Source organism: Pyrus communis, chromosome 9 (genome assembly GCF_963583255.1).
Source record: "Pyrus communis chromosome 9, drPyrComm1.1, whole genome shotgun sequence".
Classification (NCBI taxonomy): domain Eukaryota; kingdom Viridiplantae; phylum Streptophyta; class Magnoliopsida; order Rosales; family Rosaceae; genus Pyrus; species Pyrus communis.
The window spans coordinates 4,412,417-4,552,282 of NC_084811.1; the positions used below are offsets into that span (position 1 = coordinate 4,412,417).

Genomic DNA, 139,866 nt, shown 5'->3' on the forward strand with positions numbered 1-139,866 from the left:
AATAACTACTAATTCATCAGTTAAAACATTTTCGAAAAGTTGAAAATTAAGCTACGAGGGTTTTGTGAAAAATCTTGTGGGATTTTTAGTGTCATAATTCATAAACAAACGTAATGAACACACATGGCCTTTGGCAAAAGCCGCTGACCAAATTTCATTGCTGTTAATCAAGATTTTAGTGTATAATTCACTCCTCTCCTTTTAAATCTCACTGCTTAATTAATTTTAGTAGTTCACAAGTCCTTTGCTTTTTCATGACAAATGACAGATATAACTTGGGGCATGTTTGGAAGTATATTTCAAAAGGGAGGTTAATAAACGCACTTTTTGTAACTTCTCACACTTATGTTAAATCTTGTCCCTTGTTTCCGTATGATTTATTCAGTTTGACAGTCAGAAATTAAAAGGGGTATGTAAGAAACTAAAAGGGTATGAGAATCAATTAGGAGTGTTCATAGTTGTAAAAACACTTGGAAGTGTTGGAGATCTTTCATGAAACACTTGGAATTTATTGATGTCCGGTTTGCACTACGTAGCAAGTGTTTATATGCATAAACGATTTTGTTAAAAGTACTTTTAGAAAGTAGAAACACGCTGAAATGTTTATTAAAAATTCAAAATTATTTATGAAAGATCACTTAAAATTCCTTACCTCTTATAAAAAAAAGCTTCTACATTTCATAATCAACTTTTAAATTTCTTTTGTCAAACGTAACAAAAAACGTGAACGCTTTCAGTTATCAAAAAAAACACTTTAAATCCATTGCCAAGAAGAATTCTTAAACGCATCTCTGAACCAACAAATAGAGGGTAAAACGGAACTAATACAAAAAAAGAAGAGAAATGTATGTTTTTTTGGTGACTCGAGATCTGCATGCCAAAAAACCAATTAATCCTTTCCCTTAACCAACAATTAGGAGTGTTCATAGTTGTAAAAACACTTGGAAGTGTTAGAGATCTTTCATGAAACACTTGGAATTTATTGATGCCCGGCTTGTACTACGTAGCAAATGTTTTTACGCATAAACGATTTTGTTAAAAGTACTTTTATTAGAAAGTAGAAACAAGTCGATATGTTTATTAAAAATTCAAAGTTATTTATGAAATATCACTTGAAAGTTATTGCATCTTAATTAAAACCCCTTCTACAATTCATAATCAATTTTTAAATTTCTTCTGTCAAACGTAACAAAAATCGCAATTGTCAGAAAAACGTTTTAAATCCCTTGCCAAGAAGAATTCTTAAACGCACCTCTAAACCAACAAATAGAGGGTAAAACGGAACTATTTCAAAAAAAAAAAGTGAAATGTACGTTTTTTTTGTGACTCGAGATCTGCGTGCCAAAAAACCAATTAATCCTTTCCCTTCACGAACAAGCATCATCAACCTGCACCTCTCTCTCTCTCTTTCTCTCTCTCTCTCTCTAATGAACGTTAGTCTCTGCGTTGCTGGCGAATCTGGGAACCCATCTTCTTACTTTTCACTCCTTTAATCTTTTAATCCTTTTTTAGCTGCGTGTTCTTGAAGAAATGCCATTAAAGCACACCCACCAAAATTACTAAACACACTCAGTCACTCTCTCACTTCTCCAAGCCTCCACATTTCCGGCTGGGTTCGAGCTCCGGCTTCGGATCGACTCGTTTTTCTGCTCCAACGGTCAGTCTTCTTTCCTCGTACTTCAATTTTTCTGGGGTTTTTCTTTAAACTTGTTTAGCTCGTTCTGCTGGCATATTGTTGATCATTGTGATGCATTTATGTTTTTTGAATTTTTGGAGAATTTAGTGGTAAAATTTGGTGTTTTTCTGGTCAAGCTGGGGGTTTTGGAATCGAGGGGTTCTTGTAGAATCAAATGTTGGGTTCTGGGAAGTTAGTATTGTGGACAATATAGGACAATTTGAGCTCCATTGACGACGAAATTTAGCCTTTAAATTCATGTATTTTACTCTGCTTCTCTGTTAATCTATGGCTAAGTAGTGACTTTGATGCATGTATGTTGAACTTCACCGTGAAATTGAGCACTGGCTTCCGGGGGAAATAAATCCGATGTGCATTGTTAATCTGAATAGCCAAGCTTAAACTACTATACCTTTATTTCTCTTGAGAAATAAACCGACTTCGTAAATGTTTTGTCGAATTTGTACCAGGCTGAAAAAACAAAGGATTAAGAAGCCGATTTGGCATTAGTCGAAAAAATCTGTGTTATTGTCCAATGCCATGTGAAGTATGATTGGCATTTCAATTTCTAAGTTCGTTCTAGCAGTGTTGTGTGTGCCTTTCAGTTTCGGCATGTAATACTTTTCGTTTCATTGTTATGACATTAGTTTAGTTAGAGCTTTGCACGGTGTCTTTTTGTACGTATTTCTCATCGAGAACTAGTGGATGAACTTGAACTCCTACATTCAAACAACAAAGCCTTTTCCCACTAAGTAGGGTCAGCTATATGAATTCTAGAATGCTATTGTGCTCGGTTTTGTGTCATGTCTTCCGTTAGATCCAAGTACTCTAAGTCTTTTCCTAGTCTCTTCCAAAGTCTTCCTAGATCTTCTTCTACCCCTTCGGCCCTGAACTTTCAAACCCCTACATTCCATCAAGCAAAAAATATAAAAGCTGAAGAGGTATTCTTTCAGCATTTTGTGTGGTGTGCTCTAAGCCTTTCGCTTTCTTTTCAGCGAATAAAGATTTATGCTTTCGCTTTTAGTTTTCTATTCTTTTGTTAAATGTCTTAGTGGTAAGTTTGTCTTTTAGATGATGTTGTGGTGAATGCTTTCTTGCCAGCCTTGAACTTACACATTTTGCACAAATATTCGATGGCATGGTAGGCCAAAAACGTGGCCCTCCCGATGTCAACTAGTTATGTCTATGCTCGCGCTGATCGAAAGATTTGGAAGTTGATTTCTAGGAGAAATCTTTAAGAGCACTGTTCTGAAGGCTTTGTTATTTTTTCAGGGGAAGCAGAAAGATTGCTGAGATTACTCTCATAGTCCGACTTGCTAACGGATTTCTCAACGAGCAATACTGATGAAGCCACATCTATTTTGTGGGACGGTAATTCTCTTCCTTTTCCTTTGCCGAACGATAGCTGACATCGATTCAGACAAGCAAGCCCTTCTCGATTTTATTTCTTCTGTTCCTCATGGCCGAAAAGTTAACTGGGATCCTGCTAACCCAGTCTGCAAGTCTTGGGTTGGCATCACTTGTACCTTGGATGGCACCCGTGTGCTTTCTGTCCGACTTCCAGGTGCTAGACTGTTTGGTCCTATTCCAGCAAACACTCTTGGCAGGCTCGATGCCCTCATGATCCTTAGCCTTAGGTCTAATGGCCTCAGTGGGAATCTTCCATCTGATATTTTCTCACTTCCTTCCTTACGCTACATATACCTTCAAAACAATAATCTTACAGGTAATATTCCCTCTTCTCTGACTCCCAATCTTATCTTTCTTGATGTGTCGTCCAACTCCATCACCGGCAACATTCCAGCCACAATCCAAAACTTTACGCGTCTCAGGGGGCTGAACCTCCAAAACAATTCCCTCACTGGACCCATTCCTGATATCAAAACTCCAAGGCTTATGCATTTGAATTTGAGCTACAACCAACTTAATGGTTCGATTCCTGTTTCCCTCAAAAAATTCCCCACTTCCTCCTTTGAAGGAAACTTGAAGTTATGCGGCTCACCACTAAACCATTGTTCTTCGATCACTCCCTCGCCTTCTCCATCCCCCAATCTTCCACCAACAGCCCCCTTGAAATCAAAAAATGGATCAAAGAGGAAACTTAGTATAAAGGCTATCATCGCCATTGCAAGTGGTGGTTTTGCAGTGTTGTTTCTCTCAGTTCTGGTGATAGTGCTATGCTGTTTGAAGAAAAAAGACAGCCAAGGCAGTGCTGTAGTGAAAACAAAAGGCGAACAGCCAAAAGAGGACTTTGGAAGTGGGGTGCAAGAGGCAGAGAAGAACAAGCTGGTTTTCTTTGAAGGCTCTTCTTATAACTTTGATCTTGAAGATCTGCTAAGAGCTTCGGCTGAAGTCCTAGGAAAGGGGAGTTATGGGACTACTTATAAGGCCATCTTGGAGGAGGGAACGACGGTGGTGGTGAAAAGGATGAAAGAAGTGGTGGTCGGGAAAAGAGAGTTCGAACAGCAAATGGAGAATGCCGGGAGGATTAGTCAGCACTCAAATGTTGTTCCTCTTCGAGCTTATTACTACTCCAAAGATGAGAAACTCCTGGTATATGACTACATTCCAGCTGGTAGCTTCTCAGCATTATTGCACGGTATGCCCCTTTTTCGTCGTGCTTTTTGATGGTAGACTACAAAGTTTCGTTCACGGGCAAAGTATTGCTCTAATTGTGCTCAAAGCTGTAACAATGATATGCTTCGCAAGGTAAACGTATGAATTTTCCGTCAGAAATGAACTCCTTCGCCTCTCGTATTTTACAGGAAACAGGGAAAGCGGACAGCATCCACCAGACTGGGAAACCAGATTAAATATCTCTCTTGGATGTGCCAAGGGCCTTGCCCACATCCATTCTGCCAGTGAAGGGAAATTCATCCATGGCAACGTCAAATCCACCAATGTCCTCCTCATGCAGGACCTCACTGGCAGCATCTCAGATTTCGGCCTAGCTCCTCTCATGAACTTTACAGCTATCCCTTCCAGAAGCGTGGGCTACCGAGCTCCCGAGGTTATTGAAACTAAGAAGTCGTTTCAAAAATCGGATGTTTACAGTTTTGGTGTATTGCTCCTTGAGATGTTGACTGGCAAAGCACCAGTACAATCACCTGGACGCGATGACGTTGTTGATCTTCCAAGATGGGTCCAGTCTGTTGTTCGAGAGGAATGGACAGCCGAGGTGTTTGACGTGGAGCTAATGAGGTGTGAAAATATCGAAGAGGAGTTGGTACAAATGCTTCAAATAGCAATGACTTGCGTGGCAACGGTGCCAGACATGAGACCTACCATGGAGGAAGTTGTTAGGATGATCGAGGACATCCGGCCACCGGATTCTGAGAACCGATCATCGTCAGAAGACAAGTCCAAGGCCTCGAGTATCCAGACCCCACAACGGCCAGCCTCGCCGTCCCTGCCGGAATGAGCAAAGCTGTTATATACCAACATTTGCATGTTTGTTTGTAGCGTTCCATTGTAAAAGCTTAGCCTTTTTTCAACCAAGTTTTTCCAAACAAATGTGGCTCCGACCGATTAAGTGGTTATTTATCAATTGTAAACGTGATTTGTTTGTACTGAAAAATTGTTCGGACAGGAAGACGAGTCGTGCTGGTTTGTTTCTGATATTTGTAGTTTGTCCATACCACTCATCTATGGCGTAGACCACATTGCAGACGATGGCTAGCAAATAAACATACGAAATTCCAATCGGAACTATTCCGCAACCGCCCCGCCCCGTCCCCCATCTAAAAGAGGCTCTGGTGAGTGCTAGCTCAACTGCGGCGTGGATTGCACCAAACAGCCATAGCATATAACACAACACATATGGTAGACGGAAAAATATTTCACACCCAATTTTTATTTGCCCGCAAACGACTACAGCCAACCGTCCCTTGGTTTCTTTAAGGATTAAAACAAAATTAAGAAAGAGATGGTGTTCGTGAATTTACTTGAGTGGCCTAAAATTTGAAAGGAGAGACTCCGCTTCGCTTGTTTTTTCCAACAGGCAATGCATCACTTCTCTATACTTTCTTTTTCTGAGTGGCCTAAAATTTGAGTGCACCAAACTCAAAAGGAGTTACCTGTTTTTTCCCTCAGGCAATACATCACTTCTCTATACTTTCTTTTTCTGGACTTCTTAATTTCCCGGTGTTCCGTCACACATGCATGCTTCCTGCCATGAACAATGTAGCCTTCAACCAGAGTCCTCGCCATCTCCAACCCATCATCTCGCCCCGAGATACCAACAACATCAGCTCGCCCCAACAGAAGAACAGTGTGACCCTGTTATTCATTTACAAAAATAATGAAATGATCAGTAATTCACAATTCTCAGTCCGCCGTTGGGAAAAAGAGTAAACCCAACCCCCTAACAACCCAAATCACAGCTGACAACACTTACAACGTGACGAACAATTGTGTCTGTCAAGTCAGAAAGATCCTACATCAAAATTGTATTGTCAAAGATTAGAGTAACAGCAAACTGAAAGAGTACGTATGTACAAACTTATACATATTTTGCATCAGCATTATAATCTTCTGTTTTATTCACCTTATCAGCGGCCACAAATTTCACCAACCGTTGTTTGTGCTCCTCCTGCAAACAGTAGATAAAAGCTCATCATATTAACCACCAGACACTAATCAACTCTAAACCTTATTTCCAAAATCAAACCAAACTAAGGAGAGTTTATAATATACCAACCTCCTTGATCCCAAACCTTGAGCACAGACCACCTTCTTGATGCCCAATCCTCATGAAGATATGTTGCCTGCGGCCGTTCATAATTTCTATCGCCTGAAACCAAAATGTTGTGAGCCCAGCAGGAAGTAGCTCACATTAGAAGTCAGCTCAGTTCCCACAAAGAAATGATAAGTAGCATACAAGTGAAGCTGGAATACTAGCGCTGCCTAGCAGTTCAAGAAGAATCCTGGCCCTGAGAAAAAGCTCTGGGTCTTTAGTCTTCACGGTTTTGGAGATTGTTATGGAACGATCAGCCTGAGGGAAACATATGTGATGCATAAAACGATGCCCAGTAGTCGGGCCTTGAAATCAAACGATGCATCAAACATACCATTTTCAGATCACTTAAGATGCCGTGCTCATCTAAAGAAGACTTGACCATAGGCCAAGCATCTTGCACAAACCAGGCTGCACAAAATAAATGCAAAAGCTCGTGAGAAAGCATCAGATCAAGCCTGCATCCAGTACGATTTCAAAATCTCAACTTAAAAAAAATTAAATTACAGGTCCATTTTACCAAAGATTGAGAACCATTTAGGAAAAGCAAATGAATAATAAGGAAGAGATGACGCTACCGTTACATTCAGGAAAGTGCTCAGTGAAAGAAAAACTGATACAACTTTTGCAGCGACTCTTAGCAGTCTCATTTGATAGTTTGTGTTCCATTGTCACCATAAAGTTTGCAGGATCAACATTGTAAACAAGGAAGCCTTCCACTACCATCCTCAGCATCTCCAAACCATCATATGTACCAACAGCAGTAAGGCCGTGCTCCTAATCATTCATTTCCTAAAATTTAAATCGTAAATTCTCACGTCAACTGAAGGAGATTAGGCCCCAAAAAAAAAAACAACAACAACATAAACCATAAAAAAATAAAAGGTAGCAACAACATTGTCACAGTGGCAAAGGTTAAAAAACATTCACCTGGGCTGCTACTTTCAATTGGCCAGGCCAGCAGCAGCGGGACCTCCATCATCATCGTCTTTACGCTGTTTCTTATTTTCAGAAAAAAGCAAATCCCTAGTCGCCGCCTCCCTGGAACCCCTTTCTCTCTCTCGACATTCCCAAATGGATCCTTGAGATCTGATACAAGAACTCCAGGGGGGTCTTCATGGCTCTCGACTCCAGGAGGCGCATGGGGCCGAGCACCATTATTCCAACTACTCCGACTCTCAGCAGTCCCTTGAGACGCTGGATTGACAAGACGCCGAGCACCATTATTCCAAAAAAGAGCGGTCCTCCAAGAAAGAAAAAGAGAAAGAAAAAAGTCGAGGCTCATGATGATGCTGGTCCTGAAAATAAGAAACAGCGTAAAGACGATGATGATGGAGGTCCCGCTGCTGCTGCTGGCCTGGCCAATTGAAAGTAGCAGCCCAGGTGAATGTTTTTTAACCTTTGCCACTGTGATAATGTCAGGCACAACACCATGACCCTCAAACCACCAGAAGAGCGGAACCAGACTGTACCTCGTCAGGGATGAACAATTCTATGCTTCCTCCTACTCCCCGTCACATAAACAAAAAGTTGTAATGAAATGGGTCGGGATCCATGAATTTTTTTTTTTTTTGTTTTTACCTTTTTCCGCATTTCGCTTCAAGGGTTGGGTTGGGTTGAGTTGGTAAAAAATTGAATGTTAATCTGGTGAGGTACCTGTATGGCTTCGCATATAAAACCAGCAACATGTCCAGAATTCCAACGTCTATGAGATCTCGGAACTTTGAACAATCAGGCTGCAGAAAACTGGGCAAAAAGGCACCCTAAAGGCTTTTTAAGGATTTCTGTCGACTTCCCTGGCGATTTTGATGGATTTTTAAACAAGTATAAAGTCAAACCACCATATGTGCCGACATAATCAAATCACCATACAATCAAATGTACCGATATCCTGCTTTTTTAAACATTATAATTAATTTATTAAAGATAGTCTTAATAAAACAATACTGTTTATTTTTAAGGACATTTTTAGCCTAAAAAGTCATCCTGGTTTCCGAGTGCTTGATATGAGTGAGGGCCACCGTGTCTTTGCCCACATCCAGATCCGGATGCATCAGGGACTGAGAGATTGAATCTGGAGGTCGTTGGCTGCTGATTTTTGCCCACATCTAGATCCGGATGCATCAGGGACTGAGAGAAAGAGAAGAGAGACTGTCTGTGAAGGAGCGAGAGAGCGCCGTGGCAAAATTCTACCGGAGAAGAGAGAGCGCCGGATGCATCTAGATCCAGATTTGTATGCGCAGAAAGAGAGGCTAGCAGATGGGGTTGGAGTTAATGGTGATACAAGTTTAGTCTATTATGTTTATGGGTAAACTGTCGTTTACCCCCTCAACTAGTATGTTTCTCCCAATTTGCCCCTGAATTAGTTTTTTGCCAATTTACTCCCTAAACGTTATAGCATTTGTCAATTTGCATTTTATTGTTAGTTTTGAAACGTCCATCCGATTTTCCGTTAAATATGCATGTGCCAAGTACATGTTCTGATGTTCACCTTTACTGATTTTATTTTTTATATTTTTATTTCTAAACAAACGATACTATTTACAATAAGGGAGTGGAAGAATATGCTAAGCCTCACAATAGGCTAGCGATAATATAGTTTAAATTCGTCGTTAGCAAAATTTGAATCTAAAACCTCTCATTTACAATTACATAATAATATTACTAAAAGTTCTGGTGAGGAGTTCGACTAATTATAAAAATTTAGATGACAATTGGCTAAAATGAAAATGTAGGAGAGAAATAAGGAGATTGACAAATATTTTTTTTTTTGTAATCACGAGCGCTACCCGTCCTAAAAGTAGAATTCAGTGTATAAAAGAAGGTGCGGTTGATGAGCTAAGTGTTGTCCGGTTGCGAAAAACACGCAGCTTACAAGTATTTCTTCAACACAAGTTACAGTTTCTGATACTTTAACAATGTAAATGGCCAAAGTAAAGGCCTGTCTTTAATCTCTAAAAGAATAGTATTTCTTACTTCGACAAAAATCTCAGGAAATTATGCCCCTGCTCATGGCGAGGTAGAAAGCTAATAACTAGAGTTAAGTAGATCCCTTGTTAACCAAGTCAGCACCGCTAACATATCTAGCAACATATGACATCAACCGGAAAGGAGCACCGATCAGGGGAGCTTCTGCAAGCGGCACACCGGCATTTTTGTCATTCTCGAGAGACACCTCTAGATTTCTGACTTCATTTTCCTCCAACGGAATTTGAACAATTTCACTAACTTCATCGGATACTGGCAGTTCTGGAACTAAAGCAGCATGTTCAGAATCCACGTTACCATTACTATGCATCTCCTGTTTGATTGGAACAACTTTTGGGGAATCAAGCTTCTCGTCTGATGTCGACATATCCTCAGTGGATACAGACACGGGATCAATGACACTGGCAGCTTCAGGAGGTACAACTGGTGTATTAGATTCTGTTGTTGAAGTAAGTTCAACTGTGAGGCTCCGTCGGTCAAGTTCACCATACAACTCATTCACCTAGGATAGAGTAAAAGATATATCAGACAACTAGTCAGCCCATCAAAATCTTATAGTCATAGCTAAAATCTAATCCAGGTGTCTCAAAGTATAACACGGACTGTACGCATTACTCCCATAGAAACCACGGGAGGGAAGCAGGCTTTCACCTTCTCAACAAGCTCTGCATTCTCTGCAACTAATTTCTCAACTAGTGAACATGCTGCTTCAACCTGAGAGTTCAATTCCTCATGTTCCGAAGCCTGCTACATTAACACAAAGTCAGATATATGTTTTGTCCTTTGACAAGTAATATGTCAAGAAAGCAATACTAGAAAGAAAAAAAGACCTTTGTCAGATATTTTATTTTTCAAAAATTTCCAGCAAAATTGATAAATTTATTGCTCATAGTAGTTAATAAAATTTTCCAAACACCATTGTAAGAATTCGTTCTCTGAGAAACATAACTCCCGCAAACTTAGTATCCCTTATTATGAATAAAGCTACTGATAAAATTTGGTCATCAGGTAAGCAAATAGGAGCAAACCTTTGCAAGTTCGTCTGATGCTGGAGTAGAGTAGACACTCTCAAGATTCTTAATTTGCAACTGCAAACTAGAAATGTTTTCCATCAGCTGTTGATTTTCTTGTACAAGATTATTCCTGGATTGTTCCAATTCCGACACCTGCCCAACTTTGGTTTTAATTTCCATATCAGAAGAAAATACAAAGATTTTTTGTGAACTACTTGTGAACAGAAATTAGAGCATGCAAAAAGGAATACGGTCTGCCTCGAATCAAACCTATCATACAGGCTCTAAGAAAGCACAGCAATAGTCAAACTACTCTGTACTCAAACAAGTAGGTATGCATGTGGACAACTGAGATAAAAAGCAATTTAATTTGAATCCATCCAGTTGATTGGTTGGGTCAATACAGCTACATACCTGTGCTCGTAATCTAGCAATGTCGTCATTCAGAGTTGCTAACGTTCCCTTAAACAAATCCTATAAGAGCCAAATGTTAAGTGAATCTAAGTCTCTAATATAAAATGATAAGAGGTAGATTAAGTAAGGGAATTGTTATTAGCACTCCAAAAATCTCATTCTACACTCCAAACTTTCTTTATTAGGAAAGAAAAATACACTTGTGAGGAGTGTAGAACGAGAATTTTGGAGTGCCAATAACACTTACCTAAGTAAAAAGGAATATTAAGTAACAAAAGAGTTTCAGAAGATGAAACCACGCTGGTGTATATTTCAAATTTCATTTATTTCTTTACTTTTACAGACATGGAAATTACATTCCGACAAATTTTCAGGTGCAAATAGCAATAAACTCATTGGCCAAATATTCGTCACCTACAATTTACATTTAAGACTTATTAGAGTATTTGAGTACCTCCTTTAGAGTCCAGGTCTCTCTATCTCCCTCTAGATGTTTAACCTTTTCCTGTAAGCTTGTCTGTCAAACAATGCAAAACAGGAGTGAAGTCAATCAAGGAAGGCCAAACAGAGTATTAGTTATGCGGTTACAATAAAGGAGGGCAGCTCTAACCTTTTCCGAATGCAAAGTGCCTTTTTCATCTACTAACCGACCAATTTTGTCCTCTAATCCAACCTGCAACAAACACAGCATTACCAACCAATTCCTCTAGTTTGCAATCTTGTTTACAATAATGTTGTACCAAACACTAGAAAAAAGCATAATTATGTGCATTCTGGCGAAGAAAAAAACATAGAGGTGCACTTGCTTTGAGAGATGACCATAATTCAAAAGAGCCCTATGATGCAACTCATATCACCTCTTTCTGAAGCCACAAAACTTTTTCGCTCTGTAAATGTTCATTTTCCATCTGTAGACCAGCCTGTAAATCATCCGATTAGGCCCACAGTCTTCAAAATGCATGCAGAACAAGCATACGTTTGCAATATATAATGTGATAGAGCACAATCATAAACACAGATATGGACTAACTCTTTGTCAGCTAATTGTCTCGAGTAAATTTAGATGACATTACCTCTTTCTGTATATGTGAATCCGTTTCTTCCCGCATTTTCTTAATTGTATCATGTAATGTTGCCTGAGTAAATCATACACAGGCAAAAGGAATGGTCATAAAGAACCATACCAGATAAGAAAATGTTTCAACTGCTCTCTCTCAGTCCAACATCTAATCAAAAGTAAAATGCACTACCTCTTTCTGTATACACGAATCATTCTCATTCTGTAATTGTTTAATAGTAACCCCTAATGTAGCCTGAAAATATGAAATAACATAAAAAGTTTAAACTTTAAACCCAATGAATGACGATAAATGACCCTAATCTTCGGTCGACGGTTCATAAAGTTCAGATTTTCATTATGTTTACCTCCTTCTGTATGTATACGTCCTTTTCGATTTGTAATTGTTTGATTGTTTCTTCTAATGTAGCCTGTAAAAACTAGGGTTATTTTCTGCTCAAGACGAAAACTTTCGTAACAAAATTGAAATATAAACTCTGTTGTAAGGTAATCCATCTTCATACTAACCTCTCTTTGGAGCCATTTTTTCTCAGATTCAGCTAATAATCTCTGCAAAAGTAAAAATTAATTCAAAAAACAAAATTCAAATCCTTTAAAATCACAACATAAAATTCACAAAACGCAATGCACAATCAGCTGGTGATTGATCCAATCCAAATTCGAAGGGTTTAGTGATAAACATCAATCACTAATCCTAATCAGTAGATTAATGAAATAGAAGCTTACAGATTCCGTGCCATTGCTCTCATGCCTCTTCCCATTCACATATCCGTCTCCGTCTCGCACAGCATCGGAACGAGCACCCGCACAGGCCTCTGAAACCTGGCCATTGCCGACGGACGAGGCATCGTCGGAATGAACATCTCCGGCTGCCTGAGAAACTTGTCCGTTGCCGGAAACAGAAACATCGTCGGTGGCCTCGCCCTGCTTGTTCTTCTTCTTCTTGTTCCTCTTCTTCTTCTTCTTATCGTCCTCCATTGTTAGGCTCACAAAATGCTCCGCCTCTTTCTCTGCCGCCACCGGAGAATGAAATCGAATCGTACGGACAGACCCGAATCCGGATCCGACTTGTTGCTGTTGTATTTTTCCTTCACTGAGATTTTGCCGATTGGATGTTGTTTTTGTCTTTAAGAAAGGATGCCGGGAAGGGCCTTCTTTGCGTTCTTTTATAATTTCTTGTACGTTTTTCGCGTTTTCTTATTATTTTGGAAAGTTCTTCCATGCTAATAGAGTTTGGTACGTGCGATGAGACGGAACGCAGTGGACGAAATGCACTCGTTTTACATTTGGTGTGTCAAAGACAGTGGGACACACTGTCTCAGGAAACGAATTTTGGTTAAATTTCCGTTCCACCTCCTCCTGGAACACAAAATTATAAAATTTTAAGACAAAAATGCAGAACCTCCGTTTCATTCCGTTCCAACCTGCGCGTACCAAGCATGACACAGAACCTCCATTCCATTTCATTTTGTTCTGTCCCATCCCTTCTCGTTCCATTCCATCCTGTCTGCGTACCAAATGGTACCTAAATGCATGCTATCGATGTTGGATAATTTGAATTGGTTTGGATTTATTGTTTTTACTTTGGTCTGGGTTATCTAATGCTCACAGTATTTAATATTAGGTAGCATTGAAGTAAACCTCATTATTCTAATGAAATTGTATCAATGGTCCGTTTCGTTTATTGAGAACTTCACTTTGGTGCCTATTATTGTATTTGTCACTTCTTCCTTGTTTATGTTAGAATCGTTAGTCCAATCAATCAAATGGGGTAAATTAATTAAATTTTGAAATGAACAATTTAATCATTTGAGATTTATTTCTTTTATATATGGTTTAATATGTTAGCAGATAAAGTATTAAGTTTCTGCTCATACGAGTTCAAAACTGTCATCTTTCATAAATTAACCTAGTAGTTTCGAACCCTTTTCATCTACTTAATAATATAAAATCAAACTCATCATTTATAAAACTCGACCTTAAAATTTCTCATTTTTAATACAACTAAATAATAATGTAATGGCAGCTCAGTTGACGGATTAAATTAAAATAAAAGCAAAATGGAATTACTAGGAAACAAAATATAACAAAAAATTATACATATCAAAGTGGAAATCAAGTAAACTAGAAGTAGCCTCAAATAAAAAAGTCCATGCTTATTCGTTTCTCCGGCTTCATTCCATCAAGTCGACCAACCCAAATTTAATCCAAATAATTATTGGGTCGCCCAAAAATTTCCTAATTGGATAAGTCGATCCAAATTAGGTGAGCCGCAGTCCAAACCGCCGACGCCCCTAATTTTCACACCAAAATTAAAAATTTTAAATTAGAAAGCCGCCGTAAATAACGGTTACAGATATAAAAAAAAGAAATTTAAAAAAAGAGAAGGAAAAAGTAACGGATAAGAAAGATGGAGAAGAGTTTTCATAGACGGTGAAAACACGGTGTATAAAAAGCGTTGAAAGGGAAGTCCACAGAGTCTCTGAGTTCTTGTTCGGAAAAAAATCAGGGGGTCTCAGTCGAAACGGGCGATCAGCGGTAGCGGAAGCTTTTGTGGGCGGAGTTCCGGATCGCTGTTTCATACCCGATTCCCTCTGCTGCCGATATTTCTGTCCGATCTATCTGGTATTTGATTGATGGAAACTTGGAAATTGTTTTTATTTGATCTGATGATGGTTTGATTTCGAATTGCTAAGTTTTTTTTTTTTTGGGTTTTGATGATTTGGGTGTGGAAATTATTGGGTTTGATCTTAAATTGTTTGATTTTACAGATTTTCGGGTCCTGGGTTACGAGTTCTGAGTTGTGATCTGTGAGCGATTGGGATTCGTTATGGCGTCGAAACGCATCTTGAAAGAGCTCAAGGATTTGCAGAAGGATCCTCCAACTTCTTGCAGCGCAGGTACTTTTAATTGAGTTTTAAGTTTTAATTTGTGCAGTTTTGTTATGATTTTGCACTTAAAGTTCAAAGCTTTTCTTATTTTGTTATGGTAAATTGATGATTAGTATAGAGATGTGGTTCTCGGCGCGAAGTTTATTTTCAAAATTTATAATTGCAGAAACTTTGTTATGATTTAAGACTCAAAAGTTCAAAACTTTGTTACTTTGTTATGATAAATTAATGATTACCATAGAGATGCGGCTGTCAATGCTTGTCGATTTCGATGATTTGTGGGAATGGTTGATATAATTATCGATTATATGATTACCCAAGTCGATATTGACCTAAAATTCATTGTTAATTTTGTATTAGGTCCTGTGGCTGAGGACATGTTTCATTGGCAAGCAACGATTATGGGACCTCCTGAGAGCCCATACGCAGGAGGTGTATTCCTGGTCACCATTCATTTCCCTCCAGATTATCCTTTCAAGCCCCCCAAGGTAAATTGTACAATCTTATGTGAAAAATTCGGTCCTGCTTTGTTGTGATGTTGGTCTGGCAATTGTTTGTTCGACAAGGATAATGGGATTTCGTGTTTCAGGTTGCATTTAGGACTAAGGTCTTCCATCCGAATATCAATAGCAATGGAAGCATTTGCCTTGATATCCTGAAAGAGCAATGGAGCCCAGCACTTACTATCTCTAAGGTTTGTCTTTTTCGGACTAAGTTTATGTTTGTTTGACTTCATTTTCTTGTAATATTTCCTTGAATCCTGCATAACATTGTTTTTGTCTTTGTACTCTCGTTTTATCTGGAATTGATTTACACGCTGCCTCGATGCTTCACAGAGTTCTCATAGTTTTTTATATCAGCCACGACTTCTTAGTCTTCCTTTATGTTTCTAAAAATTTCCCTGAGATGGTTAGGATTGTATTCACCAAGCCCATTTTGCATTAACCAGGTATTGCTCTCAATCTGCTCATTGTTGACTGACCCAAATCCCGACGACCCTCTTGTGCCGGAGATTGCACACATGTACAAAACTGATCGAGCCAAGTACGAATCCACCGCACGTAGCTGGACTCAGAAGTATTCAATGGGTTGAAGATGTTTTTTTCCAGATTTAGAGTTTAGTTTTGGGAGGGACAGGTATGGGGCGTTTCAATTTGGGAAGAACAGACCGTTGTTCTTCCTCTGTTGTTCCTTCCAGATTTCTAGACAGAAACTTAGTTTTCAAGTTTTAATTCCATCGACTAAGGAATCGGTGTTGATTTTTCATCTCCATTTCTTGTTGTATTTTAAAAGATTGAGAAATACAGAAATCCAATGAACTGCTATGTTTGCTGTTTTATTCATCCAATAAATTGATCTGTTATTGCAACTTTGATTTGCAAATTAACTTGCCGATTGCTTCACCTTGCATGTTGTATTTTGAGAACTGGTTTTGTATATACTTCACAGTCGGAGGCGGCTATCATTACCGTCTTCCGACCATTCTTCCGGCGAAGTAATAGACTTATGCAGCTCTACTCAGTGTTACGATATTTGGTAATTTGGTAACATGCTTCCTAATATTTTATTTTGGACGGTTTGGTTAAAAATTAGACATGCAACTAGGCTTGGCAAACGGATGTGTTTGTCGTGATCGTGTCATATCCGTTATCTTAACAGATTTTGTCGTGTCAAATCTATTATCTTAACAGTTAATTCTGTAACGACCTGATTTGATAACGGATCGTGTCGTGCGATGATTATATCTTGAAATTCAAGAAATTTCATAAATGAGGATACAACACTATATTTCCAATCGTTGAATGTTTACTTATTTAGAACTAGAGATGAATAATAGAAAAAATCAAGATGAGTTAATCAATGAGGAGAGAGAATAAGTCTGTTGTACTTGTAGACCAACCCTGATCAATTGCTCGTTAATTAATTTATTATTTATGTTTACTTACATGAAAGGAGTATTGAAATTAATCAAAATAAATTTACTTTTTGCATATTTATTCAAAACAAATAAACATGCCATAAATAAATTATGATGAACATACACTTGGTTTTCCCATTTAAAACATGTCATAAAAAAAAATAAAGAAATACCCGAAAATAAGACAATTTCTTAATCTTGAGATAGAAATATGACATTCTGAATATACACATGGCATGCACGCACCATACACAACAATTGGACATAAATATCATTTTTCCTACACCTTGAAATGATCAAATTGTCCTCCCATATAAATAGGTTATCCAGAAATTTCAGCCTTCATTTCTCATTTTGTAGAGAAAGAAACAAAGAGGAGAGAGAAAATCTCTCTCGCCCAATTCCAATTCAAAGAACCCTAACCCACCCATCTTTTTCATCCAAGCTCTCTCTCTAGCCCACCCATCATCTTCATCCAAGCTCTCTCTCCTTCTTTCTCTTTCTACATTTTGAATATGCACAAGAGCTCTCTCTAACTCACCCATCTTCTTCAATTTTTACCTTTGGGGTGTGCTATACACACACCCCTTTTTACTTCTCACACACCCCTTGTTAATTTATGTTCTTTGATCTTCTTCAATTCATCCGATCTGACGACTAAATATTAGAAGGGTGCACACCCCTTTACCTTTTCATTTGTAGGTTTTGTGAACTGGGTTTGCTTAAATTTTCTTTTTGATTGGTGGATTTTTAGGGTTCAAGTGATTGGTTTGGTGTTTCTTGGAGGAGACCCAAATCCTTCGATTTTGATTTTTTTTTTTTTTTTTTTTATCATTTCTCTGATTTATATGTGGGCTTTCGTTTCTTATGTCTTCTCCCTCCCTCTGCTCCCTCTCTCGATCCAAATTTACAAGCACTAAAATAGGGTTTGGCTTTTGCAGCAATTAAATGAAAAAACATATTAAAGGTCAGTTGCCTTTTGGAGAAGAGATAAATTTGAGAGAAAAGAGAGAAAACAGAGTGGAAAGAAGGAAGAGAGAAGGATATGGACAAAATTGTTTCGTGTACTCATTCACTCTCTTCGTATTAAGCTCGCTTATACACTGTATGTACACGACATGCACATGTTATGCTCACAGATTTGAGCTCAACTCAAAAATTTGTGAAATTACATAAATTTGTGAAATTTTTTCCGTAATGTGCATATGGTGTGTATGGCTACATCTTAATATGAGAAGCCGGAATATTCACTAGTTATGATATACGTATGTTGTGCCCCGGAATTCAGCGAGTATGACCACAACCTCATTAGCCTCAGCCAAATAATAATAATAATAATAAATAAATAAGAAAAAGCTTAGAGAACGTTAAGGATCATGCATGTCCATGAAATAACAACGACTATCATGTTTTCCACATGCACGGTTAATCGATGATTGATGTACGTAATAAGACTTAATAGCCATTGTAACCTTATATACGTAACAATTATGTTTTAATTGTATCCACTAAACCAATAGGTTACCGTTAAAGTTTCATATTAATGCGAAAAGCAGCTTGTTGCTCGATCTCCAGTTCTGTGCATATTATGTGCATGTATTGTACATATAATGTGCATATAGTTATATGGTGGTGACATCACATGTGATGACATCATTTTTCTGATTTAAAAAAGAAAGCTATGAGCTTTGAATTTTTGGGTTGGCTCAGATATGTGAGCACATCATGTGCATGTAGTATACACACAATGAGCAAATCCTGAAAAATTCATCCAACAAAACACCAACATTTAATGACTGGACTTTGTTCCCACCCTCGATGTGAGTCCAATGGTGGTGGTCTCTAGCATCGGTTGTTTGCAATGTTGCCGGAAAATGGTCGGAAAACTCGCGGCCTACTTGAGTTTCGATCCCTACGATCGGGGATGAGATTCATGACAAGGCTAGGTATTTTGGACTCGTGAGGACGAGATGAAATTGGTGGTGACTTCAATTTGGATAGTGTTGGTTGGGATGATAGTGCACCATGTGTGCACAGTGAGAAGGGGAGAGAGTGCGTGAGGGAGAAAGTGAGAGGAGATAGAGGGTAGAGAGAGAGAAATATGAAAATGGAAGGAAATAACTTATTTATATGTAGTTATTTTAGTAATTTCGGTTTTGTGCATGGTGTGTCACATCCCCGCCGGGGGGGGAACCACTTCCTGGGCCCGCTCCACCACCGTAGCACGATATTGTCCGTTTTGGGCTTACCATTCCCTCACGGTTTTGTTTTTGGGAACTCACGAGCAACTTCCCAGTGGGTCTGTAACATCCCACATCGCCCAAGGGAGTGATACTTATATGTATATCCCATCCCTACCTAGCACGAGGCCTTTTGGGAGCTCACTGGCTTCGGGTTCCGTAGGAACTCCGAAGTTAAGCGAGAAGGGGGCTTGAGCAATCCCATGATGGGTGACCCACTGGGAAGTTGCTCGTGAGTTCCCAAAAACAAAACCGTGAGGGAATGGTAAGCCCAAAGCGGACAATATCGTGCTACGGTAGTGGAGTCGGGCCCGGGAAGTGGTTCCGTCCCGGGCCGGGATGTGACATGGTGTACACAACCGATTTGTCCTATTTTTATCCCTATATTAAGAAATTGTCCTATTTTAAGGTATTTTCCTAAAAAATACACTAAAAGTGGTTAGCATATGATCAACCTGCGGATGGAGGTTTGATGAAGTTGACCTACAAAATTTAACTTTTTTTTATTAATTAGGGAATTAACCAAGTTTTTTTATAAGAAAAATAAATTAATGGAATTAATCAAGTTGATGGAGGGAATTGAGGGTAATTAAGAGAACGAATTGTGCAACTAATGAAGGCATAATAATAATAATAAAAGATGTCATAAAGTTGGGTTTGTATCAAATTTTTTATAATAATTTTATCATTCTTACAAATTACAAGCGCTCAAGATAAAAATAAAATGGCGAGTTGAATCATACGAATAAATAGGACAGATAGTAGCAAAATATGAAAATTACAATTTTATATCACATTAGTGTATCAATTAATATGACAAATAATATATATATATATATATATCATGTTAATTAATAAATTCGTTTCATCAAACATAGATTATTATAAAAAATGAAATAATAAAAGATGTCATAAAGTTGGGTTTGTATCAAAATTTTTATAATAATTTTATCATTCTTACAAATCACAAGCACTTAAAGATCAAAAAAATGACGAATTGAATCAATACGAATAAATAGGACAAAAAGTGGCAAAATATAATAAAAATTATATTTTGATATCACGCTAGTGTATCAATTAATATGATAAATAATATATATATATATATATATATATATATATATACACACATATATCATGTTAATTAATAAATTAATTTTATCAAACATAGATTATATTTATTACATGCCCTTTACCTAAACATCTAATTGAATTTTAACGATGTGAATCGTCTATTTTTCAAGTCATACTTTATAGACTGTCCTTGTAAAATATCAGCCAAATTGAAATGTTTGAGACATCTAATTGAGTTCAAAGAAACTAATGAACACTATATTTTAAAAAATTGTAAAAATTTCATCACGACAATAAAACGAGTAAATGATTTTCGATTTCTTGTAAAAACTATCTATGAATAAAGACTTAAAAAATAGATGATCTGAATCATTGAACTCAAAGTGTAAAGGCCCTCCAAATCTCATTCGTATTTTTATCAAAAAATAGAGATCCCAAAAATGATGAGAACGGAATTAAATAATTTAAAAACAAATAAATAATTCAAACGAGTAAATGGTATTCGATTTCTGTTAAAACGGAATTAACAAATTAACTTACCAAGTTAACGACGACGGGAAAGTTGAAAAACACGACGCCCCTCTGTTTACTGTTACCCTCTCAGATTAGCTTCTTCTTCTTCTTCTTCTCCTCCTCCTTCTCCTTCTAGGATAATTCGTACCATATTTCTCCCTGCAACAACGACGCGGGTTTTGGTTTTTCCCCAACCGGAAAACGCAGACGTTTTGCTCTCTCTCTTCCTCTCTCAAATTACAGGCGACTCGGTTCGTATCACAATTTTCAGCAATTCGATCATAAGGTAATTTCTGAGCATATTGTCATATTCATATACATGTATGTGTGTGTATATATATAAATATCACATTATTATTCGCATTTCTCAATTTAGAAAGGTATTAATTCTTGCAAGCCAATGCATAATAAGATGTTTACTAGCGGTGAAATTGATTATTTTTTCTTTTATATGTTGCAAATTTTTTTTTTAATTTGTGTTTTCCCTTTGAATTTCAGAATACTGGATTCTGGGTATGAATTTATATTGATAAATGTTCCGATTTTTTTTTTTTTAATTTTCTTTTTTAGGTATTTAAATTTTGATACTTGCCCTAGCTATTGATATTTCAACTGTGATTCAGTGCGGTGGCGTTGTTTACCTGAGCATAATCACTTGGATAATGCTTGTCAAAAATGTTTTTGTCGATGCTCTCGGGCTCATTGAATTAATGGAAATACTACACCCTTTGTGGTAATGAAATTGATTATTTCCAACAATTTATCTGTCATATGTTATCTTTGCCACCGAAGATTTATGGCATTCATTTTGCACTGGTCCTAATTAAATTGGTGGTGTTTAGGCTCTTCGGGTGTGCTCTGTAACTAGTTTGGTGTTGGACATCAAGATGGGATCTTGCGCGAGCAAGGTTAGTTTTTCTTTCTATCTTTGTTTTTTTATTTATCTTTCTTAAGAATGGCTTGAGATTTGGCCTGTCTGTGGTATTGAATGCAGTAATAGAATGTCTTCCTAGCCAGATTAGGACAAGTCCATATCGCCCGTTCAAGCTTATTTAGTTGATAGATAAGCAGTGTGCAATAACTCAATTTCCATGTCTGTGATACAAGCGGTAGAAGTCTATATTCTCCCCTCTACGTTTAGCCTATAATATTTAATATCTGCAGCCTGCTAAGAAGAAATTAATCACTGCATGATTGATCTTCTCAATAGTTGAGTGTTTTGTTGATAACGTTCAAATTTCTTGTAGTCCACTTGCATGTATTTGGCTTGCTTTTTTCTTTTCTTTTCTTGTAATCTGCCAAGTTATAACTTTCATGATACTTGTAGGGTGAAACTAAAGAAGACGATTATGAAGATAAAATTGAGTTTACTGGTGCGAATGTGCACCTCATCACCACTACCGAAGCTTGGGATCAAAAGATGGAAGAAGCAAAAAAGGATGGCAAAGTTGTAAGTTTAAACACTCTTTTTCTTCTCATTTGTGTTGAATAGATATTACTAAGTTGTCAAAATTTTGATGTATTTCGGCTGAACCTAATTCGGTATGTTGCTATTGGTAACAAGTAACATTTAAAATCTGGTAATCGTTAAGACTTTTGGGCTTAGTGACGAAACAAGATACAAATCCCATGATCTTGGGTGGGATCCTACACAAAGTTGCACGTGTCAAAGAAATAAAATAGGGAAGAGCAGTATTCTTATCAAATCTCTATAGATTCTTTAATCTACTGTCAAATTTAAACTTTGTCGACCAAGAAAAGATAGCAAAGAATTTAAATGACACCACGAGTGAAAGAGCAAAAGACTAGTTCCAGCCTTCCAATTTATAATAAGAAACCATTTACTTTAAAGTTTTATTTAGAAAACCATCTCAACTATTGGCGTCATTCTCTGATGAAAAGATGCCAGTATACAAGAACTTGTTTCATCTTAATTTGACCGGGGGAGTACAATCAGGGGTGCTGGAATCCCAGTTCCTCTATAGCAGCCTCTAAAAAACTTTAGAAGATTGCTTTGTGTACGAGACTATGTACTCCTAGTTTGTGAGGTATCTGATTCCATTTAACATTGTATTTAAAAAATTTGGTTGATTTACTTCTAAAATAGTGCTGTAGTCTTGTCTCTAGTAGTAGTTGATCATTTATTAAGAGTGTCGATATAAATGCGTCAGTGGACAAGTTCTCTCCACAGCTTGTCTCCAAGTAGACATTCATCGTAGGTCAATGATATTGAGCTCATTTGGATGTGCTTTTAAAATAGCTGAAAGCACTTTTGTTGAAAATGTTTTTGGGACCAATCCTTAGTAAAAATCCAAGTGAATCCTGGAAAACTGCAAGTGCTTTTCGAACCCAAAAACATTTTTCCCAAAAGCGCTTTTAGTCATTAAAAATGCATTTCCAAACGAGCCCATTGTTATGCATTATATGGTTACATATTGCTCGGAATTCAGGTTACGTTGGATGTTGTCTTCACGTTCATCGTCTTTTGAATCTGGTTTGCATCCATATTAGTTTATATGCAGTAGGCAAGTTTAGTTTCAATGATTGTTTTAGCTTTCTTTCTAGCTCTTTATCTAATTGAAATTGTTATGTCCAACAGGTGATTGCAAACTTCAGCGCAACATGGTGTGGCCCTTGCAAAATAATTGCACCACTATACCGCGAGTTATCCGAGCAATACACTTCTCTAATGTTCCTTGTGGTCGATGTTGATGAATTGACTGTAAGTCGTAATGGGCAATGAGTAATGGTTAATGTAATCAGTAATTGTATTAGTGCTATTGCATGCAAGTTAGAGGACAGGAACTTTTACCTTGCTTCTGCAACTCTGGCCTGGTAATCAAATTACTCATGAATGTACCCGGGATTCCGCCATAAAATTATAATCACGCGAAACAATTTGTGAGGTTTCCAGTCGATTGATGCTTTGGTTTTGTATGGTGCAGGACTTCAGCACTTCATGGGACATCAAAGCCACTCCTACTTTCTTCTTCCTTCGGGATGGGCAGCAAATCGACAAGCTGGTGGGTGCCAACAAGCCAGAGTTGCAGAAGAAGATAGTTTCCGTTGTAGAGTCGATTGAAACGTGTGAAAAATAGTGGTTTCTATGTATTTTGCAAGATTGTTCACTACCTCCCTTTACATGTCGTGGGTTGCTGGATATGCTTGGCGTGATTTTTTTTTTTTTTTTTTTTATTTTTTTTTGTAATTTTTTTTTGGATTGTAAATACGACCAATCGTCTGAACATCTTTCAAGATTAAAAATCTAAGATTTTTTTTACTTCAGAAAGCAATTTCAAACTTCCTATGTTTCATTTTTTTTAGCCAAATTTTCATGTTTCTGCTATGCAACACCAATGAAGCTGCAAAGCAGTTGGAAACCATGTTATCGTTTCTGTCTTAAATCGTCTTTTTCCTCAAGGTAGGTCCAGGTTGTATAACCTCCTCTCACAAACTCGTGCGGACCCTCCTTACACCATTCCCGACAACTCGTCGAGGTTAAAAACTTAAATGAAATTATAGTCACATGTTACTAATTTATGTGTCATAATATAATTAGAGACGAAATTAATAATAATGAATGGAACACGTATCTTACAATCACATCGAATAACTTCTCGACGCAGAACATCAAACACTAGCATATACCGTCAACCAATTCGTTTACCTACACCTTACGTTCTCTCACAAATTCTTTAGTACCTCAAACAGTTTCTCTTAATATACTGATAAAAACTTGGACTTAGGTGAAAACTAGATTCATGTGCTATAAAATAAGACAAATTAATTTTACGGTATAACCACATGACAATGTCAAGATCATACCAAAAAATTTCTCGAGATGTAAAGATCAAACAATCTAACGGTAAATTAAGCCAAGATTGACTAGGGTCACAAGGGTCAACATTTCACAAACCATAAAGGACGTGTGACAAAAAAGTCACAATCCCACTAAGACAGGCAGGCACGTTGCCTGCTCAGCGTTGCTGTGAGGCGGTGACAGCCAAAATATTCTTCTGCTGTGGTTCTGTCCCTTTCATGAATCTAAATGGACAAGGATCATAAACAAAATTAAATGTCATTTGTCTTGCATTACTGACAGTAATACGCGGCATTTAAACATGGTCCCAACTCACATGATATGGTCCCAACAACAAGAAATTTTTCAACGTGTCAAGAACACGGTTCGGTACATTAAATTTCATAACATAAGTGATTTGATATTTGGAAAAAAAAATTCAATCACTTGTATTATGACACTTGATATAACAAACTGGTTTACTCGTACACTGAAAAAAAATTGAGTTAGACCAGTTTATACTATAAAAACGAAAAATTAGGTTAGACCAGTTGGTTGAGACGGACAAAAGAAATGTGAAAGCGAAATCGGTAATGCTATAGCAAGTATAGTGGAGTAATAAAACATATTCTCAAGCTCTTGGTGTAATATTATAGATACAAAATTACAATTAAACGTGATCAAATCATAAGAAGGTTCAAATAATATTTGGAGAATAACGGTAACTTAAACGAATGAAAAGTGGAAGAAAAAAAAAAAAAAAAAAAAAAAAAACAAACAAACAGCAAACTTCATTGCCTGAATTGATTCGAGGGATGAACTGTGCCTTCGATCCTAACGTCCTTTAGGCTGCATGATTTGCGAGAACACGGCACTTGGTGTCAAACCATCAGAGTCGACGCTAGCTAGGCTCCGGCCGCCTATGCTCATGCTCATTCCGGTGCTCCTTGAGTCTGTTACATTACCATCATAGCCGGGCATTGCGTCGGGGTCCTTCTTCCCTTTATAGTCCACGAGGGGCTCCTCTTCCTCGATGTCCATTCGTCCACCGATACCCTTGCCGCTCTCTTCTGCACTCTGCTGTAGCTGCAAAGCGAACTCAAGGTTCCAAAGAACATCTCCCATTGATGGCCTGTCGATGCTTTGGTCTGAAACGCATTTCATTGCTGTCTCAGCGAACTTCTTGAAGCACTCTGGCGTTATCTTCCCCTTGAGATGAGGGTCGAGGATGTGCTCCAGAATGCCTTTCTTGTGGCAATGGGCAGCCCACTCTGCTAAGCTCACTTGCTCCTTTGGAAGCGTTGGGTTCAAGGCCGGGCGAGCACATAAGATCTCGAAAAGGACAACCCCAAATGAGTAGACATCAGATTTTTCCGTCAGTTGTTGCCGCCTGAAGTACTCTGGATCCAAATACCCAAAGCTACCTTTCACGACAGTGCTGACGTGCGTGTTGTCCAATGTAGGACCTGTTTTTGACAGTCCAAAATCCGAAACCTTTGCGACCCACTTCTCGTCTAAGAGAATATTAGTTGTCTTCACATCTCGGTGGATGATTGTGTGCTTGGCACCAGTGTGAAGATAATGCAAACCGCGAGCAGCCCCAATACAAATCTCAAGCCTTTGCTTCCAGGATAGAGGGGGCTTTTGAGTTTTGTACAGATGCTCACGCAGGGTTCCGTAAGCCATGTAATCATAAACAAGGATCATTTCACAGTTTTCTTCACAATAGCCAATCAGAGAAACGAGATGACGATGGCGAAGCTTTGAGAGCATTTCAATCTCAGTTTGGAATTCATGCACACCCTGGTCAGACAGTGCACTTCCACGCTTGATTGCTACTTTGGTTGTTCCACCATCAACTTCACCCTTGTAAACCTTTCCAAAGCCTCCCACCCCGAGGATTAGAGCCTCATCAAAGTTGTTGGTGGCAGATTTGATCTCAGCAAACGAGAAGTGTCGACAAAGATTTGAAGGAAGGGAGGAAGCATAACTTCCTGTTGTGTTTGTCTTTGCAGAACCTGCAGAGTGTGAGTTTCCATATAAAGAAAGAGGGAGCCAGCCAGATGGCCCATCATTTGAACTTGCGTCCTTCCCTTGTCTACGGCGGCGTGACACACAAACAGCCAAGAAACCAAGGACGAGGGCTACGGCAATTCCACCACTAACTCCTCCAGAGATAATTGCTCTTTGACCACTCTTCGGCTTGCCATGACCTGCTGATAGTCTAGCCTTGGCTGGATCAATGTTATCCTGCTTGGGAAGAGGAACAGGATTAAGCCCTCCAAGGTTACCGGTTGTATCATTAATCTTGAATATCTCAACTCCGTTTAGGATCGAATTATAGTAATTTGGCTTATTACTAGTGTCTGGATGCAGTTCAAGCCATAGATCCACCTGTGGACTCCCATTTGGAACAAACACCACGTAATCCTTGTACACCGGAATTCCATTGCCTCCGGCCCAGGCAACAACATCAGCTCCAGACTGAGCAGTTTGATTGTTGAGAAAGATATCGAATACTCGTTGATTAACCTTGGTTATATTTTGGGCAACCTCACAGAAATGTAGCCTAACCAGGTACGAGAATCCAGAGTCGATTGAGAAAATCCAAGTCAAGTTGTAATTGAGGTTGATTCGTGCATTTGGCCCCATTGATCTGGCAGTGGAATAGACATCTTGTGGTGCAACATATGTAGGCATGCTCGTAGGGTAACTAATCGTCATGTTTGGATCAGCAGTTTCGGTAACCCCAAATGCTGCCCCTAAGAGGTACTGGGTGTCATCATACCAGGACCTGAACAGACCCGTATCATCTGGCGGCGAGATATCATTCCCACCCACATTTAACCGATAAACATTCTCAAGTGCAGTAGTATTATCAATGTAGAAGGGAGCCGATTGACCCACAATCATGGTAGTACCATCAGTGGCACTGTAAATATCAGGCATTGACACAATCTCAATCCCATTCACAAATGCAAACGCATTCGCAACCCCGGCAGAGGGTGCAAACGAAACATCCAACGTCTCGCCATCGACATTGACAGAAAACTCCTTGGTAATATAAACATAATCCAGAGCCTCAGTTGTCTGAGCAACACTGAAGTTCTTGAGAATAGTATAGGACTGAGCAGTGACAGTAAAAACAGCATTGGAGGCATTGAGGCCGGAATAGGATGCAGGGTAAAAGTATAGGCGGATGAACTTTCGACCGGATGCAACCGGGAATTTGTAGGTGAATTTGGAGCGGAAGACCCTCGCAGTCATGAAGGGAACGTCAGGGACTGCAGGGTCCTGAGTGGCGGCGGCGGAAGTGGTGGAGGAATTTCCACCGGATGCAAACTTAGAGCCCACATCCGATGTCCATTTCAGGCCATCGGAATCGGTGGTTTCGGGAGGACCGCCGCAGTTTAGGAAGATTTTATCAGATGGGACATAATTAGCAGACAAAACAACATGGATTGAAAGAAATACAAAGACGAACACAGCTACAAACCCAGCAGTGTTCATAATCATACCCACTTTGGATTTGAGTATACCCAGCAGAAAGAAAAAGTAAACCCAGCAGAAGAAAACTACCAGAAAAGATCAAGATCTATACTTTTTCGATAACCCAGATCGGAAAATCGACTAAAAAATTCAGAAATCAAGCTGAATTAATCAAACTGAAGGAATTTGACTAGAACAGAACATCTTAAGCTTTTTCAAGAAGAAGGTGAGAGTTTTGGTATACCTTATCGGAGAGAAACCGCCGGAGAAAGTATCGGGTTTCGGGAGAGCTCTGTGGAATCGGCAAGTTGGGAAAATAGCAGAAACAGAAATCAGGGAAGCTGGTTTTAATGGCAAACTTGCTGTTTACTTAGCTGTTTAACTTGGTGGTGCTGAGAGTTTCTGGGAAATTGCCATTGGTTGTGTGAGTATTCTCGGCGGATGCCATCGCCAGCTCAGATTTAGTGGGGGTTGAACTGGGAAAGGGCGGGTTTGACCTTCCGTGTGGGGTCGGAATTTGGGAGGTGCCGCTTGTCAAACTGGAAAGTGCTTCTCATTGAGTACTGGATGACAGATCAGTGATTGAGTGATGATGACAGGAGGGACACGCGTTTAAAGTGGGGCCCATAGGGTTATACCTTAGTAGGTGGCATGTAACGATTCGAAACTCGTTGTAAACTTGTAATGACAATGGCTAAAATTTAGGCCAAATGAGAGAGTTTTTTTTTTTTTTTTTTTTTTTTCTCTTTAGTTTGTCGAGAACATGATATGGTATGTAATATATCATAATATAAGTAATTGAATATTTGAAAAAAAAATTTCAATCACTTGTAATAAAACATTTGGTGAACCGGTCCTGTTTCGAGCACACATAAATTTTTTTCGTAATTGGGATACACTTGTGCCTTTCTCATTGTGTCGTTGCACTTAAGTCTCTATTGGCTACGTCTTGAATGAGACTACTTATTCGAGAACACACTCACATAGGTTGTGATCTAAATGTAACGAATCACTCAAGTGTGTTACACACGAATCTATGTAACACACTCACATAGATTCGTGTGTTACATTCAAGTTTTTCTTTCGCTCATGCCTCCTATAAGGTTGCCCAATGCAGAAAACAACACTTACATTTGACATTATGGTGATATTCTTAGTCAATGATGCAATAACATGCATTTTAACTTTTTTACACGACTACATAGATTTAATTTGCGATATGGTGACAATAATATCTACATTGCAATGAATATATACTTCTTGCGATGATCTCTCGCCTCATGTGTTGTACTAAAGCTTATCTCCCTAAAATTTTGGATGACGATGCTCTGTGCAGTAGCAAACACCTCAAATGCTAAAGATCCCACTCATTGATACTTCAATGAACAATTTAACGAAACTGTGTAGAAAAGATAAAAAACTAATCTTGATTCTTGACCGAAAAAGGGTTGGCCAGGAAGGGATCAACAATGGGAAAGCACGTTTTCCGCGTTGCAAACATTACTTTAAATTACAGATTGTTATAACTTCTTGGTGCTAGTAAATCATACAATATGATCAGAAAGAAGTTGAAATACTTTTGTGAATTTTTTCAACCTTCGAAATGATACACTGTCGCGATTTCGCCACCAACGATTCCCTTTTCTTTGGAAAAATAATAATAATAATAACACTACCTTTAAATGGCAGAATTGAGAACGATGGATTTAAGCTTTTCAATCGAACGTTGTAAATGTACAAGTGTTCAAACAGCTTTATGTCCAAATTACTTTGGTTGGAAATCTTGCACTGTGACCGCGTTTTCCCAGACATAGCTGTTCCCCATGCTCCCAGAGGGCCAAGACTTTATTTTTTTCGTCCCGTAGGAATCTCTCCATATTCTTTTGGTGAAGATCATGGAGATTCGTAAATCGTGTTTGTTTATTGTATATTGTGCAATCATCTTTTGTCAAGTACTGTTTATATTTATTTTTAAATAAAAATATTTAAAATGATTTATAACCGTACGATGTACGATAAATAGACACAATTCATGGATTCTCAAGATTCTCATAAAGAAAATCCAACGAGGATCGAGACTTTTTTTTCGTAACCATTTTGGTCGAGGAGAACTTTATCCACCGAATGCCATTTGTTGTCGCGTGTTCATCTTTCAATTCCCAATACTAACACCAATATATTAGTAGTAGTTGGCAGAGCCTGAATTTTGGCTCCGAATGGGTCAAAAGTTTTACCTTAAAATGCTCTTTTGATTTCAGAAAAATATGGAATTGACATGTCCTAACTACAAACCACCATCATTTGTGTTTAGTATGATGTGCTTGTTGTCATCATCTTTCTCAACTCAACTCCCATGTCTAGCATTATGACTCAGATTCAAAATAAAAGTCCCTTTAAGTGAGGGGAGGAAGGAAAGAGGAGAGAAATAGAAAAAAAATAAGAAAAAAGATAAAACGCAGAACTAATAGTATTAAAAAACTTCAAGTAATGTATTAAAAAATAAAAATAAAAATCAGTTTACTTGCTTACTTCGTCTCTCTCCTCTTCTGATCACCTAAGTCCCTTAAAACTCACAGTGACGTCGGTTAATTGCATAAGAACCACCAGTCTTAAATCAAACCCAGTGAAAAAAACAAGGAAAAGATTCTGGTTGAGCTCTAATACCCTCAAAAATATTTCGAAATCATAATGATAACTCTAGTTTTTCTGTGTGAAAAACTATTAGGTAGGCCTGGGACCATTTTGATCCCTTCATAGCTCTGTTCATGGTAGTAGTAGAGGAAGTACTAGCATTATTGTTGGAGTATGGATAAAATCTTTGCCCCCACCAATACAACATCTCATTGCGAGCAACACTGGCGTCATATAGACTGCATATTAACTCTGCTCGTACACTCACGTAAAATCCAGAAGGAATAGGAAGAGCAATCCAATATTGCTTGGTGTACGGATTACAGATGTAGTGCTCACGTTGATAGATCCGAGCTGCGTAGCAACAAATGATATCATTATATGTCCCAACCACAACTGGTTCATCTCCTGTTTCATCTCGATCGACAACGCGAGAGGAAACTCAAAGAGAACCTTTGCCTGGTGATTATTTCGCTTGTTTTTTAATGCTTGAGCATTGGAAAAAAAAAAAAAACTCCGTTTCCCTCTCTGAAGGAGTAGGATTGTCTCCTCTCCAAATTTCATCTCATTTTCTCTTCTCCTTTCACACTTTCTTCTTTGTCTATCTTTCTTTATATAAAAGTTAACTCTAAATGTTAATGTAGATTAGTCGTAACCATTCCAATAGGAGAAAAGAGAATGAGAGAGAATAGAGTGGAGAAACCCTATTCCCTCTCTCTATCATTTGAAAAGATTAACGTACATGCATGAGGGATGGAGAATGATAAGGGAGGTGGTGGAAGGGTGGAGTGACTAGGGAGAAATCAATGATATTATAATTTATACTAGCATTTACCCTACACACTTTGTATGTATGAACACATTTTTTTAGAAAATGAGAAGGGGAGAGGGAAGGAGGGAGAGAGAGAGAACTTGGGGGGGGGGGAGTGGGAGGTTTTTGTTTTTTTAACTATATATATATATATATATATATATATATATATATATATATATATATATATATATATTGGAGGTATTTTGACATCATCTATAGGTGATGCTTCAATAAAAAATAGTAAAATTTGGACCTGTGAAATTACATTATTACCCATCATTTGTTTTGTGTGATAGAAGACTAAGTAGTCTTTTCACCTTCTTTTGGTTGACAAAGAATGTTTCATTAATTAATAAAGATCAAACAAAACATAAATTTGTTTTCAATTTTTGATTTTTAGTCTTTACTTTTTATGCCATTTTTTTCACATTTTTTTCCACCATCCTCCTTCACATTCTTCATTCATATTTTCTTCTGCATATTTTTTATTTATCTATAGCACAAAAAGATAAGAGCTGAAACTAGAAATGGTTACCAAGCAGGTGCATAGATTTAAACATTTATAATAAACTCTAGGAGAATAATGCATACGATACACATGGTGAGATATAAGTTAACTTATTACCTAAGAACTAAGAGACAAGTTTTCTAGAGTAGTGTGCTCTGACGTATGTTTTGAGCTCACTTCACGTCTTTTTGAGAGAAGAAGCTCACTGATGATCTGTTACATAAGAGCTTTCTAAAGTTTTTCGATAGTTTTCAAACTTATGTAATTTACTATCATGCCCTGATGCATTTTGGTAGCTGATGGATGTCTCACAAGCAATGGCTGCAAAAGTCCTCCTAACACAATTCTTACAAATTTAGAATCCTCTCATCATCCTCAGTTGTGAACAAGTAAATCAAACACTAGCTTTGCATATGAAAACCATACCAATTTGTGTATAGTTCACAACATTCACGTGGGTTAAGCCTGTGGTCGGGAATGGCGGATCTACCATGGGTTAACGTGGTCAGTTGATTCCATGGCGGCCGGGAAAGTTGCTGATAGTGTCTCCGATGACTCTTTGGTTGTTTGAGTAAGACTCGGCAACACTCGGCATTTTTTTGGTTGAAAAAAGTGGGGGACAAAACCCAAGCAACCGCAACACAAAAGGAAAAACTTAACCCCTTTAGCTAGAACAAACAGCTTTGGCCAAGACAACACAGCACTCGACAATCCTTGTGGTACTGAATATTGATACGTGTAGTCACAAAGACCTTAAAGGCAAAAAGAAAAGGAAAACGAAAAGCTACCTACCTTCGCAATGCAGTGCAACCGACACAAAGACATGCATTCCTTTTTTCAGCTTTCCCTCTCCTCCTTTTCTTCTTGTTCTTCATGAGCTGTTGACAAAGTAACCAAGTTTTTGCAGAAAAAAGGTAAATAATCCATCTTTCTTGCTTTCTCTCTGAACTTTGTTTTTTTATGCATATATAGAACCAGCCTAGTTCTTGTTTTCTAGGAGTTCTCTAGATGATCAAATGCACTCTACTCCATCATATGTAAATGATGATCATGACATCTGAGCTGAAACTGAAAGCAACACACTATCTAACCATAATCACAAATAAACATCGGATTATCGGTTTTACATTATTCTAAAATGTTTTCGGTTTTTCGCTCTTCGGACACATTAATCTTCTCGTCTCAATTTTTTCAGTTTTTATAACTATGTTAGTTTGCTACTGCTCAACCCACCTTGTTGTAGGACCTAACTGAAAGTGCATTAGGGATTGATACTAGCTGCAACTTTACTCCTACCCTTGAAACAGTACACATTGTGGAGCCAAGAAGCAATTTGTTTTGCCTTCCCTTCAAAGTTTGAAATGTGATCATCTCTTCAATTCCAACACTTTTTCTTGTGTAGACATCATCTGATCCATACGTATAAATACGTATCCCAAAGAAAATGCATTCTCTCAAGTCCAAATCCATGTCCTGGATGCCCACAAAAGAAAAATGGTGCCACAGAACATTATTTTGGTGACCATTTTTATGATTTTCATCGACCATTGTAGTTCTACTTTCTTTGATGCCAGTAGAGTTGAGCAAATGGAAACTGTGGCGGAGGAAGCCGAAGATCATTTAACGTATCCGAGCCCAAATGATTGGTACCCATAAGAGTGTATTTCTTTTGTTTTTCTATGTCAAGTTTTATTTTATGTGCGTAATGTATATGTTCCTATATGTGTAGGGTTGAAGAGGTGAATGGCGGAATGGAAGACGATGAGTGGCACTTAGTGCAGAAGAAAGGGAACCAATTTGTGGTGAATAATCAACCTTTCTATGTGAATGGATTCAACACTTACTGGCTGATGGTATTTGCTGCTGATCAATCCACAAAAGGAAAAGTCACTGATGTGTTTAAACAGGCATCTTCGGTCGGACTAACTGTTTGCAGGACTTGGGCTTTCAACGACGGCCAGTGGCGAGCTCTTCAGAAATCCCCATCAGTTTATGACGAAGAAGTTTTCAAGGCAAAATCCCTAACCACTTGTTTGTTCAATGCTTTCGAACTACTCTCTGAATTCTAAGTGAATTTCGTACGATGAGTTGCAGGCATTGGATTTTGTGATAAGTGAAGCAAGGAAATACAAGATCAGACTCATATTATCTTTAACCAACAACTGGGATGCATATGGTGGAAAATCACAATATGTTAAATGGGGAAAAGCAGCTGGTGTGAATTTGACTTCTGACGACGACTTCTTCTCTCATCCAACACTCAAAAGCTACTACAAGGCCCACGTTAAGGCAAGTCAAAAACCATTATTTACAAGCCTTGATTATCTTACGCTCGTCTGTTTTGTGCTTAATTTACCTGTTAATTAAGTTTGTAGTGATTTTCTTCATGCATATTCGTTGTTGTAGACGGTGCTTAATAGAGTTAATACACTCACAAACATAACTTACAAGGACGATCCCACAATTTTCGCTTGGGAACTGATGAACGAGCCTCAATGCACCTCAGATCCTTCGGGCGATAAACTGCAGGTTTATACTCTTCAACAGATATGACTGTCTGTGTCTGTGTTTTATTGGAATTTATCATTTTTTTTTTTTTTTTGTAATGTTCTGTCTTCTAGGATTGGATACAAGAAATGGCAGTTTATGTTAAGAGCATTGATCCGAAACACTTGGTAGAGATTGGATTGGAAGGATTTTATGGTCCCTCAGCACCTGACCGAGTTCAATTCAATCCAAATCCATATGCTCAAGAAGTTGGAACTGATTTCATAAGGAACCACCAGGTTTTCGGTGTCGATTTTGCTTCTGTTCACATTTATGCAGACTCTTGGTAACTTTTGAAAATAAATTGTCTTAGTTCCTAACAATGTATTTGAGTATACAATTTCTGATTGAAGTTTTATAAATTCGTTGACGAAGGATATCATCATCAATCTCTGATGTGCATCTCCAATTTACCAAGTCATGGATGGAAGCCCACATTGAGGATGCAGAAAAGTATCTTGGAATGCCGGTCATGTTTTCCGAGTTTGGCGTATCTTCGAAAGACCCCAGCTACAATTCATCATTTAGAGACACCCTTCTCAGCACAGTGTACAAGACCATATTCAATTCTATGAAGAAAGGAGGGAGTGGAGGTGGGAGTCTTTTGTGGCAGCTCTTCCCAGAAGGAACGGACTACATGGACGATGGGTATGCAGTTGTTCTCTCAAAATCTCCTTCAACATCAAGCATCATAGCCCTTCACTCCACAAGACTTGGCCTATTCAACTCTCAATGTTCTTGGAAATGCCGGTGGGGTTGTAAGAAGAAGAATCCACTAGATGCATTCTTGTTACATCACGATGATCTGTAAACGCTGTATGCTTTGAATCGTCATTTCTTCATTGATATGTATTATATGTATTCTGTGATCTTACTCTTCATAGAAAAAATAAGGGGAGTTCGTTTTGCCAAGAAGGTAGTATAACATGTTTTGAACTCTTCCCCGATCACATGAAAGTCATGCATATCGACTTACAAACTGCAATTCTTGTCGATTCCAATAGTCTGCAAATATGGACTTGCGAGCTGTAATTTTTGCGTGATAAACTAAAAGAAACATTGTCAAAAACTATATTACTAGGTTGATCATGAACCGATTGATTTCGTTACTTTCTCATGACATAAATGAGCTTTCCGATACAGAGAGTACTGGTAAATGTAGAATGAATTACAAAGTGGGGTTGGGGGAGTATATGTGTATACCTCCTCTGCTATAATATTACCAGTAAAGAAAAACAATTGAAGACCTGTAACTCTTGTAATTGCATCCGATGGAGTGGCAAATTGGAAGCGAGAACCTTAGGTCTCATCGGATGCAAAATGGCAACCATCACAACCTAAGTGGGCAACGCCTTGTGTCTGTGAGCCTCTCCATTCTTCAGTTTCTGTGACAAAAGGAAAGGTTGCCTTTTATTATGCACGACGAATCAGATTTTGACTTGTATTTCCAAAGAAATAAAGAAAACAAACCACAGAAAATTTACTTGGGCAAACTCACATCATAAGCAGCTCACTATTTGGTAAAACTTAATTTTGAGAGAACTGCAGCTGCCTGGTCACCAGCTAGCAAGAAATAAGGATGCCTTAGAGCAGCAGCGGCAGATAAGCGCCCTCTTCTAAGGGAACCTCTCTCGGAAACAAGCTTTGTGGCCAGATCCCACCCTCTACCCGAATCAAGATCAAGAAGTGACAAGTCAGGCCTCAACCGAGTGTAGTCCCTCCATTTATTCAAATCATATTTAACCATTTTTATCTCTGAATTGAAATTCTTTAAGCCTGCTGAAGACCTTAAGGATGGTATTGCCATTTGCAGTAGTATAATTCCCGCAGAATACATATCAAACAGATCAGGACTGTTCAGCTGCAACAATAATCACAACGTCTGATTCATCTCGTAAACAGATTTTCTATGCTTTAAAACAAGAATTCGTGCTTTTTTCTGATCCAAATACCTCCTGCAAAGCAACATAGCTTTTATATATTTGGCATCGCAAATAAAGGGTTGAAAGTGTAGTACCTGCCAAAGAATCGGAGAAAGTAAGGCCGCAATAGGCTCAGGAGGAGGATTCGGTGTTTCCTCTGGGAGCACATATAGTTCAGGAGGACAAAAGTTAGGGTCAAGAAGGGCACGGTCTGGTATATAATTCTTTCCAATCCGGAGGTCAGTGGCTGCCCCGAAATCTATGAGCTTGATCTGTCCCTTTTTTGTTACTACTAAGTTCGCTGGCTTTACATCCCGATGGACAATGCCCGTGTCATGGATTTTCTTGAGCGAAGTAATAATTTGACGCATTATTTGCTTGATGATCAATGCACTGCGTTTGACGGAGTCTACATCTTGCAGGACACGTCCAAACATGACAGACTCCAAGTTAAAAGGGAATTTCCGATCTTTCATGTAATCATCAAGGTTTTGGTTTCCCTGTCATGGATTTAAAATCACATGTAAAATAGCACTGAGTTCGTAATCATCATATAAAGCAGTCTGTCATGGATTGATCTAAATAATCTGAATCTAGAGCAAAATGCTTTAGATTTTCGAACAAGTGATCCACGAATGGCGTAGGTACCTCGAATTTCCAGACGAGCCACTTTCCACCCTTCGTAAACTGTGATGTTGTTTTATCAGCAACAAAACTTCCCAGGAACGCAGCACATGTTTCAGGTGCTGCTCTAGACAACCTGTAATTAAACCACTCCTCGAATTCGCCAAATTCTTCAGCCCCTTGAACCCCAATCTTCACCTGCATTTTCCATTCCAAAAAAAAATCAGATGAATCTTTTTACACATCACAGAAAACACTGATAAATAAAGTAAATGATCAAATCTACAAAGCCAATCTTGTAATACCTTAGAAACTATGCACACACAAAAAAGTTTGTAAGGGGTTCTATTTGTGCATAGTTTCCCAAAACCGTAAATACTTATATCATTACCATGATAAATCACAGAGTTACCTACTTACCTTCTTGAGGATGACCTTCTCCTTAAACCTCTCATCCAATTGTGGTGCCCTTCCCCTTCCTCTCCTCTGCACCATCTCCTCCATATTCACATTCTTCGGAACAACTGCCCCGGAATATACCAGACCAAAAGACCCCTCTCCCAATTTTTCCCCGATCACAAAGTCCGTCCTCTTCAACCTCCTCCTCCCAATCAAGCTGTCCAACACCAACTGCAGAGGAGCAAGAAGGTACGCATCAATGGCGCCAATGAGAATCCCCGGCCTCGCGGTTAAGTATATCCAAGTAACGCCAGCAAAAACAAGGAACCCCCACTTCTGTGTTTCTGATAGCTCCTCTGTGATCCTCTCAAACTGCATGAAACCATATTGCAGAGGAGGAAATTGGTCCAAATGGAGGGCGGTTTCCAATATACTATCGGAGATTTCGCCGAAGAATGCATTGCATCTCTGAGGCTGGATTTTGAGTTGGGTTGTGAAGAAGCAGAGATTGTGAAGTGGAGAGGGTTTTGAAGGAGGGAAGCATGCAGGTTTAGGGTTGTGTTTAAGTGTGGTTAGACTTGGAGAGTGCAGATAGGCCATGCTTGTATGGAGGTTATGTTGTGAAGTGTGAACCTTTTGTTCTGTGGGAGAACTACTAGAAGTGTTAGCAAAGGCTGGCACTTTGACACGTGTCCTCTTATTTATCCACATGTGAAATTTACTTCCCCCAAATGCACAAAAAATATGGAAAATAAGAGAAAACATGAGAAAATAACATTGTTTTTAAGAAAATTGGTTCTTGATGACGATTGGTAGACGTGGCAAATGATTATTTTGGAGAGCTTATAAGAATTCTCGTGATATTACCATAACATTAATATGTCACGAATTTAAATAAAAAGTGGATATAATTATAGTAATTTTGAAAAGGAAATACAACATTCAGACTTCTACAGACGCAAATGTGTCCGCAGAAATTTCATATGGTCTAATCTCAAGAGAGGACCGCTGAAGAGAAATCTCTCTCCTGGATACTGCTTTCAAGCAACTTACATAAGTTCACAGTTAAAAAGATCCTATGAGGGAAGGGATATGAAATGTCGAAAAACTTGCATCTTGGGATGACACATGCTAGCAAATGAGGTCTACTTCTGGAGAAAAGAGGAGGCCGGCCTAACATAGCTGAAGCCCGTGAAGGGGTTTCCAGCAGCATTTGGGCTAGCGGCTGGGGAATCCACAACTGACATGTCAGTCCAGCACTTGTCAAAATTGGCAATGCAATGCTTCCCAGCAACTTCAGGACGAAAGCTTGGTTGGATTTGCCGAGCGTCCAGTTTTTTCCAATTTATTGGCTTGAACCATTTGTGGCGCTTGATGTCCTCACTCCCCAAAGGTCCACTACCAAAGCGCTTGCTTGGATCCTTATGTAGCAGCTGCAAACATAACCAGCAAAGTCAGTTCTCTCAGTCATGGATTAGAAAGGCTCAAAAGAAAACTCAGGGATCAGCATTGCCGTTCCCAGCCACCCACTAAGGAAAAATAGAAGACGCTGGTCTTTTCATATCTATTGGGGACTACTTGAAGTGATGGCGCAGTGGTTTGACAATGTTCTAGATTCAGTTCATAGATTAAGATAAAAGAACACTTTGTCATATAGTTCCAGAATGTAATCCCATACAAAGGAAACTCAATCATATAGTAGCAGTAAGTAATGTCGTACAAAAGCAGAAATTATCCAAGAGAAGAAGGTTGATTGGAGTAAATAAATATATACCGCTTTCAACAGAGAATGTGCTTCACTTGACAAAAAGGATGGCAACTTGATCTTTTCCTTAACAATCTTCTGCTGAATTTTCTCCCTATTCCCAGTGAAAGGAGGCTGCAGAAGCAAAAGCAGGGAAAAATTAATTTCATATTAGATGATATTAGCCGTAGAATATATGTTCCAACTTATAAGATCTGTATTGACAAAAAAACTATGGACACAATTCCTAAAGTGCACGTCTGTGCTTGGGTTACCTAATTGAGAAACAAAATAATTTTTTCATCAGTTTTGAAAAAGAAGTTTATTCATCATGGATGAAATGTCCAACATAAACAGTACATACAGACAATATTACAGTAGCATAAGAAACAAACCCGGATAACCTTGACTATCAAGAAAATTTTCCTATATCATCGTGATATACAAGAAGAAAATGAATAAAAAGCAAACCTTTCCAGTAAGCATCTCAAACAATAGGACTCCCACACTCCACCAGTCTGCAGCCTTATCGTGGCCCTTTCCAAGAACTATTTCAGGTGGCATGTATTCCACAGTTCCACACATGGAATTAGATCTTGTATTCTCCTCAAGTTGCTTCGCAAGACCAAAATCAGTCAACATAGCCTGTTAAATAAACCAGTGGTCATGAAATCAGTTACAATTCATAGGCAGCAATTAATCAGAGCAGTAAACAGAGAGGGAGAATGTACATGGCCATCTGAGTCCAATAGGATATTTTCAGGTTTAAGATCCCTATGCATTATTCCATTTGCATGGAGGTGAGCAACCGCAGAAACAATTTCAGCTGCATATATTCGTCCCAACTCCTCTCTGAAAAAAGAAAAGAGAAAAGTTAAGTGTCTGCATCTTTGAGCTCATAAATAAACAAAATATCGAATGTTGAAACCAAAGGTACCTAAAAAGGCCATGGTGATAGAGCTGAAAGAAAAGGTGACCACCATTAATGAAATCCAGCACAAGATATAGTCTATATTTGGTCTGCATAGCAAATTAAACTAGGTTAGTCCTCTAGTCATCATCAAGAAAGTCACCAAATCAGCACATTGAGTATATCAATTGACAGTATCTTTTGAAGATATGGTTCATAAGACTGTTTTTCCCAACATGGATTCTCTTAAGCATGATATAGAAGGGCAGAACAGAAAAGGTAAATACGAACAAATACTTCCAGAGCAGGGCAGGAAATACCTGAAATGAGTATCTAAGTTGGATAATGAATGGATGATCGATTTTTGTTAAAATATCCCTCTCAGCTTTCATGTATTCGGCATGATTTTTCTCCATGATCTTGTCCTTCCGCATGACCTTCATTGCATATATTTCTGATGTCCCCTTCTTCCTAACCTGATATACTTTTGCAAATGCACCCTGCCCAACAACCTTCAAAACCTCAAAATCTTCAATGCCTACACTCTCAATCTTCATGGGGTTCTCGTCAATAATTTCAAGAGGCTTTTCGTTGACACCATCATCAATAAAAGGTTCCTGAAATTCTTTGAAGGTATTTCCCTTGACACATTCTACCAGTTCCACTGAATCTTCTGTGTCACTTATAGTCAGTTTGCTGAGCTTCAATGATTGGTTTACAAAGGATGAGGGACCAACCAAAGAATGTGATCGGTTGTGAATAACCACTGGATCGTCATAAATAAGCTCAGTAGCATCTTCAGTCGAGGCAGAATTAGCCAAATTCACTTCTACTGAGGTCTGAACTGGTAGAGGGCCAAATACATCATCAAAATCAAGCTCGAGGTGATCTGAAACCGCACCATCCACTGTTTCCAAGGGGAAAAGCAACTGGGTCTGAATTGGTTTGCACATGTGGGCCTTGGTCAAACCAGGTAGCTGAGAGGAAACCATGTTTTCAAGTAGAGAGCAGGGATGCTAACTTCAGAGAGACACCCTTAAATTGATCCCTGCTATCGATTTTACCTATCCAAAAGTCTCAACGGCCAGTGCTCTAGATGGAATCCTGTCAATTGCCAAGTTCACGATTGCAAAAGGGGTTCCTAGGAACTTTGGCAATAGACAGAACAAAATCCAGACAAAGAAGAGGTTATTCTTGTTTCCCGATTTACAGGAAAACACGGATGCTTCAGCAGTTCTTGAATTCATGAAGATCAGGCTGTCAAATTTGAGTTCAAACACCAAACACAAGGAAGAAAAAAGTTCGTTAGTAACTTTGTACTGCATGACCAAAAACAGCTCGAAAACAAAGAGGCGTCTCTAGCATGATAGCACAATCTTCACAACAAAACTATATAGAAAAATTTATACAAGAATCCAAAAGTCAAATATGGCTTTAGTTTGACCTGCTTTATAACATAAATCAGGTCAAACAAAGCTCTTGTTCCAGTTTCAAGATCAAAAGTTTGGTCAATGGCACTTTATTGTTGATGTTTAATTTCAATCCAAAACTCATTGAAAATTCCCATATTATCCCAAGAACATCATTAACTATTTGTTCCCTCCAAAATTAAGTTCCCTCAATAACCCAAATTTCGACTCAAAAACATATCGAGGAATCCCAAACACTTTACTTGATTTGTCAAAAAGTTCATGGAGAATTCGAATCATTCGATATACAATTTGGTGCATTCAAACACACAATCAGAACCAATATTAATATGATAAGAATTACACAATACGAACCAAAAATTAATGCATAAAGCAAAATGCATCACAATAAAAACAACCCAGAATTCGAAATCGCAGAAATTCCAAACTGGGGAAGTCGAAATTGAATCAAGGAATCCAAAAGTTTTCAGATTTCAAGCTAAGATTGTGTAATCCGCCATGGCAAGAACAAAAGCAAAGCAATTAATCCCAACAATTACCAGATCTCAAAACAGCTCAGCGCAATTACACAAACAAATCCGAAAAAACGAAACTTTAGATCTAAAAACACGTTGTTGTTGTTTCAGGCTAAAAAACTCAAACTTTCTGTTACTTTCCTACCGTTTCTCGGAAACCAAACAGAAAACGGAAATCCAAGCACAACGAAAAACCCAAAAGGGTTTGGATTTGCTTACCTTGGGAAGGGTGCAGACGAAGCACGAGAGAGAGAGGGGAACAAAAACAATGGAGGTTTTTTGGAAACGTCTGATTTCACGAATCCTGGAGCGTAGGGGGCGCGTTGCCGCTTATATTTTCCAGCCTTCCAATTTTTTTCGGTTCTTCGAATTTGGACGATGGAGACGTGGCGGGTGGGGATTGGTCGGCGGATGAGCTGCCAAGTTGCAGCGATTCGGCTTTTTTAAAGGTGTGCTGGAACTGGATGGGAATATGCTTTTCTCCAATTGGTTGGTGGGTTCGGATGCGTGCTTTGACCATGCGTCTACGATTGGTTTTGGTTGTTTCGGATATCCACGGACTCTTTTGTACTTATTACACATTTTATTAATTTTTGATTGATCGTCCGATGTATTAAAGAAGATCAAAGAAAAATTGAGATAATCTTTACTAATTAATGAAATTTTCTTTATCAATTAAAAAATGATGAAAATACTACTTAGTCTTCTATCACACAAAAAAAAAATGATGGACAATAATGTAATTTCACAGATCCAAATTTTACTATTTTTTATTGAAACCTCACCTACAGGTGATGTTAAAATACCTCTAATATTTAAAAAAAAAAAACCAGAAACAAAAACCTCCTACTTCCCCCCACGTTCTCTCTCTCTCCCTCTCTTTCTCCTTCTCATTTTCTAAAAAAATGTGTTCATACACACAAAGTGTGTAGGTAAATGCTAGTTATTAAGGAAAAATAATTTTGTTAATAATGAGAAATAAATAGGGATTTTATTTTATATTTGTGTTGACATATTAATAGAATAGAATCCTTTTTATCAGAAAAAAAAAATTAGGAAAGTATTATTATATCCTTTTATGCATAAATGAGAGAGTATTAGAAAAGAGAAAAAAAAAATATGAGCATTAAAATAATTTCACAAAGACAAGTTTTTGCTATTTTTTTTTCTTTGTTTTATCTAAAAAATTTCGGTTTTAATCCAAAATAATTTTTCTACTCCAACCCTTTTGAATTAAACTTTTAGCCTGGGATCGTTAAGGAATGAATTTAAGATAATTTTTTCTTATAATAACTTTATAGAAAAAGAATTACGTAGGCTAATTTAGTTTTAGAAATATTCTAACATAAAAATATTTAGATTTTGATAAATATTGAAAAATCGTTAAACTGACACCATGAAACTCGTGGAACACTACGAAAGAATATGAAACGTCTAAAAGAAAATTTTTAATTATTTTATCCTTTGGATTTAAATTTGGACGATTAGATTTTTTATTTATTTTTATAGTTAGATGTAATCATATTAGATCTTAGTAGTGGTTGGATTAAAGTGTTTTAGTCTATAAATAAGTGAAGAAAAAGAAGTGAAGAACACAAAAAACGACTTGGCGTTTCCTTACACCTTCAAAGCGACATCGTATTCACTCACACACACCTCAATACCAACTACTTCCATTGCAGTCGAGTGTTTTGAGTTAACCATGTGCGACCGTCTTCCCTCCATCCCCCTATCTTTTCCTCTCACAAAATCTCCAAAATTAGGGTTTACCAGAACCAATTGGAGCTCCCGTATCCAACCGCATCCTTACTTTTACTCGCCAAATTGCTCGAAACCATCCAATTTCACGAATTCAGAACTCGCAAACTCCAGAAATGGGAGGTCTTTGTTCCTCAGCAGAAGGGCCAGCGAGAATCCGATAGCTGATTTCGGGATTCCGGCCGATTTAGGGTTTAAGGAGAAAGGGGAGAACCTCTTCAACCTCGAAGGTGAGGCAATTGAGTCAGTAACGCGACATGGGATTGATCCCAGTGAGGAATCCAATGCTTCATTGGGTTCAGAAAATTTTCTGGAATCGGAGGGCGGTTCGGGGGAGGAGAACCGAAATCGAAAGAGTAATGGGAGCGTAAAAGAGGAGAATCGGGTCCGAATGGCGGGTGCGGACGGTGATGGGTTGGAGAAGGAGGAGAATTTGAAGCACATTGATGAAAAAGTTGAACTAAGAAAAGGGAGGCAGGTAATGAGGAGGTCCAATATTCTTGCAAAGCAAGTTATCAGTATTCAAAGTGCCCTCAGCTTGGGATTTGTCTCTCAGCTTTGGGTGAATACCAATTCAGTAAGTTATCAAACTTTCGATTTTCGTATGCTATGATAAAAAGTTCCTATCCTTTGATCATTTTGTTTCCAGTTTGTCAGTTGAACTTAGAACTATTTTCTTCTTTTCGCAGTGGATGGTAAAGTTTGTAGAAGTGAGGCGAAACTTGCTTTCGGGAGAGTTTGAACGTTTTCTTCTCGAAGATATTACCCAGGTACATTTTGCTTGGGGCACCTATATATTTCATGCCTGTACTCTATGAACATTCTTCTCTTATGGAAAAGGTATTCAATTTATTGTTCTTTGCAGGTTGGTGATGTTGTGCTTGTCGAGGACGAGAGTGTGATTGATGATGATGAATTTAAGATTGTTGGACTGGAAACGTTGGTATGTTCTGTCTCCCCGTGACATATATGTATATGCTTGATAAGAGCGTCCACTCTTGTCCCTTTCTTTCCAAATGGAGTTTATTTCTGTGTTTGTTTTCTGCATGGTTAGTTTAGTTTTCTGCATCAGTAAAGCTCAAGTAAATGTGTTCAGTGATAACTTATCTTATCAAATGCTAATTTGATCATTATATGTAGGTGTTGGGTGCATCATATACCTTGTTCAATATCTTTTAGTATCAATGTTTTACAATTTGAGTTCTTAAGTTGTGATTTGCTAGGTAGGATACCAAGTTGTAACACCAGGTCGACGAACAATTGGAAAGGTGGTACTCTATATTGCACTAATGTCTTCATACTTATTTCCTGATTCCTTAACCATGTAACTTGTTTTATGCGGCATTTCTAGGTGCGGGGATACAGTTTTAACATCAATTCAGGGGCTGTCGAATCCCTTGAACTTGATTCATTTGGGATTTCCTATATTCCATCAAGTTTGGTAGGTGAAATGAAATCTTATGGATTAATGAAACAAAGGCTAAATATTTGAAAAGTTCCTACCATTTGAACTAGATTGGCTTGCATGTCTAGGGGTTTTTTATGAACTGTTCTACTTGCAAAGCTTAATTCCAGCTAATTTTAGGTGAGTACCTATGCGCTGTTTGTTGAGGATGTTCTGGAAGTTGTGTCTGATGCCGTCATTGTGCATGAAGCTGCAGCTTCGCGCATACACAGGCTGACCAAGGTACTTCTTTTCTGCACAATAAAACTCTAGTCTTGATTTGTAGTTTGCTTTATTTGCTACCAAGTTTTATGCCTGCATATGACAGTTTACTTACCGCCATAATATACTTGCGACTAACTTTTGAGTATCACTCACTCATGTTAGATGTTTAAATTCATTTTCTTGGGCATAGACATGTTCAACCATAGAAATTTATTTTTTACTGCACTCTGGTTTCCATTTACTTTTGTTCTATAATTGTGCCGTTTGGCCCATTCGACAGCCCTATGTCAGTAATTGAGGCTTCTGAGGAAATCATGAACGGATCTAGTCCAGTGAGATTGTTTGCATGTAAATTAACAGAAACTGATGTTGGGATTTATGTGACCATATGTAAAAAAACAGGGTATCTTGGACAGCCAAAATGTTGCAAGCTCTGTAGATGATCTCGACGAATATTCCGACATTGAAAGACCCGTAAGGTCGGATAAGTATACAAGAAGAAGAAATTTTGGTGACCAGAAGTTCAATTCCAGGAAAAGCAAGACCGATGGCAATGATGATTGGGACCTTCCAATGGATTACTTCTGATCCTCATAGCGTTTTGTTGACTTCTTGTAGATATCAACCTAAAGAACCTTGTGAGTAGATTTCAACATAAAATGTTGGAATCATGCTGTTTTAGTCATCATAGGCTTTGTACATGTTCATATTTCGATTCAAACACAATTTATCTGAAAATCACAGTCTAACACGTATACACATCTTATTGGAAATATAAAAAAAGGAGCATACGCATATCAAACAATGATTTGTCTACAAGTAGAAATAGCGTACTTAACGGAGAGACATGCTTCCTCCCTTGGCCCTCCTCTCTCTTACATAACCTCCCTGTATTTTGGTTAATTCAGCTCCACTTGTGACAACTTTCTTATTGAACGGTCCTACAGTCCCGACCGCTTTGTTATTGGACGACCCTACAAAACCAACCACTTATCTTCCTTGTGATCAACTGATTAGTAGAAATTCAAACTGATCATTTTTTTTAACAATCGATATTATCTAAAGAAATGTGTTTAGCCTCACAATAATACGGTTAAAATTCATCTTTGCGTGAGAATCGAACTTAAGACTTATCATTTACCAGGGAAGATGAATATCACTAGACTGTAGTAATAAGTGGTTAAACTGATCATTTAAAATATTCAACCTTAGCAATTTACAGATTGAACAATTAAAGAGATTTTTCAATGAGTCCGGAACATAAAGCAGTACACTGCATGTTATTATATAATTGAAACGACACTTGAAAACAAAAAAAACTTCACTCCAATTACATAATGACATGTGGTGTACTTTCTATTGCATCGAAAATTTCTCGGACCAGTCAAACTGTGATTATTACTCTTGAAATCCGTGACATGGAGAAAATCCTTAATGAGGGCTGTGATTATTACTTTGCAAACTCCTCTATTTCTTCTGATGACAAAATTACCCTCCGTATGGGCCATATCCATATTACTGTTGAAACAGTTAATTTTACCGCCTTCTATATAATTACGCGTCATTATGTGGTAGGACCTAATGAGCGTGCGGGTCCCGCCATGAGCGTGTGTTTCGTAATTGATTGCCACGCAATCATATCCTGATAAAATAATAAATTATTTATATATAAACCTTCTGAACGCAAATTAAAAATGTAGCCGTTAGCACCTAACGCCTCCCCACTTTCAAATTCAAACAAACTCTCTCTCTCTCTCTCTCTCTCTACAATTCCCTTTTTTCTCTCTCTCAAATATAACAACCTGAACTGCCATAGCATCTTTCACACATCCACCAAAGCAATGCACACGCTTCAATCTTCCGTCGCCGGAATCGCCGGGAACCAGATTGTTCGGCCTAAAAGTGGCCGGACGCCGCTCCAGCCGAAGAACACTCCGGTGACTCCGACGAACTCCGATCTCAAAATCAAGCCGGTTCACCAATGGATTGGCGTTGTCGATGATTCAAATAAGGAGAACCCTCCGATGTATGCGACTCCGGTGAAGATTGAGGCGATGGAAGTGTCGCTGGCGGAGGAGCTGAGCGCGATCCGGAAGAAGACGGAGAGGATGAAATCGGACAGAGAGAAGACGGAGAAGATGCTTAAGGAGAAGGATATGGTGATGGAAATACAGATGAAGGAGCTCGAAAACAGAGGGCAGATTCAGAAGATGCTCGAGACCGAGCTCGATCGGATTTACCGATTGAACCAACTCCATGTTCAATCAATTGTAAGCTACGATTTAACTTCAAATGCTTTTCCATTCCCTTTTATGTTCCTTAATTTTTATTTAGCTTTGAGTGTTTTGGAGCAGAGAGTATCGCCGATTCGATCGCTCAGGGAGAAGGAGGAAGAAAAGAAGGCCGATGAATCGCCATGGCAGGTGAATCGCAATCTCCATTTTCCTTAATCTTCCATCAGATTTGAAATTAATTGTGTTTTTTGTTTAATTTATTTTGATTATTTTGTTGATCAGGGAGTGGAGGTGGAAGCGGAGGAGGATATGGAGGAATCTGTGGATGAAAACTCACCGCAGAAGCCGGAGAGTTGTGCTGCTTCCAATTCCGAAATTGTTACAGGAAAATGAAAAGTGATATTTTTCAAGATTTTTGCTCTGTGAAGTTTATAAGATTTTCCTCAAATTGTAGTGGCATTTGAAAAGATTTTGAGAAAGAGAATAATATAATATCTCATTATGTTTCATGTTCTCGTTTAGTAATTACAATACGAGTTTTCATTGAAAACGAAATAATTATCCAACTGCTTCTAAATAATTTGTTTAAATGTTTTAAACGAAATACATGACATCTAATTAGGATAAAAACCTTAGTATGACATTTGAACTAATTGGATAGTTGGCCAGTTTCACAATGGAATTAGACAACTTCATATATACAAGTGCCATTTTTTTGTGTGAAAGTGGTGTGACTAGTCAAACTGCCTTATTTAACTTTAGCTGGTTATGCCTAGCTATCCAAAATTTTCTCCTCAAATTTACATTATTGGTCACATGTTAAACTCAAGCGATACCACATATTAAACGATGCATTGAGAGTATGAATTTTGCTTCAATGTAGGATTGTTAGGCACATTGCATGGTTTTTCGTTTTTGTTTTTTCTTGGAAAGCTGGATATATTAACTAGGGCCAAAAAGCTAATATTACAACGAAAGCCCACAACGAGGCAAGCAACCAAAAAACAAAACCGGGAGTACAAGAGGAAGAAAAACCCGACACTAAAAGGAAGTAATTAGCGTCACTCCTTGCACAACTAAACAAAATTAATGTGGGCAGGCACATTGCATAGTTTTAACATTTGTTTCTTGTCTTGTTGGTAACTATGGCACAACTTGACAAGGGTATTATGGGAACCACATATCTTATTCTCCAAAACGACAAGACCAAAAGCAGCAAACATTTGCTCGGGGAAACGTCGTCCTTAAATTTGAAGGTAAGTACCACTACACATGTATGTCGGTGCCTGACACAAGTGGGACTGAGCGGGAATCCCACGCAACAATTATGTCTGCAGGACAATCTCGGCCGCACGATTTGACTCATTGAGCAGATGATCAACCCATCAACGCATCAACGGCTGAAAAATCACACAGGCTTTACACGTCATTGTGTATCCGACGGGTTAGGGGTATATTTGGAACAGAAGTCCAGACCGTACCGCGTGAGGGACAAACAGACAGAGTGGTCCGAGTTCCAGTCGATTACTCGTCACGCAATCCAAAGGTTAAGGGGTTGGGATACATCTGGAAGCAAAATGCAGTCGTCCATACGTACCACCGTCGTACCTACGTCAGTGGGTTCGGCGCCCACAAACTCATGAAACTGTTGAAACCACGACGGAAAGGTTGAAAGAAATGTTAAAGAGATTCTTTTAAAAGTATAATTTATAAATTTTTTTTTATTTTATGTTTGTGACATGAAGTTTTATATTATTGACATGATAATTAATGTGAAATTATGAAGTAACAAAGAATTTATAGAGAGAATCTTATTTTAAAAGTATCTTTTTTGTTTTTGGGAACATCTGTGTAGTATTTCTCAAGGCTACTACGCATATTCCAAATGAAAAGAAAACGCATGACGGAAAAGGCTATGATTATAAAACTCGAAATATGAAATTAAAATGATATTGTTTTTGGGAACAGTATATAAACCTGAGCACAAACATTTTACCCGTAAATGAGAAGAGTAAAGAATGAGTATGAATTTAATTTTTCCTTGGACGTCAGTCTATTTTCTTATTTTTTAAGAATTGAATTAAATATTATAACGCAAAACGACAATATTCTTATTCCATATTTATTAGCAACCATAGGAGAAAAAATTACATTAGGTGTTGGGAAGACTTACAAAGAGATTTCAATTTCTCCGTAACCACCATCGTGTGATTTGTCAACGCTAACAAACGAACTCAGAATGTGAACTACACGGTTGCAATTCGCCCACAACCACTAAATAATATTACTATTGCTTGATTTCTTTTTAAAAAGAAAAAGATGAAAATTATAACAAGGTGTGCTTGAAGTTAAGTATTATACAGAAAATTAGATAGAGCAACCAACATTGTCTTATCTTTCGGTTGAGTGTGTTTGTTGCTTAACTTGCTTTCTTCGTTTGGTAAGGGAATAGGGAGGTGAATCATGATCAAGAAAATACACCTTTACTTGTGGAGAAATTATTATATCTTGCACAAAATCCGACACAGATTTTGGAAAATTGCAATTGAGGAAATAGAATGAGTCATTGGATTATGCTTAACACCTAAGATTAAGTGCATTAATCAGGTTTAGGTCTCAATCTTATCAGTTGGCATAATCCTTTTTAAGATATATTCTTTTACAAGAAAGGTAATTACAAATTTACTAGATTTAAGGGGCAAAATATGTGTCCAATGCGTATAAGTGTCGAGAATACGGTTCGATACACCAAGTGTCATAATATAAACGATTAATATTTTTTTAAGTATTCAACCATTTGTATTATTACTCTTGATGTACAGAGCCGCGTTCTCGGCACACTAACATGTCCCATCTATTGACATGTGGCCTTACCCACAAAGTTTGTTGTCCCTAGTGCATCAGTTGCACTAAAGACTTGTGTGTGCGAGAGATCAAAGTTGCGTGAACAGAGCAGGCTAAAAAAAGAGGAAAACTAACGAAAAGTTCAAAAAGCTTTAGTTTTAATGAAAAATGACAAATAAAGGTATAGTGAATAGTACTAGAGAAAGGTAAAAATATAATTTTTCGTTAAAAGTGAACAATATCAGAAATATTTCGTTAAAATTCGAAAAAAAAAACTAAAGTGTGAAAATTACTACAGCCGAAACCACTTTGATGAAATAAGTATAGTCCTAGGGGGGCTACAGCTAAAATCAAATGAACCACAATTTGACAATAATGCCCCCAGGTAATTACCATATAATAAAAATAATAATAAATAAAGCGAGCCCAATTAAACAGAACGTTGGCTGGCGAAAAGCTCAGGTACAGATTCGACAAGACGGGGAAGGAAGAGTCCGTCAGTAGTGACCGTGTAACGCCCCAAGATTCGTGCTTTACCGCTCATCTCTCTCTCTTCCCTCCCTCATTCTTTCTCTCTCCTCCGCCTGCGATATTCTCGCCATTTTCATGCCGCCCACCTACCAACTCCTCCTTCGCTCCAATTCGACACGTCCCAAAACCCCCCCCTCGTCTCGCTCCTCCTCCTCCCGATACACCCCAAACAAAACTGAATCGCTCTCCTAAATCTCGTTTTCTCATCGAACCCTGAGTTTTTTCTTTTGCCGATCCGGTCCAAGAGAATTTCTTGAAAAAAATAATTGGATTAAAAAAAGAAAAAAACTGAGGGTGAGATCATTGCCTGATCTGCTTTGACACCTGCCAATTTTCCCTTTTCGTGTTTACGCTGTGATATTTCGTATTCAGTGCATTGAATGACATCTGAAACTCCTGCTCGCTCACTCAGTCTTCTCGTTTCGCCAATTCCGAGACGATAAAGCTCCCGTCTTTTGTCTGTATTCGGATTCAGAGGTACGTCGCTTTTCTGGGTAATTTTTATTTTTGGGTTTTCAATTTTCTGTTTTTTCGGTACGAGAATATTGCAGAATTTCTTGGCACATTTTGGTGTATGTGGTTTCTGAGTTGATTGGGAATTCTGGGTATTTCTCTGATTTGGGTTTTGATTTTCGGGATTTAAAAGGGTTGTGGGGGCAGTGATTCAGATTGTTCATCAACTGTGTTATCTTGTCCGTCTTTCGTTTTTGTTTTTAGCTTTGGCATTGCTTTCTTGGGGATCTGTGGAAGTCTGTTGCTATTTGAGCTATTTGGGTTTTCTGTGGGCCTCTTGGTTCTCCCTCCCGGCGATCAAAGGGTGGTCTGTTTCTGATCTGAATGCAATTTTTCTTCTTTTTGTTTTTTGTTACATCCCTGCATTTCTGAAATTCTGAAGTGTATTTGTATGCAATGCGTGTTCTAGTTGATGTCACTGAGCTACATTATCGTTTTTTATTCGGTTTGCAGGAGCTTCAATCTCACATTGTATTGTGTGGAATTTGAAAACATTGCAAACCCACCATTAGTTTTGGGGTCAGAGGTATTTATGAATTCTTGGTTTTTGATTAAGTGGTGCTGGAATTCTTCGGGTTGATTTGGTGTTTGCCTGTAGCTGGATTTGGGAAATGGGATTTCTGGATTTAGAGGCTGTGTTTGTTCATGGTGGTTAGAAGTGGGGTGAAGTGTATATGTAATTCTCCAATGATCACATTGGAGAATTATGGATGAATTCTGAGCAGCCCTTGCTGTCTTCATCTGATTCTCCATCAGCGTCGCTGGTTCCCTCCCCTTCTCTCACTAAGAACCTTGTCCGTATCTGCTCCAATGCTTCATTTTCATCTTCCAGTCTTGACAACAGTGACGATGCTCAAAGAGATTTATCTGAAGTGAAGGACGAGGTTGCTGTTTCTGGTTGCTCTGAGAGACCCTTAGAGAGTTTTACTACTCCTGCAGGTCCATCCAGTTCTCGGTTTTTGCCGCAGTCTCCTTTGGAAAACCCCACGCGGGATAGAAGACGCCTGGTGTCGTGGGGTACCATGGAACTGCAAAATGAAAATAGAAATTCAGGAACTCTTGAAATCTCCCAGGGTTCATCTAGGGTTCAGGAAAAGTTGTCTCAGAGGATCCGTCACAAAATTGTGCAGTTCGATGATAACTTGCTGCACGATGACAATCCAAGGTTGATCTATATTAACGATCCGAAGAGGACAAATGACAAGTATGAGTTCACTGGGAATGAGATTCGAACTAGCAAGTACACCATCATTACCTTCTTGCCCAAGAATCTTTTCATTCAGTTTCATCGGGTTGCTTATTTGTATTTTCTAGCAATTGCTGCCCTCAACCAGCTTCCACCTCTTGCAGTCTTTGGAAGAACAGTGTCTCTTTTTCCCCTTCTGTTTGTGCTCTTGGTCACAGCTATCAAAGATGGCTATGAAGATTGGCGGAGACATAGATCAGACAGGAATGAGAATAACCGGGAGGCTCTGGTGTTTCAATCTGGCCAATTTCGACCGAAGAAATGGAAACATATTCAAGTGGGTGAGGTTCTGAAGATTTGTGCCGATGACACAATTCCTTGTGACGTGGTCTTGTTAGGGACAAGCGATCCTAGTGGAGTTGCCTACATTCAAACAATGAATTTGGATGGTGAGTCGAACTTGAAAACAAGGTATGCTCGGCAGGAAACAACTTCAACAGTATGTGACGGGTGTACATTTTCAGGGCTCATCAGATGTGAACAACCTAATAGGAACATCTATGAGTTCACTGCCAACATGGAGTTTAATGGGCATAAATTTCCCCTGAGCCAATCAAATATAGTTTTGCGTGGTTGCCAGCTGAAGAACACAGACTGGGCAGTTGGTGTCGCGGTATATGCTGGACAGGAAACCAAGGCAATGCTGAATAGTGCAGCTTCTCCTTCCAAGAGAAGCAAACTGGAAAGCTACATGAACAGGGAAACTCTTTGGCTATCGATTTTCCTTTTTGTTATGTGTGCAGTTGTGGCCACTGGCATGGGCCTGTGGCTCATTCGCCATAAAGGTCAGATTGATACCTTGGCTTATTACCGGAAAAGATACTACTCATATGGGAATGTGAATGGAAAAACCTATAGATTTTATGGGATACCTATGGAGATCTTTTTCTCCTTTTTGAGTTCTATCATAGTTTTCCAGATCATGATACCAATCTCTCTGTATATTACAATGGAGTTGGTTCGATTGGGCCAGTCCTATTTCATGATTGAAGACAGGCATATGTTTGACAGTAGCTCTGGCTCAAGGTTCCAGTGCAGATCTTTGAATATCAATGAGGATTTGGGTCAAATACGATATATTTTTTCAGACAAAACGGGGACACTTACCGAGAACAAAATGGAATTCCGAAGAGCAAGCATATTTGGGAGGAATTTTGGGACATCTTTGCAGGAAGCAAATGTTGCAGGTATAACATGGCACTCTTTCCTTTTAGTTACTGAAAACAGTTTTTATTTCCTGGACATTGTATGTGTCCTTCCTCCTTTCTCCTCCTTTTCATCTCTCTCTCCCCTCTGTTTGTTTAGTTATGAAAAAAGAGAAAACATAAAACAAACACATTACTGATGTGCTCTTAGTGTATGCTAGTGTTTGAAGCAGTGTTTTCCTTTTTAAAATTGTTATTCAGAGGAAAACTGTTTCAAATTTCTTTCAATTGTCTGCTTTCTGAAAGTAGATGATACTTTCATAAAGCATATCCAGATTTCCTTTTTGTACAAGCACTCATTTTATGTGATATTTGGCAGGAATAGGTTTAGGTAGAAAGAGATGGAAGCTCAAAAGCGAAATTTCTGTAGATAATGAGCTCATGGAGTTGTTGTACAAAGACCTAAGTGGAGATGACAGGATTGCTGCGCATGAGTTTTTCCTTACATTGGCTGCTTGCAACACTGTGGTTCCTATTGTCAGTAATGGTACATCTTCCAGTTGCGGAAAAAGTGAATTGGATGATGTAGAAACTATTGACTATCAGGGGGAATCTCCTGATGAGCAAGCATTAGTTTCTGCAGCCTCTGCATATGGATATACACTTTTTGAGCGCACATCTGGGCATATTGTTATGGATGTCAATGGTGAGAAACTAAGGTAGAAAGTCACTCACTCCTACTTCTATTTTCTTTTTGCACCTTTCTTTGTTCTTAGCTGTCCATTGTACATCATTATGAATTTATTATATGTAACATTGTATGTTTGAATCATGTTAATGACAACGTCAGTTGTATTTGAGTGTGCTATAGCTGCAGTACCTTAACATCCTTCTATGTTTTTTTCTTACTGTTTTTCATTCTTTATTTTTATATTTTTAATTTATTTGTATGTGGATCTAGGTTGGATGTATTGGGTCTTCATGAGTTTGATAGCATGCGAAAAAGGATGTCCGTTGTTATCAGATTTCCAAACAATAGTGTAAAGGTGTTGGTGAAAGGTGCTGATACTACAATGCTCAGCACTTTAGCAAATGACTCTGAAAGGGATGATCATGTGACACGTTTAACTCAGAACCATCTGAGTGAATATTCGTCAGAAGGTTTACGTACTCTTGTAGTTGCTTCCAGGGATCTTACAGATGAAGAACTTGAGCAGTGGCAAAGCATGTATGAAGATGCAAGTACCTCATTGACTGATCGGTCCTCGAAATTACGTCAAACAGCAGGTCTCATAGAATGCAACTTAAAGCTTCTTGGGGCAACTGCAATTGAGGATAAGCTACAAGATGGTGTGCCAGAAGCTATCGAGTCCCTCCGGCAAGCAGGAATCAAGGTTTGGGTTCTGACTGGAGATAAGCAAGAGACAGCTATTTCGATTGGTATATCATGCAAACTCTTGACAGCAGACATGCAACAAATTATTATAAATGGAACTTCTAAGGATGAATGCCGAAATCTTTTGGCTGATTCCATGGAAAAATATGGTGTAAAATCATCCAATAAAATTGACCCGAGATTCAAACTGAAAAAAAATGCTGAAAATGGCTATCTTGAGATACCTGGCAATGCAAAGACATCCAGTGTGCCCCAATGGAATGGAGGGAAGGAAGAAGGAAAGATGAATGCACCATTAGCACTCATAATAGATGGGACCAGTTTGGTATACATTCTGGAGAAAGATCTGGAGTCAGAGGCAAGCCCCTTTCCAGATCTGGAGTCAGAGGCAAGCCCCTTTCCATCTATTGAACAATTTGCTTGCAGTTTGATATGCCTTTTTGTTTTGCTGTTTGTTTATAAGTGGCTGATTGCTTGCTTTCGTTCTAAACAGTTTTATAGCTTTACACATAATACTTTTGAATTGAATTCACATTATGGTGAAGATTAACTTGGTAATTTCTTTTCTTTCCACAGCTATTCAACCTTGCCACTTCCTGTAGTGTTGTGTTATGCTGTCGTGTTGCACCTTTGCAGAAAGCTGGAATTGTTGATCTAATTAAGACCCGTACTGATGATATGACACTGGCTATAGGTGATGGTAAGTTAAAACATTGATAGTTATGTTATGATTTGCCTGTTTGGGAGGGGTGGGATCCACATTGGCTTGATTTTTTTCTTATGCAATCCTGCATGACACTGGATGCAAAACCAAGTCATATTCTGAGTCTACTGTTTCTTATCCATGTGCAACCTGTTGTCCTATACTACGCTTTATTTTGTGTGAAGTTCTCTAAATTTTTCTTCTGATCACTGATATTTCTTTAGGAGCAAATGATGTTTCAATGATCCAAACGGCTGATGTTGGAGTTGGAATTTGCGGTCAGGAAGGGCGTCAAGCTGTGATGGCATCAGACTTTGCTATGGGGCAGTTTCGGTTTTTAAAAAGATTACTTCTGGTGCATGGGCACTGGAATTATCAGCGTGTTGGCTATTTGGTTCTGTACAACTTCTACCGCAATGCAGTTTTTGTAATGATGCTATTTTGGTATGCCTTGTTCTTTGGTTTATTTTCATGGAAGCTTTCTGCGCTTGCATCATACCCAAATGTGATGGATGACCATGAAGTTGAACATTTGTGTGACTAAATTATCTTAAGTTTAGTTACATAGCAAAACACTCTTTGAAGATCAAAGTCCAATATAAGTTGTTACAATAAAATCTAATATAGATCTTTCATTGTGCATTCAAATCATTAATACATTATGTATTGCACATCAAAAGCTCTTTTGAGCCAAAGGATCATTTCTATTTGATGTTGCATGATGCACCATTTAATGATGCTGATTGTTTTATTCTTTTCCGTTGATGTGCAGGTATATATTAGGCACTGCTTTTTCAACAACTTCTGCATTAACAGATTGGAGTAGTGTTTTCTATTCTGTGATTTATACTTCACTCCCTACAATTGTTGTTGGTATACTGGACAAAGACTTGAGCCACAGGACACTGTTACAATATCCGAAACTCTATGGTGCGGGCCATAGACACGAGGCGTACAATTTACATCTCTTCTGGATCACAATGCTTGACACCCTATGGCAGAGTCTTGTTCTCTTCTATGTACCCCTCTTCACGTATAAGGATAGCTCAATAGACATATGGAGCATGGGCAGTTTATGGACAATAGCTGTTGTTGTTCTTGTCAACATACATTTGGCAATGGACATCCATCGTTGGGTATTAATCACACATATTGCAGTATGGGGTTCAATAATCATCACATATGCCTGTATGATGGTATTGGATTCTATACCTGTTTTTCCTAATTACTGGTTAGATTCGTTGACTTCTGCTTTTCTTTTTCTGTTTTGAAATGTATAATGCTTTATTACGTTAAGCTGATTCTCCCCCACATTTTCTTTTGGGTGCAGGACTATATACCATTTGGCAAAGTCTCCCACATATTGGATTGCCATTTTGCTTATAACAGTTGTCGCGTTGCTCCCTCGCTTTGTGTTCAAAGTTGTATATCATATTTTTTGGCCTTCAGATATCCAGATAGCTGCTGAGATTTTAAATAGACAACGTAAACATTTGAGCTCAAAGCAAGATGACAGTTCAAGTTAATATGTATTACAGGCTTCGAGACAAATGTTCATTCTGAGATGGCTTCCCTTGTGTTTGTCCATCGTGCAGCCTTCCAGTGGAATGAGGTTATAAAATATCAAAGGTGAGCCTTTTTTAAAGATGCATAATATATTGTTGATGGAGCATTCTTCTAAACAATTTGCATGGCTAGGTACCCTAGTTGAAAATATAGTATGAGAGTAATACAGGTTACACATATTTTGGTAGTTAATTACTTTGGATTTTGGTTACAATTCTGTTCGTCAGTACTGGTTTATTCCATTATTTGGTATTTTGGGAGGAAATTTAGTGTCAGACATATTCATGTGCAATGAGTTGATGTCCTTGTGTCCAAACGAATGAACGTTGTGTTTTATAACAGCTTGTTATCATACATGTAAAATCCCAATCATATCACACTGGGTTTAATTAGACGCAACTGTCTCCTAAGCCTATGCAATGTTTCTATCCTCTTGTTCCGCAGATGAGTTGCTTTAGCTGACTACACGCGAAAAGAACCATAAGTATTTGACAACAGAACGGAGTATCCCATCAAAAGATAAGAAGAGAGGAAGGTGGATGGTCCAGGCCAAAGGAGCGTGCTTGGCGGATACAGAAAACTTGTTTGGCCAACTATAGTCCGGAAGGGGAATCAGATGGAAGAAGAAGAAAGAAAGCCCGAGTTGCAGAATCTCAAGCAATTCGTCGAATACTATTAGATGTCGTCGGGCATTGACAATAGCGAAAAAAATAACATGGTTGCGTTCATAGGTTTGTCAAGATGTAGTGCATAGAGAGGGGAGACCTAGTAGGTTTGTGTAGAGGTCAGATCTGGCATTTTCCTTTTACAGTTCACTTATAAAATTAAGAAAAAGAAGAAAACTACATGTTATTTCATCCTTTGATGTGGAGCATATGTGGCTGCTTAACTTCATACGTAGGATAACCTGCTTTGATACCATGAAGAAAGTTGGGGTTTTACCGTAAAACCAATTGGCAATATGGAAAGTAGCCTAACCTCTTATAAGCTCATGTAAGATCTCTCATCTCATCAATATAAGATTCATTCTCAACAAATCATTTATAAAATAAGGACAGTACTTATTAAACTCACCACTATAATAATAGTTTTATTTGAATTTGACACGCATGAATTACAAGCGAATTTTTAATATTATACTTCTAATAAAAGCGCTAAAAGTAGGAAGTATTTTCCACAAAAACATTTTTAAACAGGTCTACGGACCCGATAGATTCGATAACAACTAAAGCCTAAGGGTGGGTATGTATAAAATTCCCAATCAAATCAGCACGCGGTAATGAAAGAACGAGATATTGCATGACGTTGACCAATTTTTGGGATTACATCACAAACCATATTTTCTAATCATAAAATATTTAAGTACCATGCAACCACTCGTTAACGTGTTTAAATTATTATAACATGATATCCATAAAACAAATCAAACCAGTGTGAACGCAATCTAGGGTGACCAGAATTTTGAACACTAGAAATGTGCCCACGTTGCAATATTTGCAACTTGTACAATTTTCTAGTCCGTACAGGACGGCACCATACAGCTGACTTTGGCTTCAGATGAAGGAAAAACTAAAAGAGGAGGGAGGGGAGGAAAGACTCTACCTCCTCCCCCTCCACAAGTAGGAAATTTTTTGTTTACAATAGGTGATAGCAATATTGCTATTGACGGACAATAATTATCACGAAGGGTGCCACAGGGGTACGTATCTAATGACCAGTACATTAATCTAGAGATAATGTGTATAAACATTCATAAAGAATACACGAATACCACAAGCAATTCTACTTTTTTTTTTTTTTTTGGTTTTTTCTTTTCACCAAAGGAGAGTCTCTTACGCCCATTAAATCAGACACACAGTTTAACCATGTTTTGGGGGCTGGGGAGAACTAGGCATGAAAACTATAGAATTATACGATAGAGTATGTTAGAGAAACCACATATTTATACTATATTGAATTATCATTTTATGTAACAAGTAATATATACAATCAATGATATAAATTCATTAATTGACATAACATGTATACATTACTTGTCACATTAAATTGTCCACAAATATATATATATATAATACAAAAGTGTAAACTCCTTAATTAACGTTTTTGTATAAGATCACGTACGTTGCTTTGCGCTAAGCTCTCATACCAAAAGTTGGAACCATTGAACTATTGAAGTAAGTCAATGGTCATGACTCATCCGTAGATGCATCTGGGTCGACAATGCACGCGGTTGCATTGCCTTGATCTCGCAAACATTTGTCTAAACTCACATGCATGCAGTAGAGGCTAGTGCTCTAACTATTATTATATTTTTATTGTTTATTCTTTCCATCAACAAAACCTAGTAAGTTGTTAATTTGTTATTGCAGTTCACACATAGTTCACACATCTTGCTTAAGATCGATGCAATTACCCATAAGACAAGGGCTGTATAACGAAGCACTCGAGCTGCACATCGGGTTTGTCTAATTTATTATAAGGAGTGTTCTTGGATATTAGGAATATTTTCACAAGATCATGACAAGAATTGTAACTGTGTTTTGGTTACCAAGAATTTTTTTTTTTTTTGGCTTGCAAGTTAATTTCAAGTTTCTAAGAGATGAAATATGAATCTCCTTAGATGAGCACCTAACTAGAATTTACGGAGAATTAAAAAAAAAAAATTCTCTAGTTATATATGCTCTCTATCTACCTTCTTCTAAGATATGATTCATTTAGGAGCTCCTAAGTATAGAGAGGAAAAGGGAGCTCCTAGTGGCTCTTTATAATTAGGGTATATTATCAATTTCCCCCCTGAACTTGTGACCATTGGCCAATTTCCCCCCTGAACTTTAATTTTGGCCAATTTCCCCCCTCAACTCTCATAATTAGTCAATTCCCCCCCTGAACTTTAATTTGGCCAATTTCCCCCCTCAACTCTCAAAATTAGTCAATTTGCACCTTACTGTTATTATTATTATTTTTTTAATTTTTCATCTATTATTTTCTTAATTTTCAATCTTTCTAATAGCTTCCAACAAAGTACTAAAATTAACATAAACTCACCTGCATAATATAGGGTAAAATGTACAAAAACATAATACAGTTAGTATGTGACATGGGTTGATTATAAGAAAAAGTTATGAATCGGGTTTAAAGCATGTAGAAGAAGAAATAATAACAAAAAGAAATAATAATCCTAAACTCATGGATCAAACCTATTTCAATAAAATGGGTTATTCTTAATAAGGAGTCGAAAATTATGAATAGACTAGCTATTTTTTTACTAAAGCTCGATTCTCCGCAATTTACTTGAACTTAGCTTTCACTTTTACAAAGAAAATTGTATTCACATACAAAAATTTACACATCAATCCTTTTTGTTATCAATTTTGTATAGTCAAAAATCAAATAAAATTACTCCATACTGATTTATTATGACTAATAATACTATCTATGATAAATTGTAAAATTCTAAATTTTAATCTATTTGTAATAGGATAAAGATATAGGAACATGATTAACATACATCTTATTTAGTTTCTTACACACACTTGTTTAATTATGATCAAATTAAAAATTTAACAGTAGGGTGCAAATTGACTAATTATAAGAGTTGAGGGGGGAAATTGGCTAAATTAAAGTTGAGGGGGGAAATTGACTAATCATGAGAGTTCAGGGGGGAAATTGGCCAAAATTAAAGTTGAGGGGGGAAATTGGCTAATGGTCACAAGTTCAGGGGGGAAATTGATAATATACCCTTATAATTAATGCTAACTAATTTAATATTATTTTAAATAAATAAATAATTTTTATCGGCTAATTATTGACTCATAGTCGTTATAACTCTCGAAAGTAAGGAGTACATAGAGCTCCTAAAATAACCTTTCGATAGTTGTAGTTAATACTTTGCTCTAGGGTATATTATCAATTTCCCCCCTGAACTTGTGACCATTGGCCAATTTCCCCCCTGAACTTTAATTTTGGCCAATTTCCCCCCTCAACTCTTATAATTAGTCAATTCCCCCCCTGAACTTTAATTTGGCCAATTTCCCCCCTCAACTCTCAAAATTAGTCAATTTGCACCCTACTCTTAATTTTTTTTTTTTTAAATTTTCCATCTATTCTTTTCTTAATTTTCAATCTTTCTAATAGCTTCCAACAAAGTACTAAAATTAACATAAACTCACCTGCATAATATAGGGTAAAATGTACAAAAACATAATACAGTTAGTATGTGACATGGGTTGATTATAAGAAAAAGTTATGAATCGGATTTAAAGCATGTAGAAGAAGAAATAATAATCCTAAACTCATGGATCAAACCTATTTCAATAAAATGGGTTATTCTTAATAAGGAGTCGAAAATTATGAATAGACTAGCCATTTTTTTACTAAAGCTCGATTCTCCGCAATTTACTTGAACTTAGCTTTCACTTTTATAAAGAAAATTGTATTCACATACAAAAATTTACACATCAATCCTTTTTGTTATCAATTTTGTATAGTCAAAAATCAAATAAAATTACTCCATACTGATTTATTATGACTAATAATACTATCTATGATAAATTGTAAAATTCTAAATTTTAATCTATTTGTAATAGGATAAAGATATAGGAACATGATTAACATACATCTTATTTAGTTTCTTACACACACTTGTTTAATTATGATCAAATTAAAAATTTAACAGTAGGGTGCAAATTGACTAATTATAAGAGTTGAGGGGGGAAATTGGCTAAATTAAAGTTGAGGGGGGAAATTGACTAATCATGAGAGTTCAGGGGGGAAATTGGCCAAAATTAAAGTTGAGGGAGGAAATTGGCTAATGGTCACAAGTTCAGGGGGGAAATTGATAATATACCCTTATAATTAATGCTAACTAATTTAATATTATTTTAAATAAATAAATAATTTTTATCGGCTAATTATTGACTCATAGTCGTTATAACTCTCGAAAGTAAGGAGTACATAGAGCTCCTAAAATAACCTTTCGATAGTTGTAGTTAATACTTTGCTCTAAAATAGAGAGTATAATTGGAGATACCCTAAATGTGAATTTTTAATTTGGGGATTGCTTCAATACTACATGTATATAATACAATCACTATCCGATGGGTCATATATAATTCATGTGAATAATTGTATTTAATATAATAGCATCGAGATGGTAATTATATTAAATACTAGGACCGACCCTGAGAACCTGGGGGCACTAGGCAAGCCTTCGAAGTGGGGGCCCTAGAGTTCTTTGACCCGACCCTTTTTACATTGATATGTATAAGAAAAAAATTTACTAAAACATGAAAAAGTCTATTTCTACATCAAATATCATTAAAAATTAATATCAAAAGAAGAAAGATATACGATATTACTTATATATTACTCGTCTTGCGTTTTTAGATAGTAATGTAGATAGGATTTTTTTTTAATTTCAAAAAAAAAAAAAAAAAAAAAAAAGCCTCCTAGCCGCTTAGAGCCCAACCAATTTTTCCAACCGATTTGCAAGAAAACGCCTCGAATCACCACTGCCCAGTGCCTAGACGCCGCCTAGGCCCTTTTTTAGAACACTAACCCATATATAATATATTAATATAAGCAAAGCATAAGTAATCAGGCAAATGATCAGATATTCAGACTCATCATAATAAAGAATCAAACCACCTTAACCAACCTATTCCACCCATTACGGCAATACCCTAAAATTGAATCCATAACCCCTAAAAGATTGAATCCCTAAAATCTTTCAAATCCTAAAATCCCTAGAGGGAGTATGGATTCGAAAACCCTAATTCCATTTACAAACAAGCTTACAAATTAAATTACAGGAAAAAGAAGAGGACGAAGAAGTTGGAGAAGAAGTGACTTGACCTGAAAGTGGGGAAGGATATCGCCTCGCCAAGCTTACCTACCTGCCAGTCGCCACCAAGTCGAATTGAAAGAGGAGTTCTTACCTAGCATGCTAAATTTTAATCATTTTTTTTACTGTTACAATGTTACTTATTACATTCAGTAAATGAATTAACGGTTGGATTAATTGCATCTGACGGCTGGAAAGAATACTAGAGTGAATAGGATATATAGTAATTTCCATATACATGTAAAACTATAATTACACTTACATGTGGTTGCAGGAAAAGGAAAATAAGTGAAAAAAAATTTGTGAAAAATTATATTATTGCTTATGATATCATATTTTGATATTTTTATTGAATTTGAATATTGTATATATAAGGTTTAGGGGCCCTCTAAACTGGGGACCTAGGCAAGCATGTGCTTACTTTGGCTACCTTTAGAACAATTATTGATCAATAGATGTAAGTATTGTAGCCAAATCAAATTAATGCTAAAAATTCTCTAATGAGAATGTATTCACATATATAATATGTCAGTAGAAATTTGATCAATAATTTTACAAGTACTCGAGCCAATTCTAACTATTACGAATTTATTAAATTACATTACTAATAACTAGAGATCCAATTAAAGGAGGGGAAAATGACAACTTCTATTTTGCACTACTAAAATTGAACGTTGACAATATGAACGTTGAATATTCCAACTAGATATCCATTGGATGACTCATAAAGTAGTAACTAAATTGTAATAAAAAAATGCTAATCATAATAAACGGTTATATAACTCTCATATGATCACATTTAGATGTGAACTTATTAATATAAGGTATATGAATCATGAAAATAATGTAAAAGAGGTTTTGCTCCAATGATGCTTATCCACACGTTTAGACTTGCACGGATGGACTAGATACCGTAGAACAAGGACCTTGGACATGCGACTACCACCAATCTAATTCCACTCTCTTTGCCAGTTATAACGTACCAATCTACCTCTAGATTGGCCCGTACCACAATCCCTAAGGATACTATCGTAATTTTGGCCAATAATTTTTGTCCGGTCCAACTGGGACGAGATAAGATTAATTGGGATAAGATAATACAATAATAGCAACTTGAGACTTTTAAATTGTTGGTTTAACAAAGTTCGCAAAATAGAAAAGATTAAATTTCCAGAGGGTCAAGACAAAGCCAGGTAGTAACCAATGTCTGACGACACAAGGATTACCTCATGCAATGACGACATACGGAATTGGATCCCATCCAGATCCAGTTGATGAGGATGTTAGGAATTCCTACCTCTTAACTATTCATCGTATATCATACGGTTAGAAATCATTTGATTTTGTTTATTTAAAATTAAACACAAATAGTATCTGACGAAAACTAAATGCATGATGTACGGTGAACAGTTAGAATGTGTGGATTCTTGGGATTCCCACAAATGGATCCGGAGAGGATCCTCTTCAACGACATACAGCATTCGTAGCATTACGTGGAGGTTCATCCAGCCGTTGGTGGGAAGAAAAGAAAGTCGTCCAAGGCGGGGAGTGTGTCGGGTTATCTCATGACTTTCGCTTCTCCTTCCTTGAATTGTAACTTGAGGAGGAGCTCCTTTAGACGGATATAAAAGGACACCTCCCATCTATCACTTTGGCTACAGCTAACCTAACCACACCACAAACTCTCCAATATAAAATCAGTATATTAGTTTGTTGTTAATCAAGAAATTAGGATTAATGGAGTGGTCGTGGCCGGACAGCGTGCTATCAAATAGGGAGAGAATGGTGGAGGAGTTGATCCAAGGGCGTGAACTGGCAAGTCAACTTAGTAGGGGTTTCGATAATAGGCCAATCCTTGTTAATGGTGTTGATGGTGGATCGGATGAGGGCACTGTTAATAAGATTTTGGGGTCTTTTGTGAATGCCCTACTGATTTTAAATGGGAAGGAGTCTGATCAGGAGTTTGTTTCTGATCAGATTCAAGGAAATAGTAATGATGTTAGTGGCGGTGGTGGTGCAGATTCATCATCTTGGGATGGTAATCATGATCATGCAGCTGCTATTAAGTCTGAAGATTATACTGAGGAGGAGATCAGTTGTAAGAGCACTTCAACCTTCAAGGATCGTAGAGGTTCTTACAAGAGAAGGTAATTAGTTATATTTCTCTAATTAATTACTACCTAGGTAATACTCATCAGCATCTGCATTAACATATTGTTCAAAATTTCCATGCATGATTAATTGATTGTTCAATCTCAAACATTTCATTAAACGTACAATAGTAAATAGTGTTTTACTCTGCCAATTAATCATCCACATCTGTGAGATAAGAATAGTTATAATTAATTGCTCATAATAGTTGTTAGATTTATGTGGATGTGTGAACAACTATAATTATAATTAAGTTACTCACAACAGCTGTCAGATCACAACAGCTGTTATATTCTTGTGAATAAATATTATTATAGTTTTTTTATTCACATATGCATAGAATTTTTATTGAGACAAAAGAGTGAAGACTATACCACTTGCTTTCATACGTTCATGTTCTGCCATACTTTGACAGAATTTGGATGCTGATGCTTCTATTGTTCCTTGTATTGAATGATCTCAATATCCATTCCTATCCTTCTTACCATGCCTGCATTACCACTTAACGTTAACAGTACGTTTCATGAAAAATAGATGGCAACTTTGCCTAATTTAATAATTTAGAAGTTCTAATAATAGAGAATTGCAACTTGTTGATTCCTTGCAGAAAGACTTCACACTCTTGGACAAGAGACATTCCTGCTTTGATTGCCGACGGTCATGCGTGGAGAAAGTATGGACAAAAAAATATCCACAATGCCAAGCATCCAAGGTACATGCATATATGCGATTTACACGATTTACCTCGTAAAATTGTAAGAAATTTCAATAATTAAAATGGTAATACTTTCAAAAATGAAGTTGACCATAGTTATGTTATATATATATATGCAGGAATTACTTTAGATGCACTAACAAATACGATCAAGCGTGCAAAGCAACCAAGCACGTGCAACAAGTTCAAGATCATCCACCAGTGTTTCGAACAACATATTATGGCACCCACAGTTGCAGAGACTACCTCAAAACTTCTGAATTGGTCTTGGATTGCACAAATCCTAGAGATTCTTCAAAGTTTATTAGTTTTGACAACGCCAATTGTTTTACAAACAAACAAGAGCACCCATTTCCCGCATCCTTCACTTCATCATCAGTTAAAAAAGAACTAATCGTCAAGGCAACAAGTGATCATACGGTGACAAGCCACCACAACCATTCGCTACCCAGTGATTATCTCGTGTTGCATGATGATCTGATGGAATTCGCGTCCTCTGAGCCCGTGGGCGGGTTTTCATCAAGCATTGATCAGTATGATCACGATGATGTGTTTTTGAGGATGATTGCCGAGTCTTACTTTGATATATAATGAAACTTTGCAGATTATTTGCACTAGATGATCACTACACGCGAAACGAACGCAATAACATAATTGTCAAAGGATGAGGAGACGGGGAACGTGGATGGTCTCTAGGCCCAATGAGTGCTTGCCTGGATGGGAAATCAAGTGGTAGAAGAAGAAAAAAGTCCGAGTTGAAGAATCTCAATCCATTTGTCGGATAATTTTTTTTTGGTCACATTTGTCGGATACTTTTAGGTGTCGCTGGGCATCGACAATAAGCGAAAATAAGAACGTTGTGTTCATAGTTTTTGTAGTGGATTTTTTTTGAAATCAGTAAACTAAAATTTTAAGCTGACTTGTCATATTAATTTTCCGAAATTAGTAATTTATCATCTTTACTTGTTACATCCAAAATAAGTCATGTGCATTTGTACTTAGGATTATTTCGGACTTTGACCTCATTTTTACAAGTTTTTTAATACAAGTATATATTTACACTAGGGGGCTGAGTAATAAAGTGGTTTTGGACATTTGACCTCCTTTTTTCTACTTCTCTTTGGTACGAACCCAAAATCCAAAAATTTTGGCTAGTAAAAAAATATGTCATGTTCGTTTCAAAAAATTATGGTGAACTACCAAAATGTATATTAGGCTCACTAAGATGAGGTTTAACAAATTGCAAGTAGGAATGGGCGACGGTTATGGCGGATGGGTAACCGCAGTTATTTATCTATAACCATTTAAGTCCTTACCGCATAACCGTTTACTCGTCAGTAATTGCATAAACGGGTACCCCATACCCATAACCGTTTATACATACCATTTTTTTACTCATTTCGTTTACCCATTTTTTAACAAGTTGAAAATAATATATATATTTGCATAATTTTATTCAAATTCCATAATTGTATTTTTTTTTTCTAAACGAAATCATATTGGAAGGAAAATTCATGCATTTTTAATTAACTTTTCGGTTACACCAAGCATGTCTCCAATTAAAACATCTAGACTAAGGTTAAAATAAATCAAATTCCATATATATGATTACAATGTAAAGTTTCTAAAAACTCAAGGTAATCATTCTCTTGAATACTAAATGATTCAAAGCTACAAAATATCCAAAACTAAACTTTTGAACGCTCTAATGATTTAGCACGTTCAATCACAAAGTCTCATCGACTCGTTGTCACCAAAAAAGGCGTACGAAAGATATATATGAATTGAATTAGTATCCCAATTAGTCAACAGTAACCCCAAAATAAAAAATTAAAAAAAAACAAAAATAAAGATTAAACAACGAAATGTAACAAATTTTCGTGGTGACAATCAAATAATTAATTCGATTAATTCCCATTTTGCTAATTTTTTGCCACATTGCACTATTATGTTCTATCACCATTTGGAAACGAAATCCCACGCAATCTACAGCAATCCGAGCTTGCCTTGCCTGAGTTGGTAAAGCGACAACTGTAGCGGGTAATATGCTCTCAGCCATCCTTAGGTCACCGATTCGAATCCGGCAGGTCGGATTTAAGTTTTGGTTTAACCATTTTTTTTTTTTAACTATTTCGATTTAAAAATATTTCTCGTACGTCGAAGTTCAGTTTTCCGTTTTTCTCTTGGGGTCAAAATTTCCATTTTTCATGATCGACAAAATTCAGTTATAACAAGGTTGCACACCAGCTGTTTGATGTTATGAAAGTGATGAGAAAGGAAAGAGAGGAGGAAGGGAAAAAAAAACGACGACACCTTTCTATGCTCATTCAAATTACCCCTCCCATCAAACAAGTTCAAATCCCCACTCAAATAAACCACGAACTTCAAAATTCAGATAGAAAGCATTTACCAGTCAATAACACTCATCAAACCATTCCAAAACCAATGCAGACAACACAAACAAAACCATTCGTAAAAGACTAAAATATACACTATAATTAAAATAAAAAGGAAACCATTAATACATTATGTATTGCACATCAAAAGCTCTTTTACGTCAAAAAATCATTCTCTTTGATGTTACATGATGCACCATTTAACTATGCTGATTGTTTTGCTCTTTTCCGTTGATGTGCAGGTACATATTATCCACTGCTTTTTCAAGAACTTCTGCATTAACAGATTGGAGTAGTGTTTTCTATTCTGTGATTTATACTTCACTCCCAACAATTGTTGTTGGTATACTGGACAAAGACTTGAGCCACACGACACTGTTACAATGTCCAAAACTCTATGGTACGGGCCATAGACACGAGGCATACAGTTTAAATCTCTTCAGGATCACAATGCTTGACACCCTATGGCAGAGTCTTGTTCTCTTCTATGTACCCCGCTTCACGTATAAGGATAGCTCAATAGACATATGGAACATGGGCAGTTTATGGACAATAGCAGTTGTTGTTCTTGTCAACATACATTTGGCAATGGACATTCATCGTTGGGTATCCATCACTCATATTGCAGTATGGGGTTCAATAATCAAGTATGCCTGTATGGTGGTATTGGATTCTATACCCGTCTTTCCTATTTACCGGATAGATTCGTTGACTTCTGCTTTTCTTTTTCTGTTTTGAAACGTATAATGTTTTATTGCGTTAAGCTGATTGTCCCCCACATTCTCTTTTGGGTGCAGGACTATATACCATTTGGCAAAGTTTCCCACATATTGGATCTCCATTTTGCTTATAACGGTTGTCGCGTTGGTCCCTCGCTTAATTTTCAAAGTTGTAAATCGTATTTTTTGGCCTTCAGATATTCAGATAGCTGCTGATGAGATTTTAAATAGACAACGTAAACATTTGAGCTCAAAGCAAGATGACAGTCCAAGTTGACATGTAATACAGGCTTCGAGACAAATGTTCATTCTGAGATGGCTTCCCTTGTGTTTGTCTGTCATGCAGCTTTCCAACGGAATGCAGTTATATAGTATCAAAGGTGAGCTTTTTTTTATAAAGATACATAAGATATTGTTGATGGAGCATTCTTCTAAACAATTTGCATGGCTAGGTACCCTAGTTGAAAATATTGTATGAAACTTAATAATTATACAGTACTGGTTTATTTCATTATTTGGTATTTGGGAGAAAATTTAGTGTCTAACCTATATTAACCAATGATCATGTATGCAGTAGAGAGAGAGAAAGAAGATTGACAGAGATCAATGAAGGAGAAGAGAGATAATTGAGAGAAACTTAGAGAGGAAGAAACTGTATTTTCTGTATTGATATTCTTTGTTAGTTACAACTGTTTTCTTACAAGGTATATATGCTAACTACAGTAGATTACAAGATAAGCAACTATTACAACAATCTTAACTGCCTACTATCTTATGACACTTGACAAGACTACAACCATTGGATCTATTACTCCTAACAACCTATTCATGAGCAATGAGTTGATGTCTTTGTGTCCAAACGAATCAACGTTGTGTTTTACAATAACTTGTTATCGTACATGTAAAATCCGAATCATAACATCACTTGATGTTTCTTTCCTCTGGTTCTGCAGATTAGTTGCAATAGCTGACTACATGCGAAAAAATCATAAGTATTTGACAACAGAACGGATTATCCCGTCATCCCGTCAAAAGATAAGAAGAACGGAAGGTGGATGGTCTAGTCCAAATGAGCGTGGTGGATACAGAAAACTTGTTTGGCTAACTACAGTAGGGAAGGGGAATCTGGTGGAAGAAAAAAAGAAGAAAGAAAGCCCGAGTTGAGAAATCTCAAGCAATCTGTCGAATACTTTTAGATGTCGTCAGGCATTGACAATAAATAAGATGGTTGCGTTCATAGCTTTGTCATGATGTAGTGCAGAGAGAGGGGAAACCTAAAGGAAAGAGAGTGAGAGGGAGGAAAGAAAAAAACAGAAGAAAAAAAAAACCAGAGTATATAATAGGTTGGTGTAGAGATCAGATCTGTCCTTTTTTTTCGGGTTTTTATCGTTTATAGTCAAAATTTGACTACCCAATTCATAAATGTCAGTTTTTATAAAAAAATTCAGTTAGAGCAGAAAACTCAACTGAATAGGCTTATATGCTCTCTAAATTAAATTCTAATTACCATTTAGAACCCAAAACCATTTCAAAGTTTTTGCACGGTTGTTCAGCGAGGAATGGGGATGGAAAAGGTCGGGGACCAGTTGCAGGCATATAGAACAAGGAATATATGGTCAGCTGCGGCATTGAAAAAATCGACACTTTTTTTATATGAATTTTTATTTTATTTTATCGAATCGATTAAAAAGTGTATATGCTCCATGCGAAGGTCGAATTTATAATCTCTTTTCTTGGGAGAAAATAAACAATCAATGAGATCAAACTTCGTCATTCTTCGTCATTGCCGTCAAAACCCTAATACTAAATGCCAGTTAATTGTTACACAAAAATATGCAGAAATTTTGTTCTATGAAATTATCATTATGACCTATGTTGTAGCTTTATCAAGTATGAAATGAATTTGGCAGTTGTTTGTGCTCAATCCTTTTTCGTTCATTCTACTTTTTGAGTTTGGGATCCGGATATTATCAGACATTCAAACTATAAAACCGAAAAGAAGGCCATCTCTTGTTAGTTTACATTTATACAGTTTTCAATGGTGAGGGCATTTGAGTCTATTTACTTGGTCTTTTTGCTATATTTGAATTTTTTAATAAAAACTGGTATTTATGAATTGAGATGTTAAATTTTGGCTAAAAATGATAAATACTGTTTTTTTTTACAGCTTAACGTATAAAATGAAAAAAAAAAAAAGGGAAGAAAATTTCATGTTATTTCATCCTTTGTATCATCTCAGTTTTTGTTTTTGCTGATTTGCTAATTTGCTAATTTTCACTCTGCTTACATAGTGCAATTTTTCTTTAACGGTCCGGACTAGGGCTTATGATAAGAATAACTAAAATTATGCTTTTGGATAACTAAAAGGTTTATTTGACCAAAAAAAAAAAAAAAACTAAAAGGTTTATGATAGGAAAAATTTAAAGTTACTAGTGGACTATAAAAGTACTTTAGAATAGATTTTTGAGTTTAAAATTTGAATAGAGTTTAACTTTAAGTACTTTTTTCTTCACAAATAAATTGAGTTTTATTTTAGATAATATGTTCTTAGTGGGGGATGAGTTTCGTGAGGAAAGAAAGACACAAGACCTTGATATTTGGTTTTACGGAAAAAAAGAGTGAATTAACTCTTTTACTTTGTTGAGTAGAGATTTTTTTGGCGTGGATATCGGAAAATTTGAGTTTGGTAGAAATGAGCCTTATTGTTAATTAGTATAATACATAGATGCGATGACACACCCCGACCGAGATCGGAGCGTGCTGGCCGTCACACGAAGGTGACGTAGCCATGTGCACGTGCGGAAGCTAATAAAGTAGTAATATAAAAGTACGAATAATTAAAACTAGCATACAAGGTACTAAAACAAGTGCTAGTAAGTGAGATACAATTTCAGAGCAGGTCTATAGCAGCCCAAACGAAAACGACAACAGTAGTACGCCCGAAGGCGACCCTACAATGGGGAGTGTCTGTCAGAAACGCCGGAAAGCCCTCAGGGGAAACCACCGCAACAGCTAAGCAACTAGAACCTGGAGGGGCGCAAAACAAAAGCGTGAGTGGGCAAAAACAAAGCTCTTTGAAAACCATTTAGCAAAATACATTCTAACCCCTCGCCGTAAAACCTGTATACTTCCCAGAAAATAAACATATACGTATGTATAGATATGCGCAACATGCTCAAGGGTATGCCAATCATGCTCAAGATATGCCATGCCAAAGCCTCATAATGAATGTAAGTGCCCAGGTATAAATCATATCAATATCGTAACATCTGGCAGCCGGAGTCACCTAACGTGACCTGTACAGCTGCATCTAGAGCTCAAATCTCAACTAAATATCTAAACCTGCCCACAAGTCGGAACCACCTAAGTGGTCTGTACGACATGCCTGGGTGTAAACAAGTGCTACGATCACGTGAAGACCGGACGAATAATCGCGGGTCACCTACGAGTCGGAACCACCTAAAGTGGTCTGTACGACAGGCCTGTGCACCTACCTTGAGTCCAAGGTAAGCATAAGGTGCGGGAGGTGAACATCACGTGAAAGACTGTGCCCTGGCCACGGGCGGGAGCACTAACACTAGGGGTGCAGGTTATGAGCTCTCTAACTATCTCAAACCATTACTGAAACATAAACATGCACAACGCTTACCTGGCCCTTACCTTTGCGTCCACAGCACCCAATATGCATATGTATATGTATGCCACTACTAATGCATGCGATGATGCATAAACGACAATCATACGGTGCATGGCATAAAACAAATAACCCTTTTTAATCAATTTCTGGTAATATAATTGTATATAGGTATATAAGGAAAACAAAAGCCCACTCACTGGTATGTAGAAGGGTCGTAGCCCCCCTGCCTCGCGTGTGCACGCTCGTCCTCGGGGTACGTGTCACCTGTCTCAAAACTCAAAACTCGGCCAACTTCGAACCAGGCCTTTCCGACGTCCAACTTCGTCCAACGAGCTACTCCGACACTCCTTAGGACCTCACTAAGACACCTACGAGCTGAAAATGGTATGTCTGAGCTCGCCTCGACCTCACGAGTTGAATGGTGTCCTTGGTTTCCTCGATCTGTGATGGTTTGGGTGGTTTTGGTGTTTGTCCGTACGTATGGTGATAACGGGAAGGAAGAGAGAGACACGGGGGAGAGAGACAGAGGGAGGGGAGAGTGACTGTGTGTGTGAGTGTGTGTGTGTGTGGTCCAACACATGCCACACCACACAAAACACCCATAACGTGACAAAAACGAACTAGGGGCAATAAGGTAATTTCACACGTGCGTTTTAATAATCCCGGGACGGGATGTCACATGCGATGATTTTGATTTTTATAAAATAAGGACCGCACTTATTAAACTCACCACTATATTAATAATGTTTTTTGAATTTAACGCGTATAAACTACTGTTGAATTTTTAATAAAAGTTCTATTATACTTTTAACAAAAGCCCTAAAAGTAGTCTTTTGATAAATAAAGAAATCCTAAAAGTAGAAGTATTTTTCACAAAAGCATTTATAAACGGGTCTTCAATTTCAAAATTTTATGGACCTGATAGGATCCTGTTAACAACTAAAGCCTAAAGGTGAGGTTGTACAAAATTCCTAATCAAATTAGCAGACACGGTTAAGTGAATGGATGATCTCTTGCATTGACCAATTTTTGGAATTATATCACAAACCATATCTTCCAATAATAAAATAATATAGTGGCTTGCAACACATGCTTAAATTATTTTAACTTGATTCCCAGAAAAAAAAAAAAACAAATATAAACAGTGTGAACGTAATCTAGGGTGACTAGAAGTTTGAACAACGGAAATGTGCTCAAACTGCAATATTTTCAACTTGTCCAATTTTCTAGTCCGTTCAGGACGGGAACACAGCTGACTTTTGGCTTCAGATACACTTTGTTATTGTAAGAGGATTGTTGGAGTTACGTACTCTCTCTACTGCAATCATAATTCTAGGTAAAACTTGACCTGAAATTGAATTTTGCAGGCTTTTTCTATCAGTTTCTTCACCCAGCGAAGGTAACTTTCTACTGTCATACCTTTTCGATAATTCGAATCGTTTCAGTTCAAGGGGAAAAAAAGAAAAACTGTAGCAGAAAAAAGAGGTGACAAAAGGGTTTAGTGTTTACTAGGCATGAAAATTTTAAAATTATTGGATAGAGTATGCTAGAGAAACCACATACATATTTATACCATAATGGTATACCATCTCATGTAACAAGTGATATATACAATTATCATTTAGTGATATAAATTCATTAATTGATATTGCATGTACATATTACTTATCACATCAAATTGTACACAAATACATAATACAAAAGTGTAATCTCCCTAGTATTTTTGTATAAGAAATCAAATTGTACGTTGCTTTGCGCTAAGCTCTCATACCAAAAGTTGAACTTTTGCACTATCGAACTAAGTCAATGGTCACGACTCGTAGATGCATCTGGGTCGACAATGCACGTGGTTGCATTGCCTTAATCTCTCAAACATTTGTCTAAACTCACATGCGTGCAGTAAAGGCTAGTGCTCTAACTATTATTATAATTTTATTGTTTATTCTTTCCATAAACAAAACCTAGTAAATTGTTTGTTATTGCAGTTCACAAATCTTGCTTAAGATCGATGCAATTACCCCTAAGACAAGGGCTGTATAAGAAAGCAGTCAAGCTGGTGCAGATCGGCGTTGTCTCATTTATTATAAGGGTAATGTTAGGAAGACCAACTCTTTAAATCAAATTTTGTAAATTATATAACGTGATTATTGATTTACGTGCTTATTTTTTACCGGTGTCATAACATATAATTTACAAATTTAGTCTAAAACATTAATTTACCTAACATTACCGTAATTAAGTTGTGTTCCTAGATATTAGGAATACCTTAGTAGTGTTCTTAGATATTAGGATTGTTTTCACAAGATCATGAAAAGAATTGTAACTGAGTTTTGGTTTGGTTACCAAGAAATTTTGTCTTTCTTGCTTACAAGTTAATTTCAAGTTTGAGAGATGAAATATGAATCTCCCCCAATGAGCTCCCAACTAGAATTTAGGGAGAATTTCATAAAAATTAATTTTACTTATGCTCTCTATCCACGTCTTAAAATAGGAATTCATTTAGGAACTCTTAAATACAGAGAGGGGAAAGGAGCTTCTAGTGGCTCTCTATAATTAATGATAGTTAATTTGATAAATAAATAATTTTTGTTGGCTAATTATTGACTCATAGTCATTATAACTTTCTAAAGAAGGGAGTACATAGAGCTCCTAAAGTACAATTTTAATAGTTTTAGTTAAAACTTCGCTATAAAATAAAGAGCATGATTGGAAATACTTTAAAATTTGAATTTATTTTGATGATCAGTATAATATTTAATTACAAGAGATCCAATTAAAGGAGTGAGAATGACCACTTCTATAATAAATGCACGTAACATTACATCTATTACTATTTTCCACTGCTAAAATTGAACATTGACAATATGAACTTTGAATATACCAACTAAATTACCATTGGATGCCTCGTAAAATAGTTATAATATAATAAAAGGTTATATAACTATCATACGATCACATTTAGAATTGAAATTATGAATATAAGGTATATGAATCATGACAATAATATAAAAAAAGTTTTGCTCCAATGATCCTTATTCACACGTTTAGACTTGCATGGACGGACTAGATACCGTAGAACAAGGACCTTGGGGATGTAACTACCACCTTAGTGTCGTCTTATCAACAAGCCCTAAGGGTACTATCGTAATTTTTGCCAATAATTTTTGTCTGGTCCAACTGGGACGAGATGGGATTGATTAGGATAAGATAAATAATAACAACTTGAGACATTTAAATTGTTCGTTTAATAAAGTTAGCAAAATAAAAATGATTAAATTTCCAGAGGGTTAGACAAGGCCAAGTAGGAACCAGTGGCTGATGACGCTAGAGTTACCTCATGCAATGACGACATACAGCATTCGTTTAAGTGGAGGCTCACCAGCCGTTGGTCGGAAGAAAGACGTCAAAGGCGGGGAGTGCAAGGCCGGTTTAGAGATTTTTGAGGTCTGAAGCGACGTAAAAAAATGTGTCCTTATTTTATATAAAAAAATTATTTGTTTTTACATGTAAGACATCGATAAAATTATATTTAGAAAAGCACTTCAACCTCAGTAATTTAGAAACACAGAAAAACTAATTTATTTTGTATCGAGAGAAGGAAACAAAAAAACTTTAAGCTTACAAGTAGATAGCTTATGAGTTTTGTCTTCTATATAAACTTTTAAAGTGTTTTTGTATAAATCATGAGATGTTTGTTCTTATTTACTAACCACGTCATAAAAAATTTAGTCTACACATTATCCTTTGTTGAAGATTAGACTTGAATTGGAATTTTTAAAAATAGCAACCCACATAGTTACTAACTAGTAATTAAAAATAAATTAACAACCAAACAAAAAAATTCATAAAAATTGAAAAAAATAAACATGCAAATAGCATTTCGAACTTAGGACCTATCGTTAATTTTAAATACAAAAATCATTGCTTCTAATTAAATTTCTAATCATTTAGCCAAATTTTATAAATTTATGCTGTTATGAAAAGAAATTTGTAAAAATTAGAATTTAAATAAGCACACATGGTGTTTTGAACCCAAGACCTCATTAATTTCAAACAACAAAATCATCAATTCTAGTTAAATTTCTTTATCATCAAACCAAATTTTATAAATTTTAAATTTCTTTATCATCAAACCAAATTTTATAAATTTATACTTTTATGAAAACGTATATAAATATACCATACTAATAATTTTGGTGCCCTTAATTTTTTTGAATCTTGGACGGTCGCCTTGTCCTCACTGGGCCTGGGCCGGCCCTGGGGGAGTGTGTCGGATTGTCTCATGGACTTTCATTTCTCCTTCCTTGAATTGTAAGCTGACCAGGAGGGCTCCTTTTGACGTGTATAAAAGGATACCTCCCATCCAGAAATTTGGCTACAGCTAAGCATACCGCAAACCATCACAGAAACACAGAGAGATCAATTAATTTTTAATCGTTATATTAGTTACTTGTTAATCAGGAGAGATTAGGATAAATGGAGTGGTCTTGGCCGGAAAGTGTGCTCTCAAATAGGGAGAGGGTGGTGGAGGAGTTGATCCAAGGGCGTGAACTGGCAAGTCAACTTAGTAAGGCTTTTGCTAATAGATCACTTGTTGTTAATGGTGATGATGGTGGATCGGCTGAAGGAATTGTTAATAAGATTTTGGGGTCATTTGTGAATACCCTTTTGATTATAAATGGGAAGGAGTCTGATCAGGAGTTTGTTTCTGATCAGATTCAAGGAAATAGTAGTGGAGTCAGTGGTGGTTGTACTGGTGTTAGTGACGGTCGTCGTGGTGGTGCATATTCATCATCTTGGGATGCTAATCATGATCATCCAGCTAATATTAAGTCTGAAGATTATAATGAGGAGGAGATCAGTTGTAAGAGCACTTCAACCTTCAAGGATCGAAGAGGTTCCTACATGAGAAGGTAATTAGTTATATTTCTCTAATTAATTACTACCTAGGTAATATTCATCAACATCTTCATTAACATATTGTTGCAAATGAATTTTTTTTTCAGTTAAATAAATTTTCCATGTATGATTATTTGATTGTTCAATCTCAAGTATCTGTGTATGAAATGTAAGAGTTTTTTACTTTGGCAATTAATCATCCCACTTGTGCGTGATAAGGAAAGCTGTAATTAATTTGCTCATAATAGTTGTTAGATTCCTATTGATAACTATAATTATAATTCATTTACTCACATAATAGCTATTAGATTCCTGTGAATGAATATGTTTATTTATTTATTTTATTCAATAATGCATAGAATTTATGTAGAGACAAAAGATTGAAGACTACCACTTGCTCTCATATGTCATTTTATAACATATTCTGACAAAATTTGAATGCTTATGTTGTTACTTATATCTAATTGATTTGTTCATAATAGTTGTTAGATTATGTGGATGTGTGAAGAACTATAATTACAATTAATTTGCTCACAACCGCTGGTAGATTCCTGTAAATGAATGTAATTAATGTATTTTTATTTAATAATGCATAGAATTTCTATTGAAACAAAAGAGTGAAGACTACCACTTGCTGTCATATGTTCACGTTGTGCCATATTCTGACAAAATTTTGATGCTTTTACTGTTCGTTATATTTAATGATCTAAATGTCCTCACTTCTATCCTTCTTACCATGGCAGTATTAACGTTAACCGTACATTTTATATATATAAAAAAAAAGATAGGAATTTTTCCTAATTTAATGTTAAAAGTTTTAAGAAAGAGTTGCAACTTGTTCCTTCCAGAAAGGCTTCACACTCTTGGACTAGAGACACTCCTGATTCGAATATTGATGACAGTCATGCATGGAGAAAGTACGGACAGAAAGTTATCCACAATGCCAAACATCCAAGGTACATGAACGATTTACCTTGTAAAATTGTAACAAATTTCAATAATTAAAATGGTAAAAATTTCAAGAAATAAAGTTGACCATATTTATGTTATATGTATGCAGGAACTACTTTAGATGCACTCACAAATACGATCAAGCGTGCAAAGCAACCAAGCAAGTGCAACAAGTTCAAGATCATCCACCAGGGTTTCGAACCACATATTATGGCACCCACACGTGCAGAGACTACCCCAAAGCCTCTGAACTGGTCTTGGATTGCACTAGTCCTAGAGATTCCTCAAAATTCATTAGTTTTGACAACGCCAACTGTTTGGAAAACAAACAAGAGCACCCATTTTTCACATCCTTCGCTTCATCATCAGTTAAAGAAGAACTGATCGTCAAGGCAACAAGTGATCATACGGTGACAAGCCACAACAACCATTCGTCACCGAGTGATTATCTACTGTCGCATGATGATCTGATGGCATTCGATTCCTTTTGGCCCATGAGCGAGTTTTCATCAAGCATTGATCAGTATGATCGTGATGTGTTTTTGAAGATGATTGCCGAGTCTTAATGACGTTTTGCCGATTAGTTGCAATAGCTGACTACATGCGAAACGAACGCAAGTACATAATTGTCAAAGGATAAGGAGAGGGGGCGAACGTGGATGGTCTCTAGGCCAAAAGAGTGCTTGCCTGGAGGGGAAATCAAGTGGTAGAACAAGCAGAAAGTCCAAGTTGAGGAATTTCGATCCATTTATCGGATACTTTTAGGTGTCGCTGGGCATCGACGATGGCGAAAATAAGAACGTTGTGTTCATTGCTTTTGTCATGAATTACGTGGTGCAAAGATAGGGGAAACCCAAAGGAAAGTGAATAGGAAATAAAAAAGAAAAAAGAAAAATCAGTTTATGCAATAGGTTTTTGTAGAGATCAGATCTGTCTTTAGCTTAATTTGCATACAAAATAAAAAGGAGAAATTATACGTAATTTCATCCTTTATTGCGAAAGTATTTATTATAAACAGAAATATTTCTTACAAAAACATTTTCAAATGAGTCCCTGTATTGTATAATTTGAACTTCAATTTTGAATTGGTCGATGGTATTTCCGGAAAAAGGAACTATTCCAATTCCAATGGACCCTAACAAATTCAATCTACTAAAACTAAAAATCAATTGAATCATTATTCATAAGCACAATGTGCTTGTGATTTTGCACTCGTATTTTTATGCTAATTTTTTAATATACTGTAATTTTTTTTTTTTTTCCTTTTTCTTCCTTCACCCTTCTCTCTTTGTTTGGGTTAATATTTAACTTTAGACGTCAAGGGAAGAAACCCCACAATAGCTCAATAAAGGAGATTTTGCCCGAGACCCAGAGTCAAGCCCAGATACCCATCTCGATCGAGACAATATGACGGCTCCCCATTTAATGCAAAGGCTAGGTGTTTACAAGAGAAGTGACAACCGATGGAAATCCACCTACTCCCGGCCCAAAAGCACTTTCTGAATGGCAAAACATGTAAAAATACTGATGACTCACTACCCTTCAGTTGTTTTCGGGCAAGAGCAGAAGCAATACAGTCAGGTTAATTCGCCTATAAAAGGGGGAAGAGTGCCCAGAGGCAAAGACACTTAACCAATCAAACAAACAAACATACAACTTGCCTCTCAGTCAAGCAAATACCCAAAAAGTTGTGCTTTGTCCAGATTCTGTACCCTTTTAGCCGTAGGCTCCCCTAAAAAAGACATATTTTGTCTAAGTGTAAAAGCTCTCCTACATTTTCTAAATGCTATAGTATCGATTCTCTTGTGTAAACTTGTTCGCTACTCATCCTGCTTTAGTACTCAACTCCCTGTAACTACAAAGAGAAGAGACCGCAAGACGTTTAAACCTTGCCCGACAAGGTGAAATCTTGTCCAACTCTCTTTGTTTTGTCTTTAAGTTAATAGATCTGGTGTTATGATGTATTCCCCAGTATACATTCAAGTCATTTCCAGTCTTTTGATGAACCAAAAGTTCCATTAGTTCTCAGATCTAGTTCACTTAGTGATTTTACTATCATAAGAGGACTAAATGTGAATTAAACTGATGACTTAATCAAATTTGGACCTCCACCCTTTAAGCATACAAGATAACCAACTAAAAGTTCTTGATCTCAAGGCATAGAAAAGAATTTAATCTAGACTTAACTCATCTACGACAATTCTTTGATAACAAGAAGTCAGAATAACTTAGGGTGCAAGTAATTGGCTTAAACACACTTGTTCTACATCTGCCATACTGAAATGGTAGTGGCATGCCTAAGCACTTAGTTTTGATTGTGAGCCTCAAAGCCTACACCTAAGGCTCCACAAAGACACTTTCCAGAACTAACTTTGTCCTCTTCTTGCAGCATCCCGGCAAGTCGAAGCCCGACAATCAACCAAAATGGCAACTCCTCGAAGAGCTGTGTGCTCGAGCCAGGGCCCTCTTCCTTCTTACTCTTCTTTCCGCGACTTAGTTGGTGACGATGGACCCCCAAACCAACCAAAAAGCCTCTCCTCGCCAGAACTGTAACGTAACGAGGCATGTAACTAGTGTTTTTGGTTCCTGAGATGAAGGGAAGATGACTAGTGGGAACGTGGAAGTCTGATTCACCGGCGTTTCTTTCGTTTTCTCTCTAAAAGTCCTACTCTTTCACCTCCTCCGAACCACTTTCTCTCTCTAGAACTCCCTCACCGCTACCCTTTCTCTGATGCTTTAATTCGGGTCACCATAAACCATACGACGATTAAGTACCTCCAATATGTGATTTCTAGGGTTTTGAAAAGGGTTTTTGGCTCAGAATAATTTGAAGTTGTGGGAGTTAATGTTTTGAGAAATACCTTTGAATTTTCGATTTTGTTTTTGCTGATTTTCGAAGTGGTTGTGGAAAGCAATTCTTTTGAACTAGTTTAATTGGTTTAAGTGGTTGCATGGGGAATTAAGGGTTTTTCCGAATATGAATTTTGTGCGTGCGTTGTGCTAAGTTCTAATTATTTCACAGATTGTTTGGTTTTCGAAAATTTAGTTTTGGATTAGAAAATGATGATAAGCAAATGGGAAGTCCTGGGCCTGCAGCAGGCGTTAAAAGTGTAGGTCATATTTTCCACTCTATTTTTTTGATTTTTTCATATGAGTTTCTTACAAAGCTCAAATCTCGGTTAATTTTCTTACTAGAGTTTTGACTTTTTATTTGTTTTTTATATTTTTTGGAAAATTGCAGAAAGCTCGCATTTAGATTTGGCTTTTTGAGCAGAAGTACCTCACGATTGGAGGCTGAATTATTGTAAGTTTTATTTTTTATTTTATTATTATTATTTTTTTCACAAATAAAATTTGAATTATGCTCTACTATAGCTTCTTCAACAAATGCTAGTTCTTCGATCAAGTTTTGAATGACTTTTTAGTCAGATCGGTCCTATGTTTCAGATATAAAGTCTCATGGTTTTAAAGTTATTTTGATGATGTTACTACACTCATATTACGGTAAAATGAGCTTTTACATTGGTTTTTTTGTCATACAGATAATTTCGTCTAAGAAAGAGAAATAAGCATATAAGCACAGTTAGGTCATCATCATTTGGTCATCATCATTTTTTTCTTCTACCATGTTAAGTTACAAATCATTGTCGATGCAAATTTATGCTGTCTGTCTTAACGAAAATGCATATGCAAAACAATTAACACCTTTGATCAAAGACCTAAGCCTCACGCGCCCATGAGGTGAGGGGATTAAGCCAATGGATTTCCGATGTTTAAGTCAGTTTCTCTGAGAGAGTAAAGTGTTTTTTAGGGTAGCCAAAAGCTTCTCAAATTTGGTAGAATATGGGGTATATATAGGGGAGAGGGCCGGCCATAGTATTAGAGTTTTACCCTACACATGGCACGACATCCTATTGACCAAGGTTTATGGAGAAATATTCTCAAGATATTAAATAGGAAGTAATATCTTGAGATAATGGAGTAATTATCCCTAATTGATTTAAATTGGGACCACTTACTTGAGTCAATCTTCAATTTAGAATGTATTAAAGATAGGATTTGGGTAATTAATCCTTATCTTTAATGCTTTGACTTTTCCTTGCCAAGGGCAGGTGAGCTGTGGACAGTTGTATTCAGCTGCTGAGACCTTCAAGGATGTGAGCTACACATGAGAGTATCTTAGGAGCATGCCCATTTATTGAGGGCAATCTTGTCTTTCTTGAGCAAAAATTCACATGTGGCCTCAAGAATTTTAGGATTATTTTAGGCTCCACAATATAGGAAGAGGCTTCTTGGGTTGGTAAAATGATTTTACAAATCTTCATCCTTACAGGTAATAGGTAATCTTGTGTGAAATGAATATATACCATCACTATTTCTATTATTGACTGTGTTAATTAAGTACTCATAATTTCATAAGGGAATTGTTATTGGCACTCCAAAATTTTCATTCTATGCTCCAAACTTTCTATATTTAGAAAGAAAAATACACTTGTAAGGAGTGTAAAATGAGATTTTTGAAGTGTCAATAACACTTTAATTTCATAAATACTTTTCCAAAAATAATAATAATTAAATACTCATAAACAGTTGTATATTGACACAAAGTGAAGAAGTTTCCAAAACCAAACCATTACCAATAGTGATTCAAACCATCTCAATTTACTGTCTTTTACGATCAAAACTACACTGTTAAATCTTTAGCCTAAATTTTAAGACTGAAATTTTAGAATAACTTGCAGCTAATTGTAACTGAATCATGGTCAGGCTAACAAATAATTGAGTTATCGATGAGAAATCATGTATGTAATGAATTAGTAACACTGAAAATCAAACGTCTGATTTGGCAGGAATTACTTGTAAATCTAAGGCATGTGCATATAATAGACAAATCCCTCTTAAATAAGCTCTACATCTCATATCCGGTGATTTGAAAGGCTTCCCAAACTTCAAAATTTTAAGTGAACATGCTACTTCTCAAAAAGAAAAGAAAACGAAGAAGAAATGAATGCAGTAACCATTGGAATCAAATCCAATAACAATATGCATTGCATGGGCTAAGCAAATCATCTTAAGTACACAATTGGACCAAAAGTTTGCTTGCTTCTTTTTTTGTTAAAGCAGTAGCTAACTCAGACTGGTGGAGGAAGCATTTTCTAAATAGGCCAAGACAGATTACTATTGCAATCTGTCTAATCGTCTAAAATTCTTATGTTCAAAATTATTTCGTTAGAAAATGCCAATCAAAGCCCACCAACTCCGATCTTAGAGTCTATAGAGGAGATCAAATACAATATGTAGCATGCTACATATTTTGTAAACAAAGGAATATTGTATTTATTCGCATGCTACATATTTTGTTTAAATGCTTATGTGAATAGTATTTGTCCATTTTTGCCACAAGATTGTAATGATATTTGTTGTAACGTGCATGCTTATGTGGCTGATGAAATTAACTAAAGAATTATGATTTTCATTCTATTTAGCTGCTCTTTATCACGATTTTGAATTGTTTGAGTCAAGAATACTCTGGATGTGTGGGGAAGTGTATCTCACTGTTAAGGTAAATACTGATTACATCCACCTGACGTGTTTAGTTATATATTGATACCATTATGTTAACTAACTACTCCTTTTATACCTGTTTGCATTCTCGAACCATGACTTTTTTTGGGAATCCATGAAACCAGGTGGTGGGGAAAGCCATCTAGGGAACTTCTAGAACTAATTAATAGAGGCTTTGGTTCTTTTGAGAGATTGATTGATCACTTAAGTACTGAGGGTACAAGTAAGCAATGCATTTAGAAATACAGTTAGCAAGTTTGTTAGTATTTGGTTAGAGTTGTTCGGCTTTCTAGTATAAAAATAGAATATGTAATCTTCATTCTTTTAAGTCAATATACAAATCTCATATTTTTCCCTCTAAATTCCCTCTAGTACTTACTCTTTCTTCACCATTTTCTTTTCGATTCTCAAATATTTTGATGTAGTTAACATGGAACTAATTAATAGAGGTTTTGGTTCTTTTGAGAGATTGATTGACAACTTAAGGTTTGCTATAACTTTACAGTTTGGTTATGGCTGGGCAAAATAAGCTGATTGTTTGCAGATTTTGTAAGGTTTTCTAGACTATCTACCAAATCAGTTGTATGTAAATAGTATGTACATATACATCAAGTATTATCTTTTGTACATAAATAATATTATATAAAAAAAATTTGTATGATTTTCAATTCCGCAGCATCGTGCGAGCATACCTTGGTAGTAACAACTAAAGCCTAATAGTGAGTTTGTATAAATCTCCTAAACAAATTAGCAGACACGGTATTGGATGATCTGTTGCATTGACCAATTTTTGGCATTCTATCACATACCATTCCTTCCAATATTAATAGATCAAGTGGCATGCAACCACTCGTCTCTTCTCGTTCATATGATTAGATTAAATTATATACTTGATCCCATTTTCGTGCATTTTTTTTTTCGATCTCCTGTTAACTTTTATGACATTTGGTACATCCCCTTCTGCTGGTCACCAAATAAAATCTTCCCAATGTGAACGTTGATTCAAGGGTGACCAGAATTTTCAACAACAAACGTGGCTTCTCATTGCAATATATAATTGCAACTTGTCCAAATTTCTAGTCCGTTTTTGTCTTCAGATTGAACTTGAAGGATCATGAAACTTTGTTAATATCACACTCTACAGTCTACACGTGCAATAAACGGAATACAACCACCATCAATCATTGCAATTTGTTAAAGGGTTGTTGGAGTTACTGTGCTGCAATCGAAATTCAAGGTCAAACTTGAATCGAAAATGAACGTGTGTGGGTTGTTGTTGTTGTTTTTTTTTTTTTTTTTTTATTCATTTAATTTAATTTTCTCTTTTTACGCAGATGACATTTTACTGTAATAGTGGAAAGTAATTATGTTTATGCATTTTAGTGCGTGTTTTCTTCCTGCCTAACAACTAACAATTTAAACCGATAACATTATCAATTGCAAAAATTTCTCTTTCTACACACTTTTTTTTATTTATTACCAACAAATTTAATAAATTAAATAAAAATAACGTCCATTAAATCAAATAAAAAGAGCACACATTACAAATTAAAATGTGTTTAAGGAGAGAAAAATTGTATGTGATTGGATTATTACTACTTCCTTTGATTAGTCGACCCTACACTGGTCCACTTCACAAAGCAAGAAAACTACGTCCTTTGACAAAGGCGTGTCGTTTACGAAAAAATACAGAAAAAAAAAAAAAGACAAGGCGTGTTACAAAAAAAAATCCATTTTGTGGAAGCAATGACAATTAACCGTGCAATCTTTCAGTACTGTTGACCCCTTGCTTGAGTTTTGATTAATATTTTGAGTAGTGTTCTATATCCCGCTACATCTCTTTTTTCTTTTGATACAAGTTATATTTTATATTAAATTTATCTATATTACAAAAAATAAATTCAAATTTAGCCTACTTATATACTGACAAAGAAGACGACGCCCTAACCAACAGGCTAAGCCCAAGTGTGCTCAGCTCTTTTATGATTAATCTTGGTTAATAATAGAATTAATGAATAAATAATTTTATTAGTACACGTGTGTTGACTCCTTTATGGGCTAGGGTGGCAACATAGTGTGAACGACTCTTGGCGCTTTTTTTTTTTTTGTTTTTTTTTTGAAACAAGAAAAAATTTCATTACTGAATTACAAAGAGTCCACAACAATTACAAGTTATCACATGGGTATAATTTTTAGTGACCAAATAAATTGATCTAAAGGTAATTCGCACAAACTAGAGTTAATAATAACCTCCAAATTGGTAACCACAACTGCACACGTACTAGCACAAGCATTGTCAGTACAAATTCACCACAAAGACGGCAGACGGAACAGATTTATAACGCATCCCATGTAATATCACCACCGGAACAGATCTTTGTTAATATGCTGATTGCTCCTGAGTTGCTGACTATGAAATCCATTTCAAGATTACGTCGTGGTGCTGACCGCATTCCTCCAACTCCATAAAATATATCCAATGATAATGTATCTTTCTTACAACTAGGCAATAAACTAGATCCATTCGCTTACCTTTTCCTTTTCTTCCCGAGTAGCATTAGCAATAAACTAAGTTTTTAAATTCTTTAAATGAAAGTAGAAAACTTTAGTGATATGGATGAAATGTGCCCCCGGCCGCCTCTTAATAATGGATGTGGGATCCAACTCCAAGCATATTTATTGATCCATACAAAATAGTGAGGGACGATTAGTCTTTCAGCGTAATTGTAGAACCGACATGTAGCATTATCAATCAATTAAGTATATTTACAAATAGTACACCATACTGTCATATATACTGAGGTAGATTAGTGACATAACCATGCATGTTACCAATATTTCTTCCTAAATAACTTGCCAAAAGAAGAAAACTTAAAATTATGTACATTGATTTGCCCTAGCTTTCATACCAAAAGTTGAAGCATTGAAGTAACTCATGACTCGTGAGCACGGCCGGTCCGAAGTTTTCAAATGTTGGGATGAAATTTCAAATGATGCTCTTTGTAGATTGACTAATAGATATTCTTTTTACAAACTAATTAATTTTATTAACAACGATAAAATTAATATCTTGATAGAAGATAATATGTGGATTGAAAAAGGATTACAGTTGGAGGGGAGGAAACCTATGCGATCTAGAGAGCACAACTGAATACATAAACGATGCCAAGATTAAAAGTCAAAATAATAATAAATTGGAAAGCTATATGAATACCATCTAACACTCAAAACCCTAAAATTGGACAAAAGATATAAGCACTTGTGCATATTACACTCTATTTAAATGTTGAATTTGTGGGTGTATTTGTTCTTATGTTATTGTTTGTAATGAACGGCTAAGATTAGAACTAGCCCATAGGCTATATGGACGACAATTGTTATAGTAGCTGTGTGTTTTAAGTTGTATTTGTGTTGTGCACGTGAGTTCAGTCATTTTGTAGGCGTGGGTGGGTTTGCAACGGTCATCTTGCTCATTCCTATTTGCTGAGTAATCCAATCCAAGAGGAGCAATGTACTCTATCTTCTCTATTCGTTGATTAGCTAAATTGATTCCTCTTTGATTTTTAGTATTCAATTTTTAAAACCAAAGCCTAATTGAATTACAAAACACTAACGAGGATCGAACACGCAACCTCATGCATACCAAAAAGCAACACATACCAGCAATTGATAAAACAACACTTTAATGATGAATCAAACTGTTTACTATTTATAAAGAGAAGTGTTATTGGTACTTCAAAAATCTCATTTTACACTCCTCACAAGTGTATTTTTCTTTCCTAATATAGAAAGTTTGGAATGTAGAATGTGATTTTTGAAGTACTAATAACAATTCCCCTTATAAAAATATAACATAAACTTATATAAAATGTCCTACTACTTTTGGTGCCCCAAATTTTTGATCCTCGAACGGCAGGGCCGGCCCTGCTCAAGAGTAGAAGAAAACTTAAAATTACGGGATCAAAAATTGAAGTATTGAAGTCATGACTCATGAGTAGATGCATCTGGGTCGACAATGCACACATTGCTGTGACCTCCAACATATGTCTAAAATGATAATGTTAGGAAAATCAAATTTGTAAATTAAATGATGTGTAATAAATAAAAATTAAGCACGTTAATCAACACTTGAGTAATAAATCATCAACTACCATATTATTTGACATAAAAATTTAATCTCTCTAACATTACCATGTTTAAAATCACATGCAGTATAGGCTAGCTAGTGCTCTAGCTCTTATTATTTTTTGTTGTTTATTCTTTCCATAAAACAACCTATTAATTTCTTTGTTTATACTGCTTTTTCAACTTGTTTAAGATCGATGCCTTACCTCCCCAAAACCCGGGGGGGGGGGGGGGGGGGGGGTGGTTTATTTACTGTTAGGACTAATATCACGAGTTACAAGAAGTGGAATCTGGATCCATATATTATTTCACCCTATAAACACTTAAAGAGGGGAGATTTATATATTTTGTGTCAAAATGCTAAAAATCATCTAGAGAAAATAATACAAGTCAACAAAATTTGATCCAAGAACTTCAGAAGTTTTTTACCAAGTTTAAATATTCGTACTATATTTATCGTTTGCACTATTAAAAGCTGTATAACTTAACTACATGTGAAATTCAATAATAAAATCACTCAATATAAGAGACATTAACATCATGACTTTTCTAACGCGGGAAAAGTTGAAATCATATTTTAAAGATCAGTTCGTAGTATCACTTTGATGGGAAAACTGTTGAATACAAAGATCCTTTGATATTAAAGGGTTATATAACTACACGTGAGACATTTAGATGTGAAATGATGAATTTAATTGCGGTACATGATAATATGAATCATGACAGTAAATATAGAAGAACAAGGACGCTGGAGATGCAAACTACCACCTTAACGCCACACTCTTTGCCATATATAACTAAAATATCCACCTCTCAAAGGCTCAAAGAGCACAATCATAAAGGATGCAATCGGAATTTGCCCAACTGGGAAGCGAATATTATTTCAGACGAATGCTGTTAACTTGTTGAGAATGAGTTCCGTGTGAGGTCTCTTATTCTATCAATGTGGGACTCTCAACACGCTATGTTACGTGTGACGATTTTTCAAGCCAAACATGTGAACACAAATAGGGTGACATGGAGCGTGTGTGGCCGTTGAGCTTCACATATGAAACAACCTGTTCTGATACCATGAAGAAAGTTGAGATTTCACCATAAAACAAATTGGCAATATGGGAAGTAGCCAACTTATAAACCCATGCAATGTCTCTCCTCTCATCAATATGAGACTCATTCTTCACAAAACTCATTCAGTTGTCCTATTTCTCGACGCACTTGTTAAATGAAATTTTTTATCCTTTTATAAAAAGACTTTTAGACCCCTATGTGGTACTACATAGCAGTTTGCGGTACTATTTTGTAATGGCCATGATTGAGTGGATTTGATCGTATGACTGGCAAAATAAGAGAGGGGAAAAAGAGAAAACCGGGTGACTTGCCACTAACAAGTAATCACCTCTCATCGTCCTCGGCAGCACCGATCTGCAAAAGTGGATATTGGTATGGCCTGAAATTGAGGCAAGTATATAAGGGGTTTAGGTGTGGTTGGGTGTCAAATGGGGCTGGGGTTCAACAAGATGCACTCAAACTTAAGAGAGGCAACAACAAAGCAGCTCATGATTTTCCCTCAAATGCTTTCATCTTTCCAACACCAAGAAGGTCACAACCTCATTGAAAGTAATTGGTGGGTTGTTTTGAATCCAAAGTTTCAGAGAACCAACGACCTGCAGAGAAAATACAAACCACCAACTAGTCCACAATAGCCGGACATCGACCCACCACCCAAATCCAAAGTTTCATTGAAAGTCATGTGTTGGTGTGGCTATACTATAATGAAGGTGTGGCGATACGATTAAAGAGATCAAGGGGTTTTTTTTTTTTTTTTTTTTGAAGTCATTAGAGGTAATTTTAGAAATAATAGGTGGAAAAATAGTATTTTAATTTTTTAACTTTTTATAATAAGTCAAAAAATAAAACAATAAAGTGGATACAGTAACAGTCTTTCCGAATTACAATGAGACAATACGATAATATAGATGGCCCAACAACTGGTGATTTTTCTCTAGTAGCACTCTTGCATTTTTTTTTTTTTTTTGAGTTTATTTTCAGATAGCAACAAGCACAGAACAAGCGCGTGTGGAACAATCAACCAAATATAGCATTACGTGGAGGCTCATCCGGCCTTTGGTTGGAAAGATATACCTGAATCGCGTGTATGGTATCGGATTGTGACTCCTGGACTTTCACTTCACCTTCCTTCAACCTAAGGAGCTTCTTTTGACGGATATAAAACGATACCTCCCGTCGCTTTGGCTACAGCTAAGCAACCATAAACCCTCACAAACACAGAGATTAATTAATTTTTAATCATTTTATAAATTAATTGGCAATCAGGGGATTAGGAGTGGTCGTGGCCGGAAATTGTGCTCTCAAATAGGGAGAGGGTGATGGAGGAGTTCATACAAGGGCGTGAACTGGCAAGTCAACTTAGTAAGGCTTTTGATAATAGGTCACTTGTTAATGGTGAAGATTGGGGATCGGCTGAAGGTATTGTTAATAAGATTTTGGGGTCATTCGTTGGTACCCTCTTGATTATAAATGGGAAGGAGTCTGTTCAGGAGTTTGTTTCTGATCAGATTCAAGGAAATAGTGGTGATGTTAGTGGCGGTGGGAGTGGCGGTGGTAGTGGTGTTGGTGGCGGTGGTAGCGGTGTTGGTAGTGGTGTTGGTGACGGTGGTAGTGATGGTGGTGGTGGTGCTTATTCATCATCTGCGGATGCTAATCATGATCATGCAGCTGCTATGAAGTCTGAAGATTGTACTGAGGAGGAGATCAGTTGTAAGAGCACGTTAACCTTCAAGGATGGTAGAGGTTCTTACAAGAGAAGGTAATTAGTTATATTTCTCTAATTAATTACTACCTAGGTAATATTCGTCAACATCTGCATTAATTAGCATATTGTTCAAAATGATTTCTTTTTCCCAGTTAAAGATTCTTTACATGTATGATTAATTGATTGTTAATCTCAAACATTTGTGTATGAAATGTACGATACTAAAGAGTCTTTTACTTTGATAATTAATCATCCACTAGTGCGAGATAAGGAAAGCTATAATTAATTTGCTTATAATAGTTGTTAGATTTATGTGGATATGTGAACGACTACAATTATAATTAATTTAACACAAGTTGTTAGATTGCTCACGCAATAGCTGTTAGATTCCTGTGGATAAATATAATAATTATTTTTTTTATCCAATAATGCATAGAATATTTGTAGAGATAAAAGAGTGAACACTACCACTTGCTCTCATATGTTCATTTTATACCATATCTGACAAAATTTGAAAGCTACCGTTGTAACTTATATTGAATTTATCTAAATATCCATTCCTATACTTATTACCATGGCAGCATTACTGCTTAACGTTAACCGTACATTTCATTAAAAAAAAAAAAAAAGAGAAGAGAATTTTGTTTGGTTTAATGATTAAAAGTTTTAATGACAAAAAGTTGCAACTTGTTAATTAATTTGCTCGTAATAGTTGTTAGATTATGTAGATGTGTGAACAACTATTGTAATTAGTTTACTCACACAATAGCTGTTAGATTCATATGGATGAATATATAAATATATATATATATATTTTTTTTTTCCCTAATAATGCATATGATTTCTGTAGAGTCAAAAGAGTGAAGACTACCACTTGCTTTCATATGTTCATTTTATGCAATATTAGGACAAAATTTGAATGCTACTGTTGTTCCTTATATTTAATTATCCAAATATCCAGTTGTTCCTTATATTTAATTATCTAAATATCCATTACTATCCTTCTTACCATGGCAGCATTACCACTGAACGTTAACTGTACATTTCATACAAAATAGATGGGAATTTTGTCTGATTTAATGATTTAGAAGTTTTAATAACAAAGGGTTGCAACTTGTTAATTAATTTGCACATAAAAACTGTTAGATTTATATATATGTGTGAACAACTATAATTAGAAATAATATACTCAGACAACAGCTGTTAAATTCCTGTGGATGAATATAATTATTTTTTATTCAATAATGCATATAATTTCTGGAAAGACAAAAGAGTGAAGACTACCACTTGCACTCATATGTTCATGTTATGCCATCCTCTGACAAAATTTGAATGTTTCATTTGTTCCTTATCCTTCATAGAAAATAGATGGGAATTTTGCCTAATGAGATTTAAAAGTTTTAATAACGAAGAGTTTCAACTTGTTGATTCATTTCAGAAAGACTTCACACTCTTGGACTAGAGACACTTCTGCGTTGATTGCCGACGGTCATGCATGGAGAAAGTATGGACAAAAAATTATCCACAATGCCAAGCATCCAAGGTAGATACATATATACGATTTACCTTGTAAAATTGTAACAAATTTCAATAATTAAAATGGTAATAATATCAATAAATGAAGTTAACCACAGTTATGCTATATATACATGCAGGAACTACTTTAGATGCACATACAAATACGATCAAGCTTGCAAAGCAACCAAGCACGTGCAACAAGTTCAAGATCATCCACCAGTGTTTCGAACCGTATATTATGGCACCCACAAGTGCAGAGACTACCTCAAAACTTCTGAACTGCTCTTGGATTGCACAAGTCCTAGAGATTCTTCACAGTTCATTAGTTTTGAAAACGTCAATTGTTTGACAAACAAACAAGAGCACCCATTTTTTGCATCCTTCACTTCATCATCAGTTGAAGAAGAAGTGTTCGTCAGAGAAGATATGCCAACAACTGATCATATGGTGACAAGCGACCACAACCATTCATCACCGTGCGATCATCTTGTGTCGCGTGATCTGACAGCGTTCGAGTCCTCTGGGCCCATGAGCGGGTTTTCATCAAGCATTGATCAGTATGATCATGAAGATGTGTTTTCGGGGATGATTGCCGAGTCTTACTTTGATATATATAATGAAGTTTTGCAATATGGATTTTGAATTTTGAGTTTTGATGATTAGTACGTAGCTAGCGTACTCCTTGTAGTAAATTGAATTTAGGAGAATTGTGTGTATGTTCGGTTTCTTTGAAGAAACTTATTGCTTTCTCGGTGTATAAAATCGTGTAAACACAGTTAATTATTGGAAGAATAAAAAGAAAACAAGAAGCAGTCTTTCCTATTTCTTCTTGTTAAGTGATTAATGGAAACTTAATTATGCTTAAACCTTTTTCTTATACAATGCATGACACAATTCATAATCAAATCAATTCTCCAATACGTAGAGATCATAAAATTCGATACGATCTGTGAATAGAAACGAAATGCACAAAGTTATAAAACAACAAGAACCCTATAGTTTTAGAATTTTCCTTGTATAGTTTTACAATTACGATGATCTTACAACAAGAACCCTCTATATTTTAGTTGTTTCAATTAGTGTGTGTTCTTTAACGTTTTCCAAAACAGTTTTCCATTTTGAAGATACCAAAAACGGATCGACTTTTGGATAGGTATCCTACATCTGAACTGAATTTTTTATGGTTAAAGAATCTATTTCTAGTTTCTCGGGGACAATTAGAAGATTCTCTAGAAAAAATACAGGCTTCTTTGGTACATTTGTCACATCCCGACCCGGGCTCCACCACATCCCGGGCTCGACTTCACCGTAGCACGATATTGTCCGCTTTGGGCCCCGACCATGCCCTCACGGTTTTGTTTCTGGGAACTCAGACAAGAACTTCCTAGTGGGTCACCCATCCTAAGATCGCTCTCGCCCGAACTCGCTTAACTTTGGAGTTCCGATGGAATTTGAAGCCAGTGAGTTCCCAAAAGGCCTCGTGCTATATGGAGGTGGGCATGTACATATAAGGCATAGAGGATCCACTCCCTTGGATGATGTGGGATCTAACAATCCACCCCCTTTAAGGGCCAACGTTCTCGTCCACACTAGCACTGAATGGCAGAGTGGCTCTGATACCATTATGTCACATCCCAGTCTTGGGCTCAACCACATCCCGGGCTTAATTTCATCGTAGTACGATATTGTCTGCTTTAGGCCCTGATCACCCCCTCACGGTTTTGTTTCTGGGAACTCAGACGAGAACTTTCCAGTGGGTCACCCATCCTAGGACAGCTCTCGCTCGAACTCGCTTAACTTCGGAGTTCCGATGGAAGCCGAAGCCAGTGAGTTTCCAAAATGCCTTGTGCTATATGAAGGTGGGCATGTACATATAAGGCATAGAAGATCCACTATCCTAGGCGATGTGTGATCTAACATTGCTATCCGAAAATAAACTCAAAAAAAAAAAAAAAAAAATACAGAAAACAATATTTAGCCTAAGTTCTGTAAAACATCAAATTAATATTTCCTGTTTTTCAAGAATAGAGTCTATATTAATAGAAAATGCACAGCATTTATTTAAGGAAAAAAAAAATCTTTTATGCCACCACCACCACATCCTCCACCTTTATCACACATCTACTATGACTACCACCACTTCCACCATCTCACTGAACCACCACTACTGAAACCAACAAATATATCTATGTAATTCATGTTGTCATGGATAAGCCTTAAATCTAAAGCAAGTTCAAAGTCTAAATCCTTAAGATAAGCCGAAGAAATTTGATAATATAGATGGCCCAACAACTACTGATTTTTATATTGTTGGTTTGCTAATATTATTAAAAAATAGGAACATGTGGCTGACGACACTAGCTTACCTCATGCAATGACGCCGTAAACATGTCGTACGATAGCAACAAGTATGCAACAACCGCGCGTGGAACAATCAACCAAATATAGACTTGAAACGCGTGCGTGGTTTCGGATTGTGAATCTTGGGCTGTCACTTTTCCTTCCCTCCACATGCGATTTTAAAGGAAATGTCAAACACGCCTGCTAAAACTAAAATATATCAAGATAGTATTCGAGAGAGATGTTGAGTACAAATTGATAGATAAGTCATTCGACTATTTATTTTTTATTTGTTTTTTTCACAGTAAATAAAGATGAAGTTAAATGTTTTTAATTTAATTTTTTTAATGCATAAGTCCTATTGACAATTTTGATTATTTTTGAATAATTATTGCAACTATAGCACCAATATATTAATAAAATAAATATTTGACATATTTATTGGAAAGATAGTTTAGTTTGTTGGTCATATAGTCTGATAGACTAATACACTAAGTGTAATAATACAATTGGTTGGAAACTTAAAAACAAATTTTTTCAATAATTTTATTATGACACTTGGTGTACCGGATTGCATTTACGGCACACTAAAAAATTTCTCTACCCATGAAAATGAAGAAAGATTTAACATTTATATTCAATTGGCCATATCAACTTACGATTAATTGCAATGTCATACATCAGCTTACGATTAATTACAATGTCAGAGGACATTCTTTTGACGGATATAAACGGATACCTCCCATATCACTTAATTTGGCCACAGCTAAGAAAACCACAAACCGTCTACAGAGAGATTAATTAATTTTTTAATCGCTACATTAGTTAGTTGTTAATCAGGAGATTAGGATTAATGCAGTGGTCGTGGTCGGAAAGTGTACTCTCAAATAGGGAGAGGGTGATGGAGGAGTTGATCCATGGGCGTGAACTGGCAAGTCAACTTAGTACGGCTGTTGATAATAGATCACTTGTTAATGGTGATGATGGGGGATCGGCTGAAGGTACTGTTAATGAGATTTTGGGGTCAGTTGTGAATACCCTTTTGATTATGAATGGGAAGGAGTCTGATCAGGAGTTTGTTTCTGATCAGATTCAAGGAAATAGCAGTGGTGTCAGTGGTAGTGATGTTAGTGATGGTGGTAGTGGTGTTAATGACGGTGCTAGTGGTCGTCGTGGTGGTAAAGATTCATCATCTTGGGATGCTAATCATGATCATGTAGCTGCTATTAAGTCTGAAGATTATACTGAGGGGGAGATCAAGATCAATTGGAAGAGCACTTCAACCTTCAAGGATCGAAGAGGTTATTACAAGGGAAGGTAATTAGTTATATTTCTCTAATTAATTACTACCTAGGTATAATTCATCAACATCTGCATTAACATGTTGTTCCAAATAATTTTTTTTTTAACCCAATTAAGTGCTCTTTCCATGTATGATTAATTGATTGTTCAATCTCAAACATTTGTTTAATAAACCTAACACTAAATAATATTTTACTTTGACAATTAAATAATGATCCACCTGTGTGATGAATAACTGTAATTAATTTGCTTCTAATAGGTGTTAGATTTATGTGGATGTGTGAACAACTGTAATTAAAATTAATTTACTTATAACAACTATTAGATTCCTGTGGATGAGTATAATTGTTTTTTTTTTTAATTCAATAATGAATAGAAATTTCTATTGAGACAAAAGAGTGCTGTCATATATTCATGTTTATGCCATATTCTGAAAAAATTTGGATGCTTCTATTGCTCCTTATCTAATGATCTAAACATCCACATAATGTTAACCATACATTTTACAACAACTGTTAGATTCCTGTGAATGAGTATAATTGTTTTTTATTTTATTCAATAATGCATAGAAATTATTGAGACAAAAGAGTGAAAGACTACCATACCAGAGTTATGCCATATTCTGGCCAAAATTTGGATGCTTCTATTAGTTTCCTTCTATTTAATGATCTAAATATGCATTCCTATCCTTCTTACCGTGGAAGCATAATGCTAGCATTACCAGTTAACGTTAACTGTAATTTTATCAAAAATAGATGGGAATTCTGCCTAATTTAATGATTTAAAAGTTCTAACTAGAGTTACGACTTGTTGATTCCTTACAGAAACACTTCACACTGTTGGACTAGAGACACTCCTGCTTTGATTGATGACGGTCATGCATGACGAAAATATGCAAAAAATATCCGCAATGCCAAGCATCCAAGGTACATACATATATACTATTTAGCTTGTGAAATTGTGACAAATTTCAGTAATTAAAGTGGTAATAATTTCAAGAAAGGAGTTGACCATGTGGCTATGTTATATGTTATTCAGGAACTACTTTAGACGCACTCACAAATTCGATCAAGCGTGCAAAGCAACAAGGCACGTGCGCAGGTTCAGGATCATCCACCAATGTTTCGAACCACATGTTATGGCACCCACACTTGCAGAGACTACTTCAAAACTTCTGAACTGGTCTTGGATTACACAAGTCCTAGAGATTCTTCAGAATTTATTAGTTTTGATAGCGCCAATTGTTTGAATAACAAACAAGAGCACCCATTTTTCGCATCGTTCGCTTCATCATCAGTTAAAGAAGAACTGATCGTTAAGGCAACAAGTGATCATACGGTGACAAGCCACGATAACCATTGGCAACCGAGTGATGATCTGGTGTCGCATGATGATCTGATGGCATTCGAGTCCTCTGGGTCCATGAGCAGGTTTTCATCAGGCATTGATCAGTATGATGGTGACGATGTGTTTTCGAGGATGATTGCCGAGTACTTTGATATGTATAATGAAGTTTGGTAAACGGATTTTGAATTTTGAGTTTTGAGATTTTTGAACTTTAATCCTTGAAGAAGATTAAAATTTAGTAAAAAATTGGTGTTAAATTACATTTTGATTTTTGTCTTTAATTTGTTCTTAATTCAAATTTATATTATATTTTTGTTTTAATATTCAATGAATATCTTATTTAAAGTTTCCACATAAATTTATTTTTATCCACATGAATATCTTATTTTTGTTTTAACATATTATACAAAACTAGTGAACCAAAATGTCCGTACTTAAATATGTTGTACAAAACCAGTGTACATAAATATCCGTACCTAAACATAATACTAAACTAATGTACCAAAATGTCCATACTTAAATATATTGTAATAAATTAGTGGCATATAAAAAAATATGCAAAAAGATAAGTGTACCAAAAAATCTCTACCAAAATATTTTCTTATATAAGATACTTATCATAAATTGGTGATGCAAAATGTCAACAAATAAAAGCTAATTCATTTAGATTCAAATGAGTATTATAATTTACAACATTTTTCTTAAAATTTAATTCATGGACACCATAAGTTATAATAATAATAAAAAAAAAAAAAGGCATTGAATGCTGACATTAAATTGAGTCTATGGACTTTGTATAAGACATTTTTTTTAAACTTAATCTTATTTATGGATTAAAATCTAATTTTCTATTTGAGTTTTGATTATTTGTACGTGTTTAGTAGCTAGCGTACTCCTTGTAGTAAATTGAATTTAGGAAAATCGTATGTATGTGTTGACCTTAAAAATTACAAAGCCTATATGGCACACAAGCCGAGTAACTAATGAGCTAACTACGTCATTCCGTTAATGCGGGGCGTGCCAACTCGTCGGCCGAGGAGTAAAATTTGTTGATGTTGCGTTGAGCGCGTTGCTGACTTCTTGATCTTGCAATTGTGGCCGAGGAAAAAACAAATCTCGGCCAACGGATTCTCAAGCCTGAAGACAAGGCTGCTAATTCTGCGAAGTTCACGAATCGTCGGTGCCGGATTCGGTCATAGTGATTATATTCGTGAGAGCAAGCACAACGAATCGACACCAGACTATATGGGCACAAGTACTCAAATGTGATGTATGTCTTGATGGTAAATATGGTTCATCCGTCAGAATGCCGAACTCTGAAACTCACTTGTGAGTATGCAATCGTAAAATCACTCGGCGTTCAATATGCCGAAATTCATAACTCGTAACACCTTACTTCCCCGAGAAGGCTAATAAGATGACCTCTGCCAATAAGGATTCGGAAACCCTTCTCGATCGAGACTTGGATAGGTAACCAGTCGGCCTCGACGCAATACTGTTTATCCAAACTGAAGGTGCTCATTAGTCGTCTGATTCTACGGCAACAGTGCTGTTTATCAAACTGAAGGTGTTTGCCGGTTGCCTTCACAGTGCTGTTTATCCAAACTAAAGATGTGTTGACAAGAAAAGAAAATAAAAATCTCAAGTTGTTTGAGAGGTTTGTGCAGGGCAATTATGTGTTGAATTGGAGAAGGCTTGAATGATGCACTCTGCTTTCTATTTATATCAACAAAACCTCCTTAAGATCAAGTTGAAAACATCTTCGGACTAGGACTTCTTGTTCCAACTTTATCTCGACTAATCCTATTCCTATTAGGAATTTGAACTCACCCCCCCTTTTAAGGCCGTATTCATTGCCGGTCGAGAATCTGTATTGCACTAGGCCTCCTTATCGTATTAGGACTTCTTCGATCCATCTGCTTATCCAAACTACTCTTTCTTGTAATAGGACTCGACCATCTTTACTGAACGGCCCGAGACCACCAGACAGCCCATAGTATATTTGGAAAAGCATTGGGCCGAACATAAACCTACACTTGGCCCAATAATATTATTTTGGGCCTAAATATTATGTCCAGATTCTTTGGAAAAACTTATTACTTTCTTGGTGTACAACATAATGTAAACAGTTGATTATCGAAAAAAATAACAAGAAGCAATCTTTTCTATTTCGTCTTGTTGAGCGTTTAACGTATATACCCTTTTAATATACAATGCAATGACATTTCTTAATCAAATCAATTGTCTGATATGTAGAGACTTGATAAAATTCGATACGATTTATTAACAGAAATGAAATGCATGTTGGATTAAGTCCAATATAAATCAACTTTTAAATAATCTACACCGTAATAGGAATGAAATAATAGAGATTAATGTTAAAATTGTGATTTGATCCCTTTATATCAGCCTTATGAATGTGTGTCTTGGAATCAAATAAGTCTGATTGAATCCTTGATAAATATGTAATTATGATACTTAACTGGTAGGTTAAGAAAGGGAGATTTGGGATTCTCTTATGAACGGAACCCTAATGCTTTAGCTAGTATAAATACTAAGGTCCCTGCAAACTCTAAACCCACAACAAACGCTTCTCATAAAGTAGTTATATCTGGCTAGGTGTTTGTAGAAAATTTTGGTATTGCTACTGCCTTCATCTTCTCATGTTTGACTTCCTTGATTGCCGCTTTGATCAAGTCAATCACTTCCTTCGTTTGTGTTTTTTATAACCACATAAGGCTAACAAGCTAGTGGTATCAGAGCACTTGATAACATGATTAAAACCAATACAAGTTTAGGCTAGTAAGCAAGAAAGCTGATCAATACGTCAATAATTCGAGTGGTAGTTAACGATTATACCTTCTATTATAATTTTTGGGCGTGTTAATTGTATCAAAATTATTTGAGTTTCGAAGTAAACACCCTGGACTTCAGATTCTTCTTTCTCGTATTCAGTTTTGATATAATGAAAGACATGAATAGTTGGTTCGCTATGTGGAGCCAAAAATAATCGAGAAAAATATGGAGGCGATATGTGGATTATAGGGTAAAAAGAACAAAATTACCCACGAGGAATACCGAAACTCCTACGCGCGAGCAGTGGACTAGTCATGACTCAATCAAGGTCAAACGTGCTCAAAATAGGTAATTATTCAAAACCTATTTCATCCATCATCATCAAATCTTCTCCACAAGGTAACCCCAAATCATTCATTTCAAATTATATTAATTAGCTAATTAATTGATTTATTACTCAATTAATTTATTAATTAGCTAATAAATTGTGAATCACACCAAAAAAACCACCAAAGTGGCTGGTCCCTATCTCTCCCAAAGGTGCCGGTCACATCCCTATAAATATCACCCCATTTTCTCAAAATACCCAAGTTGAATCCTCTTACTAAATTCTCTAAATTCTCCAAACACTTTTCCCTCAAAATTCTAACTTTGGCATCAGAGGTTCGTTGGCCAAAACCCCCCCCTCCTCCAAAATTCATCGTGGGCGCGTGAGGCTCTCGGCCTTGACCTAAGGTGTTATTTGTTTCGTATGTGCAAATTTGTCCAAGAACAAGAAGGAAGAAATTTGCATCCATAAATTGGTGCTTTCATTGAGAGTTGAGTCATACACTCGTAAAAGACTCTCGCATCTAAGGTTTTCATTTTCTTGTTCATTTGTAGATTTTTCATACATTCTTATTCTTAGAATTTTTATTTCTAAAAATTCTTTGGTAAAACGTAAAAGAAAAGTATAAGGGCAAGGGATCCGGAAACCTCGACGAACAAAAATTCCAACGTTCAAGAATTAGGACCGCGGAGATCTACAAGGCTAAACATAACGGTGAGTGGAGCGGCACAACCCCCACGGGGCAACACCGTGGCAACCACCATGGTAGCCACCTTCGGCAAAACCCACGGCACCAAGGCCATAGCCTAAGCCGTGCCATTTCAACCTTCAAGGGCCCATGCCCTAGCCGAGCATGCCCGTGCCGCCCAAACCCAATGCGAGCTCAAAGCGTTGCCAAGTCGAGCCCAAGCTTCGCACCCGCGTGCTCTGCACATCGAGTAGCTCACTCCCGTGGCCTTCCAAGTAGCCCAAGTTGGCCTAAGATTAGTTCAACCATCCCGACTTCAAATTTCAAGACCTACGATTGAACCTGGGGCATTTTCATCATATTTCTCTGTGGATCTGACATTCCCCAATTCAAATCTCGCACCCGGAGTCTACCATACTTCCACTGCTCAAGGAGGTATATTCCTTCCAAGCTCTTCCAATCCAAATGGAGAACAATACTTGTCTCGACAAGTCATAGAGTTGATGAACGCTCTTGCACAATAGATGACCTTGGTGAATCAGCTCTTGCAATGCACCGAGATTCAATGTGCCCTAGACAAGGTGTCCCAAAGTAGGACAAGGGCAGACCAAGAACCTCTTCAACAGCGTCTCGGCAAGCAGCCACTTGACCAGCCATGAATTGAGCGTTCGGGCAGTGTACAATCCCGATTGGGCCCCCGAGATAATGTATATTTCCGTTTTAGCGCGAGGAGGAGCGTGCACTCTTGACTAGGTCTGCGGACAAACATACACTCACGGTTGGGGCCACATTCCGATAATCAACATGAGCAGCCTTCCAGGCAAAGCGTTTATTCGCGACTAGGCCCGCAAGGAGCATCTTCCACATCACATCGGAGCAAGTAGCACGACAGACAGAGAGAATCAGTTACTTGATCCGGCTCAAGTTCAACCGACAATCTATGAAGATTTCCTTGCCTGCCAGGAACGAACCACATACACCGCTGCCGCGACATAGACGAGCCGAGCAAGTGGAAAAGCAACCTAGACTAGCAGGTCAAGACTGGAGGCAGCCGAGAGCTCTGATACCCCCAACAAAGGCAAATTCAGGAAGAGGTAGAGAGACTCTTAAACGAGCGATTGCGTGATTTCTAACACAACGAAGTGGTCGATGAAGCGTTATGACATGACATAACTAACATGAATAGGTTACCCTTCACGAACGAGATCGAGCAAGCAGAGCCTCCATGTAAGTTTAGCATGACACATTTCACATCTATCAAAGGAGATGAAGATCTGGATAGCAGTGTTCTAAAAATCGGCCTAGGCAGCCGCCTAGGCTCTAGGCGGTGGAGTGCCGCTGGGATTTATGCCAAATTGTTCATCAAATTGGGTGGTAGTTAGTCGGCCGCCTAGGCGCTATCTAGGCGGTGGTAGGCGATGGTAGACGGCCTCGTGAGAACCTCGATGATTTTCCATCTCATTACGATTTGACAAAAAGAGAGAAAAGACACAGGAAATGCCTGTTAAGAGAAGAAAGCAAACATCTTCTCTTTGTTTAAAAAAGAGTGAAGGCGATGGAAACGAGGGGTTGAATGAGGAATTAGAAACGAGGTTGGCTTTAATAAAAGTGAGAGAGGTATCTGGATGATTTGATGGAAACGAGGCATTCTTATAATAAAGGAGGGAAGACTTGTGACAAAGAAAATATGGGGTGGGGTGGGTTGGGCTGGGCCAAGCTTTTATATGTTTATCATCTTTTTCATTTTTGAATTAGGGTTAAGAAAACAGCCCATTGTATTAAGTAGACTTCGTTTTTGTTATAATAAATTTAATTAAATAAATAAAAAATTACAAATCCGCCTAGGCTGCCTAGGCGCCCGTCTAGCCGCCTAGGCGCCCGCCTAGCCGCCTAGGCGCTAAGCGCCAGTCTGCCGCCCGACTAGGTCTAGCGTTTTTTAGAACCTTGCTGAAGAGGCACTTAAAGCATTACTAAAGCACAATGGTCTTTTACTGGAACAATGATGCTCTTATGTGCAAGATGTTCACCACCTTTTTGCAAGGTGAGGCACAAGATTGGTTTCATACCTTGCCGCCACAATCCATCTGAAGTTTTGATGATTTTTCCTTGGTTTTCACCAAAGAATAATCATTCTACCGCTCGATCAAGAAAAAGTCTGACCATTTGTTCAACGTGAAGAAGAACCCAAAAGAGTCGCTCCGCAACCACGCGAAGAGGTTCAAAGCAAAAAAGGCAAAGATTGTCGGATGTGACAACAGATAGCAAGTATAGCCTTTCAAAATGACTCCCAACAGACCACCTATTGTTCGAAGAATTGATCATGAAAGAAGATCTAACTCTGGTAGACTCTTTCGCTCTGGCAGAGAAACATGCACTTTGTGATGAGGCTCAACGAATAGACAAGGCACTTGAGCAGCCTTGAAAAGATTCGGCAGTAACTCAAAAAAAAAAAAAAAAGGGAAATAGTACAACAAAAGCAGGCAGGAGACCAAGCATAGGGACTGACCCATAACCAAGGAAGGCCCAACGACCAAAAACTACACTAAGTTCTCAATCCCGATCAACCAAATCCTTCGCGACATCAAGAACGAGCCATGGTTCAAGCTGCCAAAACAATCAAAAGGGAATACTTCCAAGTTAGATCACACCAAGTATTGTGCATTTTATCGAGGTCTTGGTCACACAATCGGCGACTGCTACACTTGGAAGAACTACCTAGAGAAGCTCGCGAAAGAAGGCAAGGTTGACATATACTTAGATAAGCCAGTTGCACAGCTTAGAAGGAACGCAGACGATGACGAAGAGCCACCAACCAAGATGATTCGAATCAATGTCATATTCGTCGAATTCGAGCACTTGGGGGTCACCAGCAACTCCAAAAAAAGAAAGATCCACCAGGTTCTACTAGTCTTACAAGTCCAAGTAGTCGACACCCAACCTAGACCCATCATTGGCTTCACCGAGCAGGATGCAGAAGACGTCGACTTCCCACACGACGACGCACTAGTAGTATCTATCTAACTAGCCCATGCTATAGTCGATAGAATGATGGTTGATAACTGAAGTGCGGTCAACTTACTTCAGCACTTAGTAATTCAAAAGATGGGCATGGAAAACATAATCATTCGCCGAGCGAAGGTACTCAGCGGATTTAACGAACACACCTCGACTGCCATCGGCCACATTATACTTGACGTGAAAACACCACCAGTTGTTTCAAAGCAGACGGTCACAATCGTAAGCGACCCATCTCCCTATAATGGGATTCTTAGGAGACCTTGGTTGATTAAGCTGGATGCCGTCACTTTCGTCAAGTACTAAATAATCTGATTTCGCATCCCGAGAGAAGGAGTCGGAGAAATCAAGTCTGACTAGGCCACATCTTGACGATGCACCGTGCAAGTATTGAAGGAATCAAAGAAGAAAAATTTTACCCCCGTAGAGGCTACCGAGGTCTGAATGGACAAACAAGTTACCCAATAACAATTACAACAAGCGAATCAAGAAAATGGTGCCCAAACAGAAGAAATAGGATGGAAACCCGAAGAAGATGCCGATGACATCATTCTTGATCCCCAGCAGCCGGAAAAGACAGCTAGAATTGGCTCACGTCTAAGCCCTGCCGAGAAGGAAGAGTTCACGACTTTCATTAGGGAAAATCGTGACGTCTTTGCATGGTCACCTTTCAACATGCCCAGCATCGACCTTAAGATAGCTTGCCATAAGCTGCACGTTAACCTTACTGCCAAATCGGTGATCCAAAAGAGAAACATTTCGCACCTAAGCGAGTTACGATCAACGAAGCAGAAATTGACAAGCTACTGGATGCAGGATTTATAGAAAAGGTAATACACTCAACATGGCTTGCCAACGTCGTGCTAGTTGTGAAGAAAGAGAAAGGTAAATGGAGGGTTTGCGTAGACTACACTGACCTCAACAAAGCATACCCAAAAAGATCCATATTTACTTCCCCAGATCGATTTATTGGTAGATTCAACTACTGGGAACCAACTGCTTAACTTCTTGGACGTATACTCGGGCTACAACCAAATAGCCATGTACGAGCCTAACAAGGAGAAAATCACGTTCGTGATCAAGTGAGGCACCTACTGCTACAAGGTTATGCCCTTTGACCTCAAGAACGCGGGTGCCACTTACCAAAGGTTAGTAAACATGATGTTCAAGAAGCAAATTGGGGTAACCATGGAGGTCTATGTCGATAACATCATGGTAAAGGGCAAGCAGCGGTCAGACCACATCAACAACCTGGTGGAAACTTTCAACATCTTCAGAAAGTACAGGATGAAGCTCAGCCCCACCAAATGCCCATTCAGAGTATCTTCAGGCATATTTTTAGGGTACCTAGTAACCCAACGAGGAATTGAAGCACATCCTAAGTAAATATGAGCGATCATAGAGATGAAATCCCCAACTACCTTGAAGGAGATCTAAAGCTTGACCGGACGAGCAACCGCCCTTAACCGCTTCATTTCGCGGTCCACCGATCGATGTAAGCCATTTTTCAAGGCCATCAAAAGGGCACAACAAGGTAAATGGGATGATGAGGGCAAAAAAGTCTTCCAAGACCTAAAAAAGTATCTTACATTACCTCCCTTATTATCCAAGCCAAAAGCAGGGAAGGACTTATACATTTACTTGGCAAATTCTTAAGTAGCAGTAAGCTCTGCTCTCATATGAAAAAAGCTAGGGGCCCAACTGCCGGTATTCTACACTTCCAAAGCTCTTATCGATGAGTAAACTAGATACCCAAGGATCGAAAAATTAATTTTGGCACTAGTTGTTGCGGCTCGGAAGTTCAGACCATACTTTCAACCTTATACAGTCATCGTCATGACTCAAGATCCTCTGCGGTTAGTATTACATGGTCTAGACGTTTCTTAACGATTAATGAAGTGGGCATTGGAACTCGGCTAATATAGTTTAGTTTTTTGGCCTTGCACGGCGATAAAAGCCCAAGCCTTAGCGAACTTCATAGCAAAATTCACTTCTAAGTGGTCCAACGACACCTCGCAAGCAGTGAAGCACACTTTAGCTGCCCCTACTCTACCCGATAGAGACTTCTAGCATTTGCATGTTTACGGCGCATCCAACTACAAAGGCTCAGGAGTAGGCATGGTCCTTGTCACCCCAGATGGTTCAATGCTCAAGTAGGCGATCACTTTAGGCTTCAAAGCATCCGACAACGAAGCAGAGTACGAGGCTCTACTAGCAAGCCTCCGAATGGCAAAAGACTTGGTGGTGAGAAAGCTTGCAATTCATTTTAATTATTAGTTAATCACTAGCCAGACTATTGGGAAGTACAAGGTAAAACATCTGACGATGACGCAATACCTAGAGAAGGTACGCAAGCAACTTAAGGCATTTCAGACTTACACTATCACTTGAGTTTTGCTAGCAAACAACACCCATGCCGACACGCTAGTCAGCCTAGGCTCCGCCCTCAACCACTAACTCAAACGCTCTATTATGATGGAGTATCTGGATAAGCCGAGCATAGAGGCTAAGCCAGCAGCCGAAGTGTCACAGATTAGTATAACTCCCAACTGGCAAATTTCTATTATAGACTATGTGGTCAATGACACAGTCCCCACTGAAAGATTTAAGCCTAGAAAGCTCCAAATAAAGGCAGCACACTATTACATGTGGAATGACATTCTCGTCTGATGATCCTACACCAAACTACATCTCCGCTGCCTAGCGCCTCTCGATGACCTAAAGGTTCTAAGCTCAATCCACAAAGGTGTTTGTGGAAATCACTCTGGAGGTCGATCTTTAGCACAGAAGGCTCTTAACGCATGCTACTACTGACCTACCATACACCAAGATGCTAATGTGTTAGTATAAAAGTGCAACTGCTGCCAACGCTACAAGCTGGTACCAGCACTGCCTACCAGCGAACTACACTTGTAGATGAGTTCTTGACCATTCATGCAGTGAGCAAGCAACTTGGTAAGGCCAATGCCGTCCGCTACTGGAGGTAGAGGCATGATGATCATGGCAACCGATTACTACACCAAATGGGTAGAAGTAAAGCCCATGACAACCATGACTCAGATGGACATAGAACGCTTCATATGAAGGAACATCTTTTGCTGATTTGGCATCCCTCAGTCTATTGTCACCAACAACGACCCGCAATTTGTGGGTAAAGATTTGGTGAAGTTCTTCCATAATTATGACATCAAACAGCACATGTCAACGCCGAGGTATCCTCAAAGCAATGGGCAGGCCAGAGTATCCAACAAGATGATCCTCGACTGTCTCAAGAAATCCTTCTTCGACAAAAAGGGAAAATGGCCAGACGAACTCCTCAGATGTCTATGGGCATATCGCACCACCAAAAGACAAGCAACTGGTGAGACTCATTTCTCTTTGGCATTTGGTTCGGAAGCAGTCATTCCTCCCAACATTATCATGCCAAGTATTAGCACTGTACAGCCAAACATTGAATAGAACAGTAAGGAGATGGCCACAAACTTAGATCTGGCAGAGGATAAGCGAGAGCAGACCATCATCCGCATCGCAGCCTACTAGCAGTAGCTCATTTCCAGCTATAACAAAAGGGCCAAGATTCGGCAGTTGTAACCCAGAGATCTAGCCCTAAGAAAAGCCTTCATCACTGTTTGCAGAGAAGGCTCCAAAAAGATGGATTTCATCTGGGAAGGTTCGCATAAGATCAGCAGAGTAGGCGACAAGGGTAATTACACCCTCGCCACCATGACCGAGAAAGAGATTGAAAAACAGTGGAATGCCTATAATATGAGGAAGTACCATGTGTGACCACTTGCTACATCAAAGCCCGAAGAACTTAAGCAGCTCAACGGGCACCACCTCGTAAGCCTATGATTATCTAGTTGTTATGCAGTCTCTACTTTGCAACTAAGTTTTTGTTTGTTTCACTTGTTTTTTAATGAGGAATTCATAAGTAATTTACAACTTGGTTCGACTACATGTCTACAACAATTTATTACTCCTGCATTTCAAAATAAGACCGCACCCTTCTTAGGGACTTACTGCAGGAAGTGCACCCTTCGAGGGACCAACCATGCTCTCTAGTGCAAGAGGGTAAACCAATTCCTTGACACCCATATGGGTCTGTTCTCCAAAGCAGGAGGACAAACTTTACACTCTTAATATCTAGACATTGATGAGTTGGGCTGCTCTAGTGTAACTAGATGTGTGATGGCTTGCATTAGGATTCCTAGAAGTAGCCATAATGGTCTTTTTTAAGGTTTAGATAACTGAAAGATTTTGGTCTCTTAGTCTAATTCGTGGGGAACCGGGCCTTAGAGACGGAGGGGGCATATAATGCAGTATTCTCTATGGACGGCTGCCCTGGAACCCTAAAGCTAATACTTCGTACTAACGTAGCCTACGGTTTCTGGAAGACTGCCTACAGCTTGCCCTTGAGCAGTAAAGCCGCATTAGACTTATACAACCGCATATTTTTGTGAAAGGTTAGACAAGATAACGTGTATATACGAAGCTTTATCCACTGCCGACATGCTACGTAGTCGATAAGCTTCACCTTTGCCAAGCGTGGAACGACCTACACCAAGTCCTAAAGTGTTGTGATACTTGCTACACAACCTATGGAATTGGAGAAAACCAAGGTTAACAGCCTAGTGGTTACGCGGACTTGTCTGCTTCTGTCAATAAGGCAAATAAGTTTGTAAGGTTCTACACCAACGCCTACGACTATATATGCTACGTGGGACTGTGCTTACAGAAAAGTAACACGCCTACCACTGGTTTATAAAGTCTAAAGGTTAGAGCATAAACAAAAGAAGCAAAGATGGAGAAAAGCGAAGGAAACAAGTTTATTAAATTTTCTAGCAAAATTGATAAACAACTAGCAAAAGACCGAAAGAGGTCAAGCAAAGCAAAAGAAAGAAGGAAAACAAAAAAAATCCTAAAGGCTACCTAGAAGATTACTCTTCAGCAGCTTAGACATTCCTCAACTACTCGGTCGCCACACCTTTAGCAGCTACGACGCTCTCAGCAGCGACACCATCCAACGCTTTACCCTCAGCTACCCCAGCCTAGGCACCAACCTCTTCGACTACTTTACAATAGAAATCTCAAAAGTGAAGGCGAGCAAGTCTTCTGAAGAAATAGAGAAGGTCTCGAAGTTTTTAGCAGAAAACTCAAAGTTAAACGGCTGCCTAAATAGATGGTCTACGTAACCCAGCTTGTAGAAGTTAGCTTGACTCTGAGTAAGCGAAGCCTTAAACCCAGCCTTTTCACTCTTCAACTGCTCATTCTCCTCGAGCAAACAAGCACAGACCCGCTGCAGCTCCTCTACTTCTTTCTTTAGACTATCGTTGATTTTCAAAGCACCTTGGAGTTCCAACACTTAAGGCTCAAGCCTATCAACAACCTTCTTGAAGTGGATCATTTGGTTGTAAGCAGCAATCAGTTCTTCATCCTTTGCGTAAGCAGTGGAGTGGAGCGCAAAGACAGCACGCTCAAGGTCTTGAATCTGAGATATGTAACACCCGATCTCCATTTCTAAACTTTCATACTTACTTGGATCGCGTCAAGCCTAGTCTCCAAATCCATGATCTTTTGGCTAGTGGTCTCAAGCTGCAGAGAAGTGGGGGTAGAAATATTAGACCCCTTCAAAGCAGCAAACTTAGATTCCATCTTCTTGACTTTCTCGACCGATGAGTAAACTTTAGTTGCCATAGTTCTTGCCACCTACTTCGCAGCCTTGGTATTTTCTTGATCAAGGAACATAGACTCGGCTGCCAAAATCGTCGTTTTCTGCATCACAACCAGCAGAGCAGTCCTCATATACAGTCGTATGCTTCGTAAAAGAACTCGGGCCAACAACCTATTTGACGCCATCAACAATTGGGCACACATATCTATGTCCTCGAGCATATTTGGTCCAAAAAACGCATAAATCTCAACAGCTTCCCTGAAAACAGACTTGGTGGATTTCTCACAGCTGTCCACACGAGCAACCTCATTCTTTTTAGCAGACGAGTCAGTTTTAGCAGCAGATGGAACAGATTTTGGCACCATTCTAGTAAGCGAAGGCATCTTGTCACTCTTCATAGTAGCAAGCCTCTCCAAAGGTAAACCAGACTGAACCCCAAACGAACGTTTTGGCACAAATTTCGACACTGGAGGCACAAAGGAACTTCTACGCTGAGCAATCCTATCATCAATCGAACTATTCATCTTTGGAGCGGCAGATGTCACCGGCACGGATCTAGCAACTTCATCATTCTCAGCATTGGGAGAAGTTAAGTCAATCACAAGCTCGGGAGCAACCGGCGAACCTTCGCGAGCAGCGGAAGAAGTCTTAGGCTTTTTCTCAACTGGTTGTGCAGGTGGGGAAGATTTTTTTTTTCCCACCTTCATTTGCAGTAGGCTCCACAGCGGTGATCAAGCGAGCCAACGCTTCTACCTTGATTCTTTTTACCTCCTCTCTTGGGGGTAGCCCACATTTCTCCTAACGAAGAGAATTGAGCAACCAATACTACTCATGGTACTCGGAAGGGATACGCAGAGCGACATGCACTTTCTTCATGTATGGAAAAGCCTTAGGAGTTAAGCCAAACTCCAAATCTACAAAAGCAGCGGGATACTATTAGAAAATTAAAGAGCAGCTTAGCACTAATACAAAGTAGCTTATTTATCGGATATGATGACCGTTGAAACACGCAGCTCGGGGGAAGAATCAGACTTCCATTCTCCACTTATCTCCAAAGTCTCTTTGGCCCAGTTATCATCTCCTTTGCTTGAATGATTGAAAAGCCTATGGTGTGAGATCACAGCTGCCTGACTTCCTCGATGTGGCCTATGTCAAAGAAGTACCAAAATTCGTTGACAGTTAGATCTAAGTCAAAGAATTGGCTTAGATTAAGGAACCTCACCATCACCTGGATCGTATTCGGAGAACATTAAGTGGGGGCACATCTCATGGATTAGAGCACTTCTTGAAAGAAACACGGCATAGGAAAAGTAAACCTTAACACAAAATAGTAGGGGTGGAACTTGATGGCTCTCCGAGCCCTACCACATGGCTCACGGCTGCTACCATCCTTGACACGCTTCACACGCACTTCCGAAGGGATAACATGCCTATATACCTCAAGGAAGTTTCTAAACAAATCATCGGAGCTAATTTTGAAGTGAGCAACCTTGAAATAACCAACCTTGCTTAAAGACTTGCCTTGACGATACAATGGCAGCACACCATCATCATTCTTGCAGTTCGAGAAAGACATGCTTGAAGAAATCCTGCGAATATGCGAAGGAAATTCATTAGAAGGCTACTTGTTAAAAAAAAAAAAAAAAAAAAAAAAGGAAATGACACATCACAACAGACCCCACGACCCAATAAGGCACCTAGCCTCTCTCTCTCACACTCTTCCATAGGCACAGGCCTGAGCCTAGCCTTAAAAAAAAAAAAAAAAAAAAAAAAAAAAAAGGCAGTAACCAGCTCACCAGGCCTCCCTGGCCCAAAGCCGTGGCCTAAGCAATAAGAACCTAGTGACCATGCCAGGCCCCGCAGCTTGGTCCGATTCCTTGGCCCAAAAAGCTTCTCAACCTCCTTGCTCTTTTCTCCCAGGCATTGGCCCGAGCCCAACCTTCAAATAAAAAAATTAAAAAAAAAAGGTAAAGAAGGGAGGCCCGCGCCTCCCTGGCCCATTGCTAGTGCCCAGACCCAAGTCAAAGCCACACATGGCAACAACCTTACTGTGGCTTCCCAGCCAATTTTTCATGCACCCCCATCGAGCCAAATTCAAGCCCTAATGTTCCCAAAAATTGAGAAGACAAGGAAAATTAATTTTTTTTTCTTACCTTAAAGCAGTGTGAAGATGAAGCAAGCAACGAAAGACGATCCTTTTTTTTCTTACCTTGACTATTTGTTCCTCAGTTCTTTATTGTGGTGGTGGCATTTAAAAGTTTTCGTACTGACATAAGCAGCTGTTATTCAGAACCCAATTTTGACTGCAACCAAATTATTGCAATTAAGAAATGATGAGCATAAGAATTCGCATATAGTGTGACGTATTTCTGACTGAATGAGATTGGAGATAGAACAGATTCTCTTATGGAATTTCTCAAAATTATTTTTGATATTGTGTAAATATATGATTATGATAACACGTATTAAAATTGTGTTGCAATGATACATATGCTAGTTATATATCAATACATGCATGTCAATGAATTTAATATATTTCCAAATAAATGAAAGTAAGTCAATATAAATTTTGGCAACATATATATTAAACAAATGGCATGTGTAGCACTATTGGTATGGCTATTTTGGTTCAAGCATGTGTAAGGTGGCATATATATTTTATCTAATATTGCCGTGAGCTTGGCATAAGATAAATTGTAATTTGGTTTTTTGTCTACAATTTTGTTTTTCTCATTGGTCATTTAATTATGCATGACTAGTTAACAATGAAGAACTGAGGCATAACTTGTTGATTAACAACTGAGAATAACAGAAAGCATGCAGCAAACAGAACATTATGCAAATTAATGAGGTTTATAGTAATCTATGTGACAATTCTCATTTGTAATTTAACTAATCTTAGGTGAAAATTATGAGTTGGTCATGTGATTGTATATATGTTTATGTCAATAAAGAAGTGATGAACATATATATTTAAAAGGCATGATCCAAAGAGTACTTCTGGCAGAAAAGAGGATGATCCGAAGAGTACTTCTGGTAGGAATCTCTTTCTGTATTAGAACTTAGACATATACATGAAAACAGTCTGTCGTCAAGGGACTTGGAACACTAGGCATATAGTAGTTGGAGCGGCACTCGAGCCATTTGAAATTTTGTATCGCTAGACGTATACATCCAAAAATACAGAGAGTGCTTGGGAAGGAAAAAGACTACTGTTTTCCAAGTCATTTTACTTTAATGATCCATATTATTCAACAATACATAAAATAAATGGTTGTGATTGAAAATAAAAGATTTAACGATTAAAATACCTGTATTATTGAAACCACATCCAAGTTTGTTAATAAGAATGGTTTCTCCTTGGAAATCAAATCCTTAAACAAATAGCTTTTAGAAATTCTAGTCTCAGGGAAATAAAAATATTTCACATAGAAATGTGTCAATTAACACTACGACTAAGTCTCATAAACGCTTTAGTGAGAATATGAATCTCAGGTCAAAGAGTGAAGAGACCTCGTATGTGCAAGTGTTAGAATACTTTTCATATTACCAACACACGAAAGTACTATAGAAAGGCGCAAAAGTTGGAGAATTCTATCCGACATTATTCATGCAAAAATTTGGGTCCAATTTAACGTGTATAAGAAAACACAACTGAATTTTTCTAATATATAAAAAACAGAAATATAAGACAAAGTTATCTTTGGGACTACATGATCATTAAACTAACATATATGGTCTATAAAACGACTAGAATTAGGCAAAAAAAGCAAAAAGGATAAGAAGGAAACTAGGGTTTTGTTTTTTCTCAATGGGACAGGTAGGAAGCGAATAAGCACCGAGCTAGTATGTTTTTTAATCCAATGACTTAGTGCAATACATATTGGTCTAAAATATATATACGCCTTCACTTTGTATTGGTTTGGTCCAAATATCTTTTTATCTGCTTTGTTTGCTGAGCTATTGTTTTTGTGCCTCAAGCATAGGAGGTCGCCTTTGACAAACAAAAGGATAAAAAAAGGATAGAGAAGCCCACCAATGTTCAGCAATCATATTATGCTACAGACAAAAACGATGGGACGTCATTTCCAAGTTTTGGATTAGAAACTTTGATTAGTTAAGGTTCTGTGAAACTGATGGGAGAACAATGTTAATGTCAATGGATATTATTTTGCAAAAAAAAGAGAAAAATATAATAGTGCTTGAGAAGTTTTTCCTAAGTCTAGTATTGTTTCTAATTTCTTCATTCCCAAAATCACTTTTATCAAAAGATAACAAAAATGAAAAACTATGTTGGCTTTTCATATTTTTAAAAGTTTGAACCAGTAATTGTTCTAACCATTAGTAGTTTTTTTTTTAGTACATCAATATTTTATATTAAGGAGAGAGAGAGTTCGGTTAAGCTACATAATGAGCAGTCTAATTTTGTATCAAATTCGTCATTCACGAGATTTGAGCCTAAGACCTCTCATTTTCAAGTGAAAAGAAATACTACCAGACCGTAGTAATGAGTGACACCATTAGTAGTTTTGCAAAAATTTTGATGATTAACCATGTTGGATTTTTGCTAGAAAGATAAAAGAAAAGGGAGTTTTCAGGGATTAAAAGCCCTGGTAAAGAGCTGTCTAAATCAAAACGGTAGAGTGATTTGCACTCTCTCAGTCCCCAAAGTCAGCAAGAAGAGATTATACTAATTAATTACCCCATAGAAAACATGCGAAAAAAAAAAAAGGAAAAAAAAAGAAGAAAAATATTATGGTAACCGTAAACTCATATCAATAACAAGATTCAGAGCCCATAAATGAGGTGGGCATGCAGTTGCTTGGTTGGTTAAGGATTAAGGAGGAACTCCTCTTTAAATTATTTATTGGCTTATTCAAGAAACTTTGTGTTTATAATTGAAACTGATTATATTATAAATCTGTCACATCCCGACCTGGGTGGGACCACTTCCCGGGCCCGCTCCACCACCGTAGCACGATATTGTTCGCTTTGGGCTTACCATTCCCTCACGGTTTTGTTTTTGGGAACTCACGAGCAACTTCCCAGTGGGTCACCCATCATGGGATTGCTCTAGCCCCCTTCTCGCTTAACTTCGGAGTTCCAACGGAACCCGAAGCCAGTGAGCTCCCAAAAGGCCTCGTGCTAGGTAAGGATAGGAATATACATTTAAGGATCACTCCCCTGGGTGATGTGGGATGTCACAAATCACCTCCCTTAGGGGCCCGACGTCCTCGTCGGCACATTTCCGGCCAGGGATTGGCTCTGATACCAATTGTCACATCCCGCCCCGGGTGGGACCACTTCCCGGGCCTGCTCCACCACCGTAGCACGATATTGTCCGCTTTGGGCTTACCATTCCCTCACGGTTTTGTTTTTGGGAACTCACGAGTAACTTCCCAGTGGGTCACCCATCATGGGATTGCTATAGCCCCCTTCTCGCTTAACTTCGGAGTTCCAACGGAACCCGAAGCCAGTGAGCTCCCAAAAGGCCTCATGCTAGGTAAGGATAGGAATATACATTTAAGGATCACTCCCCTGGGTGATGTGGGATGTCACAAATCACTATATAAAGATCATCTTTATAAAAAAATTAATTAAAATTAAGATCGTTTAATCATCGAAACAGTATAAAAACAAATGGACGAATTTAGTAAAAATATTATGAACCTTCTATCTATTTTCTATAATTGATTAATTAAACGATTTTAATTTTAATTGAATTTTCACTGAGACGATCTTTGCATAGTAATTAATAATATAAATGGATCCGATTATAAGCACAAATTATGTGAATAGATCACAATGTATTTGCTACATATAGGGCATGTTAGTATGGGGCGGCTCTGAAAAAACGTTGGCCAAGTAAAACCACGTATGAAAGCTTTGTGTCTCAAATGAAATTATTTGGACCAATAAAAAGACAAAATTAGTTTTAAGGTTGGGATAAGATATAGTACTTGATGTCCCATTTTCCCAACAACTTGGAGATTTTCTAAATTAATATTTTGCTGGTTGTAATGAAGAATAAATTTAAAGTAAATATCCAGAAGGTCAGTATGCCAACATATTAGAGAGATGGACCAGATGGTACAAGTAATTGTACAAATAGATGGTAAGTGTATAAAAATAAATGGAAGAATTCGGTAAAAATATTATGAACCTTCTATCTATTTGTTACAATTGATTGATTAAACGATTTTAGTTTTAATTATTTTTTTGTTAAGACAATCTTTACACAATGATTGATAATATAAATGAATTCAATCATAAACACAAAATTCTATGAATATGCCACAAATACAAACAGAGCAGGTTAGTACGGGGGCGGCTCTGAAAAAACTTTGGCAGAGTAAAACCACGTACGAAAGCTTTGTGTCTCAAATGAAATTATATTTGGACCAATAGAAGACAAAATTAGTTTAAGGTTGGGATGAGATGGAGTACTTGATGTCCCATTTTCCCAACAACTTGAGAATTTGAAAATTAATACTTCGCTAGTTGTAATGAAGAATAAATTTAAAATAAATATCTTGAATTGAAGGTCAGCCAACATATGAGAGAGATGGACCAGATGGTACAAGGAATTGTACAAATAGATGATAAGTGTAAAACTACTCTTGATCAAATCTCTAAAAGAAACAACTATTTAGTCTTAATATATAATTCAGAAATGAAGTGCTTATATCAAAATGCCCTTTCTACTAAATATATTTAAATATAACCATGCTTCCTACTTCCACTTCATTTTCATATACGAAGCATGATTACTTGCATGAAATGAAGACCGAAAATTTTCTAATTTGTGTAACAATATTAGAATTATCGCAGCTCTTACTTTCTCATGTGTTTATTTACACATTCTTTAAAAATAATATACAATTCATTCCAATCCAATTCATCCCAAACGAGACCATAGTAAAAGAATATTGAAAGTACTTTGAGCTTTCCAACAAACCCATTTGAGCATCGCTTGTATGAAAGTTAAATTTCTATTAAAGAAATTCCTCTCTTCAAACCGTTGCATAAAACCACACTTTTTGTTTTGGGGCAATTTTTAACTATATGAATTGTGATACAGCAGTACTTGTTGACGGGAATTGTTGACAAACGGAGCATGTTGTTCAAGATTAGTTTTTTCCTTTGTGATAATTCAAACTACTTTTAATTTAGAGTTTTTGAATCACTTATTTCTATCTATCTAGATAGTCTAGTGACATCAATAATTTAATAATCATTTGTACTAACTCCTATAGCTAGGGTTAAGGATGATAGACCGGCGAACATGTGCTAGAGTCGTATAGTGAGTGACGAAGAGGGTAAGAAAGAGTAAAGTTTCATAGTCAGAGAGAAGAGGAGAGGAAATTAAAAAAAGCAAAGAGAGTCTTCATTAAGAACAAAATTTATATTTAAAATGAAAGAAAGAAAAAGTAGAAGGGAGATGGGGTTAGGCCATCTCTAACCGAAGGTTGGTCAGATGGCTCATTTTAGCCCTCTGGTTCTCTAAGATATTAATATTTTAATGAACAGTACATGGTCATATTTGCCTTTATAGGGCTCGTTTTAGCCATGTCACAAAAAACTGTCTCCAACCGAGGACCAAACATAATTTATTATTTAAAAACTACAACTTAAATTCAAATCCAGCAGTTAAGTTTCATGTTGTTAAATGCTTCTTTTTATGTTTTTAATGTTATTTAATGTTGTTTAATATTGTTTAATGTTGTTTCATGTTATGTAATGTTTAATGGTTTAGAAGTTATAGGGAAAAAACAAAAAAGAATTTTTACAAGGTTTAAAACAAATTTTGTAAAAAAAAAAAACTGTAAAAAAAATTTAAAAATAACGGCTAGTTGACGTCAGCAACTAGTCATTACAAATTTGAATTGGAGCTCAACCCGAGGCCGACTGGTTGGCCCTATGGCCTTTTTTTGTCTAGTGGGGCCCACGAGCCCTCTGGCCTGGCCCTCCTCGGTTGGAGATCGTTTTCGGGCTATTTTTAGCCATCTGGACCTTTCGGTTGGAGATGGCCTTAGCTGTGGGAGTTTGACATACAGGCCCCGACATAATTTGAACTTTCCTCCAAATACATGTCGCAACCTTAATTCTTACAACCGATTAAATACCCCAATAAAACAGCAAATTTGTTGTTACATAATTTGCCAACTTATCCACATAAACGTTGACAAATTACAAATGTTCTTAAACCCCTATTATTAATATTCTAGTTGGCTGCTCATCAAAAATAGACTACAAGCCAGGGGCAGACTATCTAGATCAAAACTCCCCAATATGTGTAATTCCCACTTGAAAACTACTAACATCTATTTGTGAAATACATAGATGTGAAATACGGCTTTGCTTATCAAGTCTGTGTTATATAAATTCCTCCGTTTTGAATTACTTTGTCTTCCTTGACAAGGTGGTGTTGTTTTTTTTTTTTTTTTTTTTTTTTTTTTTTTTTTCTGATTCAACAAAATTTATCTCGTACTGTCAAGGTTTCCCTAAAAAAAGGCTCCTTGATTGATTACTAATTAATTTAATATCCTAAAACATAATTTAGTCATGTAAACTTGATGTTCTAGCTAGCATTGTAGAATGATTCTTTTCTAATACAATTAAATATGTCTACTAGCAATATTACTTTTTCTTTTCAAATATATTTTTTATACAATATTAGGGAGAACATATTATACCACATCGCATGACCTATTTTTCACTATGTTGATTTCGTGCATTCGAATTTCCAGAGTTGAACTAAATAATATTGGTTTCCCGCTAAGGTGCATCTCTCCCAATTTGAGCTTTTTATGAATGAATTTCCACGAAACTAGAAGGAAAATTTTCCAATAATAAAAAAAAAATTCTAGGGGGTCGATGACGATTGACGACGCATGAGAACCCTAATGACATTGATAGAAATGTGTCACTTGATTACATCATGAGAGATTTTTCAGTGTGACCGGCACACTGGGTAGTACAACACGTGTCACTATATAAATGGTGGGATATATGTGTTAAAAAGTTAATAACAAAAAAAAAAAAAAAATTCCCACCACTTGCATAAAAACATGTGGTGTACCACCCATATTCCCGTTACAATGAAAGTTTTCTCTACGTCATTAAGCTTTGAATTTTCTACTGGAACGTGGGTATTTTGCTTAAATGAATGATGAATGAATTTGAAATTAATTTCTAAACAAATCAAGGTTACAATTGTTAATTAATTGCAGGAAGACTTCTTTGGACAAGAAATGCTGCTGCTCTGACCGACGACGGTCATGCATGGAGGGAGTGCGGGCAAAAATTCATCCATAATGCTACCACTCCTGGCTAGTCGTCAAAGATCATAAGGATTGACGGCACTATCAATGTCTTAAACAAACAAGAGCACCTTTTTTTTTCTCATCCTTCACGTCATTTGAAGAAGATTTGATCATCAAAGAAAAAATACCAACAAGTGATCGTGATCATCATATGAGTCCATTGGCCCATCAAAACCATGTCAACCAACCATGGCTGTTTGATTATCTCTGTCGTACTAAAGTAGAAACAGGAAATTTGTTGGATGATTTACGGCAGGGGACATGAAATGTATAAAAGTCAAATAAAAAGTAGACACTCCTGCTTCTAATACGATTATTTATTTATTTATTTTTTATTTTTTAAATGATATTATTTACATTAAAAGGGTGGAAGAGTAGGTTTGGCCTCACAATAATCTTACTAGCTACTCCATCATTCTTCAGTCGACACATGGGGACGAAATGACATCTACCCAGGTCTAATTGCATGGTTTCCTGGGCCAACACGTACTGAGCGCCTTGGTCTTTAAGTCAGCAAAAATCATCCCGAGTACTTGGTCTGACATCCTTTATATCCCTTAAATGCTTTTATCCTTGTTGATGGACAACATGTGCTCTAGATTGGTGTCAGAGTGGACCTATCTTCCGGACTTCATTCTATAAAGTTGTCAGTCTCCCAACTTACCTTCAGCGGTCAGACATTACTTTATGAAAAGGTGCTGGTCCTCTTTGCTAATAGTCAGACCCAACCGTCAAGCGAACGTCCACAACACTCGGAGCTATCTCCCTAGTTCCCTTGGTCATCTTTTCCTTCTTTGGATTGGCTTTGGGCCATTACTAGGTGTTTCTTAGGCCAGTACTATTTTAGGGGTCGAAAGGTCCCAAAAAGACCGTGTGTTAACAAGTTTCCCAACTCCTTGGTCAAAGGTTCTTTCTTGGGCATGGAGTTGTAACAGTCGGTTGGACCCTAAAAATAATTATCAGGTGTTCCGTAAAATGTTTGAAGTAGGGCTCTGGGTTGGTCGGCCTTCTTCCTAGAAGCGCTTGGTTCAAAATTTCATCAGTCTCCTGACTCCTTGGTCAAGATAGAAGCGGTCGTGATATCTGTGCTCGTTGTGTATGTGTCTATTGTGGGTTGATGGAGAAATCAAGGCATCTCACCATTAAAAGCGTAGCAGACAAACATGGCCATGTGGACAAAAATAATAAAACTCTTAAATCTCGCTCTTATGACATAACCTCAGCTCGTCTAGTCCTTGTCTTGCCAAATAACTCACCTATAAAATAAAAGGATGGAGTGAGCAATAATTATCGTTGCCCAGTGAGTAAAATATGTAATATGCCAATCAACCGATGCCGTTTTACACATGCTAGAAAATATGAGAACAATATCAAAGCTTTAGTGACATAATTCCACATCGTTTCATCCCTTCACATGTTGGTTATACTTCATAATATGCAGCTCACCACGTGACCCCTAAATTGGTCATTCTGCCCTAATGTCACCATGTGCCATATGTTTATCCCTAGGATAGCCCAACACTAAAGTTCGTATGCTCCATAAGCATTTCCAATTATTCACATATCACCATACATAATAACTCCGAAAACATTTCAACAAATCCAACATACTTGACTTGAAATAGAGAGATATTTGGAAATAGATCAAAACCCACGATAGCTCATGGTTTTCACATTTATAGGAAAATAAGAATATTTTGAAAACATTACATAAACCACTCTCCTCAATTGATAGCTAGAACCTCAGCAAGACAAGTTATCTACCGAATCCCACCGAGACAACCAAATACTTTCTCTCCGCTCTCTCTATGTATATAAGTATATATAATCTCTACGTGAACTCTTACTGCATGCACTGTATGCTCCTCGTTATTTTCTCTGTTGTAAAACAATGGGACATGCTCCTATTTATGGTCTCAAATAGTCGGCACCCCAAAGACTCTAATTGGTTGAAACTGAAGCTACTGAGTTACTTAGGGGCTCTGTCTTTTGAAAGTACAATAAGAAGAAGATAAGTCACCAGCATATATGATAGTCGTGGCATCAAAGTGTTTACTCACCTCTAATAAACCAAACACCTGGTACTGCTGCACGCAAATAATAATTTCCGTACCTCCATGGGTTTAACAACTACTAACGCCATTTTAATCAGCTGCTCCGGAATAGGCCACGTCAAAAATCTAACTAAGATAAGATGTAAAAACATGGTTTCCTATTGGGTATAAAGGTGACAGGTTGATAATTCCAAGCGATACGAAAATGAAATAGTAAAACTGAATAATAAGAACACACACATATATATTATAGTAATATACGGGATTTCACAGCCACGTTGGAGATGTAAACTACCACCTTAGTGTCGTCTTATTAACAACCCTAATGCAACTTTCTTTGCCATATATAACTAAAGTCTCCACCTCTCAAATGCTCCAAGAGCACAATTCTAAAGGATGCAATCGTAATTCGCCCAAAGGGGAAGAGAGTATAATTTCAGAATTAGGATAATAAGATAATATAGATGGCCCAACAACTAGTGAATTTGTTTTGTTAGTTAGCTAATATTATAAAAAATAAAATTAATCAAAGTAAATAAATACATTTCGAGCAAGGCCAGGTAAGAACACTGGCTGACGACACTAGGGTTACCTCATCAATGACGTCGTAAAACATGTCGTACTATAGCAATAAGTATAGAACAACAGCGTGTGGAACAGTCAACCAAATATAGAATTATATCGAGGGCTCATCCAGCGATTGGTAGGAAAGATAGACCTGAATGGCGGGGTTGGTGTCGAATTACTGGACTTTGACTTCTCCTTCCTTCAACATGAGCACATCTTACAGGGAGATGTCAAATATACTAACTAGAAATAAAACACATTAAAGTGTTCTAAAATGAAATGACGTACATGACGTAGCAATTGAGTCATTTAACATCTTGTTTTTTACAACAAATAAAGATAGAGTCAAATGTCTTTAATTTTTTTTTTAATACATGGGTCATATTGACAACCAATAGAATGAAAATTAAACCAATTTTGATTTTTTTTAATAATTAATGTAATTATGACGCCCACTATCTTAATAAAATAAATATTTAACATATTTATTGGAGAAATTTTTCAATATGCTAGGAATACGGCTCGATAAACCAAGTGATAATACAATTAGTTGAAACTTAAAAACAAAAATTTTCATTGATTTATATTTTGACACTTGATATACTATTCAGCACACTAAAAAATTTCTTCATTCATTGAAAAGGAAAAAGATTTAACATTTAAATTCAATAGGCCACATTAGTAACAAATAAAATTGTGGCATATAGTAAATTACATTTTATCATCTCAACTTTGGATCACATAATAATTCATACCTCATCTTTTAATATTGCTATTTCATACATCAATTTAAGATTAATTGCAATGTCAAAGGAGTTTTTTTGACGGATATAAAAGGATACCTCCCATCCAACACTTGGGCTACAGCTAACAAAACCATAAACTTTCACACAAACCAGAGAGATTAATTAACTTTTAATCGCTATATTAGTTAGTTAAGCAGGAGATTAGGATTAATGGAGTGGTCGTGGTCGGACAGTGTGCTCTCAAATAGGGAGAGGGTTATGGAGGAGTTGATCCAAGGCCGTGAATTGGCAAGTCAACTTAGTACGGCTTATGATAACAGGTCAGTTGTTAACGGTGATGATGAGGGATCAGCTGAAGGTTTTGTTAATACCCTTTTGATTTTAAATGGGAAGGAGTCTGATCAGGAGTTTGTTTCTGATCAGATTCAAGGAAATAGTAGTAGTGTTAGTGGTGGTGGTGGTAGTGGTGTTAATGACGGAGGTAGTGTTGTTAGCCGTGGTGGTGCTGATTTATCATCTTGGGATGCTAATCATGATCATGCAGCTGCTATTAAGTCTGAAGATTATACTGAGGAGGAGATCAGTTGTAAGAGCACTTCATCCTTCAAGGATGGTAGAGATTCTTATAAGAGAAGGTAATTAGTTATATTTTTCTAATTAATTACTACCTAGGTAATATGATCATCAACATCTGCCATTAACATATTGTTATTTTTTTCCAGTAAAAGGATCTTTCCATGTATGATTACTTGATTGTTCAATTTCAAACATTTATTTATGAAACCTACAATACTAAATAGTCTCTTTGAGAACTAATGACCCACCCATGATAAGAATAACTGTAATTAATTTGTTCATAACAGTTGTTAGATTTATGTGGATGTGTGAACAACTGTTAGATTCCTATGGATGAATATAATTGTATTTTTCTATTCAATAATGCATAGAAATTTCTATTGAGACAAAAGAGTGAAGACTACCACTTGCTCTTATATGTTCATGTTATGCTATATTCTAACAAAATTTGGATGCTTCAGTTGTTCCTTGTATTTAATGATCTAAATATCCATTCCTATCCTTCTTACCATGGCAGCATAATGCCAGCATTACCAGTTAACATTAACCGTACATTTTATAAAAAAAAATAGATGGGAATTCTGCCCAATCTATTGATTTAAAAGTTCTAACAAAGAGTTGCAACTTGTTGATTCCTTGCAGAAAGACTACAGACTCTTGGACTAGAGATACTCCTGGTTTGATTGACGATGGTCATGCATGGAGAAAGTACGGAAATAAAGTTATCCACAATGCGAAGCATCCTAGGTACATACATATATACGATTTACCTTGTAAAATAGAAACAAATTTCAATAGTTACAATGGTAATAATTACAAGAAATGAAGTTGACCATAGTTATGTTATGTGTATGCAGGAGCTACTTTAGATGCACTCACAAATTCGACCAAGGGTGCAAAGCAACCAAGCATGTTCAACAAGTTCAAGATCATCCATCAGTGTTACGAACCACATATTATGGCGCCCACACGTGCAGAGACTACTTCAAAACTTCTGACCTGGTCTTGGATTGCACAAATCATAGAGATTCTTCAATGTTCATTAGTTTTGACAACGCCAATTGTTTGACAAATAAACAAGAGCACCCATTTTTCGCATCCTTTGCTTCATCATCAGTTAAAGAAGAACTGATTGTCAAGGCAACAAGTGATCATACACTGACAAGCCACGACAACCATTGGCTACAGAGTGATTATCTCGTGTCACCTGATGATCTGATGGCATTCAAGTCCTCTGGGCCTGTGAGCGGGTTTTCATCAAGCATTGATCAGTATGATGGTGATGACAATGTGTTTTCGAGGATAATAGCCGAGTTAATTTGATAATAAAGTTTTGCAATAAGGATTTTGAGCTTTGAGCTTTGATGATTAGTTCGTACTTAGTAGCTAGCGTACTCCTTGTAGTAAATTGAATTTAGGAAAATCGTATGTATCTTCAGTTTCTGTGAAGAAACTTGTTGGTTTCTCAGTCTATAAAATCGTGTAAACACAGTTAATTATTGAAAGAATAAAGAAAACCAGAAGCAATCTTTTCTATTCTTCTTGTTAAGTGTTTAATGGAAGCTTAATTATGCTTTTCGTATATTTTTTTCATATACAATGCAATGACAATTCTTAATCAAATCAATTCTCTAATACGTAGAGATCTGATAACATTCAATACGATTTATTAACAGAAACGAAATACATGTTGGATTTAATCCAATATAAATAAACCTTTAAATGGTCTACACTGTAATAGGAAAGTAATACAGATGCTAAGATTGTGATTTGATCTCTTTATATCAGCCTTATGAATGTTGTCTTGGAATCCAAATAAGGCTGATTGAATCCTTGATAAATATGTATTTATGATACCTAACTGGTAGGCTAATTAAGAAAGTGGGATTTGAGATTTCTTTGTGGACGGAAACCCTAATGCCTTAACTAGTATAAATACTAAGGTCCATGCAAATCCTAGACACACAACAAAACACTTCCCATAAAGTAGTTGTATCTAGCTAGGTGTTTGTAGAAGATTTCAGTATTGCTACTCATCTTCTCATGTTTGTCTTCCATGGTTGCCGCTTCGATCAGGTTGGCCACTCCTTTGTTTGTGTTTTAATTATATAACCATATAAACCTGACAAGTGGTATCAGAGCCCTTGATTATATGGTTAAAAACAATAAAAGTTCAGGCTAATAAGCAAGAAAGCTGATCAATATGTCAATAATTCTTGATTGGATTGGTAATTCTTGATGTCATTATATAGTCATATATCATGTGATCGCATATACGACAATACATGGATTTTGGCATACTAATAATTAAGGATTATACCTTCTATTATAATTATTGATCGTGTTAATTGTATCCAAATTATTTGAGTTTCGAAGTAAATACCCTGTACTTCAAATCCTTCTTTATTCAATTTTGATATAACGATATGAATAGTTGGTTCATTACTATATCGAACTAGGTATGACTAGAAAACCATGGCATGTTTTAGGTTATTTTTTTCTTTCTTTGTTTTCATGCTCATTGTTTTGGTTAATTGATATAATGATAAATACAACTACTTTCTTCCAATGTCGTTGTTGATTTTATAAGCATGCATATATATATATATATATATATATATATATATATATGTATGTATGTATATCTGATATTTTGTTCTAATCTTGCTTTGGAAGACTGATGAAGCGCGTCAACTTAGCAAGCTCGATGAAGTCATTTATCAAAGCAATCGGTGTTGATATATATGGTTTGAACTTGGTTATTAGAAGAGAAGGTATATGGTTTAAACATGATAAATTCATATATACATATGAGCAACATATACTAATCGAGTTATACTAATTGAGGGAAAGAAAATTATAAAGCAAAGGTAACTAATATTCAGAAAACAATTTTTGATTATTTGTTCCTCAGTTCTTTATTGTGGTTCCATTGAAAAGTTTTCGTACTGACATAAGAGATTAAATATTTAGAACCGAATTTTGACTGCAACCTGATTAATGCAATTAAGAAATGGGCATAAGAATTCGAATACAGTTTGATGTACTTCTGACTACAGGAGATGAAATTGGCTCTCTTATGGAATTTCTCAAAATTACTGTTGATATTATGTAAATATATGACTATGATAACACGTATTAAAATTGTGTTGGAAGGATACATCATATGCTAGTTATATACCATCAATGTACGTGCCTGCCAATGCATTCAATATATTTCCTATATATGTAAGTTAGTCAATATAAATTTTGGAACATATATTAAACAAATGACAAGTATAGTACTACTGGTATGGGTATTTTGGTTCAAGCATGTTAAGGTGGTTTTTTCTTATATTGCCGTGAGCTTGGCTTATGATAAAATTGTAGCTTTTGGTTTGAACCAATTTTCTCAAGAGATGTTAATAGCATATTACGCTTAAAAACTAATTATGAGAGGTTAAACTTGTTTATAGCAATATTAACAGCATAGGAGAATTGCATGACTAATCAATTAAATTTTGTCTACAATTTTGCTTACCTCATTAGTCATTTAATTATATATGCATGATTAGTTAACTATGAAGAACTGACACATAACTTGTTGATTAACAACTGAGAGTGATAGAAAGCATTTAGCGAAAAGAACATTATATAAATGAATGGGGCTTATGGTAATCTATGTAACAATTCTCATTTGTGTTTTATCTATTTTTATGTGAGAATTATCAGTTTATTATGTGATTATATATATGTTTATGTAAATAAAGAAGTCGTGGACATATAAATTTATAAGGCATGAGGGATACCCAAAGAGTATTTTTGGCAGGAATCCTTTTCCATATTAGAACTTAGACATATATATGAAAAGACTGTCAAGGGACATGGGACACTAGGCATATATAGTAGCTGGGGCGGCACATGAGGAATTTGAGATTTTGTATCGCTGGACGTATAGATCCGGAAAGACTGGCAGTGCTTGCCTTGGGAAGGAAAGACTGTTTTCCAAGTCTGTTAGAATTTGCTTCAATGTTACGTATCATTTAATGATACATAAAATGAATGGTTATTATTGAAAATAAATAGAATTAGGAGTCAATTTATGCAAATGCATTGGTCATCTGTTAGGAGTCAATTTAAGAGGATTTTTAACAGATATATGATATTAAAATAAAGGGGTGTGCTATCCACACACCTTTTTTTACTTCTCACACACTCTTGTTAATTTCTATCCATTATATCTTCTTTATTTTATCTCATCCGACGGTCGAAAATGAAAAAGTGTGTGAGAAGTAAAAAGAGATGTGTGGATATCACAACCCTAAAATAAAATACTAAGTAAATGTATGAGATTTAAATGTTTCGAATATGCTATATGAGGTTGCAATTGAACACAATTCTGAAAGAGTAACATATAATTTACACTTCCCTTTTCATTGGCTTAATTCGCTTTTTATCTGCTCTGTTTGTGTCTTGTCTTGTCCTCAAGCAGAAATACGAGGAGGCCGCCCTTGACAAGAAAAGGAATAAATAAAGAAAGAGAAAGAGAAAGCTACCGATCTTCAGCAATCATATTGGAAGAGTATGCTCGGATAGTTCCATGTCTTGTCCTCAAGCAGAAATACGAGGAGGCCGCCTTTGACAAGAAAAGGAAAAAAACAGGAAAGAGAAGGCCACCGATCTTCAGCAATCATATTGGAAGAGAATGCTTGGAAAGTTCCATGTAATTGTCTGAATGGAACACTGAACACGGACTTGATGCTCAAATATTCAAGTTCGGATGCCTCTACTTATTATGCTACAGACAGAAATGATGGGAAGTATAGTCCAACTTCATTCTCTACTTAGGTTATGTCATTTCCTAGAAACTTAATTTGATTAATTAAAGCTTGTGTGAAACTGATGGGAATGGGTCTGATTAATTGATTTGCTCCTGCCGGATTAGTCAAGCTTGTTCAACAAGTTCGTTATACTTTTTTCTTTGTCTAATGCTTTTGGACGCTCCGCTTGTAAGAAAATGAAAAGTCTTTAGATCTACAAATAAAAGATACAAATAACTTTATCTGAAGGGAATATAATAGAAGATTTAATTACTAAAGCAAAATGCTTATAAAGTACAAATAGGCATGTCGGTATGGGGCGGCTCTGAGATTTAATTACTAAAGTAAAACCTCGTATGAAAGCTGTGTCTCAAATGAAATTATATTTGGACAAGACGAAAGACAATGTTACTTAAAGTTGGGATAATATATAGTATTTGATGTCCCATTTTCCCAACAACTTCGGATTTTAAAATTAATATTATGCTAGTTGTAATGAAAAAGAAATTTAAAATAAATATCCAGAAGGTTAGTACGCCAGCATATAGCAACTATTAATCCAACGAGTCGATGACGAAACAAAGACCTCAGGCGGTGACGTGAAATAAATTATGATCAACCAAAACTAAAAGTAAACAAAAAATAAGATAGCGTGATGAAAAATATTAAAAAGATTTTCTCAAAATATGATTTGACTTGACTTTTTGACGCTTTATACTTTAAATGAATTTTTGTGTTAACATTATAAAATATTATACTAAAACATAAGGTAGTAAAGAGTCTCATTTTTTAGAGAGTCTCCTTAGTATTTCTCTAGATCATATTATAAATCTTGGTAATAACAGGTCACTTACTATTAACGATGGTGATCATGATTTTGGATCGGGTTATCATGATTTAAGGCCTCTTGAATGTACCACCTCACGAAATTACAAGAAAAGTTAACAAAGCCACTACAATGGTTTATACAAAATGAGGTGGTTAAACCCTTAACAGTGACTAAGAGCAGTTTCAGTGTATAGAGGCTCCCCATGGCAATGGGCAATTGAATCTCCTCAAGTGAATAGTAACTGTTTTTAATGAACAGTAATTGCCTTTTGCATCTTCATCCCTAAACTGAATAGCCATGGCAATAGACAATAAAATATTAGTATTTTTATAAAATAATTTTTTTTTTTTTTGTAAATTTCAAATACAATTTTAACCAATCTTGTCACACTACGTGTCATTATCCGAAAGTACAATTTTTATAGATAGATTACGATAGATTTTTAACCAATTTCGTCACGCGACATGTCCTTAACTGTTTAAAATCGTTGAAAATATTGAAATGTGGTGTAAAGTGGGAGAAAATGATAAAATGTGGTTTTTATAGAAAAAAATTATAATTTTTTAAAATTTTTCGGATCTTTAATTTTTTTTTTTTAAATTGTTAACTTAATTAATCTGAACCATTGGATTAGAAAAAAAATTTGAAATCCAACAGTCCAGAATGTTACACGTGGCCCACAGTAACATTTCTAGTTTTTCCCCTTTTTGTTTCATTTTTTTAAAGTTTTAAAGCCTAAAAAACCTAGACCGTTGATCTAGAAATCAACGGTCCCGATTCAAATGTGATTGAGTGGGGCTGACATGTAGGTCTCAGCATCTGAAAATGTGTTGGAGACACACACCCCCCATGCGCGCTTGTTAGCCACACGCATGAAGCAAATTATTTTACATTATGGCTGACGTTAGCCTTGATCACTCTTCCCTCAAGCGCTTGGGCCTTGGGTTTGATCATGAGCTCTCCTTTAGGCTCCCCCTTACCCCAATAGCCTTAATGGGTTGAAACCACTTTGGCAAGCAATTGGGTTGCTAGAGCAACCTTCCACAGGGCCAAAAGGTACATTGGAGTTGCTCTAATGAGATGGGTAAAGGCTTATCCACCCCATTAGTAAGGCTTTAGCTATCTCATTATGTACAATTAATGTTGGTGAGTATTGTCAACTTGGTCATCAACAATAAAAAAAATTTATTGAAACCTTACAAAAAACTTCATTGAAACCTTACAAAAACTAGTGTTCCTTGCCAATTACAAAGCACCACACCATTTACTTTAACAATTACTACTGACACGCCCCAGCCTTGATATCCCCACATACCAGGGTAGGCACGTGCTGGCCGACACCCGAGGGTGACGAAATCATTAGAAACAAGCATACCGATAAAATATTGAATTAGAAATATATAAACCAATGCAGAATCGTGTTCAGAGCATACAACTATTAAGAATAATATGGAAGGAAATGGTAATGAGTCTCATGTGTATCAATACGCCGAATGTGCTCTTGCATTGTAGGATCAAATTCAGCAATCATTTCAATTACATTTAAAAAATTTCCATTATTCTCTTCATACAGCTTCTCATTGTCTCCACGAAATGCCAAAGTAACTTTTGCAAGTCTTTTCACAACAGCAATTATCCTCCATAACACTTGTCTCCAATGTTCTTTCTCTTTGCTGATTTGTTGTTGCACACTTTCATCAATTGTTTTACATTTTTGCAATCTTCTTTCCAATTCAATCCATTCACTCATGTAGTGAATGTGTTCTTGCTAGTTTCATGAGTTGTAAGCCTGTGACCAATATTCTTCCAATCTTTAAAACCCTCATTATCCAGATAAGTCTTGATTCCAATTTTCTTGAATAACATGCAACAAGAACAAAATACTGTATCCAAAGAACATGAGTACACTAGCCACTTCCTATCTTGCGTCTCCCCATTAGGCAATTTTCTAATGTAATGTACAGAAGAAAAATGCCTATCTGAATTATCTTTTAGAAATGCGACATCATCAACTCTTTTAGGACCTCTTTCCACTAACATGTCCCTAAGATTTTGATCAATCTTATCCCAATTCCCTGGATCATCAATATTCAAAGGAAAGACAATTTCATTATCTTTACCATTCTCATTAGCTTGATCATGTTCTTCAATGTCAGTCTCAATCAAAGGTTTATCTTCTTGCTCTTTACTACCATCATCAGATATAGGCTCACATCGCTCATCTTGCTCTTCGTTATTAGTCTCAGTCATGAATTCATCTTTTTCCCCATTATTGTCATGATTCCCTTGTTCCTCATTCACTAAATTGTCATCTTGTTTCTTGAAAAACTTACTAAGAGATCCAGCCTGAGACTTTATTAATGCTTCTTCCTTTTCCTTATTCCTTCTTTTTTGAGACCCAGAGAGATACTTTCTATTTCTGTTAGTGGGCTTACTATTTCTAATAGGAGGCATGATAATCAACTCTTTTTCAATCAGGAAATCATAAACCCACAATCAACAATCAACTCAATATTCCGTAAACAACAAATTGACAGAGAAACAAACTAAAATTCAAAATTCACCCACTACCCAACACAAAAATTTCATACAAATGACACAACACAAAACGAGGCGCATAAAAAATACGGTAAAATTCAGTATTGAAACTTTGAATTATCTTGAACCAAAAGTAGTTAGGAAGCAAAATTAACCAACCTTGTTAAGTGCATCCATAATCCAATTATCTTCTTGAAGGGATTTAACCACTTTGTTAAGTGCATCCACAAGTTCGAATTTTATAACTACAATATGGACACTTGACAAGTGAATACTCTGCATTAAAATAAACAATAAGCATTAAAATAAACCAATCTTAAACCCTAGAAAAATCGAAAATCCTAATTATATTTACAAACACTTACAAATTAAATTATAGAAAAAAAAAAAAAAAAGGCATAAGAGAATAGAAGCATTGATCAATGAGGTTACCTATCCTCTGCAGGTGGGAAAGAACTGATTCACTGCATTCGCAAGGCAGGACCGACAGGAGCAGAGTTACAGATTGCCTTGCTAGTTGCTGCGTTAAATCCCAAAGAAAAGGGTTAAATTGTTGCTGAAGCCCTGCACCCCACCCAAGACACTTTGTACACCAAGTTTCAACTTTCAAGACTATTATATGATTTTATACTTAAATATTTTATTAAATTCAAACTCTAAAAATATATTTATACATATTATATATATACACATACTTAAGAAATATTTTGGGCCTTCCGGCCCTTCCCGAGGCCAAAAGCTGCACAACAAGTTCCAAAAATTTTTTATTTATAATTTCATATTGAGATATTTTACTCAAACTACAAAATTATATATATATATATATATAATTATTATTGGCATTCCAAAATTCTAGTGGAGTACGTTCCAAACTTTCTATATTTAAAAAAATATATATACTTGTAAAAAGTGTAGGATGAGATTTTTAAAATGTAAATAACACTTATATATATATATATATATATATATATATATATATATATATATATATATATATATATATATATCATGGGGGCCCTAGGCGCCCGCCTACTCGGGCTACTCCCAGGACCGGCATGATGATAACACGCATTAAAATTGTGTTGGAAGGATACATCATATACTAGTTATATACCATCAATATACATGCCTGCCAATGCATTTAATATATTTCCTATATATGAAAGATATATTAAACAAATGACATGTATGGTACTACTGGTATGGCTATTTTGGTTCAAGCATGTTAAGGTGGTTTTTGCTTATATTGCTGTGAGCTTGGCTTATGATAAAATTGTAGCTTTTGGTTTGAACCAATTTTCTCAAGAGAATTGAATGGCATATTATGCTTAAAAACTAATTATGAGAGGTTAAACTTGTTTATAGCAACATCACAGAAGATTTGTCTACAATTTTGCTTTCCTCATTAGTCATTTAATTATATATGCATGATTAGTTAATTATGAAGAACTGAGGCATAACTTGTTGATTAACAACTGAGAGTGATAGAAAGCATTTAGCGGCAAGAACATTATACAAATGAATGAGGTTTATAGTAATCTATGTAACAATTCTCATTTGTGTTTTAACTATTTTTATGTAAGAATTAATTATGAGTTTGTCATGTGATTATATATATGCTTATGTAAATAAAGAAGTGGACATATAAATTTAAAAGGCATGAGGGATATCCAAAGAGTATTTTGGCAGGAATCCTTTTCCGTATTAGAACTTAGACATATATATATGAAAAGACTGTCAAGGGACTTGGGACGCTAGGCATATGGTAGCTGGGGCGGCACATGAGGAATTTGAAATTTTGTATTGCTGGACGTATAGATCCAGAAAGACAGGTAGTGCTTGCCTTGGGAAGGAAAGACTGTTTTCCAAGTTTGTTAAATTTTGCTTCAATGTTACGTATCATCCAATGATATGTAAAATAAATGGTTATAATTGAAAATAAATAGAATTAGGAGCCAATTTATGCAATGCATTAGTCATCTGTTAGGAGTCAATTTAAGAGGATTTTTAACGGATATATGATATTAAAATAAAATACTAAGTAAATGTATGACATTTAAATGTTTTAAAAATGCTATATAAGGTTGCAATTGAACACAACATATAATTTACACTTCCCTTTTTCTTGGCTTAGTCCAAATCGCTTTTTATCTGCTTTGTTTGCGGAGCTATTGTCTTGTCTTGTGCCTCAAGCAGAAATACGAGGAGGCCGCCCTTGACAAGAAAATGAATAAATAAAGAACAGAAAGAGAAAGCTACCGATCTTCAGCAATCATATTGGAAGAGTACTCGGATAGTACCATGTCTTGTCCTCAAGCGGAAATACGAGGAGGCCGCCTTTGACAAGAAAAGGAAAAAAAAAAAGGAAAGAGAAGGCCACCGATCTTCGTCAATCATGTTGGAAGAGAATGCTTGGAAAAGTTCCATGTGATTGTCTGAATGGAACACTGAACAGGGACTTGATGCTCAAATATTCAAGTTCGGATGCCTTTACTTATTATGAGGCAGATTCTCTGCCCTCTCCTGTTTGGATGTCTTTCCTATTATCTTCTATTTGTGCTGTCACGGTTAAACCACGTTAACATTTTATATTTCTATTATTTTTTGTCTTATTATCTCTATAAAAAAATCAATATAAAATGTTAACGTGATTTAACCGTGATCGTACAAAATAGGAGGGGATGAGAAGGGCATCCAAATAGAAGGGCAAACAATCTGCCTCCTTCCTTATTATGCTACAGACAGAAATGATGGGAAATACAGTCCAACTTCATTCTCTACTTAGGTTATGTCATTTCCTAGAAACTTAATTTGCTTAATTAAAGCTTGTGTGAAACTGATGGGAATGGGTCTGATTAATTGATTTGCACCTGCCAGATTAGTCAAGCTTGTTCAACAAGTTTGTTTTTCTTTTTTCTTTTTCTAATGCTTTTGGACTCTCCACCTGTAAGAAAATGAAAAGTCTTTAGGTCTACAAATAAAAAGATACAAATAACTTTCTCTAAAGGGGAATCTAATAGAAGATTTCATTACTCAAGCAAAATGCTCATAAAGTACAAATAGGTTTGTCGGTATGCATGGGGCAGCTCTGAGAAATCGTTGCCCGAGTAAAACCTCGTATGAAAGCTGTGTCTCAAATGAAATTATATTTGGACAAGACAAAAGACAATGTTACTTAAAGTTGGGATAACATATAGTATTTGATGTCCCATTTTCCCAACAACTCGGGATTTTAAAATTAATATTATGCTTGTTGTAATGAAAAAGAAATTTAAAATAAATATCCAGAAGGTTAGTACGCCAGCATATCGCAACTAGGAATCCAACCAGTCGATGACGAAACAAAGACCTCAGGCGGTGACGTGAAATAAATTATGATCAACCAAAACTAAAAGTAAACAGAAAATAAGATAGCGTGATGAAAAATGTTAAAGAGACTTTTTGAAAGTATGATTCTCTATAGATTTGACATTTCGACACTTTACATTTTAAATAAATTTATGTGCCGATACTATAAAACATTGTACCAAAACATGAGGTGGTAGAAAGTTTCACTTTTGAAAGAGTCTCCTTAGTATTTCTCTGAATCATATAATAAATCTTGATAATAACAGGTCCTTACTATTAACGATGGTGATAATGATTTTGGATCGGGTTATCATGATTTAAGGTCTCTTGCATTGAATAAGCAAGACATAGCATATGAAATGTACCACCTCACGACATTACAAGAAAAGTTAACAATAGCCACTACAATGGTTTATACAAAATGAGGTGGTTAAACCCTTAACAGTGACTAAGAGCAATTTTAGTGTGTAAAGGTTTCCCATGGTAATGAGCAATTGAATCCCCTCAAGTGAATAGTAATTGTCTTTAATAAATAGTAATTGCCTTTTGTATCTCCACCCCTAAACTGAATAGCCATGAAAATAGGTAATAAAATATTAGTATTTTTATTTTATAAAAAAAATATATTTTTTTTTGTAAATTTCGAATATAATTTTTAACCAATCTCGTCACACCACGTGTCATTATTCGAAAGTACAATTTTTATAAATAGATTACGATAAGATTTTTAACTAATTTCATCGCGCGATATGTGGCCTAGCGTCTGAAAATGTGTTGGAGACACGCCCCCATGCGAGCTTGTTAGCCACACACCTGACACAAATTATTTTACATCGTGCTGAGGTTAGCCTTGCGTCACTCTCTCCTCAAGCACTTAGGCCTTGGTGTCACATCCCGGCCTGGGGCGGACCACTTCTCGGGCCCGCTCCACCACAGTAGCACGATATTGTCCGCTTTGTGCTTACCATTCCCTCACGGTTTTGTTTTTGGGAACTCACGAGCAACTTCCCAGTGGGTCACCCATCATGGGATTGCTCTAGCCCCCTTCTCGCTTAACTTCGCAGTTCCTACGGAACCCGAAGCCAGTGAGTTCCCAAAAGGTCTCGTGCTAGGTAGAGATAGGAATATACATTTAAGGATCACTCCCCTGGGCGATGTGGGATGTCACAATCCAGCCCCCTTAGGGGCCCGACGTCCTCGTCGGCACACTTACGACCAGGGTTAGGCTCTGATACCAAATGTCACATCCCAGCTCGGGGGACCACTTCCTGGGCCCGATCCACCACCGTAGCACGATATTGTCCGCTTTGGGCCCCGACCACGCCCTTACTGTTTTGTTTTTGGGAACTCACACGAAAACTTCCCGATGGGTCACCCATCCTGGGAATGCTCTCACGCGCTACTCGCTTAACTTCGGAGTTCCCATGGAACCCGAAACTAGTGAGCTCCCAAAAGGCCTCGTGCAAGGTAGGGATTGGAATATACATTTAAGGATCACTTCCTTGCGCGATGTGGGATGTCACAATCCACCCCCCTTAGGGGCCCGACGTCCTCGTCGGCACACTCGCGACCAGGGTTAGGCTCTGATACCAAATTGTCACATCCCGGCCTGAGGCGGACCACTTCCCGGGCCCGCTCCACCACCGTAGCACGATATTGTCCGCTTTGGGCTTACCATTCCCTCACGGTTTTGTTTTTGGGAACTCACGAGCAACTTCCTAGTGGGTCACCCATCATGGGATTGCTCTAGCCCCCTTCTCGCTTAACTTCGGAGTTCCTACGGAACCCGAAGCCAGTGAGCTCCCAAAATGCCTCGTGCTAGGTAGAGATGGGAATATACATTTAAGGATCACTCCCCTAGGCGATGTGGGATGTCACACTTGGGTTTGCGCTTGAGCTCTCCCTCGGGCTCCCCCTCAGCCCAATAGCCCAAATGGGCTGAAACCATTTGGCAGGCAATTAGGTTGCTAGAGCAGCCTGTCCACATGGCCAAAAGGCACGCTGGAGCTGCTCTAAAGAGGTGGGTAAAGGCTTATCCAACCCACTAGACCATCTCCAACCCTTGGGCTAAAAGCCAAATTTTTTAGCCTGGAAAATTTAGCTTTTAGCCCAGAAGCAACTTTTATACTCCAAACCTTCTAGCCTAAAATTTTAGCCCGGGATTGTTAAAGAATGAACTTAGGCTTTTTTTTTTCCTTAAATTTACTTTAAAAAAAATATATGTGGACTATCGTAAATTAATTTTATGAACATTTTAATCTAAAAATATTTAAATTCCGATAAATATTGAAAAATCACTAAATCAATACATGAAACTCATGAAACACTATGGAAGAATATGAAAATCACAATAAAGATGTATAAACACAAAATACATAAAACACACAAGACACACAGAACACATGTGAATGACATACACAATTGAGTTTTGTGTGGATGTTTGAACAAATACATAGGTATTTATAGAGGTTTTTTTTTGGTGAAGTTTGAGTTAAATAATTTATTTTAACCATTGGATTTAAATTTGGGCCGTTAGATCTTTTTCTATCGTTAGATTTGATTATATTCGATCTCAGCTTTTGGATTAAATGTATATTAAAATTAAATTTTAAAAAATAAAATAAAATTTGGATCTAGACCGTTGGATCAACCAACGGTCCAAAAAGCCCAGTTGTCTGGCGATAAAAAGAGTCATTGGGCTCATAATGGCAGCCGATAGCGGCCTTGATAGTGGGTCCCACCATGTCAGGTGCTGAAGGCCTCAACCCGCATGGGACGAGTTGGGCGCGTGATCGGGCTGAGATTGGGCTCCCTTTGGGCGAGTCCACATATTTCTGGGCTATTTGTTTAGGGGGTATTTGGCCTTGGTTTGGCATTTGGCTTGGGTTGGGTATTTGGCCTTGGTTTGGCTTTTAGCCCAATTACAAAGCACCACACCATTTACTTCAACAATTACTACTAAATTAACAAATATGATAATTGTTAAAACAAATTATATGCAGGTCGCCGAAGGGGATTTGCAAGTACAAAAACAAGAGAAAGTTGTGAAACCAAGCGTCCGGAAATGTGGTTTCCAACATAGGTGTTTCGACGATCAAGTCAGAAATATGAGGAGTCAGAAGGCTTATCCATAGGCCTTTTGAAGTCAGCTTCTAAGTGCTCTGTCGATTGTCTAGGTCATCAAAGCAATTGAGTCAGAGATACGGTTCAGTGTGGTCTGCTGCATCAACAATATAGGTTGTGTCAGCTTGTTGCAAGTGTTGCAGGCGCATCATGGGTCAGGTAGCATCAACCTGTCCAGTCAAATCAGCTGTTGAAATTTGGTAGTTGCGATTTGATTGGGGAATGATGGAATTTGAGTAGAGGAGTTGTTGGACATTGCACGGGGGTCCTAAGCACATGCACTCCGGTCGGGGAGTCTATAAGGTGGCGGACCACATAATCCCATTATGGATGTTATAATTGAATACTTTGTAATCATATGAATGTTATATTTGAATACTTGCTTGGGTATAGAAGAAAAATATGTCGAAAATACATGAATTTTCTTTCCAATATGCTTGCTCAAGTAATGTAACATCCCGTCCCAAATTTCATTTTAACGTACGTGTGAATTTACGATTTTACCCCCTAATTCGTTTTTATCACATTAGTGTTGTGTGGTGTGGTGTTGTAGGACCACACACACTCATACCCTTTCTTTTCTCCCGGGATTCCCTCCCTCTTTCCCTCACTTTCTGTCACTCTGTCTCTCTCTCTCTCTCTCTCTCTCTCTCTCTCTTTCCCCGAGTCCATCTTCTTCTTCTTCTCTTCTCAACATACGGACCACACACAAACATACTCAAAACCTTCACCAATCAAGAAACCAATTACACCATTGAACTCGTGAGGTTGTGAGGAGCACAACCATACCAATTCCAGGTAAGAATTCGAACGTTTTCACGTCGTTTCAACAATGGCCGAATTATGTACTGTTCATGCAACCCTTAAACTAGCTTGTTTTTGCAATTTTGAAGCTTGTAGTTGTGTTTGTGAGGTCCCAAGGAGCCTCGGAGTGGTTCGTTGGGTGAAATTGGACGTCGGGAAGGCTAGGTTCAAAGTTGGCCGAACTTGGATCGTTGTTGCAGGTGAGATTCCTTAACTTTTAGGCCTTAAAACTAGTCTAACGTTGTTCTACTAGTTCTAAGCTTCATTTTGGTTCAAAAATCATGGAAATTGGTTGAAAAACGAAGGAGAAAACACGGTTGGAAAATTTCCCAGTTTTCCGGCGCCGTCGCCAGCGCCGGAGGCTCGCCGGAGAAGAAAGGGGAATATTCCGTTAAGTTTAACGGAATATTCCTAACGGCAGTGGACGGCGTCAGTTAAGTTTAACGGAATATTCCTGACGGCGTCAGTTGATGCCGTCAGTGTGCAGTGCACGTGGCCGCGCGTGGGGGGCGCGTAGGTCCGTGCCTAGGACGGCGCGTGGGGGCGCGTGCGTGGTCCAAAAATTATTTTAAAAATATGGGTGTGTTCCTGAGGTTGTGTAGAGCACGTTGGTATATTCAATTGTCCAAATTGAGCAATGTATGAGAAGTTATTACGAGAAGTTGGTTATGTGCTTTTAAATTAACGTTTTCGTAGCTTTTTCGCGTATAGGTGATTCGTTTTCCGAGGACGAGCGTACACACTCGAGGCAGGGGGGCTACGACCCTTCTAATTATCTGTGAATGGGCTTTTGTTTTCCGTATATACCTATATACATATTAATTCCCAGAAATTAAATAGAAAAGGTTATTTGTTTTATGCCATGCATCATATGAATGTTGTTTACGCATCATCGCATGTAT

The 139,866-nt window shown here is 37.1% G+C and overlaps 18 protein-coding genes and 1 pseudogene across 26 annotated transcripts; 13 read left to right on the forward strand and 6 right to left on the reverse strand.

Annotated features, from left to right (window-relative positions):
* The first annotated feature begins 1,457 nt into the window (after positions 1-1,457).
* Positions 1,458-5,400, forward strand: LOC137746098 (probable inactive receptor kinase At5g58300). The gene is made up of 3 exons (XM_068486161.1): positions 1,458-1,657; positions 2,948-4,274; positions 4,441-5,400. Exons 2-3 carry the CDS (start codon positions 3,020-3,022, stop codon positions 5,094-5,096), a joined length of 1,911 nt encoding a protein of 636 aa, XP_068342262.1. The 5' UTR covers positions 1,458-1,657; positions 2,948-3,019; the 3' UTR covers positions 5,097-5,400.
* A 100-nt stretch (positions 5,401-5,500) lies between these two features.
* Positions 5,501-8,708, reverse strand: LOC137746099 (uncharacterized). Its single transcript, XM_068486162.1, has 8 exons — positions 7,883-8,708; positions 6,989-7,202; positions 6,745-6,821; positions 6,555-6,668; positions 6,375-6,467; positions 6,222-6,266; positions 6,072-6,110; positions 5,501-5,953 (listed from the first exon to the last, which is right to left on the reverse strand). The coding sequence occupies exons 2-8, from the start codon at positions 7,143-7,145 to the stop codon at positions 5,738-5,740; spliced, it is 741 nt and encodes a 246-aa protein (XP_068342263.1). The 5' UTR covers positions 7,146-7,202; positions 7,883-8,708; the 3' UTR covers positions 5,501-5,737.
* A 517-nt stretch (positions 8,709-9,225) lies between these two features.
* Positions 9,226-13,136, reverse strand: LOC137745861 (uncharacterized). 2 transcript variants are annotated; one of them, XM_068485893.1, is made up of 12 exons: positions 12,630-13,136; positions 12,411-12,452; positions 12,251-12,313; positions 12,076-12,138; positions 11,899-11,961; positions 11,683-11,745; positions 11,436-11,498; positions 11,280-11,342; positions 10,826-10,885; positions 10,427-10,564; positions 10,050-10,142; positions 9,226-9,900 (listed from the first exon to the last, which is right to left on the reverse strand). In XM_068485893.1, exons 1-12 carry the CDS (start codon positions 12,879-12,881, stop codon positions 9,451-9,453), a joined length of 1,413 nt encoding a protein of 470 aa, XP_068341994.1. In that variant the 5' UTR covers positions 12,882-13,136; the 3' UTR covers positions 9,226-9,450. The 2 variants fall into 2 exon arrangements, with proteins under 2 accessions (XP_068341994.1, XP_068341993.1); XM_068485892.1 differs by having other exon boundaries at positions 10,050-10,145.
* Positions 13,137-14,389: 1,253 nt separating this feature from the next.
* Positions 14,390-16,163, forward strand: LOC137744793 (ubiquitin-conjugating enzyme E2 28-like). Its single transcript, XM_068484591.1, has 5 exons — positions 14,390-14,528; positions 14,675-14,803; positions 15,155-15,282; positions 15,384-15,488; positions 15,744-16,163. The coding sequence occupies exons 2-5, from the start codon at positions 14,734-14,736 to the stop codon at positions 15,885-15,887; spliced, it is 447 nt and encodes a 148-aa protein (XP_068340692.1). The 5' UTR covers positions 14,390-14,528; positions 14,675-14,733; the 3' UTR covers positions 15,888-16,163.
* Positions 16,164-20,525: 4,362 nt separating this feature from the next.
* LOC137746053 (thioredoxin H9-like) lies at positions 20,526-23,680 on the forward strand. 2 transcript variants are annotated; one of them, XM_068486106.1, is made up of 6 exons: positions 20,526-20,825; positions 21,163-21,272; positions 21,382-21,447; positions 21,867-21,989; positions 23,139-23,261; positions 23,485-23,680. In XM_068486106.1, the coding sequence occupies exons 3-6, from the start codon at positions 21,427-21,429 to the stop codon at positions 23,635-23,637; spliced, it is 420 nt and encodes a 139-aa protein (XP_068342207.1). In that variant the 5' UTR covers positions 20,526-20,825; positions 21,163-21,272; positions 21,382-21,426; the 3' UTR covers positions 23,638-23,680. The 2 variants fall into 2 exon arrangements, with proteins under 2 accessions (XP_068342207.1, XP_068342206.1); XM_068486105.1 differs by lacking the exon at positions 21,163-21,272 and having other exon boundaries at positions 20,527-20,825.
* Positions 23,681-24,944: 1,264 nt separating this feature from the next.
* On the reverse strand, positions 24,945-28,196 carry LOC137744882 (receptor-like protein kinase FERONIA). Its single transcript, XM_068484692.1, has one exon. It carries the CDS (start codon positions 27,852-27,854, stop codon positions 25,173-25,175), a length of 2,682 nt encoding a protein of 893 aa, XP_068340793.1. The 5' UTR covers positions 27,855-28,196; the 3' UTR covers positions 24,945-25,172.
* Positions 28,197-32,952: 4,756 nt separating this feature from the next.
* On the forward strand, positions 32,953-35,268 carry LOC137744833 (mannan endo-1,4-beta-mannosidase 6-like). Its single transcript, XM_068484642.1, has 6 exons — positions 32,953-33,426; positions 33,510-33,792; positions 33,875-34,069; positions 34,187-34,309; positions 34,402-34,613; positions 34,703-35,268. Exons 1-6 carry the CDS (start codon positions 33,275-33,277, stop codon positions 35,136-35,138), a joined length of 1,401 nt encoding a protein of 466 aa, XP_068340743.1. The 5' UTR covers positions 32,953-33,274; the 3' UTR covers positions 35,139-35,268.
* Positions 35,269-35,406: 138 nt separating this feature from the next.
* On the reverse strand, positions 35,407-38,073 carry LOC137744831 (serine/threonine-protein kinase STN8, chloroplastic-like). Its single transcript, XM_068484640.1, has 5 exons — positions 37,294-38,073; positions 36,898-37,071; positions 36,345-36,749; positions 35,826-36,188; positions 35,407-35,712 (listed from the first exon to the last, which is right to left on the reverse strand). Exons 1-4 carry the CDS (start codon positions 38,035-38,037, stop codon positions 35,841-35,843), a joined length of 1,671 nt encoding a protein of 556 aa, XP_068340741.1. The 5' UTR covers positions 38,038-38,073; the 3' UTR covers positions 35,407-35,712; positions 35,826-35,840.
* An 88-nt stretch (positions 38,074-38,161) lies between these two features.
* On the reverse strand, positions 38,162-42,262 carry LOC137744832 (serine/threonine-protein kinase AtPK2/AtPK19-like). The gene is made up of 7 exons (XM_068484641.1): positions 42,091-42,262; positions 40,247-41,183; positions 39,954-40,036; positions 39,748-39,868; positions 39,488-39,661; positions 39,047-39,151; positions 38,162-38,705 (listed from the first exon to the last, which is right to left on the reverse strand). The coding sequence occupies exons 2-7, from the start codon at positions 40,916-40,918 to the stop codon at positions 38,418-38,420; spliced, it is 1,443 nt and encodes a 480-aa protein (XP_068340742.1). The 5' UTR covers positions 40,919-41,183; positions 42,091-42,262; the 3' UTR covers positions 38,162-38,417.
* Positions 42,263-43,565: 1,303 nt separating this feature from the next.
* On the forward strand, positions 43,566-46,049 carry LOC137745878 (uncharacterized). The gene is made up of 7 exons (XM_068485912.1): positions 43,566-44,206; positions 44,319-44,399; positions 44,495-44,572; positions 44,853-44,897; positions 44,981-45,070; positions 45,215-45,316; positions 45,701-46,049. The coding sequence occupies exons 1-7, from the start codon at positions 43,574-43,576 to the stop codon at positions 45,884-45,886; spliced, it is 1,215 nt and encodes a 404-aa protein (XP_068342013.1). The 5' UTR covers positions 43,566-43,573; the 3' UTR covers positions 45,887-46,049.
* Positions 46,050-47,073: 1,024 nt separating this feature from the next.
* LOC137744142 (high mobility group B protein 13-like) lies at positions 47,074-48,039 on the forward strand. Its single transcript, XM_068484006.1, has 3 exons — positions 47,074-47,568; positions 47,653-47,721; positions 47,815-48,039. The coding sequence occupies exons 1-3, from the start codon at positions 47,140-47,142 to the stop codon at positions 47,923-47,925; spliced, it is 609 nt and encodes a 202-aa protein (XP_068340107.1). The 5' UTR covers positions 47,074-47,139; the 3' UTR covers positions 47,926-48,039.
* A 2,785-nt stretch (positions 48,040-50,824) lies between these two features.
* Positions 50,825-58,378, forward strand: LOC137745621 (phospholipid-transporting ATPase 1-like). Of its 7 annotated transcripts, XM_068485602.1 has the most exons (11): positions 50,825-51,384; positions 51,625-51,727; positions 51,874-51,946; positions 52,019-53,853; positions 54,191-54,530; positions 54,773-55,595; positions 55,784-55,907; positions 56,135-56,354; positions 56,683-57,141; positions 57,241-57,539; positions 57,921-58,378. In XM_068485602.1, exons 4-10 carry the CDS (start codon positions 52,131-52,133, stop codon positions 57,434-57,436), a joined length of 3,885 nt encoding a protein of 1,294 aa, XP_068341703.1. In that variant the 5' UTR covers positions 50,825-51,384; positions 51,625-51,727; positions 51,874-51,946; positions 52,019-52,130; the 3' UTR covers positions 57,437-57,539; positions 57,921-58,378. The 7 variants fall into 7 exon arrangements, with proteins under 7 accessions (XP_068341703.1, XP_068341704.1, XP_068341700.1 ...); XM_068485603.1 differs by lacking the exon at positions 51,625-51,727 and having other exon boundaries at positions 50,825-51,401; XM_068485599.1 differs by having other exon boundaries at positions 51,874-53,853.
* A 6,619-nt stretch (positions 58,379-64,997) lies between these two features.
* On the forward strand, positions 64,998-67,152 carry LOC137744041 (WRKY DNA-binding transcription factor 70-like). Its single transcript, XM_068483904.1, has 3 exons — positions 64,998-65,465; positions 66,077-66,181; positions 66,304-67,152. The coding sequence occupies exons 1-3, from the start codon at positions 65,056-65,058 to the stop codon at positions 66,773-66,775; spliced, it is 987 nt and encodes a 328-aa protein (XP_068340005.1). The 5' UTR covers positions 64,998-65,055; the 3' UTR covers positions 66,776-67,152.
* Positions 67,153-77,377: 10,225 nt separating this feature from the next.
* LOC137744203 (WRKY DNA-binding transcription factor 70-like) lies at positions 77,378-79,622 on the forward strand. The gene is made up of 3 exons (XM_068484066.1): positions 77,378-77,849; positions 78,684-78,791; positions 78,896-79,622. Exons 1-3 carry the CDS (start codon positions 77,413-77,415, stop codon positions 79,350-79,352), a joined length of 1,002 nt encoding a protein of 333 aa, XP_068340167.1. The 5' UTR covers positions 77,378-77,412; the 3' UTR covers positions 79,353-79,622.
* An 11,125-nt stretch (positions 79,623-90,747) lies between these two features.
* LOC137746303 (probable WRKY transcription factor 38) lies at positions 90,748-93,644 on the forward strand. The gene is made up of 3 exons (XM_068486381.1): positions 90,748-91,303; positions 92,688-92,792; positions 92,905-93,644. Exons 1-3 carry the CDS (start codon positions 90,864-90,866, stop codon positions 93,407-93,409), a joined length of 1,050 nt encoding a protein of 349 aa, XP_068342482.1. The 5' UTR covers positions 90,748-90,863; the 3' UTR covers positions 93,410-93,644.
* Positions 93,645-95,960: 2,316 nt separating this feature from the next.
* On the forward strand, positions 95,961-97,930 carry LOC137744231 (WRKY DNA-binding transcription factor 70-like; annotated as a pseudogene).
* A 9,617-nt stretch (positions 97,931-107,547) lies between these two features.
* Positions 107,548-108,042, forward strand: LOC137744232 (uncharacterized). Its single transcript, XM_068484093.1, has 2 exons — positions 107,548-107,610; positions 107,701-108,042. Exons 1-2 carry the CDS (start codon positions 107,548-107,550, stop codon positions 108,040-108,042), a joined length of 405 nt encoding a protein of 134 aa, XP_068340194.1.
* A 15,115-nt stretch (positions 108,043-123,157) lies between these two features.
* LOC137744713 (probable WRKY transcription factor 70) lies at positions 123,158-124,846 on the forward strand. Its single transcript, XM_068484499.1, has 3 exons — positions 123,158-123,582; positions 124,166-124,270; positions 124,381-124,846. The coding sequence occupies exons 1-3, from the start codon at positions 123,158-123,160 to the stop codon at positions 124,844-124,846; spliced, it is 996 nt and encodes a 331-aa protein (XP_068340600.1).
* A 6,051-nt stretch (positions 124,847-130,897) lies between these two features.
* On the reverse strand, positions 130,898-131,605 carry LOC137744233 (uncharacterized). Its single transcript, XM_068484094.1, has one exon. The coding sequence runs from the start codon at positions 131,603-131,605 to the stop codon at positions 130,898-130,900; it is 708 nt and encodes a 235-aa protein (XP_068340195.1).
* Positions 131,606-139,866: the final 8,261 nt, after the last annotated feature.

Excerpts from the sequence above, each read along its gene's own strand:
- LOC137746098 (XM_068486161.1), top strand. The coding sequence starts at position 3,020 with ATGAAGCCACATCTATTTTGTGGGACGGTAATTCTCTTCCTTTTCCTT. Across the intron at positions 4,275-4,440 it reads CTTCTCAGCATTATTGCACG|GAAACAGGGAAAGCGGACAG; the intron begins GTATGCCCCTTT and ends CGTATTTTACAG.
- LOC137746099 (XM_068486162.1), bottom strand. The coding sequence starts at position 7,145 with ATGCTGAGGATGGTAGTGGAAGGCTTCCTTGTTTACAATGTTGATCCT. Across the intron at positions 6,468-6,554 it reads CTAGTATTCCAGCTTCACTT|GCGATAGAAATTATGAACGG; the intron begins GTATGCTACTTA and ends TTTTGGTTTCAG. Across the intron at positions 6,267-6,374 it reads CAAGGTTTGGGATCAAGGAG|GAGGAGCACAAACAACGGTT; the intron begins GTTGGTATATTA and ends TACTGTTTGCAG.
- LOC137745861 (XM_068485892.1), bottom strand. The coding sequence starts at position 12,881 with ATGGAGGACGATAAGAAGAAGAAGAAGAGGAACAAGAAGAAGAAGAAC. Across the intron at positions 11,746-11,898 it reads ATTCACATATACAGAAAGAG|GCTGGTCTACAGATGGAAAA; the intron begins GTAATGTCATCT and ends GATGATTTACAG. Across the intron at positions 11,343-11,435 it reads GCACTTTGCATTCGGAAAAG|ACAAGCTTACAGGAAAAGGT; the intron begins GTTAGAGCTGCC and ends ATTGTTTGACAG.
- LOC137744793 (XM_068484591.1), top strand. The coding sequence starts at position 14,734 with ATGGCGTCGAAACGCATCTTGAAAGAGCTCAAGGATTTGCAGAAGGAT. Across the intron at positions 14,804-15,154 it reads TCCAACTTCTTGCAGCGCAG|GTCCTGTGGCTGAGGACATG; the intron begins GTACTTTTAATT and ends ATTTTGTATTAG. Across the intron at positions 15,489-15,743 it reads CAGCACTTACTATCTCTAAG|GTATTGCTCTCAATCTGCTC; the intron begins GTTTGTCTTTTT and ends TGCATTAACCAG.
- LOC137746053 (XM_068486106.1), top strand. The coding sequence starts at position 21,427 with ATGGGATCTTGCGCGAGCAAG. Across the intron at positions 21,990-23,138 it reads CAAAAAAGGATGGCAAAGTT|GTGATTGCAAACTTCAGCGC; the intron begins GTAAGTTTAAAC and ends TATGTCCAACAG. Across the intron at positions 23,262-23,484 it reads TCGATGTTGATGAATTGACT|GACTTCAGCACTTCATGGGA; the intron begins GTAAGTCGTAAT and ends TGTATGGTGCAG.
- LOC137744882 (XM_068484692.1), bottom strand. The coding sequence starts at position 27,854 with ATGATTATGAACACTGCTGGGTTTGTAGCTGTGTTCGTCTTTGTATTT.
- LOC137744833 (XM_068484642.1), top strand. The coding sequence starts at position 33,275 with ATGGTGCCACAGAACATTATTTTGGTGACCATTTTTATGATTTTCATC. Across the intron at positions 34,070-34,186 it reads ACTACAAGGCCCACGTTAAG|ACGGTGCTTAATAGAGTTAA; the intron begins GCAAGTCAAAAA and ends TCGTTGTTGTAG. Across the intron at positions 34,614-34,702 it reads CACATTTATGCAGACTCTTG|GATATCATCATCAATCTCTG; the intron begins GTAACTTTTGAA and ends TCGTTGACGAAG.
- LOC137744831 (XM_068484640.1), bottom strand. The coding sequence starts at position 38,037 with ATGTTTTCTCTTATTTTCCATATTTTTTGTGCATTTGGGGGAAGTAAA. Across the intron at positions 36,750-36,897 it reads GGCTCGTCTGGAAATTCGAG|GGAAACCAAAACCTTGATGA; the intron begins GTACCTACGCCA and ends AATCCATGACAG. Across the intron at positions 36,189-36,344 it reads TTTCTCCGATTCTTTGGCAG|CTGAACAGTCCTGATCTGTT; the intron begins GTACTACACTTT and ends TTATTGTTGCAG.
- LOC137744832 (XM_068484641.1), bottom strand. The coding sequence starts at position 40,918 with ATGGTTTCCTCTCAGCTACCTGGTTTGACCAAGGCCCACATGTGCAAA. Across the intron at positions 40,037-40,246 it reads AACTTAGATACTCATTTCAG|ACCAAATATAGACTATATCT; the intron begins GTATTTCCTGCC and ends TTTGCTATGCAG. Across the intron at positions 39,869-39,953 it reads TATCACCATGGCCTTTTTAG|AGAGGAGTTGGGACGAATAT; the intron begins GTACCTTTGGTT and ends TTCTTTTTTCAG.
- LOC137745878 (XM_068485912.1), top strand. The coding sequence starts at position 43,574 with ATGTGCGACCGTCTTCCCTCCATCCCCCTATCTTTTCCTCTCACAAAA. Across the intron at positions 44,573-44,852 it reads TTGTTGGACTGGAAACGTTG|GTAGGATACCAAGTTGTAAC; the intron begins GTATGTTCTGTC and ends GTGATTTGCTAG. Across the intron at positions 44,898-44,980 it reads GTCGACGAACAATTGGAAAG|GTGCGGGGATACAGTTTTAA; the intron begins GTGGTACTCTAT and ends CGGCATTTCTAG.
- LOC137744142 (XM_068484006.1), top strand. The coding sequence starts at position 47,140 with ATGCACACGCTTCAATCTTCCGTCGCCGGAATCGCCGGGAACCAGATT. Across the intron at positions 47,569-47,652 it reads AACTCCATGTTCAATCAATT|AGAGTATCGCCGATTCGATC; the intron begins GTAAGCTACGAT and ends GTTTTGGAGCAG. Across the intron at positions 47,722-47,814 it reads CCGATGAATCGCCATGGCAG|GGAGTGGAGGTGGAAGCGGA; the intron begins GTGAATCGCAAT and ends TTTGTTGATCAG.
- LOC137745621 (XM_068485601.1), top strand. The coding sequence starts at position 52,131 with ATGAATTCTGAGCAGCCCTTGCTGTCTTCATCTGATTCTCCATCAGCG. Across the intron at positions 53,854-54,190 it reads GCAGGAAGCAAATGTTGCAG|GAATAGGTTTAGGTAGAAAG; the intron begins GTATAACATGGC and ends GATATTTGGCAG. Across the intron at positions 55,596-55,783 it reads TTCCAGATCTGGAGTCAGAG|CTATTCAACCTTGCCACTTC; the intron begins GCAAGCCCCTTT and ends TTCTTTCCACAG.
- LOC137744041 (XM_068483904.1), top strand. The coding sequence starts at position 65,056 with ATGGAGTGGTCGTGGCCGGACAGCGTGCTATCAAATAGGGAGAGAATG. Across the intron at positions 65,466-66,076 it reads AGAGGTTCTTACAAGAGAAG|AAAGACTTCACACTCTTGGA; the intron begins GTAATTAGTTAT and ends GATTCCTTGCAG. Across the intron at positions 66,182-66,303 it reads CACAATGCCAAGCATCCAAG|GAATTACTTTAGATGCACTA; the intron begins GTACATGCATAT and ends ATATATATGCAG.
- LOC137744203 (XM_068484066.1), top strand. The coding sequence starts at position 77,413 with ATGGAGTGGTCTTGGCCGGAAAGTGTGCTCTCAAATAGGGAGAGGGTG. Across the intron at positions 77,850-78,683 it reads AGAGGTTCCTACATGAGAAG|AAAGGCTTCACACTCTTGGA; the intron begins GTAATTAGTTAT and ends TGTTCCTTCCAG. Across the intron at positions 78,792-78,895 it reads CACAATGCCAAACATCCAAG|GAACTACTTTAGATGCACTC; the intron begins GTACATGAACGA and ends ATATGTATGCAG.
- LOC137746303 (XM_068486381.1), top strand. The coding sequence starts at position 90,864 with ATGGAGGAGTTCATACAAGGGCGTGAACTGGCAAGTCAACTTAGTAAG. Across the intron at positions 91,304-92,687 it reads AGAGGTTCTTACAAGAGAAG|AAAGACTTCACACTCTTGGA; the intron begins GTAATTAGTTAT and ends GATTCATTTCAG. Across the intron at positions 92,793-92,904 it reads CACAATGCCAAGCATCCAAG|GAACTACTTTAGATGCACAT; the intron begins GTAGATACATAT and ends ATATACATGCAG.
- LOC137744232 (XM_068484093.1), top strand. The coding sequence starts at position 107,548 with ATGCCGTCCGCTACTGGAGGTAGAGGCATGATGATCATGGCAACCGAT. Across the intron at positions 107,611-107,700 it reads CCGATTACTACACCAAATGG|TCTATTGTCACCAACAACGA; the intron begins GTAGAAGTAAAG and ends GGCATCCCTCAG.
- LOC137744713 (XM_068484499.1), top strand. The coding sequence starts at position 123,158 with ATGGAGTGGTCGTGGTCGGACAGTGTGCTCTCAAATAGGGAGAGGGTT. Across the intron at positions 123,583-124,165 it reads AGAGATTCTTATAAGAGAAG|AAAGACTACAGACTCTTGGA; the intron begins GTAATTAGTTAT and ends GATTCCTTGCAG. Across the intron at positions 124,271-124,380 it reads CACAATGCGAAGCATCCTAG|GAGCTACTTTAGATGCACTC; the intron begins GTACATACATAT and ends ATGTGTATGCAG.
- LOC137744233 (XM_068484094.1), bottom strand. The coding sequence starts at position 131,605 with ATGCCTCCTATTAGAAATAGTAAGCCCACTAACAGAAATAGAAAGTAT.